At 38.5% G+C, this 115,047-nt stretch overlaps 2 protein-coding genes across 4 annotated transcripts; one reads left to right on the top strand and one right to left on the bottom strand.

Annotated features, from left to right (window-relative positions):
* Positions 1-45,163: 45,163 nt before the first annotated feature.
* TMEM68 (transmembrane protein 68) lies at positions 45,164-84,483 on the bottom strand. Of its 2 annotated transcripts, XM_084864922.1 has the most exons (8): positions 84,308-84,483; positions 75,839-75,883; positions 74,894-75,284; positions 59,680-59,844; positions 56,774-56,967; positions 51,975-52,035; positions 49,900-50,039; positions 45,164-45,741 (listed from the first exon to the last, which is right to left on the bottom strand). In XM_084864922.1, exons 3-8 carry the CDS (start codon positions 75,213-75,215, stop codon positions 45,637-45,639), a joined length of 987 nt encoding a protein of 328 aa, XP_084721048.1. In that variant the 5' UTR covers positions 75,216-75,284; positions 75,839-75,883; positions 84,308-84,483; the 3' UTR covers positions 45,164-45,636. The 2 variants fall into 2 exon arrangements, with proteins under 2 accessions (XP_084721048.1, XP_084721049.1); XM_084864923.1 differs by lacking the exons at positions 75,839-75,883; positions 84,308-84,483 and having other exon boundaries at positions 74,894-74,993.
* Positions 84,484-84,527: 44 nt separating this feature from the next.
* On the top strand, positions 84,528-109,551 carry TGS1 (trimethylguanosine synthase 1). Of its 2 annotated transcripts, XM_084864905.1 has the most exons (14): positions 84,528-84,814; positions 87,153-87,217; positions 88,169-88,341; positions 88,710-89,187; positions 89,278-89,526; positions 92,031-92,148; positions 93,930-94,016; positions 95,382-95,556; positions 97,550-97,856; positions 98,799-98,951; positions 100,783-100,926; positions 103,713-103,929; positions 105,258-105,336; positions 108,514-109,551. In XM_084864905.1, the coding sequence occupies exons 1-14, from the start codon at positions 84,711-84,713 to the stop codon at positions 108,634-108,636; spliced, it is 2,472 nt and encodes an 823-aa protein (XP_084721031.1). In that variant the 5' UTR covers positions 84,528-84,710; the 3' UTR covers positions 108,637-109,551. The 2 variants fall into 2 exon arrangements, with proteins under 2 accessions (XP_084721031.1, XP_084721030.1); XM_084864904.1 differs by having other exon boundaries at positions 88,710-89,526.
* The last annotated feature ends 5,496 nt before the right edge of the window (positions 109,552-115,047 follow it).

Below are 115,047 nucleotides of genomic sequence, written 5' to 3'. Positions count from 1 at the left end.
TACCTGTATTTACAGCGATCCTTGCTACTATCTCCAAGAGACCTTCCTGCGGCCTTTCCCAAGGTATGGCTTGCGCCCGTGTTTTTAAATTCCATCAGTTTTTACTTGGTTTATAAGACATCACTTCATCTACTCTCCCCTGTCTTTCGCCTCTTTCCTGAGGTTCTTTTCATGCTGTGCACCGCAGTGCTGCGATCCACCGAGACAAAAACCAAAAGCCTTGTCTCATGGCTCCTCTTTCCTCCTCCAGCCCTCTCCCTTTCCTTTTGTTCTGTTCTTCGTGAATAAAGAATTTGCAAGTTTAACAGGATTCATTCAAAAGTTAAAAAAAAAAAAAGTGTGTGAATTCCTTCAGAGTAGGGATTATGTCATGAATTTTTTCAATGAAGTGAAGAGATGAATATAACTGTGGACAAGTTTGAACACATTGGAAGCTCACTTTTCTCATTTAAAGGGTGGATGGTGGTTTGGGTGAAGGCAGAGCTGCTGTAAGAGAGCAGCAGATACCATGGCTATGACTGTAGTAAATAGCAGACGTTACTGCTGCTAAATTCACTCTCCAACATATAAATAAGTTGCTCGTTCTCAAGTTCAATGGCCCTTTTCTTTTTCCTACTGCTTGACTTTTCTGGTTGCATTTGATGTGAGCATGTTAAAGGCTTTAGGTTTTTAAATCCTTACATTTGGGTGTGTTTGTTGTTTTTTTAATCCTCATATTTGTGAGGTTTTTTTAATCCTTCATTTCTGTTCTTCACTGCCAACTCTACTCTGAGAATTCCTAACCTGAAGCTCCTAAACTGGATCTGAGCTCCTTCAATTAATACTGAAGGCGCAGGCCCCAGAGTCCATCCTAAGCTCTGTGTTCTAGGACTGTCCTTACTTTGCCTTGTGGCATCTGCTATAAAATAAAGACGCGGCTTGTAAGTCCGTGGGCCTGTCTCTCCATGAGAAAGCAGCGTCCCACCGAGACCCAGCTTTCATCCTCTTGTCTGTCTTTTCTAAGCCTTTCACCACCCCCACTCAGGGTCACTGAACCTGGCTGAGCTGGCGCGGCACATAAGGCGCCCTGGGGCTGAGTGTGCCATGGCCATGCCAGCCCGGCACACTTGTACACAAACAAACCTAATGCAGGGTCTACTGTAATCTGTGTACAACACAGATAGTGACAAATGCAAAGAACTGGGAAGGAAGAAACGAATGATGACTGGCAGATCTAGAATTTGCTTTTGAAAGAGATGTTTTGTGCAAGGTCTTGGGGGTAAGAGATATCTCATCAAAGGGAGTAGAATCTTTTTTAAAAATCTTTATTGTTGAAAGTATTACATATGTCCTCTTTTTCCCCCATTGACCCCTTCTAGCCTGCACCCACTCCCCACCCCAGGCCTTCACCACCCTATTTTCTGGGTCCACACGTTATGTATAAATGCAAAGAAGTTCTTTGGTTGATCTCTTCCCACCCATCCACCCATCCCCACCTTCCCTCTGAGATTTGAAAGTCTGTTCCATGCTTTTTTTTTTTTTTTTTAATATATTTAATTGATTTTCTCATAGAGAAAGAGAGAGGAATAGAGAGTTAGAAACATCGATGAGAGAGAATCATCAATCCGCTGCTTCTTGCACACCCCCTACTGGGGATGCTCCCGCAACCAAGGTACATGCCCTTGACCGGAATCGAACCTGGGCCTTTCAGTCCGCAGGCTGAAGCTCTATCCACTGAGCCAAACCGGTTTTGGCTGTTCCATGCTTTTCTGTCTCTGTATCTACTTTGTTCATCAGTTTATTTTACTCATTAGATTCCACATATGAGTGAGAAAGAAAAGGGTTAGAATTTTGACAGATGGGGAAAAAATAATACTTTTGGTTGCTCACTAAGGTTTTAAACTGTAAGGAAAACCAGTTTATTTTAGTGTCATTAATACTGTTAAGGTATTACCACTCAATGGTTCTTATTTACAGACCAGGATAATAATTTCCCTTTCAAAAAAGTCTGCTTGGTAATAGTTTTTGGTTGACTTAAAATAGAGATTTTCTTTTCTCTCTCTCTCTCTCTGTCTCTCTCTTAGAGACTTTTGTTCAAATAGAACTCTATTTGAAACAGCAGAGTCCCTTCCCCAGCTTCTGCCGCATACCCCCTCCTTCCCCACTGTAGCTCCCAGCACAATTTGAAAACCAGTAATACAAATAAAAACTTACTGCACAGCTAGAGGCTCAGGCACAAACAAAACATTGCCTTAGATGTAGATAGAAGCATTCCCCAGAGCTTATACCCTCATGCATTTCTAAAAACAGGTGGCACACAGGTGGTGGGTGTGACTTGTCTCAGTAAAAATGAGCTCTTCCTTGAATGTGCATCTTGCCTTCTGAGGAGGAGTTCTTACTTGGCTCCTGGGACTGAGTTTGGAGATAATTAGGATCCTGGTGCTGTACCCACCCAAGCTGATCCGCCGGGGTTGGCCTACATTCAACCATGGAGGCAGCGCTTCCCTTTGAGGTTGTCCTATCAGAAAGGAGGTTCTAGTTAGTTCTGATGGTGGAATTATTGAAAGCTCCAGTAAACATGGGAAAGGAATACTGGCAGCCATTATAAGAAAGTAAGTATCAAAGCACACTATTAGAGGGAATGGCCAAAAGGTTAAACATGTTCTTGCCTACAAAGATACCTTGCAAGCCGAAACCAGTTTGGCTCAGTGGATAGAGCGTTGGTCTGTGGACTGACAGGTCCCAGGTTCGATTCCGGTCAAGGGCATGTACCTTGGTTGCGGCACATTCCCAGTAGGGGATGTGCAGGAGGCAGCTGGTTGATCTTTCTCTCTCATCGATGTTTCTAACTCTCTATCCCTCTCTCTTCCTCTCTGTAAAAAATCAATAAAACATATTAAAAAAAAAAAATACTGGGGCTGCCTCCTAGGCCTTTGCAAGTGAGCAGAAGCCTGAGGAAATGCAAACAGGTCCCTTTGCTTGCCCAGAGCCCCACAGGGGTCCTTCGTGCCATTGTGGAAAACAATGGGGCCGCGCCCGTTTTCAGTGGCTTAGTGGTTGAGCATGGAACTATGAACCAGAGGGTCACAGTTCGGAGTCCCGTCCAGGGCATATATCCGAGTTGCAGGCTTGATCCCAAACTGATCCTGCAGGAGGCAGCCAATCAATGATTCTCTCTCATCGTTAATGTTTCTACCTCTCTCTCCCTCTCTTTTCCCCTCTGAAATCAACACAGATACATTTAAAACAACAACAGTGGGGCTGCAAATAACAGTTCAGTCTTTCTTTCTCCTCCAAAAACATTTCACTTCACATTTGCTGAGAATTTACCATGCATGTGTGAATACCACGATAGTTACTGCTTCTATCACGCCCATTCTTACCAGGCCTTCCCAAAATTTGATGACCACAGTGGCCCTTGCATGGCTTCTTAGTCCATCTTTCTCTTCTCCTTCCTGCTTCCTTTATTCTTTCTTTTCCTTGGTTTCATTTCCTTTGGCCACCTCTGGAACTTTCTCCACTAAATTACTCTATAGTACATCTATGACCTTTCCTCTAGGCATAAGAGAATTATGCTTCTGTCTTCTTCTTTTAAAGGTTTCCTTTAGCCCTAGCCAGTTTAGCTAGTGGGGAGAGCTTCAGCCTGTGGACTGAAAGGTCCCGGGTTCAATTCCCATCAAGGGCACATGCGTGAGTTGCAGGCTCGACCTCCAGAAGGGGGCATGCAGGAGGCAGCCAATCAAGGATTCTCTCTCATCATTGATTTTTCTTTCTCCCTCATCCTTCCTCTCTGAAATCAATAAAAGTATTTTTTTTTAATGTCTCATTTTCTGTAGAAGTGTCTACACAGGCAGGTATTTGTTTGCTTTTCATATTTTTATTTTCTTTCTTAGAAGTGTGCTGGCATTTCTCACTAATCAGCTGCAATTGTTCTGAAGAATTCACTCACTATATTTACATGTTTGCAGCTGCATCAAAACCTGCATGCTTTGGGATTTTTCAGATTGCTTCCCATACTTAATTATTGTGCAAGATATAAAAGCTGCACCTGGTTTTGGAGTTGTAAATATCTTAGTGAATGTGATTTTAGAAACATGGAGAAAATATATTTGGGCTTAATGGAGGTCCCTAGATGATATCATTATCTTCCATAAAATTGTCCTCAGTAGAGCAGTCATAATTTCTCTAGGGTTAAAACACCCTATAAATCTCTCTGTGCCAGGGAAGGTTTTTCTATACCACTCTCCAGTGCCATCTATATATAATATATAAAAAGCCAGTGACCAGAATGCCAAAACGACCTGTACTACCAGTTGCTATGATGGCCCACTGCGGCCAGCAAACCAGCCCATTCAGGGGATGGGGCTGGCCAACCTTCAGCAGCCCTTCCCCCTGGCTGGCCCTGCCCCAGATGGGCTCCCACCACCCCAACGGGCCAGTAGCCCCTCCCCCCCACCTGCCTCACCCCTGATCGCCTCCCCACACCATTTGGGGGCAGGGCCTAGCAGGTGCCCACAGCCCCTCCCAAGGCCAGCCCTGCCTGCGATCATCCTCCCCATCCCAAAAGGAGGCAGGCCTACTGGCCAATTGCCCTCAGCCCCTCCTCACAGCGAGCCCAGCCCTGATGTGTCCAATCAGGGCAGGCTGGCTGGCCAACCTCCTGCCATTGTTGTTAATCTCTTACTGTGCTGCCTAAGTTATAAATTCAACTTTATCATAGGTCTGTGTATATATAAGAGAAAAATAGTGTATAGAGTTCATTACTATCCACAGTTTCAGGCATCCACTGGGGGTCTTAGGACACATTTCTCATGGGTAAAAGGGAACTAGTGTAGGATCATTATGGTTGGGAGGTAAAGGGATTAAAACTTGAACAAATTTATAAGTGCATTTCCTTATTTATTCACTAAGAGATTTGAAATGTCTTACTGAAAAAGACTTGCCCTTTATTTTAATATTATAAACAGTGTTGCTGTTGCCTCAGAAATTCCTGCATATTTGTTCAAACTTGTTTCACTTACAAATGTTTGGTAGAGGTTAAATTTTGGACAGGCCATATTTAGTTGAAGTAAAGGCCTTGACTGTTTCTTTAATAGTTTCACTGACATTGTCCTTTGGGGACTTAACCAGCTGACAATGACCATGAAAATGTTATAATAGCTGGGGCTGGTCAGGTCATTTTTCCTGTGGGAGGGCTATGGCAGTGAGGACAGCTATTTTTGTCACTAAATATGTTAAAGTTACAATTATGGTAAGTAGAGAGTTGACTGGCTTACTTTGACCTTAGGTGATAGAATGACCAGTAATGATGATGAATCTACAACCTCACAACACAGAAAATCATTCCTTAATAGGCATTTAATTCACCTTTGGTTGTATTATTAAATTTTCTTGGGAAATTTTCTCCATATTCCAAGACTATTACAAGACCATTTTTATCTCTTCTGATACTACACTATAAGAAACTTTTATGAAATGAATGTATTGTCAAGTATCCTTAGTGAAGTTCTGAGATTAAAATTAATTATTCATATACCTTTGATATAATTAGCTATGAATAACCTAAGATTAGGTGTTCAAAAGAAAAATGTACATCTATCTGCTTTGGATTTTTTCTATACATTTTCTTTGTTGTTGTTGTTAATTCTCACCTGAGAATATTTTTCCATTGATTTTTAGACAGAGTGGAAGAGAGAGGAAGACACAGAGGGAGGCATTGATGTGAGAAAGACACATAAATGAGTTGCCTTCCACACACACCCCGACCAGGCCAAGGATCAAACTTTCACTAGACTCAAACCCCAGACCCTTCAGTATGTAGTTCGACACTCTAACCACTAAGCCAAATGAAGTGAGGCTTTCCTATACATTTTTCATTCCTCCTCCTGCATGCCTCAGGTAACACAACTGCATTTATACACTCCTTGGGTGACAGACCCCAGACCTTGAGACATACAGTGAGGAAGAGTCAAATGGACTGGAAAAAGCCATGGCAAATGAACAAAAACTGACCTTTCAGGGAAGATTCTTAACATTATTCATGGCGTCATTATGAAACATTTCTGAGAGGACTCTCAGCACTGAGCAGTAATAACCTTGGCAGGTTTTCTGAAGTCAGATTATCTGTGTTCAAATCCTGGCTCTATCATTTCTTCTCTGTGCAACTTTCAGCAAGTTATTGAACACCTCTGACTCCTAGATGTTATTTTTTCATTGTCAGTTAATGGGGAGGTTAATAATCCTGACCTCACAGTGTGTATGGGCTGAATTCTGTACCCCAAAATTTATATTTTGCAGTCTTAACCCCAGTGCTTCAGAAGCTATCTATTTGGAGACAGGGTCTTCAACAAGGTGATAATTTAGAACACAGCTATTAGTGTGAGCCCTAATCCGATCTGACTGGTATCCTCATCAGAAAAGGAAATGTGAGCACACTGAGGGACACCAGTGATGAGCACACAGAGGAAAGGCCATTTGAGGACAATGCAAGAAGGCCATTGTCTGCAAGCCCAGGAGAGAGGCCTCAAAGACATCAACCCTGACCTTGACCTCTAGCCTCTCGGACTGTGAGGAAATAAATCTCTGTTGTTTGAGTCACCCTGCTATGACAGCTCTAGCAAACTAATATACAAGGTATCACAAGGACTAATAAAAGTTCATGCGTTTCACTATTATTCGGTTTATAAAATTTATATTTTTACTTCTTGCTTCTATGTCCTAAATCTGTCATAAACATGAGGTAAAATTCTACTCCGCCAATGCTCATGTGTCCTCTGCAAGCCATTTGCCATCTCTGAGTTTCAATTTCCACATCCATAAAAGAAGGAGACGGCATTCTTTAATCTCTGAGAAAATCTCGTTCATCTAAAATTAGTGATTTGAATGGATTCAGGTTTGAGGAAAGAAGATACTCTAGGAAGTATGATTTGGCTCCAGCAACAAGCAGTTAGGCCTGGGCTAGGAGAGGAGCAGAAAGAGTGATTGTCCCCCTGGAGGGCCAGCTCAGGGAGGGGCCTCTGACACCTCCTCAGAGCCTGCAGCCCGCCCCTTCCCTCCCCAGGTCTAAGGGAGACAAATAAAAGAGGCTGCACAACATAGTCTACTCAGCCAAAGAAAGAACAAAAACAATTTGGGGGTAAGCAGAGTGAATGACATTTCATTAGACAATCCCCGAATGACACCAAATATCAAAAAGGAACCGTAGCCTAAATAAATAAATAAAAAGACTTGAAAATTAATTTAGGAGTCATAGCTAGCATTTTAGGAACAGAATGACATAGAATTAGAGACAGGAGAATGTGGAGAACAGATGACAAAAACAGAGCATTTTATAAATAGTCATGATGTGCAAAGCACAGGACTTAATATCCAATATACTTAACTTTGGCCGCATATCTTGACTTCTTCCTGGAATAAAATATATTATTAGGAAATGGGGTATAAATAATGCCTCAAATAAAGAAAAGATATATGCATTTGGTTTGCATTTTAGCACATTTTAAACTGTCTTTCACCTAAATAAAAATAATTAGCACAGATACATATTACCCAAGTATTGAGGATTATACGCTGAAATTAAATATTTTATTCACATTTAACCCTGGAAGTTCAGCATGGGCCCTTTTAGAAGCTGTCTCCTCTTAGCCATCGGTAAATATCATTCTAATTTTTTCTGTACAGCGAGTATGCATTTGGGAAATCTTGTTCCCCAAGCAAACTCTCAGAGGGGGCCACTTGCAAACTTCTGCTCCCTCACCGCAGAGAAAAATCTAACGTTACTGCAAGGCCTAGCAGTCATTAGTTGGGGAATCAATTACTCCAGAGACATCTCACTCTCCTTCCCTCACTGCCCAGAGCACAATTGCTGCTAAATGGAAATGAAGCCAAGCTCCAGTTCTCTCCAGATGGTTTAGGATATTTTATCAATGGGAAAAATGAAAAGCAGGGATAAAAATGTGTGTAACTCATATAAAACGTATGCGTTACCCTTACTAATTTAAGTAAAGAAAACATTCTAGAGTGCCATTTTTATGCTTCAACTCTTGCTAACTTACTAAGTAGGCTTTAAATGAAGACAAAATCCAACAGAATTTCTGGTAACGTTTTCTTTTAGCAATTCTCCTTTTTTAATGTTTCTATTGATTTCAGGAAGAGGAAGGGAGAGAAAGGGATAGAGAGATAGTAACATCAATGATGAAAGAGAATCATTGATCGGCTCCTTCCTGCACTCCCCACTCTGGGAACCGAGCCCACAACCCAGGCATGTGTCCTGACCAGAATCGAACTGTGACCTCCTGGTTCAGGCACATTTTTCTTTAATATGAGCCTTTCGTAGAAACCTTAAAGGGAGGGACTAATGTCTCCCCACTCTTATTTCAAGAACAAAAACCCCTCCTAATGATTCTAGAGGCAGTGACACATTATGGGGTAGAAAAAAGAGTCGACTGAGAAACAGAAGATGAAGGCTTTCATACTTTGCCAACAATTGTATGATGTTAGCCAAGTCACAAATTAAAAAAAAAAAAAAAATCAGCCGAGACCGGTTTGGCTCAATGGATAGAGCGTCTGCTTGGGGACTGAAGGGTCCCGGGTTCGATTCTGGTCAAGGGCATGTACCTTGGTTGCGAGCATATCCCCAGTAGGGGGTGTGCAAGAGGCAGCTAATCGATGACTCTCTCTCATCGATGTTTCTAACTATCTCTCTCCATTCCTCTCTGTACAAAAAATCAATAAAAAATATATATATATATTAAAAAAAATCAGTTTCCTCAACTATCAAGTGACAAGTTAGTCTCCAGGAGCTCATCTAATATTCTTGATCCATGAGCAACTGTATATTGCTCTCTAACTATATTTATCTCCCTCCCAGCTTCCCCTTGGAAACTTAATCAGGTGCCCCATTAACCAGGGGCCCTGAGCTCTGCACCAGGCAGCACAAAGCACAGCATCTTCCCCACCTACAAGCAAACTGGAACTCAAAGACAGCTCTTGAGTCCTTGCATCCAGAAATCCCAGTGGAGTTACCAATGCACTTAATGTGTACACATGTATGTCATCTGTGTGAAGTTCACTTTTAGGAAAGAATTGCAGGCTTATTGTGCAAAAATAAGGAAAATTCTGAAAACAAGAACATTAGGGTGATCTAGCTCTGCAACAAGATATTATTGGTCCAAATGATTAACAGAACAATACTGGGGTATGGATGGACAGGGAGACTGACACAGAAGAGCGAGGCCAGAAATAAATCCATGTAGAGATGAGCATTTAGCTAGGAACAAGAGGCTCTGCCTATAAGTTTGGGTGTGTGGAGGGAGGCAAGATGGACATTCCCATTAAAAGTAGCTATTGGGGAGGAACTAACTCTCCCTTGACACCAAAATAAACTCCAGATGTCCAACCGATTTCAACTTTTATTTTTTTTTTAAATGAAAACTTTATAAGAGGATTAGAAGGAATCTTGGGAGACTGTTTTATTCTTGCAAAGTGGGAAAAGCCTTTGAAATAAAGACTCCAAGTCTCAGAAGCCATTGAAAAAGCGGAGAAGGGATTTGACCACATTACGTTTTTAAATGTCTGTACTGAAACATAAACCTAAAGTTAAAAATATAAACTTCTATGTCTACTACCCTTGCGTGAGACACAAACATCCTTGTTTTGGGATGGAACTGAGGCTCATGGAATTTAGCTCAAGAGATAGACCTGGGGCTCTCATAGCTCTGTGAGAAGGGGATGTCAGTGGAGCTCCTTCCGAGGTTGTTGCTGGTGTAACATGCAAAAATGCAGGACACAGAGTGTGCGTGGCTGTGTGAAGAAGCTAGTAGGAGCTTATTACTCACGAGCTGTCTTTGCTCCACCTGCCAATGTCGATACAGCACAAGGAGAGGCGCTTTGAGGGCGGAGAAAAGAAATAACACTCGGCTGGGAAATCAAGAAAGGCTCCTGAGCACAAAGTATGGGACCGACACTGAGAGAAGGAAACCTCAGGGCACAGACCCACGAGAAAGCACGTCACATCTGCAGGCAGGTGCCATGGGCCCCGTGGGAGCCACGGCGGGTTAGCTGTGAGGACTGCCCCAGATCCAGCCATTTGTCCCGCACCAGCCCGCCTCCCCTTGTAAGTGGGGAGTCTTTGCCTTTGCAGTGCGCATTTGGTTTCTAAATGGTGCACCCATGTGGGCTCACCACAGTAAAATCTGTGCCAACCAAATGTGAGCTGTGCAATTAGTCAGTTTTATGTAATTCCAGGATATTAGAGCTGAAACACTAAAAAATAGCCACTACCATTTATTTGGCACCTATTCTGTGTCAGGCGCTATCCCTGGCATTTTATATCCATATTCAATCAAATATTTATGGCATACCCCTATGGCCCATGGGTATCACAAGTGCTGGGGATAGTCCCTGACTCTGTAGCTCTCAGAGCTCAGTTGGGTATATGGACCAGTAAACAGACAGCTCTAGCACAGAGTGATGGGTGCTGAGTTGGGGATATGCCTTGGGCTCAGAGGGCACTTCCAATAGGGAGTGCTCCATGCTGAGGGCTGACGGAGGAAGAGCATGAGGAGGGCAATAAGATGCCCCCAACAGAGCAAGATTGCAGCTGAACGGGAGCCCAGGCAGGAGACCTAAGAAGTCAAAAGCCTTCAGCTGGCAGGAACAGCGGGTTTCGGGTGGGGAGGAGAGAATGAGTCTGGAGAGGACATAAATGGGAAACTACCAAAGCATTGATTAAAAAAATATTAAAAGTTGTGTTTTTTGGAAGATCACTCTGGCTGCAGAGTAAACAATGAGGGAGTGGGAGGCTTGGGGGGCAGGGCAGAGTAGTTCCAAGGTCAGGGAGAAATGAGTCACTGAGACTGGTAAGGATGGGGTTAGGGATGGGGTTTGTGAGGAAGGGGAAAGAGCCAAGGATAAGGCCCTCATCTCTGGCTTGAGCAAGTAGGTGTATGCAAGGGCAGGATATACCAGATGGGCAAGATTCAGTGAATCCTCCCCCTTACATTACAAAGTTAAAATGTTATTCCCATCTTACCCATGGGGGTTGAGGGGGGGGAATCAAGGCTCAGAGAGGTTAAGCTAAAAGTTCAAGATCACACAGCAGACAGAGTTAACATCCTTTCTACTTCACCCTGCTGAAAATATCATTCCAGGCTCCCTGTCTCAACCTCTTCCTCTGATTGGGAGGTAGGAGGCATGGGGAGAGAGGGATGCATATCGCTCATTGAACTTTGCACAAAGCTACTGGAAAGCAGACCTTCCTGGAGCCTGAGCCCCCGAGCTCCCAGAAGCACCACAGCATCCCTGAGATACCCTTCATCCCCCGTGCTGCCCCCTGGAACAGAAGAGATGGGGCTGCCAGGGGCAGCCTGGAGAATCAAGGGCACTCCCTGGAATTAGTCACAGTTACAGGTGCAGCCTGAGGGATGTCGGGATTCCCCAACCACATCTCTGTAGGCCCCTCCTACCCAAACATCCAGTCCATCACTGAGAGGTACTAAGTGTCTCTCCATTAAAGGCCTGTGCTGATTCCAGCCTCCTGACACAAGGTGGCCCAGGACACAGTCAATCCAGCCAAGTTTCCCCCGTTCTTGCTTCTTTGCTGCATCATGCTAACAGCTAACAGGTCTGAAACCCAGTCTCCCCTGGGCTGTGAGGCAAATGACATGTACCCTTCCACTTGCCCTTGACCATGAGGAGGGGTACGATTTAAGAACTAGAAGCTTTGGAAATGGTCAGACTATGCTCATTTCCTGGTTTTGCCACCCCTGACCCAGTGAGTGACAAGTTCTTAAAGTTAGGCAAGTTCCTAAAATGGAGGAATATTTTATGTAACCTTTAAAACGTCTCATAGTGCTTTTCACATAGCAAACATTAATAAACGGTGGCTATTATCGTTATTCATCTACACTAAGTACATTTAAAAGCTCCACATATTTGCATGCCATCATTTTATATTATCACATGCATCATGACTTGCATTAATCAGGATGGAATTGGCAGCTTTGAAAGGAAAAGGGCAGTCACAAAGCGCCTGAGGGAAGAGGTGTGCCCCTCCCTTTCCCTGGCCTTGGTGTGGGGGGTGGAGAGACTGAGGTTCGGTGTGGGGAAAGTCCAGTTGTTCTCCAGGCTATGACCTTCCAGAACCTCTTCTGCTTCTGTTCCCACTTCCCAGGCCTCACGACCCAGTGTTCTTCCCAATTCCACCCCCCAGCCAATCACTCTGTGGGTAGATGCCTCCCCAGTCCTGCCTCTCCCTGGTAGGACCGAGTCCTGAGACTATAGAAACTCAGTTCTGGTCCTTTAGATCTCTCTCTGCAGGAAAGGTTGAACAGTGGGCTACAGGGACAAGCTCAGTAGGCAATCCCACGACCTCGTCAAATTTCTACACTCTTTAAGCTTCTGTTTACCCACCTGTAAAGGAGCTCATTATGAACTCACAAGATGGTGCTGAGTACTAAACACGAAAATCCTAAGGCTGTTCTCCAGACCTAACATGTATTCCTCGAATGTTAACTAGTCTTATTCGAGTATCTAATCTCCTTGAGCAGGTTTGTATTTCAGAAGAGCAGAAGGCAGTGAGGTTTAATTATGCATTTTTAACATGGAAATAACTTCTTGATGCTGATATTCTTCTACCTTGTTTCCCCGAAAATAAGACATCCTCCGAAAATAAGACCTAGCGCATGGAAAGATAAGACATCCCTGAAAATAAGACCTAGAGCAATTTTGGGAGAAAAAATTAATATAAGACACTGTCTTATTTTCGGGGAAACAGGGTACTACTAAATGAAGCCAAGGAACTTTCACTCCATATTACTGGAACCTCCCACTTCTCAGAAAGCCTAACCAATGTAGCCTCCCCTTTGTAGGCTGCAGCAGTGCAGGGCACGCAGCAAAAGGCATGCCAGGTCATCCAGCCTCGCACATAATTCGAGCTTCAACCCTAACAGGTTTGGCTCAGTGGATAGAGTGTCAGCCTGCAGACTGAAAGGTCACAGGTTCGATTCTGGTCAAGGGCATGTATCTGGTTTTGGGCACATCCCCAGTAGGAGATGTGCAGGAGGCAGCTGATCGATGATTCTCTCTCATCGATGTTTCTAACTCTCTATCCCTCTCCCTTCCTCTCTGTAAAAAATCAATAAAATATATATTTAAAAAAGTAAAGCATGCTTCATAAAGACTTCCTGAGTAAGAAAGCAAGCCAGTGCATAGATTTAAAACAGTGAGACACAGAGAAATGAACGATTTGGCCAAGATCAAGGACCTCTTCTGTAACAAGGCCAGGACTAAAATTCATGATCTAATATATTTAGTTTGATATTTAGCCCCGTCTCTAACTAGCTCATCAATTCTTGGCTCCAAAACCCACAGTCAGAAGAAAATGAAAATGGAACAATGCATTTCCTTTAGCATCAATTACTTTGTTATCTCTAAGCGCTATTTAGTTGTTTCCATGGCTCCTGAAGAACATTGACTTTTTGATCTGAAGTGGATCTTAATTCTCTCTGTCCTTTTTCTAAAACAAATGTTAGTAACTGTTTCCTTGCTCTAGTATTTCTCTTACAATCCGCAATAAGCCCTTAAAAATCACTTACGTGAACACATGCTATCATTTATCTGTGTTTTGTTCAGTGGTTGGAGAACTCCTTATGAAGAGAGTTTTAGAATGTTCATTTTTTATTTCTTTGAGCTCTAATTTATTGCCTCCTCTGCCCCTGATCATTTTTCATAACTGTCTCGGGCCTCCTTCATCAGTTCTTCTGTATTTTTGCAAGCATCCCATGTGTGTCCTAAGTTGTTCTTCATTCCCCGTCACTGCCAGATGGGTTTCTACAGTTCCCTCCTACCTTTGTTATAAATGCTAGCTTTACTTCTACAGTAAGCCTTTCTAACTCCTTTTGTATGTTTAGACAGATGTGGTTTCGCTCTGTTGCCCCGGAATGATGAATGGACCAGGAGGGGTTGATATTTCCCTAACAAGACAACTTACTCTTTTTGTGGGATTAATTTGGAAATCTTTGAACCATGTCCATGAAACAATGGGCAAAATTGAATTAAGCAGTTCCACTGGTTTAGCAATTTTTTCCCCTTCATTTATTCTCTCCTTCAGAAAATTAAAAGTGAGGTATTTACCTGTTACTGAAACTAAGTTATTTTCCTGATTATACCTGATTCTTCTCTATTTAATTATTTTGATTTAAATCCTTGGGATCTCGCTAGAAATAAACAGGTAGTGAGGGCCAAGCCTTGAAGCTGCAACTGCAAACATGGTGAACCCAGTGGCTTCCTCTCCCCTCGCCACCTGGGCACTCTACCAGGACTGAATGCTGCAAGAACTGGGGTGGCCCATGTTCATGGAGTTGTGATGGAGGCCAACAGTCTCTCTGAGAGACCAACCTGAGGGGTGTGGTTCCCAGTTTTTTAACTTTTTAATTTGATGTCATTTCATTTTTTTTCTTTTATTTCTCTTGCCCCAGGAGATATATCAGGAAAAAATGTATTGCCAAGAGAAATATCAAAAAGTTTACTGCCTATTCTTTCTTCTGGAATTTTTATGGTTTCAGGTCTTACATTTAAGTCTTTAATCCATTTTGAGATTATTCTTGTATATGTTGTATGGAGGTAGTCTAGTTTCATTTTTTGTATATAGCTGTCCAATTTTTCCAACACTGTTTATTAAAAAGACTAAGCACACCAACTGTAGAAATATTATGGTATTGTGGGAGGTCATGTTCTGTCTACTAATAGCATCAGGCAAGGAGATTCCCTGGTGGGGGTAAAAGAAAAATAAATAAAGATAAGAGGTTTGTGAATTGTCTCTCTTCTGGGATGTGAGTACAACTGTCATTTAGTAATGAACTTGACTTCTCCACTGCTGGGAAGCTCCAAACAAAGAGTGATTACTGCATGTCACTTGGCAGTAAGTTAAAAGCAGAAACATAAACCCTTCTGAATTTTTTATAACTTGTGACTTTGGGGGAAAACATGGATCATAAGAAAAGCAGATTATTTTAAGATTTATTTTTAAAAGAACTGTGCCTGTCATGCCCTGGGTTCAGTGCAGACTTGGCTGTATTTCCCATGGATTTTCCAGAAGAGACCGGGGCAGGGTCTGAATGTTATGATGGCCTAAGGCACTGCAGTAGCTTCAACCTTTAAAGAAATGTTCAATTTTGTTCAGAGTATTTCACTTAGTAAGTTACTAAAGTAGAGAAGTTGAAATATGCATTTTTGGACAGACTTTACAGCAACAAAGAAAGTGTGTAGGATAATCTGGTAACTGAGATCATTTCACCAAAACATCTCAGTTCTTCCACCTTCTGCCCATTATTTTTTAAGCAAAGAAAAGTAAAATGCCTATATGAACAAAAGATTAATAATCCTAAATTGTTGGTGGTTCTTATTTCATTGTGGACAAGCTCTGCTGAGCAAGGTTCTCTCCTTCTCCAGGTGTCATAAGGGCATCGGGCTCTGCTACTATTGCTGATGTGTAGCCAACATTTCCAATATTGCTTTGGTAGAGCTGTATTTATTATATATCATACATTTATTTATTCATTTACAGCAAACATCTTTTGAGCAGGCACTCTGGAGGTAGCTAAATGCGCAAAACACAGGTGGGCACACAGTCCAAATGAGGACCTAGGTTTACAGTCAGAAACACTTCGGTTCGCAGGGATGGGCGAGTACAAAGATCTGTGGGTGCATAGAGACTGTGCAGACTAATGGTGTTCCTCAGGTCTGTGAATGAGGCGTCACGAGGCAAAATGTCACAGGAAGTTATTTGGGTTGGGTCTTGGACAACATGGGAAGTTCTTCAGATTTATGGGAAGGTAGCACCAGCCCGTTCCCACCAGCAAAAGTCCTCCCATCTTTGGTTCTGTGTCTCCTGGGCCGATGGTGATAGGCTGTCCACATGCCTTGTCAGCTTAGTGCTCATTTTACCTCTTCTCAATGGCAATGCCCTCATGCAATAGGAAGGATGGAGATGACAACCACTGGGAGATACTGGGAGATGGCTGTGGCTCCTCACAGCCATGGGGATGCCCTATGGGCCACAGGCTAAGAACACAGCCATTAGCGTCCAGCCTTTTCTTCAGAACCCTGTAACCCGAAAGGAATCCAAGGGGCTAGCAACTTTTCAGAGACCTCCCAGGAGGGCACGAGACAAGCAAAATAGCAACTCCTCCTCTTTGTACGTAACGTGTGGTTATTTAGGGAAATTTCACAGGATGTTAGAACAGGGCATGTCTTCAGAGGTCTGCAAGTTTCTCTAATAAAACACAGACCTGCCCCAGGAAGGTACCTTCTAGAAGAGCTTATATATTTTTATTTTTCATGTACCCAAATGTTAGTTCAGATAATTTGTTAAGATCCCCGTCTTCTGGGTCTTCAGTATAGCTGGCTCCTTAGGTCACTTAGACCCTTTTGGTTCACTGAGAATTTCCAGCTGATAGAATCTTTGGTCAGTTTTATTTAATTTTTAATGTATTTTTACTGATTTCGGAGAGGGAAGGAGGGAGAGAGATATAAATATAGGCATCATTGATGAGAGAGAATCATTGATCGGCTACCTCCTGCACACCCCACATTGGGGATTGAGCCCACAACCTGGGCATATGCCCTGACTGGGAACTGAACCGTGATCTCCTGGTTCATAGATCGATGCTCAACCCCTGAACCATGCCTTTCAGGCTCTTTGGTCAATTTACATACAAGAAATATTAATGGGAAACAGAGCCCTGGGAGCTGCGGTGGAAGACAGGAAGAGGCGATGGGTGGAATGACAGAAATTAGTATTGCTCAGTCCTCAGGGTCCTTGCACTTACTGTTCCCTGTGTCTGTGCTGCTCTTCCCTGAGTCTCCTCAAAGCTGGCTCCTTTTCACCCTTGGCTTCATCTTCAGGAAAGCCTTCCCTGACCACCAGCACTCCCACTGTGGCCCCAAATTAGTCCTTTTCCATAACTCTGTTTCAACCATAGCATCTATAATAATAAAAGTGTAATATGCTAATTAGACCAGATGTCCTTCCAGAAAACCTTCTGGACGAAGCTGGGGCTGCGAGGGAAGCCCGGGCCCAGGTGCCTGCTGGCGACCGGAGGGAAGCCCGGGTCCCGGGTGCCAGAGGGAAGCCAATGCCAGCAGCCAGGGGAAGGGAGGCCCACTCTTGCATGAATTTCATGCATCGGGCCTCTAGTCGACTAATTTTATAATGACCTTGGTTTTTATAGGTTAAACTACTTTCAAGTCTGTGTCTCCCATTAGATTTTAAATTCCTAGGTGCAGAAAAATTGTCTTCTTCACTGCTAAACATGGAGTTTCTAGGAACATCTGGCACATAGTAGGGGTACAGATGATACTTGATACACAGTGCAATTCAGTGAAACAGGAGGGAGCCTGGGGAGAAGGAACAACAGGCCTCCCACCACGCATGGTGAAGCTGGCCTTGCAGGGAAGGACAATTTCTATAAATGAATTTTCATTCCCAAAGTAACTCACAGCCCTTTATGCTCTGCTGTCAGAGTTACATAAACACTAACCAGGAGAAGTAACTGAAGGAAGAGGAAGAGAAGCCTGTTCTTTATGACATTTCTCATCTCTCTGCAGGATGGTTCCTGCTCTGTGGACTTGCCAGTTAAAGTTTTATTTTCGTAGAACATTTGAAGATAACCTGAGTCTGCCAAGTACAATATAATAGGAAATTAATCTAAGGGATGGGAGGATTACTATAATTTTAAGAACCGTGTTAATGTAACATGAGCATGGCATTAAAGCACTGTCACAGAAGTTATTTTGGAGAGAACACCACGGGGACTGATGAAGGTTAAACTTGAATTCTGTCACAAGCACAGCTTTTGAAGCCCTGAAGCAAATACTAATCCGTTCATGCACACATCGCCAAAGGGGAGGAAACGTGAATAAAGGGGCCTGGCTTAAGGAAAATACAAGTTTCACCCTCCTCTTGGAAATAAGAGCTTCTAAAGAGTTTCCTTTTATCAGTTTCCTCTCTGGTGTGAGCACTCGGCTCCTGCTTAGATAAAACGAGAGTCATAAGCATTCATCAGAGGATGTCTGCGTCTCTGGGCGTCACCATTCCAGACAGCCTGCTCTGAAGTTGCCTTTTCTGAATGTTTGCTTGTGGGTGAAATTTGGCATGTTCAGAGGAGGGGAGGTATTATATGCAGCTGATTCTTCAAGCTTGGAAGTGATTAAGTGAGCTGAAACTAATCCAGGGCTCTATTTTACATTTTTGGCAAACGAGTAAATATGCAGATTCGCCCCAAACAGATGTGCCTGCCAGTTACCCCAGCAGAAGTTCCAGAAGCTGAGGTTCATTGAGCTAGTGCTCCAATTAGGGAGAACATCGTAACAAGTATATAATTATTCTGAAACCTGTTGAGCTTTCATCTGCTATCAATTTTATTTCATTTACACCCAATTCAGGCTGAACTTGAAATGAACTCTATTATTTTTAAAAAAGAAGTCCTGAGATTGGCACAACATTCTCGTCTCACACATGCTGCGAGGTTGTCGCCAGGAAATTGAAATGGCCACGATCTGTAGTCAGGTGGCTCCTCTGTAAATTTCCCAATGAAAAATGTGAGTCCCAACGAAGAGGTGGTAGGTAGGTAGCTTGATAAATACTTTGTGCTGTCATTCGGCCCATTCACACAGTTGATGGCCATTCACAGTGTGCTGGGCTCTGTACTGGGGGGTGGAGGTGCTAAAATGTGGTTTCTGTGGCTGTGAAACAGACGGGTAGAAGACGTAGAGCAATCCAGATGGATTAAGGCCCAGTGCCCCTCAGTGCACAGCAGAGGGGAAAAGGAACTGGATTTTGCGAGAGCTCTGAAGATCCAGCTACCAGTTATACCTGGAGAGGCCCAGGAAGGCTTCCCAGAGGAAGGGATGCCTAATCAGAGTCTTAAAGGGTTAAAAAAAAAAAAATTCTCCAGGGGAAAGAATGCTGAGAAAGGGAGAACTCCAAGTCAATGAGACACATGCAAGGACAAGACCCGTGAGTGGGCAGGACATAGTTCAGAGATAATGAGAATTCAAAGGAAAAAAATTAAAATTTAGGAGAGAGGGGAAAAAAAACAACAAGACACAACAGTTCCCAAACTTCTTGGTTTATTGAAACCTCCGCATCTCAGTAATTTTCTTCATGCACCTGTGAGCCCAAAAGAAATAACCAAAAAAGAAACCAAACAAAACGTGGTTTTATTTCATTCTTCAATAACTTTCATTAGTTATTTGGGGGATGTGCATATCAGCTGGGTATTACACAGCTTCTCAAACCGTTAAATCAGATTGAACAAGGCCACCCTCACTTCCTGTCCACATTGATGTTCATGGAGCACTTGCTTTCTATCAGAGCTGCTGTCAAATCTCAGCTTCACAAAGATATTATTTTAACAGAATGTATCACTACCTTGTGCTGAAAGTGTAACCTATCCTTAACTAGTACTACCTAGTTTTGAATACCTTGAACTTGAATTATAAAATATTTTTGTAGCTGGGACCGGTTTGGCTCAGTGGATAGAGTGTCGGCCTGCGGACTGAAAGGTCCCGGGTTTGATTCCGGGCAAGGGCATTTACCTAGGCTGCGGGCACATCCCCAGTAGGGGGTGTGCAAGAGGCAGCTGATCGATGATTCTCTCTCATCGATGTTTCTAACTCTCTATCCCTCTCTCTTCCTCTCTGTGAAAAGTCAATAAAATATATTTAAAAAAATATATTTCTGCAGTGCCTTTGATTTTCTTACCATACCCAATAGCACCTCAGAGCTCAGTTTAAAAATCACTAGACAAGTGATTAGTTGAAATCAAACCATAAATGACCTTAGGAAATATTGCTGAAATACAATTGTGATATGGTCATGACAATAAATAATCAACTGGCAATGCCTCTAACATTTGAAAATATGTAGATGAGACAAGTAAATAAACACTTTCTCTTCACACCCTGATGCATAATAAATAGAAATTCTTTATTCTTTTTTTTAAAAAAAAAATACTTGCCGAGACCGGTTTGGCTCAGTGGATAGAGCGTCAGCCTGTGGACTGAAAGGTCCTGGGTTCGATTCCGGTCAAGGGCATGTATCTTGGTTGCAGGCACATCCCCAGTAGGGGGTGTGCAAGAGGCAGCTGGTTGATGTTTCTCTCTCATCGACGTTTCTAGCTCTCTATCTCTCTCCCTTCCTCTCTGTAAAAAATGAATAAAATATATTTTTTAAAAAATAAATAAATAATAAAAAAATAAAATAAATACTTTATTATTGATTTCAGAGAGAAAGGGAGAGGGAGAGAAAGATAGAAACATCAATGATGAGGGGAAATCATTGATTGGCAATCTCTTGCACATCCCCCACTGGGGATCAAGCCAGCAACCATGGGATGTTCTCTGACTGGGAATCAAACTGTGACCTTCTGGTTCATAGATCAATGCTCAACCACTGAGCTATGCCAACTGGGGTAGAGATTCTTTTATTTCTTAATCCCAATTTCAATGGCTTCTGGATTAGACAGAAAAAGGTTAAGGTCCAGCATAATTGGATCTTGACTAACCTATCCATCAGCATTCAGTCAACTAAAATGAACTCTCAATAACATGCACTTTATTTAAAAATATATATTCTGGAATTATATAGTGGTAATGGTTGCCTGAGAATACACTTTAAAACAAAACCTCTGAATTGTATACTTCAAGAGTCAGCTTTATGACATGTGAATTATATCTCTAAAGGGAAGATCAGAGTGGCATCAGTTGCCCCATTCTCCACTCCAACCTTCTCAAAGTCAAGGATTCACTCCTGTCTCTATAGGGTCACAGTGCAGGTGTTATTAACGGTTCCTCTTTGAACAGGACAGCTACTGACCCCTAAATTTACAGGTGATTATATTCTGGGGAAAATAACCGGCTATAGATAGGATTAAGGCCTTATCTGAATTAGCAACCTGTGTCCACCATCACACTGCTCCCCCTCCCCCTTTATGCTACACCCCCTACAGTTTCCCTGACTTTCTCTGTAGTGTGGGCAAGCTCACCTCACTTGAGCTCCATGCCGTTGGGAGTAACCCACACATGTGATTAAAATCTCTATTTTTAAGACATGTGCCCCTGTCAGAATCCTGACTTCAATTTTGTTCTATAGTTCTGTACCCTGTTACCTGGAGGGAACGGTGAGACCGAGCAAGGGGAAACTTGATTGGGCCTGTTTCAAAATATCAAAAGAAAGAGTTTGTTATTCAGCAGGATCGTTATAACAAGTGACACTAAACCATAATGCTAAAATCTTCACCTCACACCTTTAGTTACAAATTACAATCTAATAACCCATAATGAGGACTTTAGGACCCTATTCCTCTTTCTTCCAATTACTTTTAATATTTCAGAAAAGTTCCTTGATATTTTTAGACCTTTATTGCACCATCTGGGAAGAAGAGATAACATTGTTTTTATTGGTTAGTATTCATAAAGCATTTTCATTTTTTAGTGAAGAGCAACTAAATTGAAAAAAGAAAAACTAATAACTACAAGGTCAACGTATGTGAAACACCCAATTCATAGCATGACTTGTGCAGGATTCTGATCATGTATCATCCTCACTGCATTCCTCAAGGACACGGAGGAGATGCACCTTCCCACTGAATTATGGCAGGACCCTCCAAAGGGACCTGGGCACATTTGCACCAGGGGGCAAGGTGATCTCTTGAGGTGCATCAGGAAAATGTTGGAACATCATTTCTTGTGATACTTATTTTTATTGTACCTTTGTTAGTGCTTGTATTTTATCCTTAAACTTATATTTCCATTCTATTCCTGCTATCAGATTTTATTCAAATTTAATATATATTTTATGTTTGAAAACTTCTTTATTGATTATCCTGAATGAATGAAAATTTAAATTTCAAGCTGGTTATTTCCTATGAATCAAAAGCTTACAAGTTGTTGTTTTTTTTAATTGTGTAGATTGAATTATTACAATTGTTAGTAGGACACCACTGAGAAAAATGATCAGGTCCTATATAATGAAAGCCTAATATGCTAAGTATCCAGTCATCCAGTTAGCCATTCAACCAATCAAAGAGTAATATGCTAATGATAGGTTAAGGCTGCTCGCTATGACATGCACTGACCACCAGAGGGCAGACACTCGGACTGGTAGGTTAGCTTTCTGCTGGGGTCCGGCCAATCAGGACAGTGCAAGATGGGCTGGACACACTGGTGCTCTCCTACAGTCAGTCCCTCCCCAGCTGGCCAATCTCCTGCGACCTTCCTTGGCCCTGATCATGCACTAGTGGGGTCCCTTGCCTGGCCTGCACCCTTTCACAATCCAGGCTGAGGGACCCCCCAAGTGCATGAATTTTGTACATCAGGCCTCTAGTATTACATAAAAAACTAAAAGAGAAATTGAAAATGTTCATCTTAAAAGATATTGCAGTTCTTTTAAAATATATTTTTATTGATTTCAGAGAGAAAGGAAGAGGGAGAGAGAGAAACATCAATGATGAGAGAGAATCATTGATTGGCTGCCTCTTGCACATTCCCTACTGGGGATCAAACCCACAACCAGGGCATGTGCCCTTGACTGGAATAAAACCTAGGACCCTTCAGTTTGCAGGCCAATGCTCTATCCACTCAGCCAAACTGGCTAGGGCAAACTTTCTATAGCTTTTGATGACTACAACTTGTTGATAAAATGACCCGGGACACACCATTAATTCTATCCTGAGTTTTCTTTTTTTAATAAATGAAAATGCTGAATCCCTTACCTAAATAAGAATTTGGGAATAAAGGCATTTAAGTATAGCATCATCACTCAACTACTGGATTCTCCCTGCGTCACATTTACCAAAATAGAGCATAGCTATGAATTCTCAAAACTTATTTTTAAATGACAACTCAATCACACCCTCCTTCCATTTTGTTGTAAGCCACGAATTAGAAACCACCCAGCTTAAAATGAGATAGCTACATAATCACTAGAGTTTATCTCTTTCTCACACCCTCTCAGTATTTCAAATGATCCCTTTGCATGAAGGTTTTAACACACCTAGGCAATATGCTATACTAAAATTTAGGATGAGGGAGAGATGCCACTTTCCTGGAGCAGTGGGAAGGAAGAGCAAAAAAATCACCTACACCATAGGCATGTCAATTGGTCTGCAAGTTGAGGTTTACCTTTAAATTTAAACTTTCTATAGTCACATGGCATGGAATGCCTGCTGCACTCCCATACCTCCAACTTCCCCAGCACTCTGGCTCATGTAGCCACTGGCTGGGAAGAAGAGAGAAGTGCTGAGCCACTACCTGACAACTGTTGGAGAGAGAGGCCAATGAACAATATCCTGTGGCAAGGTAGCCAAAGGTCATTTAAGTAAAGGTGTGTCTAATGATCACCGTTAAGTGGTTTGGGATTCTGCCTGTAAATACTCTCTGTCTCCCCCAACTCTTCCTAAAACCTGCCACACGCAGTGCATCCCAAGAGAGAATTTGTAGAAATCAGCTCCACTTGGGTCAGCACAGAGCAGAGAGAAGAGACCAGCTAAAGAAGAGAGATGGGGAAAAGTTTAAGAACCACATGAAGGAGAAACTTCAAAGCAACATTGACTGTGGGAGCAGAAGCCTCCAAGAATCTGCAGAGATCTTGGGGAAAACACTGTTTTTCACCCAGGGTGTAAAACAAGAGCTTGAATTAATCTTATCTTTATCACAGAGAACAGGACATCTTCAGCTAAAAGCTTAGAGTAAATTAACACCTGGAACAGAGCGCAGAAGCCAACCGAAGTCCCATCGCCACTGGGATCTTACCAATGCCTGAACTAAGGGTTTGGTTCTGAGATGTGAACCAAACTTACTCTGCCACCTACCCTCTCATGACCTGGTGAAGTCATTGCCATCTCTACGGATCAGTGTCCTTGACTGTATTAGTACACCTTGCTCATTCATTCCTTGTGAAGATTAAGTAAGACCATCTCTGCAGCACATTGTCCACAAACACTGCCAGCTATCATTACTATTGTTTCTGTTCTTATATTCTCTGTTTAAAGAGTGTATGTCCAGATTTTCTTAATACACCTTCTAGAATTCGCCACTCATTCATCCAGCAAATATTTATCTGGTGCCTTTTACATGCAGAGCACAAGGGAAATGATTAACATTGTGCATTATTGTTTTATTTATTCATTACTGAATTTATAAATTCACTCCTAAAGTATTGATATTTAAAGAATCAGAACTGTATGTTGAATAATTTAAATGTGTTATCCCAAAGACCAAAAAAAAAAAATGATGGCACAAGGAGAATTGGTGTCACAGAAGGAGATTAAAAACAAAGGAGATTAACATCTAGAAATATTTGCCATCAGGACATGCACAGTTAGTTATTAAAAGTGGACCAGCCCTGACCAGTGTGGTTCAGTTGGTTGGCCATCTTCCCATGTACTGAGGGGTTGCTGCTGGTTGGATTCTCAGTCAGAGCCTATGCCCAGGTACGGCTGGATCCCCAGTAGAGGCCATGCAGGAGGCAGCTAGCCAATAGATGTTTTGCTCTTGGATGTCTGTTTCTCTCTCTCTCTCCCTCTCCCTTCTTCTCTCCCTAAAAATAAATTTAAAAAAATTTTTAAAGGTGGGGGGGAGGGGGTGGCACATTTAATGCTGAATTGCCAAGTTACCAAAACAAAGCCAAAAACCTGCTCAGTTACAGCATTCACATTTCCCATATGGAACAACGTTTACTGACTTGAGAGGCTACAGCTGTCAGTAGCAGCAAGCAGAACTAAGGAACATTGTTCCAGTGACACTGCATGATGTGCTATGAATTGAGTGACACAGTGGATGGCATCTCATAGAGTATTTCTACAATAGCTACAACAATATAGTATTTATATTTTTTTACTTTATTTTTTCATCACCTTTTACCTCCTCTATGCCCTCTTCCACCTTCACCCATCCCCTCCACCTCTACAATCACCACACCATTGTCTATATCCATGAATTCTCTCTTTTCTAAAAAAAAATATTTTTTATTGATATTTTTAGAGGCAGAGGAAAGGAGAGGGAGAAAGAAACATCAATGTGAGAGCAAACATTGATCAGCTGCCTACTGCATGCCCCTTACTGGGGAGCAAGCCTGAAACCTGGGCATGTTCCCCGAATGGAAATCCAACCAAGGGCCTCTTGGTGCACGGGCTGATGCCTAACCAACTGAGCCCCACCAGCCAGGACTCCTTCTTTTTCTTTTTTGCTCAATCCTTTCCACCTTCCACTCCTGCCCCCTTCACCCCCGCCATCATAAAGGTGTCTGCCTCCTCTCTATGAATGTGTCTCTATTTCTATAGCATTTCTATCTAAAGATTAACATAAATGTTCAAGTAAAAATGTAACTGAAACTTCTTTTGCGACACAATGGAGAATAAAAGGGGGGTCAGCCCTGGCCAAAGAGGGGAGCTAAGAATCAGTGACAGTGGAGAGCAACCACGCTGCTCCATCTACCAGCATTCACAACGATGATGGAGAACAGATGGGGGCTGTACAGCAGCTGCGGCTCCTCAAAACATTTGATGATTTCTCTACACATCTGTTTCTTCCCAAGGTCTCCAAAGGCTTCGCGCCAGAACACAATTTAGTAAAAATGACTCTGCAATCTGGCTTGGCCCCAAGAAGACCCACAGTGAAGAGAGCATGGCGTCTCCATTCAGTGAGTATCCCTGCTCATTCAATCGCAGGCTGCTTCGCCCCATTCCAGAGATTCAGATTTCAGAGCTGCACAGGAGGGCCAGGGACTTAGCATTTATAGGGAGCTCCTCGGTGATTCCATGCTGATGGCCCGTGGGCCGTACGTTGTGAAGCACACATCTAGGAAGGGTGGGTGAACTGTACTTCTTTCAGTGAAACCCAGCTCTACAGACAAGCAGGTTATATGCAGGGTTATATTTGCTGACAAGAGCCAGAGCACATTGTCTTGCTGCAGGTTTTTAATAGACTTGAATCATCTCATAAAAGTCAAGAACAGAAGATGTCAGACTAGAAGATGATAAGGAGGAATATTCCTAAGTTAAAGTCAACATTCCTTCAAAGCAGAGTTCTCTGTGTGTGCTTCAAAGCTGGGTCCCAAAAGTCCACACTGGAAGACATCATTGATAGCATTTTGGCCTGGGGGAAAAAATAAAAGGACTTATAAATGCCCCACCTTTGCCTTGAATAATTAAAATGTCAATGGTGTATCCATGAAACAATTCATTTTAGGTAGTGTTCTGGTAAAACTTCCAGGTCACATGTCTTTGGGAAATGTGCCCTGAGTGTATAAATGAGTTAATACAACTGCACATAACTACTGACTACCAACCAATTAAATGTTGCTCTAAAATAGGTTAAAGTAGTTGGCTTTAAAGTTTAAACCATTGATTCTGACAGTATTCACAAAGCACAAGCACTCTGGTGACTACTTCGACTTCTTTAGCAAACAGAGCCATAGAGGGTGATCCTAATTCACCTAAACGCAGTTTAAATCACAAATGCCCATTTTTTAAGAGAGGCATGAAAGGAAAGCAAAATATATTCCTCTTTGAAAATTCTTATACTTGTCTAATCTCTCAGCTAACTGTCTTTCCTGCTGCTTTTGAACCTCACAATAGTATTAATTTACAAGTTTTGTGTCACCTGAGAACTGGGATAGAGACTCAGTTCATGTGACAATTCTGAGGAGTGCCTAGCCAAAATCAAAGGCGACAAAGACTGTGAACAATCTAGTCCCTCACTGACTTCTCCATGACAATTAGCAGGGGAATACACGCTCTCCAAGCCCACCGATTAGCCTGAGATACACAACTGGCAATTTGTCAAGGAATAACGGCTGTATTTAGACGGAATTTTGCCTCACATGGGCCAGTAATTTAGATGAGGAAAGAATTGTTCTGTTTAAATATGGGACAGACCAGTGTGTTCATAAGTCAAATAAGATGAACAAAGAGGGCCAGAACATTGGGGTCCAGGACTCCTCCACTGCTCTGGTCACAATAGTTCTTATTTTATCTGTTTTCTTTGGCTGTTCTTCCAGGGAAGATTCCATCTAGGAAAAAAGTTTTCTTGTCAAGAGTTTAAACATAACTTAGAAGAATTATCCTGTGTACAAGCAGGGAGGACACTCCAACAGAGTTGGTATGAATAAACAAATAAACAAGCTAAGCGAGTGTCCAACCATCCAACTGGTAACTATGACATGCAATGACCACCAGAAGGCAGACGCTCAATGCAGAAGCTATTGAGCTGTGGTGACTTGGCAGTGGTGGTTCTCCCTGGAACCAGAAAGGAGGGAGCTGATTCCAGGGTATATCACCTGAGAACCACCCTTTCATAATCCAGGACCCCTCTGGGGATGTCAGAGAGCTGGTTTTGGCCCGATCCCTGCAGGCCAGGCCAAGGGATCCCACCTGCCGAAGGGACCCCCTGCTCACTCCTCAGAACTCTTCAAGCCCCAGTGCTGCCCCTGGTGTGGCTGGCTAGGGAGGGACTGTGGGAGATTGGCTCCAGGGCGTGTCTGGCCCATCTCACCCAGTCCCACCCTGCAGGCCACCTTCTAATTAATTTCCTTTCAATGTGCGTGAATCCGTGCACCAGAGCACTAGTCAATTATAACAGACCCTGACGAATTTGGGTGGCTGGAAGTATTCATCAGTTGTTTTAACTACTTTTAGTGTCTAAATATATTAACGAGGAAGCATTATCAGACCAAATAAAGAAGGTGTGTGCAAAGTCCAGGGCACTTTGTTCCCTGAGTTATAAAACTGCTTGGAACCCCTGCTGAGACACCAGTTTCTCTTCCCACAGAGCCTTTCAGCTGTGTGAACATCTCTGCCAAAACACAGCCACCGGCCATAAAGAACGGAGCTCAGATTGCCTGAGTAAATCCCCTAAATCTGGAAAAACAGAAAACAACAGCCAGAATAAACACGTGACCATCCCCATTGGGAAGCTTGCTTTATTTAGACCCCCCTCTTGGTTTACTGGCCACTGTCAGAGAGGCAGACAGGACTGGATGGCATGCTAGTTGGTACAACATGGCTCCCGGGACAGCCTTGTTGGTGTTTCCTGCCTCCCTCACCTTCCTCCTAACTAAAATTCTGGGGACATTGAGGTTCCCTGTAATATGTGCCAGTGTTTATATTTTCTCTATAAACTCATAAACCTAGGGATCGGGGTGAGGGATGCTCACTGGACAATCTTCATAAGACTCCCTTTCCCTCTCTGCTATCCCAAGTCCACGTAGCCAAATTGGGAGCATGGTGCTTCAAATTGCAAAAGATATTGAAATGTATTCCATGGTTTGGGGAAAGGGAGGGGAGGAGGAAATAAAATGGTATAAATGAATTTATTTACTAAATCAACTCCTTTGCTTCCTCAGAGCCAGGTAAGCAGCCCACCAGGAAACCATCACATCTTTGCATGGCAGCTAGGCTCTAGCTTTGAATTTGGACAGGCTGAGTTCAAATTCCACCTGATCGACTAATTATATGACCTTGGGCAAGTTACTCATTTCTCTCTTTTTATTTATTTTTTATTTAAAATATATTTTATTGATTTCAGAGAGGAAGGGAGAGGGAGAGAGAGATGGAAACATCAATGGTGAGAGAGAATCATTGATTGACTGCCTCCTGCATCCCCCACACTGGGGATCGAGCCTGCACCCTGGAACAGAGCCATGACCTCCTGGTTCGCAGACAGCACTCAACCACTGGCCACACCGGCGGAGCTCTCTTTCTTTATTTTCAATAATTTCTTTTTCTTTTTTTTTATTGAATTCATTGGAGTAACATTGGTTAATAAATCTCTTGACATCTACATTTTCACATCCAAGGAGCTGGAGCAAATATAACAGCCACCTCAGAGGGTGAAATAAAAGGAAACTTCAAATAAGCTAAAATGTCAATTTATATCAGAAACATTTATCTTATTTGGAATATATAGAAAGGTATAATTTTAAGTAATAAAAATCAGTTTGTCTTGCATTCATTTAATAAATGTTGAACAACAGCCTGGCCAGAGTGGCTCAGTGGTTGAGCATCAATCTTTGAACCAGGAGGTCATGGTGTGATTCCCAGTTGGGGGACATGCCCAGGCTGTGGACTTGATCCTCAGTAGGGGGTGTGCAGGAGGCAGCCAATCAATGATTCTCTCTCATCATTGATGTCTCTATCTCTCTTTCTCTCTCCTCCTCTCTGAAATCCATAAAAATGTATTTTTAAAAAATAAATGTTGGACAACATGTAAAGATTATCAACTTGGACAAAGCAATGTTATTAGCCCTTAGCAGGGTCTCTGTCTCACCTCAGCAAATTGTTTTCCCCAAAAGCCTTGGGGACATTCACTAATTCAACCAAGCAAGGTGTTTGGCGGAATATGGAGGAGGCTGGACTAGAATATATATGTAACTAACAAGTTAAGTGTGCTGGGCATAATTATGGAAGCCCTGGGATACAGAAGGGGTCACTTAGCATGGAGCCTAGATAATAAGGCATTTGAGAAAGAGAATTTGCAGGCCTTTTATCCAGCACCACCAAACGTGCAGACATTGCATCTGTGGACAGAAGTCTCCCTGTCACTAGAGAGCTCTGCCAAGACATGTTCATCTGATCTCACTCCAGCCTGAAAAAGTGGCTCCGGTGTTTCCGGGATTTATAATCCTCAAAAAGATATTTAAATTCTCTGTGTTTTCAGTTTCTTCAGCTGTCAAACAGAAATGATAATATCTTCTTTGCAAGGCCGTTGTGAAAATTAGCAAAAACAGAAATCACTCAGCAATGGCAGGTCTTTTTTCTGTTATTGTAATCATTATTCATCTCTCTTTGCCCTGTTTCCATATCAAGAAAGATCTTGTGGATTATGAAGTTAGCTTGCAGAGACACAAACACCATGACTCAGAGTGCCCTGTCCACCAGACACAAATATTCTGGTCTCTGTGGCAAACTGGTAAATTAGCTTACTGGTGTACATGCTAGACTCTTTTTTTAAAATATTTTTATTGATTTTACACAGAGAGGAATTGAGAGGGATGGAGAGTTAGAAACGTCGATGAGAGAGAAACATCGACCAGCTGCCTCTTGTACCCCCCCCCCCCCCCCCGGGATGTGCCCGCAACCAATGTACGTGCCCTTGACCGGAATCGAACCTGGGACCTTTCAGTCCGCAGGCCAACGCTCTATCCATTGAGCCAAACCGGTTTTGGCACCTGCTAGACTCTTATGAGTTCGGTTAGGTTAGTGAATCTGATCAGTCTGGAAGAGTAGTAAAACGAAAGCATATATGTAAAATGGAAGATCCCACTCTAGAACACCATCTTATGGTACCGCCATGTGGTGGGCTGGCACGGCCATGGCACACTCAGCCCCAAGGCGCCTCATGTGCCGCACCAGCTCTGCCAGGTTCAGTGGCCCTGAGTGGGGGACGGTGAAAGGCTCAGAAAAGACAGACAAGAGGATAAAAGCTGGGTCTCGGTGGGACGCTTCCTCCTCATGGAGAGACAGCACCCGGACCACAAGCCGTGTCTTTATTTTGTAGCAGATGCCACGAGGCAAAGTAAGGGCGTGGTCGAGAAGTTTCTCCTGGGTTTCAATCCCACTCAATTACATGCACCTGATGGAGCTTTTCTTACTTGCAGCCTACATCACTTGGGCCCGTGGGGTCACGTGTTCAGACCACAGGTTCAAGCTTACAACTACAGCTGTTTGCTATAACTGTGCTGGGAGGGCTCTGCCCTCCAAACCGGGACTTGACGCAGCCACGAGAGGATGTGCCCTCTCCTCAGTCCCAGGCTTGAACCTGTCCAAACTGTAGCCACACCCCACATAGCCATCACCCTGAGGCTGGCCACCAGAGGCCCTGATGGTACTGCCCTCTCCTGGTCCTCAACTTGCAACATATGAAGCCTGGAAAGTCAAGGGTTTGAGGTAAGCCATTACTTTTCCATAAAACTCAGACTATTTGGTGAGTTTCCAAGTAAAGGAATAAATTTTATTTATTCCAAATAAAATAATGCTTTTATTTTAAAATACTTTTATAAGTGTTGCATATAATTGGATTCTGATATCAGCTTCATGGATGTAGAAAGGACAGTGAACCTCTGTTGTTGTTTTTATTAAAATAAAAACTAAAATTTTGAGAAGTTAAAAGTCTTGCCCCCAAAAAATACAGACTTCCAGTAATAAATAAATAAGTCATGAGGATATAAAGTACAGACAGCATGGTGAATATAGTTAATAATACTGTATTGCAAAATAAAGTAGCTAAGAGAGATATTAAAAGTTCTCATTACAAGGAAAAAATTTATAACTGTGTGGTGATAGATGTTAACTAGACTTATGGTGATCAGTTTGCAACATATATATCATTGAACACCTGAGACTAATATAAAGATATATTTTAATTGTAACCTCAATATAAAATAAGTCTTGCCCCCAATTATGCAGTTGTTATCAGGTGGAGTCAGAATTTACACAAATCACCCCACTAGAATCTCCTACAAAATAATTCAGGATTACATTCATATCATACAAGACTTAGCCAACTTTTACTTTTTAAGAGATATCAAAAATGATTTCTTTTTTTTTAATGCTTTTATTGATTTTAGAGAAAGGGAGAAGGGAAGAGAGGTAGAAACATCAATGATGAGAGTCATTGATTGGCTGCCTCCTGCACATTCCACCTGGGCATGTGCTCTGATTGTGAATCGAACCATGACCTTCCATTCATAGGTCGTCACTCAACCACTGAGACACACTAGCTATGTAGCCAACTTTCTTAATTCTTTGTTTTTAGAGGAAATCTTTCCCTTGAAATCGTTTTTAATAATGCAGTAAAACGTTTTAATGGCCAATGGGATGTTATATTGAAAATGAATAGGGAGAGCAACATATATTATGGTTAATTGAAAAAATTTGGCTGAACTCTTGACCTTACAAAGATATTCTGGCAATGGCTGGGTAGTTCTTACTGAACTAATCTTCCCACAAATAACAACTATAAACACTGGGTGGACTGTAAAAACAGCTACTTGAAGAACAAACAAAAGCAGGAAGACAGACACTGGGAGGGGATGGAAACAAGGGGGAAGGGAAGACCCTGAGTGTTTCTCATTTTTATGGTTTCTGAACTGAGGGGAGGTCCCAGTTTGTATCATGGGGCTAACCCTGGGATTTAAAACGTTTGTTGTTTGGGGTTTTGTTTATTTGTTTGTTTTAATATATTTTATTGATTTTTTTAACAGAGAGGAAGGGAGAGGGATAGAGAGTTAGAAACAACAATGAGAGAGAAACATCAATCAGCTGCCTCCTGCACATCTTCTACTGGGGATGTGCCCACAACCAAGTACATGCCCTTGACCAGAATTGAACTTGGGACCCTTCAGTCCCCAGGCCGACGCTTTATCCACTGAGTCAAACTGGTTAGGGCTGTTGTTTGATTTAGTTATGTATTACTTCATTTTAGTTATGTGTTATTTCATTATTTCACTTTTGAATGAAATAATGAAATAATAAAGAATTTGAGAAGAATTTGAGAACTGGGATTGGGCAGAACTAGCAACTGAAAAATGAGGAGAAACAGCTCAAAAAAGAGAGCCCGAGAATCAAGTTCTGTGTTATAAACATGGCCCAGACTCGTTCCCAACCGCTGAATCACACTTGCACAGCCAATCCAGGGTGGAGTGAAGAAAGACTTTGTAGTTGAGGTTCAACAAGTTAATGGCCAGCCAAAACAAAGTGTCAATGCTTTTTGTAGTCACATAGCAGAATGCACAATCTGAATAATACCTTACAATATCCAGGACACATTCCAAAATTATTTGACATAAAAAAAGCAGAAAGACATTTAAACTTTAAAATATGTTGCATACAGAAAAGACCACCAGCAAATACTAACTCTGAGATGACCCAGAGGTTAGAATTTATAAAGATTTTAAAGCAATTGTGATGATTGTGCTCTAGGACATCAAAAATAAAATAAAAGAAATTCATCATTAATGCAAGAGAGAAAATTTAGGCAGAGCAATGGAAACCAAAAAAAGAAAAGAAAAATGGAAATTCTATGACTGAAAAGGGTCATACTTGAAATTGAAATTTCTCTGGATAATCATAAGAGCAGGTTAAAGTTGTCAGAATAAACATAAAAGTTAAAAATAGAAATTACTCAATATGAAAAAGAGAAAAAAATAGTTTAAAAAGTCAACAGAACCTCAGGGAACTATGAGATTCCTAGAGGAAGGCAGGAGTTGGCAAGTCATCAATACTAGTGCTCATACATAATTGTCACGAGATGATCCCAAATATGGAATTGTCCCTTATTCATGTTAGAAGAAAACTCTGAATGACTGTATGAAATAGAATGTATACAACCCCCAAACTTCCAGTAATACTAAAAAATCAGGTCACAATGGCAAGATAAGCTTGATAAAGCAGGCCAAGTGAAAGTAATTCATATACTTTCTTGGAAATACATGAAGCTTCAAAACTAAAAGCCCCCTGAAAGACATGGGCTGGAAAGTCTCATTGATGTAGAAGAAAAACTTAATTATTTTCATAGAGGCTCAGCCTTTTCGTAGAGGCTCAGATTTAAAACTTTGGATGGCACAATAGACGCAGAGTTCTGATAGAGAATCGCTTTCTTGACAACCAGGCTCTGTAACCTAGGCTGGTCGGAGGAGGTATCCTTTTCCTGTCGGGTCTTGTAAAACTCTGCAACTCTAGAAAGACAATCCTAGAAAAATATAATAAATCAATCTATCTACAGCTTTGCCTCATTTGTACTCAGTCTTGAAACCATTGCTGTGCTCTGCGTAATCTCTTCTGCTTTTTCGGGTATTTGCAGCATTAGATGAATGAGATTTGTGATTGTATTCCGTGTCTAAAAGAGTTTGATTAAGTAAGTTTGCAACTGATGTTTAAGCATTGGAGTCATTTGATTTGTTGAATGTATAAGTTTTGATTTATTAACCTAAGTAGCATGTAAATACTTAGACTATTAATCATTTATGCTTAATGTTTGAAGGAATTTTAATCATTTAAATAAATTACAACATTAACAAAATGAACATTAAACAAAATGTAAATAGTTGCTAGTGTTACTTACTATTTGAGGTACTTTTATTCATGGAGAAGAGACGAGTCAACAATTTTTTATAAAGTTCTATAGCAATTGTGGACAAAGCCTAGAAGGAAATTGATATTTTTATGTGCATTTCCAAAATATCACATTATACATTTCTCAAATTCCAACTAAAGACATTTCTGACTTTAGTGTTCTAACTTCCATTTTCAAAAGATCTGATTTAATCTAGTGCTGACCAGAAAATAATATATTGTCTCAACAACTAGAGCTGCAGATTTAGGAAAAAGATCATTTTTGCACTCCTAGTTGTGATTCATACCCCACAAGAAATATGCTTGAGTGATTCTATCTTTTTTTTAAATGTCTATATCTAAGCTCATCTGTCAGATTGGCAAAGGGTCCACACACAAAGTAATAACTAAGCTTTAGCAAAAATAGAGACCAAAACAAAAGGCTGAAAAGACAAATCTTTCAAACTGGCTGCAAATGTAATTTCTCCCTGTACCAACCATTTTTTTTCATAATTCTTTATATATATATATATATATATATATATCTATTTTAAGAATACTATAATTAATTAATTGATGCCCTATCAGTATCCAAAAATGACTGGTAAATGAGAAATTCTTTTAGCATTAGAAAATTATAAATATTAAGATGACTTATTTACATATATGAATTTACTAGGATCATTATTCCTCTTTTGGTCAAATTGCCCTCTGTAGAGGCTTCCTGTGTTTTTTGTTGTTGTTTTTTTGTAGATAATTCTGATAATGCTTTAAATTGAGGTAAAATATGCAGAGCATGAAATGTACCTTTTTAGCCATTTGTAAGTGTACAGTCCAGAGGCATTTAGCACATTCATACTGTTGTGCAAGCATCACCACCCTCTTTAGAACCCTTTTCGACTTCCCATACAGAAACTCTACACCCATCAAACTCTAACTCCCAACTCTCTACCCCCACCCCAACCCATGCCCAGCTCCTTGCAACCATCATTCTACTTTCTGTTGCTGAATTTGACTACTCTAGGTACCTCATATAAGTAGAATTATAGATAATTTGTTTTTTGGGGGACTGTGTTATTTTACTTGACATCTTGACATAATGTCTTCAAAGTTAATTCATGTTTTGCATCCATTGGTTATGCTTATATGCATGCATACAAGTCCTTCAGTTGATCTCTTATCTCCCTCATATCTCCCTAACCTTCCCGCTGTAATTTGACAGTCTGTTTGATGCTTTAATGGATCTATTTTTTGGTTCATCAGTTTATAATGTTCTTTATTATCCTAAATGAGTGAGATCATGTGGTGTTTTTCTTTCATTGACTGGCTTATTTCACTCAGCATAATGTTCTCCAATCCCATCCAGGTTGCTACAAATGGTAAGAATCCCTCCTTTTTATGGCAGCATAGTATTCCATTGTGTAGATGTACCATAGTTTTCTGATCTAATCATCTGCTGATGGGCACCTAGGCTGTCTCCAAATCTTAGCTATTATAAATTGTGCTGCTATGAACATAGGGGTGCATATATTCTTTCTGATTGGTGTTTCTAGTTTCTTAGGATATATTCCTAGGAGTGGGATTACTGGGTCAAATGGGAGTTCCATTTTCAGTTTTTTGAGGAAACTCCATACTGTTCTCCACAGTGGTTGCACCAGTGTGCATTCCCACCAGCAGTGCACGAGGGTTCCTTTTTCTCCACAACCTCACCAACACTTGTCATTTGTTGATTTGTTGATGATAGCCATTCTGACAGGTGTGAGATGGTATGGCATTATCATTTTGATTTGCATCTCTCGGATAATTAGTGACTTTGAGCATATTTTCGTGTGTCTCTTTGCCTGCCTTCTGTCTTCTTTTGAAAAGATTCTATTTAGGTCCATTGCCCATTTTTTTTTTTATTGGATCATTTATCTTACTTTTTTTAAGTTGTATAAGCTTCCTATAGATGTTAGAGATTAAACCTTTATCAGTGATAACATTTGCAAGTATGTTTTCATATACAGTGGACTTTCTTGTTTTGTGGATGGTTTATTTTGCTGTATAAAAGCTTTTTATTTTGATGTAGTCCCATTTGTTTATTTTCTCTTTAGCTTCCACTGCCCTAGGGGCAGTATCAGTGAAGAAGTTCTTTAGGCATGTGTCTGAGATTTTGCTGCCTGTGAATGCCTCTAGTATTTTTATGGTTTCCCATCTTATGTTTAAGTTCTGTATCCATTTTGAGTTTATTTTTGTGTATGTAAGTTGGTGATCTAGTTTCTTTTTCTTTTTTTTTCTTTTTTTTTTTTTTGCATGTATTTGTCCAATTTTCCCAACACCATTATTTGAAGAGACTGTCTTGACTCCATTGTATGTTCATGCCTATTTTGTCAAATATTAATTGAGCATAGTGGTTTGGGCCGATATCTAGATTCTCTATTTTATTCCATTGATCTATATGTCTGTTCTTGTGCCAGTATCATGCTGTTTTGAGAATAGTGGCTTTGTAATACAGCTTGAAATCTGGTATTGCGATACCTCCTACTTTATTCTTCTTTCTCATGATTGCTGTGGCTATTTGGGGTCTTTTTTTTAATTTTTTATTCCAGATGAATTTTTGTAGAGTTCTTTCTAGGTCTGTGAAATATGCCATTGGTATTTTAATGAGGAGTGCATTGAACCTATAAATTGCTTTGAGAAGTATGGACATTTTAATGATGTTGATTCTACCAATTCACGAACATGGTATGTTCTTCCATCTGTTTACATCTTTATCTCTTTTTTTCAGTGTCCTGTAGTTTTCTGCGTATAGGTCTTATACCTCCTTAGTTAAGTTTATTCCTAGCTATCTTAATTTTTTTGGTGTGATGATAAACAGATTGCCTCCACTGTCAATCAGGACTCCTCTCAAAGATGGAGGCTTACCCATCATAAACCATGTAGCCACCCCAATTTTTGTGTAGTATGCAACTTCAGCAAGTTTATCAATGCCCTGAAGGCAATTCTTAGACCTTTAGGTTTAGACAAGAAACTCTAATTGAGGATACACATTAAAAATACTTAGAAGCACCCTGGATGGTGTTGCCAAGTGGTTAGAGTGTCTGCATGCACACTGAAGGGTCATGGGTTCAATTCTCAGGCAAGAGCCTGCATCTGAGTTTCAGGTTCAATCCTGGCCCCAGTTGGGGCACGTGCCTCCAGGCAGCCAATATATGTGTCTCTCTGACATTGATGTTTCCCTCTTTCTTTCTCCCCCTTTCTTCCTCTCTCCTACTCTCTATAAAAATCAATGGGGAAAAAAATCCTTGGGTGAAGATTAACAAAAACAAAACAGAAAACACTCATAAGCTAAAAATAAATAAATAAATAAATAAAATAAAATAAAATAAATTTAAAAAAATCCTACCACCATCAAGCCCCCAACATTCTGATTTAATTAGTTGAGGGTAAGACCCAGGAATAAGTACTTCAGGTGATTCAAATATGCAGCCAGCCCTGAGAAACAATGGTTTGGGCCCAGAGTGAGACATTTTTTGCTCTGGAATTAGCCTCTCTGTAATCCAGAACAGCGATTCTCAAACATGGGGGAGAAGTTAGAAATGCAAATTCCCTGGCATCAACCCAGATATTCTGACTTAGTAGGTTTGGGGTGGGGCCCAGGAACTTGAATTTCTAACAAGCATAATGCAGGTGATTCTGACTTGGGAGTGGAAAAAGCAAGCAGACCGCCTTAACCAAGTGGCCAAGTTGGCCTCGCCAGGATTAGGAGGAAGGGTCCTCGGTGGTTCCTGCTAGCTGCACTGAGAAAAACCAAACAGCGCTCCAATTCAGCAGAACTCCTGCCATCAATGCATTGCCTAAATTAATTACGAGGAAATAATCAAGATCAAACAAATCACATTTTACAAATGAAAAAGAAAATCCCAATTCAACAGGCTCTCAACAAAGAAAGATCCTTTTAACGTGAGGTAGGACAGGCTCAGGTTTATCCAGTTTACCATTTCATCATCCTCTTCTGCACATTTTCATCCAGCCACCCTTTGTCAGTTTAGCTTCCCTGTGCTTGGGAGATAGTCGGCCATGACTCCTGTTTTATGTTCCGGACACAACAATGGGCAAGGGCGATAAGGAGCCATTTCTTCTGCTATTTATCACTCGTAAGCAGTGAGGAAAGCCTTTTAACTAAAAGGCCCAAATAGATTCAGCCTCCAGGGTTTTTGGCCCAAACTGGGTCACCTGCCAATTCCTAAACAAATCTCTGACAAAAAGAAGGGGACGCCCTAGACCCGTGGTGAGCAAACTGCGGCTCGCGAGCCACATGTGGCTCTTTGACCCCTTGAGTGTGGCTCTTCCACAAAATACCATGGCCTGGGCGAGTCTATGTTGAAGAAGTGGTGTAAGAAGAAGTTTAAATTTTTAAAAATTTGGCTCTCAAAAGAAATTTCAATCGTTGTACTGTTGATATTTGGCTCTGTTGACTAATGAGTTTGTTGACCACTGCTCTAGACTATTCAGGAACCCTCTGGGTATCATGCCGTCACCCAACCAAAATGTGACTCTTCAGCAAAAAAAGAAACAGGAATGGATGTTTCAAGATAGTCAGGGGACCTCCAAGATCAAGGCCAGAAGGTTAAATGCAACTTGGAAGGTTAGATAATTCATTCAAAGGACACTTGTAGGGGAACTAGGATCACCAAGGAGGAAAGTTTGGAGCACGAGATTATGAATTGTGCAACTGGAAGTTAGTAGACAGCAGCAGTTAAGACACATGAATGATGCTATAAGCACAAGATAGAAACCTGAAAATAAGCTTTTGTTTGGTTGAAATGGAAATATAATGGCCTTGAAGTTGTAACAGGCGTGGCAATGTGAAGTGCATAAAAATTTTTTCTAATCTTTTTCATAAAAGCTAACATCCTCAATGGTAGTAAGTAGGAAATGGAGATGAGAGAATACAAGCTCAAATAATGTAGATGAGGGAAAATACAAGCTCAAATAATGTAGATGAGGGAAAATTAAGGTTTTTTTTTGAGAAATGGATGGAATGTATCTTTTATATAGTATTACCTTTAAAAACAAACAAACAAAAAAAAAAAACCAAACAACTCTTTGGGATTCACAACATCCCTGTTAGTCTATTATCGTGCTTTTGTCACCTTGAGGATCAAGAAACTTAATACCATGCTCACCTAATTTAAGGCGAATTATTCTTTTCAGTCCTATACACACATGAAATACAATTGTTCATCTCCAAATGTTATTCTGCACAGATTTCATAAAAATCTATTTAATTGTATCCTGGAACATGTAAAAGCAGACCTCTTTATAGCATTTCATAATGGCAGTATCAATCAATAAAAATAAACAATTCCTGGATTTGATTTGCAGAGTGCTCAGTACAATAATTTTTACAGAGAAAATCTCTTTGTTTTGTCTACATTTCCAGACTCAGCATAGTCCTGAGCATCAATTTTTAGGGAAATCAAGTTCTTTTGATTTAACAATAAAGAAAAACATTTTAGAGTTGATGCTAATTGTTTAGCTAGTAGAACATTTTGCTTGGGATTTAAATACTTTGGTACATTTTTAAGCACAAGTCTTCTTGGGCTTCCTAGTTGCTGGTGCCCACATTGGACTGTCTGTTCCTCTTCCAGCCAGTTAACTGTCACTTATATTGTTTTTGATCTAGTGTGCACCCTCAACCACCTCATCTATTTAGCTCTCACACTCAGGGCCACCATCTACCTGCTTTAATCACCAGACTCAGGTACTTGGCACTATGAATATCCCCTGTGCCCCAGAGACCATTAAAGTTATTCAAATCTGCTTATCCTGCCTTGTCTGTTCCTTCCCAAATAAACCACAAACAAACAACAGAAGAAAAGTGCAAAAAAAATTTTTTTTAATATATTTTTATTGATTTTTCATAGAGAGGAAGGGAGAGGGATAGAGAGTTAGAAACATCGATGAGAGAGAAACATCGACCAGCCGCCTCCTGCATACCCCCCACCGGGGATGTGCCCGCAACCAATGTACATGCCCTTGACCGGAATCGAACCTGGGACCTTTCAGTCCGCAGACTGACGCTCTATCCACTGAGCCAAAATGGTTTTGGTGATGCAGAAAACTCTTGCCCAAATTTTCTTAACCACCACCCTTGACTGATCCTGGTGCTTCCCCTGGTGGCCCTGCCTGGTATGGTGTCCTCTTCCCCTTGAGATCTGTGAGTCACAACCTATCTTTTTCGATGGCAGTAGTCTTCAGATCTCTTCTGGTTGGCCTCACCATACCTGAATAATAATAAATCTACAACCAAATAAAGTTAACTTAATTGACATACAAATAACACTTCATTCAAGACTGAGTTAAAATTCTTTGCAAGTGCTCATGGAATGTTTACTAGCCAATATTGGCCATATTCTGGACCATAAAATAAATTTCAAATAATTGAAATCATTCAAGTATGTTCACTGACCATGGTGAAATTAAGCTCAGAAATCAACTAGAAAGAAAAAAAAAAAGGAGAAACTCCTTAAATATTGGAAAATGAAGCAATATATTTTTAAGCTACCAAGCAATATACTTCCAAATTATCCTAGTACCAAAGAAAATAAAAAATAGAGAGAAGGAAGCATTTACAATTAAATATATTTGAATTTAATGATAAAAGAATGACATTGAATGACTTAGAAAGTAGCACTTTAGAACTTTATGACTTTTTATTGAGGTATAATTGTTAGGTGATATTTTATTATTTTCAGGTCTACAATATGATTTGATATTTGTATACAATTCAAAATTACCACAAAAAGTCCAGTTACTATTCATCACTATACATAATTAAAATTTTTTTCTTGTGATAAGAACTTTATTTTTGTGTGATGAGAACTTTTAAGACTTATGTTGAAGTTAGCAACATTCAAATATAAATGCATAAGCTAGAAAATAAAAAAGGCCAAAAAAAATCAACAATTTAGGTATCCAGTTCAAGAAGTTATAAAAAACAATAAGTAAAACCTTAGAAAGTAGAAAAAAAGAAATAACACTTGAGCATAAAATGTTGAAAAAGAAAGTAAACATAAGAGAAGAAAATCAACAACAAAGAGAAGCCTGCAATTGTTGGCAAACTACGGCTCTCCGGCCCAATCCAGCCAGCACCTCTTTTAAGGTGGGCCACGAACTAAAAATGGTTTTCACATTTTTGAATACTTGGAGGGGAAAAAAATCAAAAGAAAAATAATATTTTGAGACACATGAAATTCAAATTGCAGTGTCCATAAATATAGTTTTAACTTGAACATAGCAATGCTCCTATATTTACATGTCACTTATGGCTGCTTTCAGAATACAATAGTAGAGTTGAGTAGCAGCAGCAGAGACTGTATAGCCTTCCAAGCTTAAAATAGTTTCTGAATATTTCCTATCTGGCTCTTTAGAGAAAAAGTTTTCTGACCTTTGACATATAACAATGCGTGGGCACGTAATAGGTACTTAAAATATACCTGATTAAAAACTTGTCAAATGAGTGTACAAGCAACCAATCAATTTGCAGATTTTGAAACCTCAATGTATTAGTTAGGGCAGACTGTAGTCTACAACATCAAAAATAGTTATTGTAGCCGAAACCGGTTTGGCTCAGTGGATAGAGTGTTGGCCTGCAGACTGAAAGGTCCCGGGTTCGATTCTGGTTAAGGGCACGTACCTTGGTTGCAAGCACATCCCCAGTGGGGGGTGTGCAAGAGGCAGCTGGTCGATGTTTCTCATCGACGTTTCTAACTCTCTATCCCTCCCTCTCAATTCCTTTCTGTGTAAAATCAATAAAATATATTAAAATATTTATTGTAAAAGGGCCACCTTTACACAAGAAGCTTGATAAGCCTGTTCTTTAATACCAAGGCTTTGGGGATGCTGGGTGCCAGGCCTGTGGGTTTGTGTCTCCAATGCATTCCCTCCCCCCGTCCTTCACCACCCCTAGGCCCAGGTCCAGGGTGGCAGGGCTTGGGGCTGCAGAGTGCTGGCCTCCCTGTGGGTTTGTGTTTCTGATCCGGGGGCTGCTGGGTGCCAGGCCTGTGGGTTTCTGTCTCCAATCTGGGTTCTGCTGGGTGTCTGCCCCCTGCAGGTTTGTGTCTCCATTCTGGGTTTTGCTGGGTGTCTTCCCCTGTAGGTTTGTGTATCTGATCAAGGGTCTGGTGGGTGCCCGTCCCCTGTGGGTTTGTGTCTTCAATCTGGGGGCTGTTGGGTGCCTGCCCCCTGTGGGTTTGTCTCCCATCCAAACGCTGGCCTCGATGGGCCTCGCCATCTTGGTTGTAGTTAATTTGCATATGTGCTGATTGGCTGGTAGGCGTGGCTTGTGGAACAGAGTGATGGTTAATTTGAATATTGCTTTTATTAGGTAGAATTTTTGAGAATTCTCTTCCTTTATTGAACAAGAAGCCAAAAACAGCTTTGTTAGTCTCTTTAAAAAATTCTCTATCACATAGCTTTTTGAAATGGTTAGATTAGGGTAAGTAAATAGTTGCTGTCAGGTAAATTAAATGAGATGACTAAACAGAAAAATTTTTCACAAATACTGATTTATGATTTATGATTTAAAACAGTACCTCAAAGCCATCCATAATGCTAAGTAACCCTAACACCACAAACCCAATGTGTAGAAGTTAACATGTGCAACATGGAAGAGACATGTAAATTCATATCCATCTATTCTCTTGGTTACATTCACATAAACAGGCAACATCTCTGAACATGAAAAATAATTTAAAGACAACAATGGACACTTGCCATGTTCATTCAACATAGTGACAGATCTACCTACGAATCAAGAATAGAAATTGCTGGCAACTGGGGGAAGGCCTACTCTTGCATGAATTCCATGCAACGGGCCTCTAGTGTGTATACTAGAATAAGCTCCATAATCTTTGCCTTTGAAATTGGGTATCTATTAACTTGTGGAAGTAAAGGACATTATTGAGACAACTGAAATCTGAATCCAGTCTTTGGATCAGAGGATAAATTGAAAGATAAATTTCCTGATTTTGGTCACTGTTCTGTGGTGCTATTAATGAATGGCTATAGTTTAGGGGCACGTTGTCTGCAATTTACTAATAGATGATTCAGAAGAAAAAGATTATAGAAATACATGTGGAGAGAAATAGGACAAGAGAAATTCGGAGAGAATAAAACAAATGTGTGGTAACAATTGCTGAAACTGGGTGCAGAATATATGGGAGTACTATGCAACTTTTCTGTAAATCTGAAATTGTTTCAAAATGAAATATTCTTTAAAATAGTATGAAAGACTTCCCATAAAAATGTGCCATGTTCATGCTCTGGAGAGTCATGGGTTCCATCAGATTCTAACTTATAAAAACTCCCTTCAAAAGGGTCAAGAACACCCCTTTTCCATTATTATATTTCTGTATTTAGTCATATTCTCTCATCCTCCTAACTAGGGTTTAAATTCAAATGGCCATGCAAAAGATCTTATATTAGCCTGACTACCAGAGAATGAAGTAAGGTTTTAAATAAGCAATAAAACTTAGTAGTGTAAAAACACACAAAAAACTTATCAATGAATGTTGTTCTTTCAACAGTATCTCATTCATTTTATAACCACTTATTCTGCAAATGTGTACCAATTTTAAACAAACACTGCTCACTGCTACAAGAAAAAAAAACTTCAAAGAGTCATTGACTCTTTTAATGTAAAAATACATTTTAATTTTATTTTTAATGAAAAGTAAGGTTTATTCATTCTGGCTGAGATACATCAATATGATTGTGAGTGATAAATAAATCAGTTTAAAATAAGAAAACGTCACATAAAATTTCATAAGAAAATGAATTGCAATTCAGCTTTATATTTATTTTTATGTTGCTTAATTTTATATATATTACACATATACATAGTTATACAAAAATACACAAAAATTCAAGTACATAGTTTAATATCTAAAAAGGGAATGGGAGATATTGCATTGAATTTCTGGTACTATTTTGTTTAAATACTTTTATAATTCAGATTTCAAGAAAAATCAAAAGCCATTAATTTTTCATAAAGCTTTGTGTTCACATAAATTCATCATTCAAGTATATTTTTATTGAAATAAACTATTTGACTGGTTGCAAAGTCAAATGAATAAGTCATGATATTAAGCAAAAGCAGAGCTTTCTCTAACTCTGCTTTCAGACTAGCATCCTTCTGACAGTGACTTAACCTGCAAGAGGTTTTAAGCTGGACAGTATTAATGCCATATTTTAGGGCTGACAATGTTACAGCCCTATATGACAATTTAATTGAAAACAATTAGAAATTTTACTTTACTCAATTTGAAAAACAGTACATCTTTTTCACTGTGGTTGGCAACTTGACGTTATACCTGAAGGAATAATTTAAACATCCTATGACAAAACATATACATAAACTTCTGAAAGATCTTTAAGTCTTAATTCAATTATACAGTTACCAAGCAAATACAAAGAATTTTCTAACCATAGTATTAACATGTTTTTTTAATGTTGACACTATTGCAGATGTCCCCGATTTTGCCCCCCTTTGCCCACCTCCACTCATCCCCACCTCCCCCTCTCTTTTCACCACACTATTGTCTGTGTCCCTTGCAGTGTTTCCCAAACTTTTGACATATGTGCACCCCTTCTATAATTTTCGTAACGCTGAGTACCCCTCGTACTCATGAGAACGTAGAATTAGGCGCAGCTAAGCACGGTGCAGTGCATATCCCCACCAAACTCTGGTGCAACAAGTACCTCCACCAAACTCTTCCCGTACCCCTGGGGGTACGCGTACCACACTTTGGGAAACACTGCTAGGGTATGCATATATGTTCTTTAGCTAACACCTTCACCTCCTTTATCCAGTCATCCTCCCCTCTAGTATTGTTGAGGCACAAAAACATCATGTGACTTGCCCAAGGTCATGGAAGGAATGAAAAGCAGATAAAAGCATTCTTTTTCTAGCTTAAGCATCTGCACTAACCATAGGTTACCAGTGGTTGGCAAACTTATTAGTCAACAGAGCCAAATATCAACAGTACAACGATTAAAATTTCTTTTGAGAGCCAATTTTTTAAAACTTAAACTTCTTCTAACATCACTCTTCAAAATAGACTCTCCCAGGCTGTGCTATTTTGTGGAAGAGACACACTCAAGAGGCCAAAGAACCGCATGTGGCTCGAGAGCTGCAGTTTGCCAACCATGGGGTTATACCATCTTGCAAAATTAGCTCAGTACAACAGATACAGAAAATAGATACATTATTTAGGAATGTTTGTTTAACCTAAATTGCTATTAAACATAACTCTAATAATCTATTATATAATATTAGGAATTTATAAGAAACATGATCATTTTCTGAATTGTTAGGCATGTAATGAATTATTGTTTAAATATGACATAACTGCATAAATGTATAATACAATTTTAAACAAGTTCAACAAAAGATACTTTTAACATGATTTTTACAAAAATACTAATCATGAAACCTACAAAATTTAAAAGACAGTACCATAGACACAAACATAATAATATAAATATATTAAATTATCTTCTAGTGGCTGTTTTGACCTTTATGAAAACGTTCTAACAAAGCACTCATAATGTTTCCCGGTATTCTTTGGTGCTTATCAATCAAAGCTTGAACAGCATTCTTCGTCTATTAAGAAATCAAAAACAAAAAGGCCATTATTCTTTTAGTTCTCAATATAGATCATCCATTTTGTAAAGATTTTAATGTACTACTACTTTCAAGAAGTCCTCCCTAATTTAGTACCCATCTCTCTTCAGAATGAATTAATGGTTTCCATCTTGGTACGCCCACAGTATATTTCTTATATTTTATTTTATTATGCTTGAGTTACAATATTGTCCAAACGAATATTTTCTACACCAGAGATACATCTCAGCATTTCTCCAGCATTGAGCACAGCAATGCCTTCCACTCAGGAAATACTTTTTTAAATAACTAAGGGAAAAAATCAGGAAAAAAAATTAGCAAAAAATTTTCTAATAGCCAAATGAAGTTTCACTCCTTTCCATCCATTAATAAACTGTTGTACATTTTTCCTTTATTACCAGACACACCAAAGAATTATACCAGGCAATGAAAAATGAAAAAGTGAAGAAAACTTTGAATGAGCTGATATACTTTGGTGCATTACCTAAATTTCTAGATAGTTTAACAGGAATTTAAATTAAGTCATAACAATTAGGATATAAGAAGAAATCTAAAACTATTTGTTTCCCATTCATGACAAATTTCAACCATTTTCACTTTGAAATTAGTTGTGGCTATCTAAAAAAAATGTTTTATGCACACACATACATACTTTTTAGATTCTAACCTTTCAATGAGCCTTGTTTACACAAATTCTGAAACGTCCTCTCTGATTAAATATAACCAATACACCCTATCCCCAAGAACTATTTTATAAATAAGCCTCTAAACCACAAATTTTCATAACTCAGTAAAATGACAACTATTTCATACAATTATCATAAGGATGAAATTGAAACCATGTCTTCAGGTATCTGGCACAGTGACTAACACACAGCTTATGTTCTGTGAAGTATATTTAAAAATTTTATACACTTATTCAAAAAATATTAGGTGCTTTGGAAGCTATTAACATCAATGAAACAAGTCTCAAATCTCCAGGAGCTCATATATTAACAAGAATCATCAAATACAAAGTAATTAAAATGTAAGATCATTTGTGACATGTGTCATCTGATGTAAAAGTATGTTTGTTTTTAAATGTTCTTATTGATTTTAGGGAGAGAGGAAGGGAGAGGGAAACATCGTTTGGCTGCCAACTGCATGCCCCCCTACTAGGGATCGAGCACACAACCTGAGTGGGAACGGAACCAGCACACGGGATGACACCCAACCAACTGAGCCACACCGGCCAGGGCGAAGGAAAGTATTTGATAGTTCAGACTTGTGAGCCCATTTGGTAGGCAACAACCAGAAAAAGACGCACTAACAAGGTACTGTTTGGTCTCAGTTTCCAAGGACCAGTAAGATTTCAGTAACAGTGAAGGAAAAAGCATGAGGAGAAGGACCACAGGAAAGCAGCTGTTGAAGGAATGGTGAGTTAGTGGATTTGGCTAGAGTTTTGCAAGAGGAAAGGGTTCTAGAGATCAGCTGCACAACAAAGTAAGTATATTTAATTGTACTGCACCATACATTTAAAATAAAAATGATTAAGTTGACAAATTTCATGTTATATATTTATCACAAATTTAAAATTTTTTTAAAAAAATTAAGCTATGTATGTTAGAGAGTGGGAATTTTTGAGCACTCCAAGAGGCCATGCACCATGCCCCAGATAGAGTTGACAGTGTTGACGCCAGGCCAGGCCTTGAGATATGGCCTCATGGCCCCTTCCCCTTGCACCTCACAAAATAGCCTTGCAAGATAGAACACTGTCAGCTTTCTGAAGAACAGGATGACCCTGTGAATAAAATGGTCGTCATTGGCATAATCTTGATGTTACTTGGGAAAAACTGTTTTGTCTTAGGATTACTTGTTCTGCAATGTGGTTAATGTGCTTCAAAGTGGTCCTACACAAAGGGTCGCTGCTGCTCTCTGACCTCTCCCTCTCTGGCAGGAAGAACGGCGACCAGCGGGCAATCAAGGCTCTCTAAATTTTAATTTGGTTCAGACTCCAGTAGGCTTTCCTCACGTTCACTCCACAACAATACAGTGGGCTGATATAAAATCATAACACATTCATCCCATTCTGTAGATATTCAATATGACATTTATAGCTTTTTATGTTATTTCATACTCTCTGAAAAGTATAATAGCAAACTGAGTGGTCTTATCTTCCTTGATCTCTCTGTAGGAATGGATGTTACTGATCTTTCCTCTATTTTTAAAAAACCTAACCTGCTGACTTCTCACACAAATTTACTTGTTCTGTGTCTCTGCTATTACTCTATCAGCCAGCTTTGGTTGTTTTTCATGGCCTATTCCTTAAATAGACTGTAGAGTCTATAGTCTGTCCTCAGTCCTCTTCTTTCTCTCTCTAAATTGTTCTGTAAAGCTCATGGCTTCAGTAATTATCTCAGTGCAAATGACTTCTAAATCTTCATCACCAATTCTGACTTTTTCCCCAAACTTCAGTAAGACAGTTCAAAAAAACCTATGTATATAAAAATATGCATAGATATCCTGTAAGTAACTATACAGAATTAGCTTTCAGGCCTGATGCGTTCTATCTCTGTAAAATCCCTCAAATCTGTATCTTGCTCTACCTTACAAGTAGATAAGATCATTATCTAACTCATTCATTCATCAAACTTTTAGTGAGATCTAATTAAATACCTAACATTGTATTATACTAGGAACTAGAGAACAAAAATTCATAGCATAACCTCTGCTCTTAAAAATTTGTATGCATCTAAGTTATCACAATTGCTAGTATCATCATAAACCATTGTAGAGAAAGAGATTACATATCTGCTTGCTTTGGCCAAAAACAATTTAAGTGGAACTGATATGAACCACTTCAAAGCAGAGGCCTATTCCAAATTAATATATGTTTAATAGACAAATCCCCTAGTCTGTATTTAAGGGCCTAAAAGTATAGCTCCTACTTGCTTTTCCAGTTTCATTGATCAAACTGGATCCACTAAGCTAGTGACCCCAAGTCTATTCCCCAGCTGTTATTAAGTGCTATTCAAGGAAAAACAGGGATAGGGTTTTGGTAGAATGAGAGTTGAAAATGCTCTTTGAAACAAAGGTAAATAAATAGACCACTTACTGCAAGCCTTCTTGGGATCTTTTCTATGTTAATGTGCTTTGCAAAATTCCTAGCGGGGAATTAGGCAGTCATCCCCACCTTGCTGTTCTAATCACATGGGACTGCTGGACACTGTTGGTATGTGCAGTCAGCTTAGCTCCTACCACAGCAGTTCATTCTCTGCCTCCTGCCCCAGGACTGCATGTCTAGGACATGCCCACTTTCAAGACCCACTTCAAATGCCCTCATTCGAGAAAGCTTTCCCATTTTTTTCCTCACAAAAGCAGTCTCTTTCCCCTTCGACCTTCATACTAGCATCACTGAAATTGAGCCTCCACATTGCTTCTAGTAATCTTCCTAAATGCAAACCTATTACATCACTCACCTGCCTTAAATAGCTCTCCGGCTTTCCGTGAACAAATCAATAATAAGCCATCACAGCCCAGAAACTTTTTAAATTTCTAGCCTAATCTCCTAAAATATTCCTTCTAGCTATACCAGACCACCTTTAACTCCCCAGAGTTCAGGCTATTTCATGTTGTCATCCCTTTAAACATTCCATTTCCTCTACCTCATTATTCCTTGTCCAGTTAATCTCTTCATGTCTTTCCAAATAGAATTCAAGCATCACCTCCCTTGAAGTATTCCTGATCTCATTCAGATACCTTTCCCCTGTGCTTCCATAATACCCTAGCACAGTAGTTCTCAACCAGGGTTGACTTTATGCCCTAGGCGACATATGGCAATGTCTATAGACATTTCTTAATTGTCACATTTTAGAACAGAAGCTCTTTGTAGTGGGGGAATGTCCTGGGAACTGCAGGATGGTTATCACCATCCTCGACCTCTATTCACTAGATGCCAGTAGCACCACCACTTCCCAAGCCTGGCCCATTGTGACAATGAAACATGTCTCCAGATTGGCAAATGTGCCCTGGGGAGGAAATCACCACTGATTTAGAGCATACTTGTAAAATAAAATTTAAAATTTAAAAATAATGAATTAATTTTAATATAATAATTGAAAGTCAAATCTATACAAGGACTAAGAAAGAATAATTTACCTTTTCAGCTAATTCTTCTGCTGTTAACTTCGGATCATATGGAATGGGATCACCTAAGTAGGTACGAAACTTCACTGGAAAACCTCCATATATTGGAGCAAATGGATAGCGGAATTTTTCATAAAGCCACCTAAATAATCCTGTTTTAAAGTAAACAAAATCATTTTAATTGGTTACAAATTCTGAACATGTAATTGTAAACTCTCAATTATGTAAGATTTAGAGGAAAGTGGCAAATAATATCATCTCTTGGAAATTAAAATTTTTTTGAAGATGAGCTTTTCATCAGTTGTAACAAATGTGCAAGATGTTAACAGAAAAATCTGGAGGGTGATGAGGGGGTTTATGGGTACACTCTGTACTTTCTGTTCAATTTTTCTGTAAACTTAAAAATTCTCAAAAAAAACAAGGTCTATTAATATTTTTAAATGAGCTTTTTAAAATATGAGGATTTTAAAGGCAAACCAAGTGCTATTATTGCAAAATAAAGGATAAAGACTGAACACAAAACCAGAAGCTAAAAAGTCTAGAGACTCAAAAATATGTGATTTACATGAAAAAAGAAAAAAATGGAAGCATAAAATAAATTCACATAAATGTGAGACTAATATGTATCAATAAACTAAGTAAAGACTAAAACATTATTGTAAATTAGGAAAAATGTAACAAAGCAAAGAATTACCATTGGTAATGATCAATATAAAATTTAGCAAGATAAGAATGGCAATAATGCAAAATAAACTAAAAAATTTAAGGCTAGGTTTAAAAAAAAATAAATAAATCCAAGAAAGTCAAGTGACATGTAATACATAATCATGAGTTGTACTGGAATTTGAAAACACTGTTTATATATAAAAAAACAAAATACACAATAAAACACAAAGTAATACTAAGATCACTAGACACTAATTTTTGAGATATTCAACTATTAAAGTAAACATTAAAAAGTAATAAAGAATTTTAAAACCACTTTGCATTTAAAGAAGTAAAATTAGGGATAACTTCTGGTATGCAACTTAAATTCTGATGAAATGATCTGAGAAAATGAGAATAATTCCACAACAAAAATTAAACATCTCATCAACCTGCCCTTCCATTTTAAATTTGAGAAGGAAAAAAAAGACATAAAATGTAATGGAATACCAATGTTGGACATAAAAGAAACAGAAGTTTAAAGTTCTTCAGGAGGGGATTTTTATGTGCATAAAAACACTAACGATATAGTGCTAGGGATTTAAAATAACAATCAAGCAAATGTAATACATAAAGTGTAGGGTATAAAAACAAACTGAAATTTTCAAAAGAAAAAGAAAACGAGACCCTACAGGAAAAAGCATATCTAATTATCACTCCTATAACTAGATTCAGAGCTTATTTTGCTACCAATAAGTTGAAGGTCGGCAAAAAAAAATATATCGTGGTTCAAAATAGTGACTGAGTGTCGACCCATGAACCAAGAGGTCACTGGTTCAATCCCCGGTCAGGGCACATGCCTGGGTTGTGGGCTCAATCCCCAGTGGGGAAAGGCAGCCAATAGATCTCTCATATTGATGCTCCTATCTCTCTATTCCTCTCCCTTTCTCTCTCTCTCTAAAAATCAATAAAAACATTTTTTTTTTAAGTAACAGAAATAAACCAAGGCAAATTATATCTTCTTTGGTTGTTCATCTTACTTCAATATTATTGTCATTCATTTTTAAAGCTGCAACTTCTTCAGGGGTAAGGTAAGAAAATAGTCTAAGTTATATGTAAATTTCTCCTAACCTTAAACAACATGTTTTAACAAAAGTAAGTAGGTAATTTACTTGGTAATTTTAAAAAGTGAATGACAAATAAGCTTTAGTATGTACATAAGACAAAAACCTAACATCTAAGAGCTGCCACTACTTAAAACATTATCATTTAGTCTTTAAATAGAAAGACATCTAAATGGAAAAAAAAATCTAAATTATGAAACTACATAGAGTTCAAAGCCCAAATATTTAAAATATTGTTATAAAAGTAAAAAGTAAAAAATAAAATATTGTTATAAATATTACACTATCATTAGAAAAACCAAATGAACCAGAACTTACTTGTTCCTCCAAGTGATCTAAATCCTTCACGAATATTTTGTGTAAACATAGGAATAATGGGCTAAAGAGAAAATTTGGATTAAAAAGTAAATATATTAATCTATTCAATGTCTCCATTGAGTAACTAATGAAAACTTTTGAGGATCTGTTTAAGATTAAAATAAGGTACTTTTATCACTAGTGTGATTTATCAGTCTAAACTTGGTCATTTGTAGAAATATAAATTAGAAACACTACCCTCTAGTGGTAATATCTAATATTCAGTTTACCAACTTTCCTATTCATTCCACATAAATCCTTAATACTCAAAGATTATAATAATCATTAATTTAATTAAATAAAATAAATGTGGGAAATCAAATTGGTTCCAGGTGGCTACTGAATAGTATGTTCGCTGAGTAAAGTTACAAGACAGAGATTCTCTCTACTGGAAAATTTATATAAATTTAAATGACAGAAATTAGTAAAACACCATTTATTTTTGTGAGTGTATTAAATATAAAAATGTTCAACATCAATGAAAAGTATATCACCACAAAAAAAGGAAAAGCATATATATGGAAGAATTCTTCACATCATTAATTTTAGAGAATTTCTTCTTACAAGTTTGTTTTCATTTTTCTTTGAATATTAATTGTTTTAAAAATGAAGACCTTAACTAGGTGTCATAAAACAATGGGTGAAGTAGCAAAGGAGCATATGAGAAGGGTATGCCACCGTAGAACTAAAGTAGATAAAAAATTGAACACTTTTCACCATACATAAAATATAGCAAATTAAATGTTTTCAGAATAGATAAAACTAGGGGAAGGAGGGAATGACACTTCACTCACAGTCTACCATCAGTATTTGCTTAATACAGGAATACCTGCCTTGGTGAGCAGGACTTGAGATATTTAAGTAAGCTGACATTTAAAAAGCCATTCCTATTCAGCTTTGGGAAGTGGTAAAATATGGTGGACTGCAGGAAAGAGACTAAGTATGGCTTTCTTCATAGAACTTACTACCTCACATATAACTAACTGGTCTTTTATTTATTGTATCTCTCCCCTCTCCCAGAACTCCCAATAGCACAGACATTGCTTTGTTCACTCCTGTTATCCCAGCACCTAGAACATAAAGGTCAGATAGAGGCAGCAGAAATATTAAAAACAGGAAAGAGAGAAGTCAGATAAAGAAAAGAAGTCAGGTAAAGGTCTTAAAATTCAATGGAGTTAATTCACAGAGCAAGCACATAAGACAAAGTACATTGACCCTTTTGTAAAAATTCAGATTTCAATCTAGATAACCACCACTAGTGTAAAATAAAATGATGGCTGAAATCTTAATGTTTTAAATAGTTATGACTTTAGAAGTGAGAACTTAAGAGGCCCAAAGAACAAAAACTTTTAGCCCATATATTCACCACTGTGCCTTGTCTGTTGGATTCATGTTTGTATTGAAGTACGCATTATTTAAACACACTTCAGGGGACACATCATCCTTTAAATACCTAACTCCCTGGAAGCTGAACATTTCCAAAACCCACTCAACAGAGAAAGCTTGCCTAGAAGGCTCAGTATTCCAGGCTATCTTTTGGGCATGTTGTTCCTAAATTTGCCTGCAAGCTAAAGCCTTTAAGCTACAAACATCGCTTTATTAGAACCTGATATTGTAGTAAATTATTCATTCCTTTCCTTGTGCACACTTTATATAAAACATAGTTGCAAAAGTAGCCTAGCATTACATTCTGTTTACATGTATACATGTGTCTCTGTATGTATGTGCAAGAGAAAGAGAATGTGTATTTTGTTAAAATTATTCTTGAAGAATCAGCTTCACACTGTCTTGGAGTCCTAACTTGGCCACTAAAAAAGTGGGAACCACTAAAAAAGTTACTTACCATGTCAAAGTCTGTTTTTTTCATGTTAAAAATGGGGCTAATTATTATCATATCTCAAAAGATTTTTAATAGATTGAAATAATAAAAATTTTATTAGAACAAATGGTATTTTCTTTTATATTTATTTGTTTTCCAACTAAAGTAAATGGGCTAATTTTTCCCAACTTATTTAGATACTAGAGGCCTGGTACATGAAATTCATGCACTGAGGAGTTGTTGGGGTCCCTCAGCCCAGCCTGCACCCTCTTACAATCCAGGAGCCCTTGGAGGATGTCCCACTGCTGCGGAGGTGGGAGAGGCTACTTGCCACCACCACTGCCCTCACCAGCTATGAGCCCCGTCCAGGGCTCCTGCATTGAGTGTGGAGTTGCCCCCTGGTGGTCAGTGGGTGTCACAGTTCAGTTAGTTTGCATATTAGCCTTTTATTATATAGGATGAAGTTACCTAAAAATTCTTACCAGTCATAATTCTCAGGAACTCACTAAATAAGAGTGACTTATATTACATAAAAAAGCTGCAACTTTTAGATGAACCTTAAATATTTTCAACCAATATTTTGTGAGCTTGCATTGATGATCTAGACTTTTTAACTTTAATTTCTGATACTATGTCATAATTGAAATGTATTTAATCCTGCAACAACAGTTTTAAATCTTTGATCACAGTTTATGATAATTCTGTGAGACTATGAAGGGGTTTTCCAGAAGGGATACTTGAGACATTTACAATGCTATGACTGAAAGGTTTTCCTCAGGTATGGGGAAGTGCCCTTAAATCTCAAGCTCACTGTGAAATGCCATCAGTGATGGCCACAGCACCAGCTGCCTGCAGTCCTGAACTGTGTGCTCTGCTCTGCTTCTGCCCTGCTGTATGACCGGGTCCCTCCATCCCTTCATCTCTCTGTGCCAGAGTTTCCTCAGCTGCAACACTGGAGTGATCACATATTTCACCTACTTACTACAGAGGAGCACCACCCTAAAGCTTTTAAAAGCACTACAAAAGGTTGGGGTGGTGCAAGACTTATCAAATTTACAACGCTCTTTTGTAAATCAGCAATGTTAAAGATTTTTGTTTATTTATAAACTTGTAAAAGGCTGTTTATTAAATTTTCTCAAATTTCATATGAAATCCTTAACTAAATTGACTCTAGACTATCTAAAATAATTTTTTAGAAACTCTTTCAAGAATTGCAATCTGAGTCCCTTTCTCTATATTATTTCTTTTTTTTGGGTCTTCTTCCATGCAATGTCCTTTAAAACTGTAAACTTAAGTATGAGAAATTAGAATCCCAAAATCAATGTCATTTTTATCCTAAATCTTAAAAGAAATAATTGTTTTAAAATGTAAACTTAAAAATTAAACTATATTTGATTAGATTTTACTTTTATTATTGCTTAAAAATACATCCCATATCCTTAAATTTTGTACAAGTGAGTATATATCCTTTTGTATTCTATATTATTCATATAGTCTAAGGTTTTGTTTTCTACATCAGTACTTAAGACTTTTAGGAAAATAAAATTGCTATAAATTAATTTTCTGTATCAATACTATTAATATAAAATAAAATTCAAAAGGCTCTTTTCTAGTGTTGATTAACAATGTTTTAAAAATCAATTTAACAAATACAAGTAGCCTAAGTGCCTGTCAGTGTACTAGGAACTCAGAATATAAAAAGATAGCCTTGTCCTCAGAGAGTTTATAATCTACTGTAGGACAACAGTATTTCAATTTGTACGTTGTGTATTATTAAACACTTACGTAAGTACCTTAACTGTTATACTAGGACCACATTATTAAAGTACTATACAGCAATAACTTCTAGAAGTTACCTATACATATGTACAAGAGAGAATAGAAGCTCAATGCATTGTATTTATTACAATCCTAAAATTAAAAAATATAGAGAAAATTTCCACTCTTTTTCTAATACTAATCTTGGGTTAGAATGAATTATCCATTAGCTTTTTCTTTTTATTCAGTAGTCTGTATTTGTAAGATGAATAGGCAAGCTAAAGGTTTATACCGGTCTCTTTATGTGGCAAAATGGGTACACAAAAAAACAAATGTGAAAGTACTGGCAGGTGTCTCTAGCTAATCGATTGGCCTACAAAAAGAACACACTTTGTCCAAGATACTACTACTTGTTTTTCTCACAATCTAAAATTAAAACAAACAGAAAACAAAAAAGAAACCATTCCATGAATAATAAATGTTTCATAGGACAAAGTACTACGAAATATGAAGACCAAAAAACTGAGAAATACTTTTTAAAGAAAAAGAAAAAAATAAAATAGTATTCACATTCTTCAGCTTATGAAGAAGAATTACAGCGAATCCCAGAACATCTAACTTTCTGACCAATTCATTTTTAAAGTCTTTTAAAAAGATCTAAATATCACCAACACCTAGTATGTCATTTTTTATTCATACTACTAGATAGCTTGTCACATTTCTTGATAAGAAATGATTGGTCATTTACTATTTGAGTCCTTTTGTAATATAAATTGATCACAGATAAAGAATTGCAATGAAACCAACCAACAATCATCACTGACATAAGTCCACTCAATCGTACAAAAGTATTAAAATACATAGAATTGGATTGATTATTAATTATGAAAACAAGTATAACTAAAGAAATACAAAGACTTATAAATCTGATTAAAAGATGCTGGATTTTGAAATGTAAAATAAAATTTTGCTGAATATTTGCCAAATTTCCAGATTGAATTTTTCAGATGTTTTCCCATCCACAGGAACAGTTCTCTACTGTTACACTTTAAAGAGTTATATACACTAACTTCAAGTACTGCAATGACAGTATCTAAATTCTTATATACTTTGGCTCACTATTTGAGCATTTATTATAAATACAACCTAGCTTTACTTTAATAATTAGCTTTATACAACTCACCACTTTTGCATCAATTGCAACCTGAGCGAAGCCTTTACGATTACCCCATATGATGTTGTAGGTTTCATCACTAATTAGGGCTTCTCGAACTCCACCTGGTGAAATAGCTAACAAGTGCCCACTCCTCAGAATTTCAACACATTTTTCTCTTGGTCCATGTAGAGCACAAAATACATCAAGTAATAAACTAAACCCTGTAAGAAACATTAGCATGAATATATATCTTAAGTATTTCTTGTCCAATTCTTCAAAAGCAAATATCTTCACAACCTATAAAATGTGCTATCTATACTTACATCAGTAAATTCTTTTTAACTTTTAAAAAATCAGTAAGAACTCTCAAAGTTAACATAAGATTAATATTGCTGGTAAAATAATAGCTTCATCTTATTCATCACCTACTATTGATAACCTCTTAGTGATCACCTTCTACTCTGGCTATTTTACATATTCAAATTTTTAATTAAAACTCACAAAAACCTTGGAAAACAGGGATTCTTATCCTTACTTTACAGAAGAAGAAAAGTTGTCTCAGAGTGTAAGTAGCTTGCTCAAAGTCACACACCAAGCAAATGGCAGGGCAGAGATTCTGGTCCAGGTATATCTAGCCCAAAGTTCCTTCCAATAGCATCTCATGGTAAACACTATCTACAGCATTTATTAAAGCAATCAGAAATAATATGCTATCAGCAGTCACAAATCTAATCTTCCATTAAACCTATAAGAGACTCACTCAAGAACATGTGAATCTGATTACGCTTAGCCCTACCAAAATTGGTAAGCCATAATAAAAGCTACTGAAATTAAAAGTTAGATGATGCTAATCCCAAGAAAATTTTATGTCAATAATAATAGCAAAATCATTGAGTTTTAAACAATTTAAAAAATTACAACTATTTATAGATGAAAATATAATCCTGTTATGTAATTAAATATTTTAAGCAAATCCTAAACTGAAACTTTAGAGGACTGATGAGAGTATACATTATTCCTTGAAAGTGAAATGAGTAGTAATCAACCTTCTCATAAGTTTAAGGATCTGAAACAAGATTATAAATATTATTAAAACTGAAATAATTTTCATGCTATATTACATTAAAAGCCCACTGATTTCATTAGAAGCAATATCATAATAAATGAATGAACAAGGGAGGTTTCCTGAATGATAAGATCATAAAGGGGAAAAGTATTTTAAAAGCCAAAGGCTAAATAAAAAATTCACTTTCTATTACAGATAAAAAGAAAGAAATGGAAGTACCCTAATGTTTCATAAGAGAAAACGAAGTAATTAAATATTTTAGTCATCCATTAAAACTATTCTTTACTTTAAAAATTATTTTTTAAAGTGTTCTTTATAAATGTTAAAATATTAATGCTAACATTAAAATATTTTTAAAAATAAAGTTGTTTGCATAATACGTGAATATGTGAATTAAGAATGAAACAAAATAAATTAAAAAACTGCTTATATTAGAGTAGCAAGATTACTGGTATAATGACGTTTTTTTCTCTAATTTTCAAATTTTACTATAAAGTGATATTATTTTCTAAAGAAAAATCTTTGATAAGTCTATTTAGTTTATACACAAAATACAAATGAAAATGACTGCCCTAGCTAGTATGGTTCAGTGGATAAAGCATCGGCCTGCAGACTGAAGGATCCCAGGTTGGATTCCGGTCAAAGGCACATGTCCAGGATTACGGGCTCAATCCTCTAGGGCAGTGTTTCCCAAACTTTTGACATATGTGTACCCCTTCTATAATTTTCCTAACACTGAGTATGCCTCGAACTCATGAGAACGTAGAATTAGGCGCAGCTAAGCACGGTGCAGTGCATATCCCCACCAAACTCCGGTGCAACACGTACCCCCACCAAACTCTTCCTATACCCCTGGGGGTACACGTTCCACACTTTGGGAAACACTGCTCTAGGGAGCATGCAGAAGGCAGCCAATCAATGAATCTCTCTTATCATTGATGTTTCTATCTTTCTCTCCCTCTCCCTTCCTCTCTGAAATCAATAAAAATAGATATTTAAAAAAATACAAATGTCTTTTTAGTGACATAAGGATACCTAAAACATTAACTATGTCTATGATCACTTTTTTTTGTTATTATTCCAGTGAATAAGTTATAAACTTTTTGGCTTGTTTCTGGTGATTTAATAACAGATGAAAATAAAATTAAATCTTTTTTTTTTTTAATACATATTTTATTGATTTTGTACAGAGAGGAAGGGAGAGAGATAGAGAGTCAGAAACATCGATGAGAGAGAGTCATCGATCAGCTGCCTCTTGCACACCCCCTACTGGGGATATGCCCGCAACCAAGGTACATGCCCTTGACCGGAATCGAACCCGGGACCTTTCAGTCCCCAAGCCGACGCCCTATCCATTGAGCCAAACCGGTCCTGGCTAAAATTAAATCTTAATGAGTTTATTTTACAGAGATTTTTAAGAGTATTCTACTGTGTTTGAAAACATTTGGTTAATTAATTTTTTAAAAGGTACAAAGCCTTTATGAACAGATTAAAAAGAATATGATCCTCAATCCTAAGTTATAAGTCTACCAACTATGAAGTCAAGAAGTATGATAAAAAAAAAACAACACATAATAGACTCTATGTACCAAAATATACATTATTTGGCAAAAGTTATAATTTAATTTTTAAAAGTAAAAGTTCAGGATTTAACTTTGAAAAATTAGGACTCAATACCAGATAATAAAGAAAGAGATCAGATAAGCTTTGGCCATAATGAGGATAACTAGATGCTCCCAAATTGGAGTTCCAAGTGTGTAAACTAAAAAGGCATAAAGCTTTTCCAAATGATTCCAGAAAGCTCAAAGATACAGACTATCCCATAATTTGACTGTGTTAATTAACATTATGAACAGTGAAAGTTTACCTGGAATTTTAAAGACAAAGTGATCAGCTACTACTCGGCAAGTTCTGCCTTTTTGGATAAAAATTTTAGCCATGAAGTAATAAAAATCTATGGGAATAGCTCCATGATAAAAAATAATAAGTGCTGGTCCTTCTGGTATTTTTTCCATTCCATGAACTTCATAACCTGTTAGAAAGACAAAATGCAAATACTTAAAATATGCTTATTATTAAGAATATATTAGGGAGAAAACAAAGCAAAACAGTAATCAGAAATTTGAACTGGATGCTAAGAAAATATCTCTCCAATAATGCAAGTAAAATTAGAGAACCAGGGTTTCAGCAAGGGAAGCAAATGACAGTATTTGTAAAAGGGTGGTGGATGTGAGGAAAGGAATGAGACTCTTCTAATTTAATCTCAAGGTTGGCTTCCCAACAAGTACCTTTTTCTTCTCCACCAGCTAAAGAGATTAATCTGCCTACTGTCCTTTACTGTTACCAAACACCAATACATTTTTTATGGCAATCCTGTACTGTTGGTGGATTGTGAGGAATATTAGATAAGCTCCACCTATGTTTCAGAGGAAAATGCTCTGAGTATTTTATCATAGGAGTTGGGGACTGATACTCCAAGGAGCATGTGAAATGTGATCATGGTTCTAGGAATAAGATCTGCTTTTTCTTCCCATCTCACCAGTCAGATCGCAGGCTCAGCAGGTCCTAGCAAAAAAGAAAAAGCCTACTGAACAAATGGGTCAATGAAGACATCAAACGAGAAATAACAAACAATACCTTGAGACAATTGAAAGTGAAAATGCAACATATATGCCCTGGCCCATGTGGCTCAGCTGGTTGGAGCATCATCCCATACACTAAATGGCGGCAGGTTCAATTTCTGGTCAGGGCACATACCAGTCAGGTTGTGGGTTTGATCTCTGATTGGGGCATGTATGGAAGGCAACCGATCAATGTTTCATTCTCACATCTATATTTCTCTCTCTCTAAAAAAAAAAAAAAAAAAAAAAAAAAAATCAATAAAAGCATGTCCTCAGGAGAGGATTAAAAAAAAAAAAAAAGAAAGAAATGCAACATACTAAAACTGAATAAGATGCAGCAAAAGCAGTTCTAAGAAGGGAGTTCATAGCAATAAATGCCTACCTCAAGAAATGAGAAAATTTTCAAATAAACAACTTAATTTTATGCCTTCAAGGAACTGGGCGGGGGGGGGGGAGGGGGGAGAGACAGTACAAAGAAACCCCACATTAGTAAATGTTAGAATAGATCAAAATGGAAATAAAAGAAATAAACACTAAAAAGATAATATAAAAGAACAATGAAACCAAGATCTGTTTTTTTAAAAAGACAAACAAGATTAACACTGTTAACCAAATACTAATACATTTTCTTGGCTAGACTCACCAAGAAAAGAACACTCAAATAAAATCAGATGAAAGAGGATTCTTCACAACTGATACCACAAAAATATAAAAAATGAATAATTGCATGCCAAATAATTGGACAACCTAAAAGAAATGGATAAATTCTAAGGAACATACAGCCTTCTAAGAAAATGAAAGAGCATTCATCACAACTGATACCACAGAAATACAAACAATAAACAATTATATGCCAACAAATTGGACAACCTAGAAGAAATGGATAAATTCCAAGAAACATACAACTTTCTAAGACTATCATAGAGAACAGATAATCTGAATAGATTGGTTATTAGTAAGGAGATAAAATCTGTAAAAAAAAAACAAAACAAAAAAACTTCCAATAAACAACAATCCAGGTCAAGATGGTTTCACTGATGAATATTTTTTTTTAAATATATTTTTATTGATTTTTTTACAGAGAGGAAGGGAGAGAGAGCTAGAAACGTCGATGAGAGAGAAACACCAACCAGCTGCCTCTTGCACACCCCCTACCGGGGATGTGCCCACAGCCAACATACACGCCCCTGACCGAAATCGAACCTGGGACCTTTCAGTCAGCAGACCGACGCTCTATCACTGAGCCAAACCGCTTTCACCTCACTGATGAATATTACCAAACATTCAAAGAAGAATACCAGTTCTTCTCAAAGACTTCTAAAAAAAAGAAAAGGATGAAACACTTCAAACTCATCTTACAAAGTGAACATTACCCTGACACCAAAATCAAGCAAGAATACCACAAGGCCTTCCTAACCAGTTTGGCTCAGTGGATAGAGCATCAGCCTGCAGACTCAAGGGTTCCAGGTTCCATTCCAGTCAAGGGCATGTACCTTAGTTGTGGGCACATACCCAGCAGGGAGTGTGCAGGAGGCAGCTGATTTATGTTTCTCTCTCATCAATGTTTCTAACTTCTATCCCTCTCCCTTCCTCTCTGTAAAAAATAAATAAATAAATAAAAAATAAATTAAAAAAAAAAAAAAAAAAAAAGAATACCACAAGGAAAGAAAATTACAGGCCAATATCCCTGAAGCAAAAAATCCTAAATAAAATATTAGCATACCAAATTCAACAATAAATTGAAAGGGTCATACACCATGATCAAGTAGGATTCATTCCAAGATGTGAGATGGTTCAACATTCACAACTCAATCAACATGTTTAAACCACATTAACAATATGAACAGTAAAATCATATGATCATCTGTAGAGATGCTGAAAAAGCATTTGACAAAATCAACTTCCATTTATGACAAAAACTTTTAACAAAGTGGATATGAAGGGAATGTGCCTCAAAATAATAAAGACCATATGACAAGCATAGAAGAAACATATTCAACAGTGAAAAACCAAAAGCTTTTCCTCTAAGATCAGAAACTAAATAAGGATGTCCAATCTCACCACTTTTATTCAACACAGTACTGGGAGCCTTAGCCAGAGCAGTAAGACAAGAAGAAGAAATAAAAGGTATCCAAATTGTTAAGTAAAACTGTCACTATTTGCAGATTACATGATGTTATATATAAAAAACCCTAAAAAAAATCCACCAAAAAACAACAATGTTAGAACTAATAAACTCAATAAAACTGCAGACTACAAAGTCAATATACAAATATCTCTTGCAATTCCATATATTAGTAATAAGCTATTAGAAAAAGAAATTAAGAAAAACTTCCACTTACAATTGTATCAAAAAGAACACCTAGGAATAAATGTAACCAAGAAAGTTAAATATCTACACACTGAAAACTATGACGATGAAAGAAACTGAAAAAGACACAAATAAGTGGAAAAATATTCTAAATTCATGGATGGGAATATGTAATATTATCTAGATGTCCACACTATCCAAAGTAATCTAGAGCACATGTGTCAAACACAAGGCCCGCGGGCCAAATCCAGCCCGCCAGGCCTTGCAATGTGGCCCGCACCACGCTGTCATCACTGCACTCCGCTGTCAGTTTATGACATTGTCAGTTTATGACTGTTGAGTAAACCATTCGGCCCGCGATTTAGGCTGGATTTTAGATTTTGGCCCCTTCTCTGATTGAGTTCGACACCCCTAATCTAGAGATTTAATGTAATTTAATTGCATTTTTTCACTTAAATAGGACAATCCTAAAATTTGTTTAAAACCACAAAAGACCCTCAATAGGCAAAACAGTTTAAGAAAGAACAAAGCTGGAAGCATTGTGCTCCCTGATTCAAACTATCTGACAAAGCTGTAGTAATCAAAACAGTATGGTCGGTGGGAGTAAGGGGGAGAGATCAACAGAGGGACTGTGTGCATGCATATGAGCCTAATCAATGAACACAGTCAACAGGAGGGTGGGGCATGAGTGGGTGGAGGGTAATAAGGGAATAGGGACATATATGTAAAAAATAAAAACAAAAAAATTAATAAAAAATTTATAAGAAAAAAAATTAAATCTTATCTATACAAGTAGTCACCAAAACCTTAAGAGGAATTGTTTCATCTGTCAAAGATTTTTAAATGAAACTCTCTGTAGCCTGAAAATTATTATGGAAGGAAATAAAGAGAGGATTCCTTCAAAAGTGGTAAGGATTGTAATTGAAAGTCAATATATTTGGCCTCTTGAACTAAAGTAAATAATTTGTGTGTTTGCCTCCCTGACAAGGTTTATATGAAGTTACAAAAAGAAATTGACAGCCAATTTGAAACTGAATTGCCAGAGCCCAGAGCAAAGAATATCCTTACATGATATTATCCTACAATGTCATTATAATTTTTGATATTTTACAACAGCATATTATTACACCCCCCCCCCCCCCAAAAAAAAGCATAGAAACTAATTCTCTCAATGTTTGGCAGCAATTTTTAAAAGGACACGAAAGGATTTAATCCCTTTCAGAAGGAATTAAGGCACTGGGAAGGCACTTGAGCATTCTATATTGTCCCTTCTTGCCCTCAGCTGTTGCCTGAGCTTTCTGTTCATGCTGAGGTTGAAACCTCATGGTGGCTGGTACCTTGGATTTGTCTCTCGCCCAATGCTGTGACCTGGGCCCTCCCTGAAGAAGAAACCTGAGTCCTCCGAGATATGTGATCAGTGCTGGGGCCCGCCAACAGGTTGAGGGGATCCTAAGACAGGAGCTGGGCGAGGAGGCCATGGGGGCATAGGCTACCAAGGAAACAGAACTGAACCTCAAATCACCCTTGCTTGGCCCTAGAGGATGGCTGGTTGGCCGGAGATGGGTAAGATTCCTCAGGGAAGGAACAATCTAAGACAGGCACAGTCACAGAGGGGACATCAGGAGAGAATGTGGAGACCAACAGAGGTGGGGAACAGACCCTCACCCTCCCAACCTTGCAGGAACCTGAATCTTCACCCCATCGGAGGGAGATCTCCTGCCCCCATGGCTGCTTCGCTTCCCACGTCCAGCTCAGATCAGGACCCAGGAAACAGACAAGAGACTTGGCCTACAGCAGCTACCCTGTATCTAAATCCAGCATAGCACCAGGAATGCTCAGAGCCTACTCAAGAATGCAAATAATCCTTTCCACTAATATTCATAGGGTAAACGAAGATTGTTGTTAGAGTATTAAATTTGACAGTAAAATAGTAATCAAGTTTTCAGGTTAATTTAAATTGGTTAATAGAAATAAGTGAACTCCCAATAAAATTTAAGTGTATTGGACAAAAAGCTGTTCCTACAGTATTAACTAAAAATTCTATTTGTAGTACATCTCACAGTAAAATTGCTTAGCGTGAAATGAACCTAAAGCAGTCTTATTTTCGTGCAAAAATTTAAAATTTAAAGTTATCAAGACTACATTACAAAATTTACAAAAGCATCCATTAAAAAAAAAAAAAAAGGAGAGATAGTAGGGTAATATCATGAAATAAAAATATCTTGTAAGTAAATTACATCTAGAAAATTTTTACTGTAGAAAAATAATTTTCATTTGTAATGCTAACAGCAAGACACCCATGAAAATCACACACGGTGTCAAAATAAGCCAAAGGAAAATCGTTTGAGAAGGGAAAAAAAAAAAATCCCAAGTCAATTTTATTTTTTTTAATTAAATATATATTTTATTGATTTTTTTTTTTTTTTTTTTTTACAGAGAGGAAGAGAGAGGGAATAGAGAGTTAGAAACATCGATGAGAGAGAATCATCGATCAGCTGCCTATTGCACACCCCCTACTGGGGATGTGCCCGCAACCAAGTTACATGCCCTTGACCGGAATCGAACCTGGGATCTTTCAGTCCGCAGGCTGATGCTCTATCCACTGAGCCAAACCGGTTTCGGCCCAAGTCAATTTTATAAAAAAGATCCCTTTATTAACTTTTGGTCGAGAATATGTTTGTATATTTTCAGAAAACTACTCCAAGACCATGGGGATTCCTGAAACAGAGAGAAACTGCCAGGTCTGCACCAACCATGAAGACCAGAGGAGAAACAGTCCAAAGATGGAAGGCGCTGACGACACCTTGCACGCTAGCAAGTCAGCAGCTGTGCATCGGTGCAAGTCGCCCAGAAGCAAACTGGAAAGGGTCGGACCTGCATTGCCACCATCTGTCCATCATCCAGATATCATTGTTGACATGTACACAAAAGGAACTGTTTGACATTGAAACTGGGTCTCAGAACTGTTGGACATTGAAATTGGGACTCAAACGTTTTTTGTTATATGTTTATTTCTAGTCTCAGTTGCAAGATTTTTTAAAGAAAAGAAGTGGGAAGAAAAAAAATAGTTATAGAGATAAAGAACCATTGAACAGACTGTCAAACTACATCGGGAAGGCAGGGGAGGTTCGGGGGAGGAGGGGGGGCCTGTAAGAGAACAACCAAAGGACTTGTATGCATGCATATAAACATAACCAATGGATACAAGACACTGGGAGGGGGTGCAGGTGAAGGCATATGCTGGGGGGTAGAGGAGATTGGGGGAGGTCAAGGGGGGGGGGGAAGGGAGACATATGTACTACTATTTGTAATGCTTCAAACAATTAAATAAATAAATAAATAAATAAATAAAATAAAATAAAATAAAATAAACGATAGATCAATACACTAGAAAGCCAGGAAATAAACCCACACTTATATGGTCAATTAATTTATGGCAAAGAATCCAAGAATATACAATGGGGAAAGGACAATCTCTTCAATAAATGGTGTTGGAAAAACTAGACAGACATATGCAAAAGAATGAGACTGAACTACCAGCCTATAACACATTCAAAATTAACTAAAAATCGATTAAATACTTAAATGTGAGACCTAAAACCATAAAACTCCTAGAACAAACCATAGCAGTAAGCTTCTTGACATCAATCTTGAAAATGTGGTGATCATTTTTCATATGTATACATTTCAAATCATGATGTTGTACACCTGAAATTAATGTTATATGTCAATACCTCATAAAAAAGAAAAAAAATATAAAGTAATATATAACTTAAGATGTTTTGTTATTTTTTTCATGTCATAAAAGGAACACCATTTTTGGTTGATACTCCATCCAATTAAATAAAATCGTTTTGAAAGATGGAAGGAAGGGAGGGAGGGAAGAAAAGACAGAGGAAGGAAAGGAGGGAGTAAGGGGGGGGGGGGGGGGAAAGCAAGTATCCAGAGGCCAAGAACATTATTAAGCTCAAAGAAAATGGAAAGGTAAAAAGGAAATTTCCTTGATTACAGCAGAAAAGGAAGGAAGTTCCTACAGCCATCCACTGCCCTACACAAAACAGCTCTCCCAATGATTGCTGCTCAAAATGTCAGAGACAAAAGAAGAATCCAGAATATGGAAATCTAAAACTTTTAGTCTGTTTCTTTCCTTTAAGGTTTTATCCATTTGCTTTGCTAAGAAATAAGCATTTAAATAAAGATTTCAATATAAATTTTAGTACAGAAAATTCATTTTTAGAGTAGATTATAAGGTCTTCACCAAACAGATTAAATTAAGAGTGGTGACTGATTCTAGTATTGAAAGCATGAACTACTTGATAATAATTCAAGTGGACTCAAGACAATGATTAAGAATTTTTTTTAAAAAAATTAATTATAGTTGACATTTAACATATTATTTTCAGGTCAAGAGAATGAAAGTTTGTAAAAATTAAATTTAGTAATATTTCAAGATTTCATGTTTTTGTTTTTTAACATTTCTTTCCAATTACCTAATACTAATTCAAATTAATCCAATTTATTTTAAGCTTGACAGAACAATCACTAAGGTTATCTGAAGTTACCAAAAGGATCAAATGTCTCATCAGATACATTTTCTGAGAAATAAAGAATACTTCTTTGAGGGATTCTATACAAAATATTTTTGAGATTCTTCCTTGCTTTCAGAACATTTTTAAAAAATAACTAATAAACAATTGAACTACTTACATACACCAAATCATCTGGTTGAAAGCAGAAAAGTTTAGTTAATCAATTCAATTCTTGACAGAAACTATAGTTTACCATAGGGCCATTGACATAAAGCCCAAATATTATTTAACTGTGTCACTCATAAAGCACAAATGGATTCAACACTTAGGGAGCCCTGCAGTGTCACACAACGTCCCAAGTGTTGGGGACACGGGTGCCCATCGCCTGGTCCCTGCCTTTGCATGGTGAGTTGCCTTTGCAAAGAGTTGTAAAGTTTAAGAAGACAAAAACCGAGGAAGGAGGAAATGGCAGCAGAATAGACAGACGTGTTCCAAGCCTTGTCCCCAGAGCAGATAGAAGGAGCAGCTGAGGGCTGCTCGGGGAGTGTTTGTTGGCCAGCTAAGGGACAGCAAAACTCTAGAAGGTGGGGGACTGCTAGACGGGGTTCCCTGATTGGGCAGCCCGCACTGCAGCTGGGGCTTCTCCCGGAGCTACGGGCTCAGACAGAAAATTGGCCAACTTCAAGGGAAAGTGGATCTTGAAAACCCACAACTGTGGAGACCACCGAACAGCTGTGAGCCCCAGAACACTGGTTCCCAATCAGCACAAACACGCGGATTCAAAGAAGCTCTTCACTCCACCAAGGAAAGGTCAGATCTCGCCAGGGATAAGGTGAGGTATTTGGGACCCGGCAGCGGGAGAAACGCGCATGCTGCCGGACCTGGAGGACCGGGGACGTCTGTGCCTAGAAAGTCCCCGGCTGTTGGATCTGGCCTGATCTGTGAATGTGGAAGGGGGTCCTCAAGGCTGCTAACAGAAGGGATCTCTAAAAAGCAACCCATTCCGATCTAAGATGGAGGGAGAGCATAAGAATTTGAAAGGTGTGCAGGCTCTTAAACTTGCGCCCAGGCCCATCGTTCACACACCTGGGCTTTTGCCTCTCCATTCCCTTGCTTCTGATTACTAAGCAAGGATCACCCAGTTTGGCATATCCTGGGAGACTGCAGGGAGAAGTTGCTTTTCTGGAAACTGAGGATCGGAGTAGGGACAGACCATCTGAGAGCCAGCTCTGAAGCAGCCCACCTGCACAAACCGGTTATTGAGTGACACAGAAAAAGAAGGCTAGAGCAACCAAAGAGACTGGGAAGTCAATCCAGAAACACTGCGACCTAGGAGCTGAATTACAAAAGTGACTTATTATTTTTTTATTTAATCAAAAACAAAGGAATACAAGAAATTAAGACACCTCCTACTTGAAAATCAGGACTGGCTTACAACACTAAGGAGCAGTGAAATGCAGGGAACTGCAATACTATACGGACTGAGAAACAGGCATGCCAAACAGAACAATAGAGGAAGTGAATGACCTTCACTACTGCACTTTTTTTTTTTAATTTTTTAAAATATATTTTCTTTTCATTTTTTGCATCTTTTACTTAAGAAACATTTTTTTCTTTTTTTCCTCACTTGATTTTACCTTTTTAATTATTACATTTTTATTTTCAATCAGCATTATTACTACTGCTATTTTACTTTATTTTTTTCTTTTCTTTTTTAAACGTCATTTTATTTTCTCTTTATTTTACTTTGGCATTAGTGTTCTACATTCTATTTCATCTTTCCTTTAGCATCATTTTACCCTATCTCAACATGACCTTTATGCCACTCTCTCCTTAACCTTTCCTCTTTTGGTGTCCTGTATATCTTAACCCTTTCCTGCTTTAGATTTTCCCTATTCTTTGTTTATCCCCTGCTAAAATTTCACCCTACTTATATATCTAATTTCCAATACCCTGCTCCAAGTGCATATACACCACTCTCTTCACTGTCTTAACTATCAAAAAATTGTTTTTCTCTCTGTCCTTTTGTTGTTGTTTGCTTGAATGTTGATTATATAGAATTTTTATGCTTTTTTTATAAGATTGTTTTGCTTATTCTTTTTTTGTTTGTTTGGTATTTTTTATCTGCTTTGTTTTATTTGTTTTTACTTCTGTTTTCCCTTGCCTCGCTTGATAATAGTTGGTGTTGTAGTTTGTATTAATCTCCAGGTACTTGTTGCAGGCATTTGCTGAGATTAATGGTTGTTCTATTGGAATTTTTTCCCAATAGATATAGAGCAACAAGAAAAGCCCAGTGTAAGCAGAAGGAAGGAAATAATAAAAATCAGAGCAGAGATAAACAATATAGAGACCAAAGAAACAATACAAAGATAACAAAACCAAGAGCTGGTTCTTTGAAAGGATAAACAAGATTGATGAACCTCTAGCCAGGCTCACCAAGAAGCAAAGAGAGAGGACCCAAATAAACAAAATCATAAATGAAAGAGGTGAAATAACAATAGAATCTGCCGAAATACAAAGGATTGTTAAAAAATATTACGAACAACTCTATTTGAACAAACTGGACAACCTGGAGGAAATGGACATATTCCTAGAAAAAAATAACCTTCCAAAACTCAATCAGGAAGAATCTAAACAGCTCAATAGGCCAATAACTATGAAAGAAATTGAAGCAGTCATCAAAATCTTCCGCCAAATAAAAGCCCAGAGCCAGACGGCTTCACAGGAGAGTTTTACCAAACATTCAAGGAAGAACTAAAACCTATACTCCTCAGACTATCCAAAAAAATTCAAGAGGAAGGAACACTTCCAAGCTCCATCTATGAAGCCAGCACCACCCTAATACCAAAACCAGATAAAGATAACATAATGAAAGAGAATTACAGGCCAATATCCCTCATGAACATAGATGCCAAAATCCTCCACAAAATTCTAGCAAATCGGCTCCAGCAGTACATCAGAAAGATCATACACTGTGACCAAGTAGGATTTATCCCAGGAATGCAAGGATGGTACAATATCCGAAAATCAATAAACGTGATACATCACATAAACAAATTGAAAGATAAAAATCACATAGTCATATCAATTAACGCAGAAAAAGCATTTGACAAAATCCAACAATCTTTCCTGATAAAAACTCTCAACAAGGTGAGAATGGAAGGATCATACCTCAACATAACAAAAGCTATAGATAATAAACCCACAGCAAACATCATACTCAATGGGCAAAAACTAAAACCATTTCCTCTAAGAACAGGAATAAGACAGGGATGCCCACTTCACCATTCCTGTTTGACATAGTACTGGAAGTATTAGCCATTGCAATTAGACAAAAAGAAGAAATAAAAGGCATCCAAATTGGAAAAGAAGTAAAGCTGTCCTTATTTGGAGATGATATGATATTGTACATAAAAAACCCAAAAGACTCCATCAAAAAACTAATAGCCTTAATAAATGAATTCGGCAATGTAGCAGGATACAATATTAACGCCAAGATATCTATGGCCTTTCTGTACACCAATAGTGAACTACAGAAAGAGAGACTAAAAAAGCAATACCGTTTACCATCACACCAAAAAAATTAAGATACCTAGGAATAAACTTAAGTAAGGAGGTGAAAGACCTATACGCAGAAAACTACAGGACACTGAAAAAAGAGATAGAGGAAGACATAAACAGATGGGAGAACATACCATGTTCGTGGATTGGTAGAATCAACATCATTAAAATGTCCATACTACCCAAAGCGATTTATATGTTCAATGCACTCCCCATTAAAATACCAACGGCATATTTCACAGACCTAGAGAGAACTCTCCAAAAATTCATCTGGAATAAAAAAAGACCCTGAATAGCCACAGCAATCATGAGAAAGAAGAATAAAGTAGGAGGGATCTCAATACCAGATTTTAAGCTGTATTACAAAGCCACTGTTCTAAAAACAGCATGGTACTGGCACAAGTACAGACATATAGATCAATAGAATAGAACAGAGAATCCGGATATCAACCCAAACCACTATGCTCAATTAATATTTGACAAAGGAGGCATGAACATACAACGGAGTCAAGACAGTCTCTTCAATAAATGGTATTGGGATAATTGGACAGATACATGCAAAAAAAATGAAACTAGATCACCAACTTATACCATACACAAAAATAAACTCAAAATAGATACAGGACTTAAACATAAGATGGGAAACCATACAAATACTAGAGGAATCCACAGGCAGAAAAATCTCAGACATATGCCAAAAGAACTTCTTCACTGATACTGCCCTAAGGCAATGGAAGCTAAAGAGAAAATAAATAAATGGGACTACATCAAAATAAAAAGCTTTTTCACAGCAAAAGAAACCATCAACAAAACAACAAGAAAGCTCACTGTATATGAGAACATATTTGCAAATGTTATCAATGATTAAAGTTGTATCTCCAACATCTACAGGCACCTTATACAACTTAATAAAAGGAAGATAAATGATCCAATAAAAAAAAAATGGGCAATGGACCTAAATAGAATCTTTTCAAAAGAAGACAGAAGGAAAACCAAGAGACAGATGAAAATATACTAAAGTCACTAATTATCTGAGAGATGCAAATCAAAACAACAATGTGGTACCATCTCACACCTGTCAGAATGGCTATCATCAGCAAATCAACAAATGACAAGTGTTGGCGAGGATGCGGAGAAAAAGGAACCCTCATTGCACTTCTGGTGGGAATGCCGACTGGTGCAACCCCTGTGGAGAACAGCATGGAGTTTCCTCAAAAAACTAAAAATGGAACTCCCATTTGTCCCAGTAATCCCGCTCCTAGGAATATATCCTAAGAAACTAGAAATACCAGAAAGGATATATGCACCCCTATGTTCAGAAAGGATATATGCACCCCTATGTTCACAGCAGCACAATTTACAATAGCTAAGATTTGGAAACAGCCTAGGTGCCCATCAGCAGATGATTGGATCAGAAAACTATGGTACATCTGCACAATGGAATACTATGTTGCCATAAAAAGAAGGAATTCTTATCATTTGCAGCAACCTGGATGGAATTGGAGAACATTATGCTGAGTGAAATAAGCCAGTCAATGAAAGAAAAACACCACATGATCTCACTCATTTAGGATAATAAAGAACATTATAGCCGAAACCGGTTTGGCTCAATGGATAGAGCGTCGGCTTGGGGACTGAAGGGTCCCGGGTTCAATTCCGGTCAAGGGCATGTACCTTGGTTGTGGGCATATCCCCAGTAGGGTGTGTGCAAGAGGCAGCTGATCGATGACTCTCTCTCATCAATGTTTCTAACTCTCTATCTCTCTCCCTTCCTCTCTGTACAAAATCAATAAAATATATTTAAAAAAAAAAAAAAAAAGAACATTATAAACTGGTTAACAAAAAGATAGAGACAGAGACAAAAAAGCAACTGACTGTCAAATTACAGCAGGAAGTTTAGGGAGATATGAGGGAGATAAGAGATAACGGAAGGACTAGTATGCATGCATATAAGCATAACCAATAGATGCAAAACTCTGGGGTGTGAGGGCATGTACAGGAGTGGGGGGGGGGCGCGCAATGGTAAGGTATGTACACAAATAATACCTTAATAAATAAATAAATAAAACCCCAATAATTAAATAAGACACCTCAAAATTAGATATTTTGCTACAAAATAAGTTCAACTATTCATTACAAGCATGTTATCCTGAGCGATGGGGAGAGGGGTTACTAGGGGGAGTGAGGGGATGTGTATATTATGTGGGAGGGAGATAAATATTCCTAATGAGTATTGTAAATAACACTACTGAATTTTGGTACTACTGTTTTAAAGACAATGAATAATAGTCTACCTAGATGCAGTCTCTGCAGGCACACATACATGGTATGCTATAGTATTGCCCTGCCTCATTTTAAATAATCATCAGAGTATGAGAGTTGTACTAACAAGAGCATTAGTATGAATGAGTAAATAATAGAAATTTAATTCATCAAAGACATATGCAAACCTGTTAAATACCACTACTTTTGACCCTGAATCCCTCATCTGGGACAAATTTACCACACAGCACAGACCACAAAAGCACACATCTTATAGCCTGATATCTGAGATTGCATTCTGGCTCTTCCTCCTAACATTTTATGGTGCCTTGAGCAAATAACAACCTCTCTGCTTCCTCATGGCAAAACTATAAAATGGAGGTAACAGAATCTATCTATTATGTTATCCTATATAATAAAAAGCTAATATGCAAATCGACCAAACTGGGAAACAACTGATCGCTATGAAGTACACTGACTATCAGGGGGCAGACACTCAACGCAGGAGCACCACTCAGCCAGAAGCCAGGCTCACAGCTTGCCTCCGCAGCAGCCCTAAGGATGTCCAACTGCCGGCTTAGGCCTGCCATCAGTTGGACATCCCCCAAGGGCTCCGAGACTGTGAGAGGCTGCAGGCTGGGCTGAGGGACTCCCCCCTCCTCCCCACCAGTGCATGAATTTCATGTACCAGGCCTCTAATAAGGTATAAAAAAATTAATGCATGTTAAGCATTTTACAGTGTATGGCATAGTTATATGTACAAAAAAATATGCAAGAATGTATATAGTATGAAAATAACAACACATTAACCTAATAAGCATGTCACTGATGATCTTTCGTAAAAGCAGCTTTATGCTTATATATGTTAAGAGTCTATTTTTTTTTTTAATTAAAGTATAGTTGACATACCGGTATATTGTTTTCAGATGTACAAAATAGTGATCTGACATTTATATTCCTTAGAATGATCACCACCTTAGGTATCTATTTCAAAATCTGTGCTTCCTTCCATGTCTTTCTATGAAAACACTTTTGATGCTCAACAACATGATACACAGGGCACAATTGTGTTACCAATCTATTGAACCTTCTCTATTTTTATATAGTCCAAAACAAGAGACCCAACAAATAAAGTAAAAACAGATAGAGAAAAACACCAAGTTCTTGAAAATAGACCACTAGAGGGCAATTTTCCTGACAGCTAAATGAAGAACCACCAACCATTAAATGCACATCACATTTTCTGAAATAACCAAGAAAGAAAAAAAAGAATATCCTGGAGATAAATGAACTGCTATCTCATTTATTGAGAAAGATATAATGACCTCTGAAATAAACCATACCTAAAAAGGTAACTTTTGGTATACAAATTATATTTAGCATTTTTTTTTTCTTTTTTTAGTATTCATTTTTAAAATATCTCTACACTGGGAAAGTCAAACCTGTTTTAAACAATAGGAATTAAATGGAACTAAATACTAAAGTTTTTTCAAAACAATTTTCTATAATGTTTTATATAGTCTCTTACTCTTTTAGATGTCTTAAATATAAATTTTTATATTTTAGCTTATAGTAATAGTCAACTGCTGTGTAGTTCTTTAACAGACACTAACGTATTTGGGAAAAATCATTTTAAAACATATACATGCACAATGAGTGCAAATGGTTATTAAGAAATAGCAAATATCCCTTTCATTATATTTTTCAGCATCTTCTCAATCTATAAAACGGAATGATATCATTTCCATGCCACAAACACGAACAGCAACACACAGAGAGAAATGCAGTCTTGCTTACCATGCCAAACTGCTGCATGTCCATCCCACAGAGTTGCTACTGTCTTCCTTGCGCCATCCCATAAATTATGAGAATAGGCTTCTTTTAATACGTTCTTCCTCTTATAAATGTGTAAGAAAATAATAGTAAGGTAGAGAAGAAAAATAGTAAAGTAAGGAAGTATTAAAAGTATTAGTGGTGTAAAAACCCATACGAGATAGTTTGCAAAATTCAAATAGTCCTCCAATTGTTCCACGCCAAACCATTCTTCAAATATGTGAATCAGACAACTCAAATAGGGCATAGAGTCCTGTCCTGTACAGGTTTGATTTTTGTCTATCATTTTTCTTTAGGTGAAAATGACAAATTCAGTTTCTTTCTTCATTATCATGACAAGTCTTTAATTTTGCCACTAGAAGGGAAAAATAACCCAATGTTATTCTTTTCATAGCTAAAAACTTAAATATTTTAGTCTATATAAATACTATAAGTAGATTGTTGCAGATTTAAATGTAAAAATTATAAGGTTTCATTTGACCACTCAGAAAGTGTGTCAGGTTTAGCTTTTGAAATAACTCACAAGTTATAACTGAGAGAGGGATATAAGGCTGATGAAGAATGAAACTTCAGATTGATGTTAATAATTTGACTTTTACCTTAAGTATATCATACTGAACGTTTGTATCTTAAACCAGGTTATGTTGAGATAATGCTATTTTTCACAAAAGATAATATAATATTAATAACTGATTCAATAAAAGTAACACATCTTTAGGAAATTATGACATGCATTTTTGGATATTACCTTTTATAAGCAGGTTTATATCGTCTTTTCATTTGGCATTATGTAATAAAATTTTATCAGTATCATTCTTATCTTCTAAAAATTATCTTAAATCTTAAATGACTGAAAATATAGCCATACAATTATTTTATGTTATTCTCTAAATATGTGAATTAACTTACCAGAAATTAGATAAGTATCTTGTCCCAAGCTTCTTTGTATGTATTCTGAAAAACATATATAAATGGGGGGAAAATGTGATTTTTAAAAAGATAATCAATACTAGAGTTAAAGTTTTCATACAATAGTAATAGACATTCACAAATGTGCAACCAATATGAATACAGCCCACACTAGTGTATCACAATTAAAAATTATACTCACCCAATATATGTTAGTGAGGACACCTCTATATACTGTCTACACATTGTTTACTTCCCACCTGAGGCTTTTTTTTTTTTTTTTTTTTTTTTTTTTTTTTTGGTATAGCAAAGGTGGAAATTTATTGAAGAACAAGTACAGACTTGCACGTGGGGAGAGGGAAAGAATCTCACAGCATAGACCCAAGTGGAGGGGGGAAAGGGTCCCGAGACTTTTTTTTTCTTTTTTTAATTCAGGGCTCAGAGCTATGAAAAACTGTGCTTCTTCGGAAAAAAGAATATAAAGTTAGGTTTGTAATTGACCATGTTTTGTGTGGTTTTTTTTAATAAATTTGCCAGATAATAAGCTGGTTAGACATGATGTTCAATGATACATTTACAATAGCCCTTATGATCATGTTCTCCCATTTCTTTCTGATTCTATTCTTAGAGGTATTTTATCATTATTCCATACACCATCATCATAATGAAAATAATCTCAAATCCCTTAGGGATGAGGCATGAAATAAATGAAATAGAGGAGGGAGAGAGATACAAAAGCAATTAAACGCTGTCTTTATGCCAAGATTATCTTGCTAACTGTCTTATTAGCTGGGCATGCAATTTGACTTGTTCTTCATGAGATGAAGGACTTAGTCTAATTTCCTTGTAAGCATTATTTGTGGAAAATATGGACCTATAATGGTAACAGAAGCAAATACAGTACACATTAAGACTGGGCTCATCCTGGCCAGGTAGCTCAGTTGATTTGAGAATCATCCCAATACACCAAGGTTGTGGGTTTGATACCCGGTCAGGCACATACAAGAAACAACTACCCTAGCTGGTTTGGCTTAGTGGATAGAGCATAGGCCTGCAAACAAAGCCCACTGTATTTTTTAAAATGTTTTACTTACTATTTTGAGAGAGAAACATACCAATTTGTTGTTCCACTTATTTATACATTCATTAGTTGTTTCTTTTCTTTGTTTGTTTTGTTTTGTTAAAATTCACCTGAGGATTTTTTCCATTGATTTTTAGAGAGAGTAGAAGGGAAGGAGAAAGAGAAAAAACATCCATGTGAGAGAGACACATTGATTGGTTGCCTCCTGTACATGCCATGGGGCCGAGGATCATCGATCCTGCAACTGAAGGGTTACAGGTTCAATTCCGGTCAAGGGCATGTATCTCAGTTGAAGGATCGATGATCCTCGGCCCCATGGCATGTACAGGAGGCTACCAATCAATGTGTCTCTCTCACATGGATGTTTTTCTCTCTCTTCTTCCCTTCTACTCTCTTTCCCCTCTACTCTCTCTAAAAATCAATGGAAAAAATCCTCAGGTGAGTTTTAACAAAGGGAAGGGAGGAAGGAAGGAAGGAAGGAAGGAAGGAAGGAAGGAAGGAAGGAAGGAAGGAAAGAAAGAAACAACTAATGAATGCATACATAAGTGGAACAACAAATCAGTATGTTTCTCTCTCAAAATAACACATTTTAAAAAATACAATGGGCTTTGTTTACGTCAGATTCTAATTAATCCATCTAAAGAGTTAAATCACTACAATTACCAGTGTTTGATCATTTAGAATGTTAACATAGAAAAGCATTTTTTTTTTAAATTAGACTTTTCCCCATTAGGATGGCTATAATTTTTTTAAAATGGAAAAGAACAAGTGTTGGTGAAGATGTGAGAAATTAGAACGTTCACATATTGCTGGTGGGATGTAAGTGTTGCAACCACTGTGGAAATCGATTTGACAGTTCCTCAAAAAGCTGTTACCCCAGAGTTACCGAATGACCCAGCAATTCTACTCCTAGGTATATATCCAAGAGGAATGAAAACATATTCACATAAAAATCTTTATATGAATGTTGACAGCGGCATCATTCATAACAACTAAAAAGTGGAAATAAACCAAGTGTCGTCCATCAACTGACGAACAGATAAAGTGTGCTATACCATATAAGAGAATACTATACATGTATAAAATGTACTGAATTACTGGCTCATGCTACAATATGCATGAACCTTGATAATATTATAATAAGTAAAAAATAGTTACACACTAAGGGCCACATTTTGTATGATTCCATTTATATAAAACTAGAGGCCCAGTGCACAAATTCGTGCATAAGGAGCAAGTTGGGAGGGGGAAGGGATGAGGAAGGTTGGCAGGGGTTAGGGACACGGTAGGTTGTCTGCTGGCCCTTGGCCTCCCAGAAAAAAGGACTGTATCCAACGCCACCCATCCCCGGTCCCAGCCTAGGTCCAAAGACGCCGGCGGGGTCAGGAGAGGAGGCAGTGGTCGCCTGGCTGGGCACGGAAAGAATGGACGCCAGACTCCAATCCCCACCTCGGTGCCCCACCACTGCATGGTTCCCCACATCTCCCCCTCCTCCTTCCCTCACTGCTGCGCCACCACCATGGTGGGCAGGGGGCCCCAGGGAAAAGGGAGAGAACGGGAGCAAGACAAACTCTTGTGTCAAGGGCTGACGTTCAACAGATTGCAGCGAGGGAGCTGCTCTGCTGCATACAAAATCCCGACTCAGAATCAGGTCTCTATGGATGGTTTAGTACCAGGGGCTGATTGGGGCCGGCTGGCCAAGGGCAGGGCTATGGGAGATTGGCTGTGGTAGCACACTGACCACCAGGTGGCAGCTCCTGCATTGAGCATCTGACCCGTGGTGGTCAGTGTTCATCATAGCAACTGGTGGACCAGTTGTGGTGATTGTTCAGTCGTAATGGTTACTTAGGCTTTTATATATATAGATACCTAGAACAGGCTAATCCACAAAGACAGAAAAGTTAGTGATTGGTTGCCAGGTGCTGGGGAATGGAACAATGAGAACTGACTGCTAATGGAAACAGAGGTGTCTTCTAGAGATAGTGAAAATGTTCCAATAGTAGTGATGATTGTACAACTTTGTGAATTTACTAAAAAGCCACTGAGGTGTATGCATTTTATAATGATGAATGTTACGGTGAATTATACCTCAACAGAAAAAGAACTTTTAGAAATCCTATATAATAAAAGGCTGATACGCAAATTGTCCCCTCGAGTTCAACCAACGCTATGATGTGCGCTGACCATCAGGCGGTGGCACAGAATGAAGGCCCTGACTGGCAGCCAGGTCAAGGAAGGCCCTGATCAACCCTGGTCACCGGCCAGGCCTGGGGACCCTACCTGTGTACAAATTTCATGCACTGGGCCTCTAGTTATTAATAAATTAAAATTTATGATAGCTTTTCTTAGGCCTAAAAACCAATCTTTTTGATGATCTGAAATACGATTAATACAATTGCTCCTAATAATCTTGTCTCATTTCTGATTTTTAATAGGATTGCAAAATCTTATTTTAAAACCTCTCCCAACCCAAAGTGGTAAGCAAACTACACCTCTTATCCTCCATCACATTCTGATTTATTACACATACTAACGCACACAGAAGAGGAACAGGGCACAGGCAGACGTCCCGTGAGAGTTTACAGGGAAACCTGCATGAGATACAGCAGTGCTTTCATAGTGCCCCAGGTCTGGGTGCACGAACCTCCACAAAAGGTTGTCCATGATTCCAATGTAAATCCTTCCAGAACAGAAAACTCAAAAGGTGTCCCATTCCTTCTTCAAAACCATCCACTGAAGTACTAAAAAGATGTTCCTTACACAATCCTCACTGTAACTTTTCCCTGCTGAACCTAGTTCTGTATTGTAGAACCTCTTCCATTAGACCAGCGTTTTTCAACCGCTGTTCCGCGGCACACTAGTGTGCCGCGAGATGTTGCCTGGTGTGCCGTAGGTGCAGACAAGACAAGAATTTTATAATTTTTCACTATTTTGTTTACTTAATATTTCATAATAAAGTAATTATAAAATACTTTATTTGTGTTTATTTGATTCCTATTCAAGAGAATTACTTTATATATAGTCAATATAGGCACAGAGTTAAATTTTTTAACATTTTCTAATGGTGGTGTGCCTCGTGATTTTTTTCATGAAACAAGTGTGCCTTTGCCCAAAAAAGATTGAAAAACACTGCATTAGACAACCTCTTAAGTTTCAAGACAGTTATCATGAGCTGTGAAATCCCCTTTTCTAGTCAGCATCCTTAATTCTTTCAATCATAGTTCAGATGCTGGTTTCATAGCCTTTCACCACTCAGGCTACTTCCTGATATTGAGAGGAGAGAGAAAAATATACAACAGAGTAAGAAGAATATCGAGATCTATAGTAGGCAAGACGGTACAAGGGGGTAGAGGGGTACTATGTTACATAGGTACTTTGGGAAGGCCTCTATAAAAGTACATTTAAGCAGAGGCCCCAGGAAGTGAGGAAACAAACAATGTGGGTATTAGAAAGAGAATTCCTGACTAAATGAACAGTAAGTTCAAAGGATGGACACTTTGTGTGGTCTGCCGAGCAGCTCAGTAGGCTAAAGAAGCATGATAGGGAGAGCAGTCAGAAATGGGCAGAGAGAGCATGTAGAACTTTATCTAAGGGAGATGAAGAAGACATCAAAAGAGTGAGATTGCCTGGTGGGTTTTAAATGACTGCCGAGTTAAGAATATACTATACAGGGAGCAAATAGGAAGCTATTGCAATAACTGAGATGAGTGATGAAAGTGGCTTAGACAGTGTGGCAGAGTAAAGGTCATAAGAGATAATCCAGTTCTGGATATATTTTGAAGATAAAGCCAAGAGGATTTGCTGATGAATACTAGATATAGAATAAGAGTGAGAAACAGAAGTCTGAGAGGACAATACCGTTTTTGGGCAAAATGGATTTGTGTCCTGGGAGGCACTGCCACTTACTGGTGTGCATAGACAAGTTACTTAAAATCCCTGCCTCAGTTTCTCCAATTGTAAAGTGGGGGTAATAACAGTACCTACCTAATAAGACTGTTATGAAGACTGTATATTAAAAAGCTGAGCAGCTGAAACCAGTTTGGCTCAGTGGATAGTGTCGGCCTGCGGACTGAAGGGTCCCAGGTTCGATTCCGGTCAAGGGCATGTACCTTGGTTGCTGGCACATCCCCAGTGGGGGGTGTGCAAGAGGCAGCTGATCAATGTCTCTCTCTCATCGATGTTTCTAACTCTCTATCCCTCTCTTTTCCTCTGTAATAAATCAATAAAATGTATTTTTTAAAAAGCTGAGAAGAGCGCCTTCCAATATGTAAGCACTAAATAAATATTGCTATCATCATCAGCTTACTTGTGAGAGAGAGGAGTGCAGAAAGATCAGGTTTGGGGGTGGGATGAAGATCCAGAATTCAGTTTTGAACATGTTAAGATTCTTCTGGACAGCTGAGCGAATACATTAAATAAGCAGCTGGATATACGCAGAGTGCAGCAGGAAGATATAATTCCAGAATTATACTTAGGAATTGACAACATACAGACAGTACTGAAAAACCATGAAACTAAATATCCCTTTAGGGAGTAGATATAAAATAAAAAAGAATTTCCATGACTGAGCCATGAGGCACTCAACATTTTAGAATTTGGCAAGTCAAGGAGGAACCAGCATCCTCCTTCTAGGAGTGGCGTCCTGGATGTGAAAGCATGAGAGTGTTTCAAGGAGAAAGGAGTACTCAGCTGTTTCAAATGACGCTGAGAAGTCTAAGAATAATTGATCAATGGATTTTACAACAAAGAGGCATGGGAAAGTTCTGATAAGAAATGTTTTGATATAGTGGGGATGAAAGTTAGCTGGAATAAGTTCAAGAAAAAATGGGAGTGACTAAATTGGGAAGACAGCAAATACGGTCAACTCTTCTGAGGAATACGGTTACAGATAGGGACAGAGAAATAAGTAGATATCTAGAGCAGTGTTTCCCAACCTTCTCTCATGATGAGAATCACCTGGTGGAGTTGTTAAAACACAGATTCCTGAATCCCAACTAAGAAGTGCTAAACTAGAATTTTTGGGAACATATAGGTAAAATTGCATACCCAACTTAGTGCTCTGTATATAACATCTGTGTTAGAGCACTAGTTAAGTATACAATTTTACCTATATGTTCCCAAAAATTCTAGTTTAGCACTTCTTAGTTGGGATTCAGGAATCTGTGTTTTAACAACTCCACCAGGTGATTCTCATCATGAGAGAAGGTTGGGAAACACTGATCTAGAGAGTAATGCAGATCAAGTCTGTTGTTTTAAGATGAAAGAAAATAACAGCAGTTTTTAACACCAATGACAATGCATCAGTGAGAGTGAGAAGTGGATGACGCAGAAGGGAACTGTTGGGTCCAGTACTAGGCTAGGCCAGAGGGGATAGAATATAATGTACAAGAAAGGGGTGGCCCAAAAATACCTACATAATTGGGTTATTACTTTATTTACTCAGCAAATATTTATCAAAGCAGTGGTTGTGCTAGACACTGTTGTAAACGCTAGGATCAATAAGTAAACGAAATGGACGGTTATATGAGAAAACATATGTAAAGCACTTAGAACAATATGACTCACACACAGTTGGCACAACCTAAAAGATGCCGGCCAGCTGTAGAAAGATCAGAACTGCCCTAGCCGGTTTGGCTCATTTGATAGAGTGTCAGCCTGAGACTAAAGGGCCCCAGGTTCGATTCCAGCCAAGGGTAAGTGCCTGGATTGTGGGCTTGATCCCTAGGAGGGGGTGTGCAGGGGGCAGCCGTTCAATGATCCTCATCATTGATGTTTGTATTTCTCCCTTCCTCTCTGAAATAAACAAATATTAAAAAAAGATCAGAACTGTGTTCATCCACATCTTCACTTTTTTAATGTTTTTAGGGAAAGTGGGAGAGAGAGAGAGAAACATCAATCAGTTGCCTCCTGCACACCTCCTGGTGGGCATACGCCCTGACTAAAAATTGAACCAGCAACCTTTCGGTGCATGGGATGATGCTCAACTAACTAAGCCACACATCTTTAACAAAAATGTGGGCCCAGCCAGCAAGGCTCAGTGGTAAAATGTGCAACATTTTTGGGATAAGGGTATCTGTATCTATAACTTACATCCTTGAGTCACTAAATAAACACATCTCTGACATCAAAGCAAGGCAGCAGTAAGGATATGGGAATAGACATTTAATTTAAAAATTAATCTCCTCTTTCCATTCACTAGTAAATGGGACCGAAACATCAGCGATGTTCTAAATGTCTGGATTTTACATCATTTTTTATATATTCTAAAGCAGCAATTTTCAACCTTTTTCATCTCATGGCAGACATAAACTACTTACTAAAATTCTGGAGCACACCAAAAATTAAGTTTTTTTGCAGACCTGACAAAATAAAATAGGTATACAGTCATTTCGATTCGTTCACACAAGGCACAATTGTTGCGTTGGCTGTTAAGGAAGGTCACTGCCCCTGATTGTTGCATGTTTTAAAAATGCTTGCAGCACACCGGTTGAAGAAATGCCAATTAGTAGCACAGACCAAGTCCTAAGTGCTCCAACAGCCTTAGGCCCTCCTCCCCCCCCAGCTTCCCGGAGGAAGCTGCCTGGGCAGTCTCAACCCATACCCCACACCAAACACCAACTGCTTCTAACAAATCGGGCAAAGGTGTTCCCGTTTTTTGCATCTGATTATGCGCACGTGCATTTCTCATGGTAATCAGCAGCAGGAGCGCTGAGGCTTGGTTCACAGACTGCAAACCCGAGGGACCCGACAGTGCAGGGCGCCGACAAAGTTATGTACCCACTCAAACTATTCATACCACATGTGTGAGGTCTGACTTAGTCCTTTCATTCATTTTTTTTTTTTTTTTTTTTTTTTTTTACCCACCAGTCCAAGGAAGCAGGTACTATGCATCAGAATGATCCCAATGAGGATCCAAGAAGAGGTGAAGCCGCTTGCCCGGTTCACACACGTAGAGAAAAAGGGGCATCCATAAACCAGGATGCCAAGCATGACTCTGTCCACGGCGAGCCCTGTTACCCAGTCACTGCCCACGCGGCCTCCCAACCACACTCTGATCACCACGAGCTTTTTTATGCACATGAAGGTGTCGATTCGGATCCCAGAATCGGGGAAGTCCCTGGGCACGCCGAGAGGCCTCCAGGGAGGCTGGAGACGCCGCGCCCCATCACTACCACCGCGCACGCCGAGCTGGGGGTTTCGGGGCGCTGGGGAGACGCGGAGCGGGGTGAATGAGGGTGCAGTGGCCCAGACGGGGCCTCCCCGGCCGGCGGCAAGCACACCCGCCCGCGCCCCCCAGCCGAGGACTCGGGGCAGCTCCGCGGGCCGGACGGCGCCCGGGCGGCCGGGCCGGGAGGAGCCCGGGGAGACCCAGGCGGGGGTCGACGCACCTCGAGGGGGGAAGAGGAAAGAGGCGGCTCGACCTCACCCTCGAACCGTAGCGGCAGCTCTTCGGTGGCTCAGTGGCTAAAGGCAGCGAAGATGTTGGAGCGGCCGGTTTCCTGCGAGCAACCCGGCGAGGAAAAAGCTAAAAAGTAGCTACAAGCCCGGCGGCGGCGGGAGGCGTTGAGTGTGACCCCGCCCGTCGCGCCGCGCCGCCCCTTCCGGCGCCCACCCGAGCCACTTCCGGCGGCGGCGGCTTCCTACCTGGCTCTGCAGTCCCCGGCTCCGTCCCGGCCCCGCACCCCATCGGCGCGCCGCCCGGAGGCCTCCCTTCGGTCCCCAGGAGCCGGCCGAGGCCCCGGAGGCGGTTCGGCCCCGTGGGCCGCGGGGCTGTGTCCTCTGAGCGGGAAAATGTGCTGCGAGAAGTGGAGCCACGTGGCCGAGATGTTTCTCTTCATTGAAGACCTGGAGGAGGATTACAAGATCCTGTGCCTCTGCTCGCGGGCATTTGTCGAGTAAGTGAAAACTTTGCTCTCTCCCTTTGCACGAGTGTTTTCCCCAGAAATGTCGGTGATGCAGACGAGTTGTACTGGGTCCCTGGAACCGCGGCCAGAGGGAGTATTTGGCTCTTGGGCAAGCTGATGTTTTAGAAAAAGGGGAGCCCTGCCGAAGCCGGTTTGGCTCAATGGATAGAGCGTCGGCCTGCGGACTGGAAGGTCCCGGGTTCGATTCCGGTCAAGGGCATGTACCTTGGTTGCGGTCACATCCCCAGTAGGGATGTGCAAGAGGCAGCTGATCGATGTTTCTGTCTCATCGATGTTTCTGACTCTCTATCCCTCTCACTTCTTCTCTGTAAAAAATCAATAAAATAAATTTAAAAAAGAAAAAAAAAGAAAAAGGGGAGCCCTTTCTGGCGTGGCACAGGGGTTGAACATCGACCTATGAACCTGGGGGGTCTCGGTTCCATTGGGGTCAGGTCACGTGCCCCGGTTGTGGGCTCCATCGCCGGGGGGGGGGGGGGGGGGGGGGGGAGCGTGCAGAAGGCAGCCCATCCATCATGCTTGTCATTGATGTTTCTGTCTCTCCCTTTAACTCTCTCTGAAGTTAATAAAAACATGGGAAGAAAAAGATAAAATCCACAGACTTTACAGAGTGGTGGTCTCTGCCATTAAGTGTAGGAGTAAATCTGTGTAGGCTGTAATGAAAAAATGTAGTTGATATATGTCATTTTGTATTTGTAAACGGCGGGGACATTTTAAAATTGGGGGAAAGTGAAGTGTAAAGTGAAATCCAGTTAGTGGATATGAATGACATCACAAGGTAAAGGTTTAAAGATAAGTAGCTTGTTTTGGATAACGTCTTTTTTTAAAACCTTAAGATTTATTAAAGCACCAATTCACATGAACATTACTAGTGAGGTAAAAGGTTTAACTATAATTAACATTCGTGTTTGAGCTGTCTTCTATTTTGGGAAAATATTTGTTTGGGGTAAAAATTGCTGTACCTGTAAGATAGCCAGTTGAGGGAGAGAGAAGTGCCTAAAGAATTGAATTCTGAAGATGGTTTTCTTTATATTAGACTAGAGGCCCAGTGCCGGAGACCATGTACAGGGGGAGGAGTGAAGGGGGTGTGGTCGTCCCTCAGCTTGGTCTGCACCCTCTTGCAATCTGGAACCCCTCTGGGGCTGACCAACTGCTGGTTTAGGCCTGATCCAGTAAACCAGCAATCAGACATCCCTCTTGCAATTTGGGACCACTGGCTCATAACCTCTTGCCTGCCTGCCTGCCTGCCTGCCTGATCCACTCTGCCAGCCTGCCTCATCGCGCCCCTAACCACTTGCCTGCCTGACTGATCACCCCTAATCGCTCGCCTGCCTGCCTCAATGCCCCCACTAGCTATCTTACAGGTACAGCATTTCTTACCCCAAACAAATATTTTCCCAAAATAGAAGACAGCTCAAAAATGAATGTAATTATAGTTAAATCTTTTACTTCACTAGTTATGTTTATGTGAATTGGTGCTTTAATAAATCTTAAGGTTTTAAAAAAGACGTTATCCAAAACAAGCTACTTATTTTTAAACCTTTACCTTGTGATGTCCGGAATGACATCTAGCAGGTCATTCAGCTGTCTGGTCTAATTAGCATATTATGCTTTTATTATTATAGACTAGAGGCCCAGTGCATGAAACTCATGCATGGGGGCAGGGGAGTGTCCCTCAACCCAGCCTATCCTCTCCAATCTGGGACCCCTTGAGGGATGTCCGACTCACAATCCAGGACTGTTGGCTCCCAACTGCTCGCCTGCCTTCCTTCCTGATTGCCCCTAACCGCTTCTGCCTACCAGCCTGATCACCCCCTAACCACTCCCATGCCAGCCTGATTGATGTCTAACTGCTCCCCTGCCAACCTGTTTGACCCCAATTTTTCCCTCCTCTGCCAGCCTGGTCACCCCTAACTGCCATCCCCTGAAGGCTTGATCGCCCCCAACTGCCCTCCCTTGCTTGCCTGATCGCCCCCAACTGCTCTCCCTTCCAGGCCTGTTCTCCCGACTGCCCTCCCCTGCTGCCATCTTGTGATGGCCATCTTGTGTCCACATGGGGCCAGGATCTTTGACCACATGCGGGCAGCCATATTGTGTGTTGGAGTGATGGTCAATCTGCATATTACTCTTATTAGATAGGATAGAGGCTTGGTGCATTATTATTTCTATATTACAAATTAGGAAAATATATTAGCATATTATTTTTCTATCCTTAAACTTTTTATTAATCTATGTTGCTTTGAAATAGTTTCTTCTCTAAATTTATAACTTAATTTTTCTTTTAATACTGACCGTTTAATTTGCTTAACAGAGATCGAAAATTGTGCAATTTGGGATTAAAAGGCTACTATGTTAAAGACAATGGCAACAGTGCAGGTAATACAGTATAAACTATATAGTCCTTTTTTGCTAAAATTAACCATACACTATATTCATTATATTTTGTTATAAATACTGTATTAATTTCTTAGCATAAAATATCATGTGGCAAAAATATTCTGTAATCATAGAGTCATTTTTTATTATAGCGTGGTTCTAGAATCCCTATTGAAGCATAACATTTCTTATAGCAAACTCCTATACGGAGTTGAGGTAGCTTCCTTTGCCCCGTGTAGCATTCCTTCCTGAATTGATAAAAGCAACCTGAAATTTGAGACTTTGAAAAGCAGAGAACACAGAGTTCCTAAAGCAGAAATTTATTGTTTTAAAAACTAAACGGAGGCATATTAAAATTTTTTCAGATTTTATTTGAGCGTACGTTCATTCACATGGGGCAGCACCTAACCAAGGGTGATTAGGAGCACTCCAAAGATGAACTAGAAGCATATTTATAGAGGAGATGCAGAAACAAAACAATCCAGTTGTGGTTGAAGTACCCATGAGGGGGTCATAATTCTCACCTCTCTTATTAGCAGCTCCTAAAATAACTCCACAAATCATCCTTTTAAATCCACTGATCCAGTGCAGTAATATTGCGGAGAAGGAATATCAAAATGTAATAATTTGCCTCAAGGGTACTCTGCTGTGTTCCTTTTTATAGCCTCCGTGCTCTGCACAATGCCCAGCACAAAGGAGAGGCTCAAGAAGTATAAGTTGAATGGGCAGCTAACTGGTCCTGGTAGGCAGAGCCAGACTAGAAATTGTCTCTTTATTCTTAGTTGGCCATAGTTTACTAGTTCGTCAATTCCCTTCTCTCCCCCTCCCCCCTTAAAAATTGTAACAATTATACACCTTTGGGCAAGGCATGTAATAACTGGTTTTCTTCATTAAAATGACAATAAAACCTGCATCTAAATTTTTTCTAAACTTAACAAATGCTATCTATAGGAGATCAAGGAGCAGAAGAGGAGGAAAGTTGTGATATCCATGATAATAAAGAATCATGTGATAGCAAAGGCATAGACCCAGATGAAAGTGAACTTGATTCTGAAACTGAACTCATGCGAAGTATGGGACTGCCACTTCAATTTGGTGGGATGTCTGCACATAAGAATTTTGAGGTAAGTATTCACTTACTTTTATTTATTAGTTTTCTCTGTAAAAATCACGTGGGATTTTTTTTATCCCAAATCTAATGCATTTATTCATTAGAGCACTCCAACTCTTTTTTAATGTACATATTTATAAATTAGCCAGAACTGTAAGTTGTGTTGTGTCCCGCATGTGATTTTTTTTTCTCTTGGGAACTTGGGTAGTAAGATTCACTTGTTTGTGTAACTAAAAGCCCAGGGTAATGGTAGTGGGGGGTGTGGAGGGGTGCAGAGATTGAAGCTATTTTGTTTAATTTAATGTCCAAATAGATTTGGATTGTACTTTCTCTTTTAGTTTATGAAGTGGATTTTGTATTCAAGTTATTTATCCTATGCAGGTGTCCATGAATACCAGAAATAAGATTAAAATAAAGAAGAAAAAGAAAAAACCTCAAAAGAAGTACTTAGATGAGATGATAAGAGAATCTTTGGGACCAGAAGATGAAGAAGATGACGTTTTGGCCTCAGATGATCCATCTTCAGTCGAACAGGATGAGAATACCAGAACTCATGAACTTCAACCCAAAAAAGACATTGAAACTGAAAGCCTTTCTATTGAAAATACATCATCTCCAAAGCTAGAAATTACAGAGAAATGGGAAAAGTACTGGAATGAATATGGCGGAGGGCTACTATGGCAAAGCTGGCAAGAAAAACATTCAGATCAAACACTGTGTCCCGAACCTTGGAACGTTCCTGATACCAAGGAAGAATGGGAACAACATTATAGTCAAGTTTATTGGTATTATTTGGAACAATTCGAGTATTGGGAAGCTCAGGGTTGGACTTTTGATGCCTCACAAAGCTGTGGTACAAGTATGTGTGGCTCTAATACAGAAGTTGACAACAAGAAAGATGAAAATTGCATGAAAGCAGACTTACTTTCTCTTCCATCTTCATCAATAGGCTGTAAAAGCTCTAATTCAAGTGAAAAAGATCCTAATGAACTACTTGATGGCATTAGTAACATAAGTCTGAATTCAGGGGAACTAGAAGAGAAGCAGTTAGAGTCATCTGTAAGTTCTCATGGCCATCAGTGGCCAAGTGAAGATAACAGCAGAAGAGAATGCCCTTCTTCAGGCCAAAGTGAACCATGTAATGGAGGAGCCAAGGAAAGCAACTTGTCAGGCAACAGCGCAGATCAGCCAGCTCAAGGTAAGACTGACCAAGATCTATCCTACTAAATAACAGTTAATGCCCCAACCCGTTTGGCTCAGTGGATAGAGCATCGGCCTGTGGACTGAAGGTCCCAGGTTCGATTCTAGTCAAGAGCATGTGCCTTGGTTGCGGGCACATCCCCAGTAAGAAGTGTGCAGGAGGCGGCTGATTCTCTATCCTTCTCTTTTCTTCTCTGTAAAAAAATCAATAAAATATATTTTTAAAAAGTAAATAAATAACAGTTAACTAAATGAACCTATCAAGAAAAATAACACTAATCCTTTATGGTAGAGTTAAGTAGTGCAAACTACATTTTATAGTGTACAGAAATTAGTCCATCTTATTTTTATATCCCTTTTATATAAATTGTTTATTACCCTTTTATTTAAATAAAAAAAGAATATTTTCAGAGAGTTCTCAGAAGTATCACTCCTTTCTCTTATACCTGGTGGCAGTGAATTAAAACTTGGAAATTCCTTTTTAATTAAATTAGAACTCTAATTGAGAGTGAGCTTGGAATGTCCAAGTTTCTCTAGAACAAATGAGTTTCTAAGGCATGTTAAAGAGTGGTTGAGCCAAAGCCGGTTTGGCTCAGTGGGTAGAGGGTCGGTCTGCGGACTGAAAGGTCCCAGGTTCGATTCTGGTCAAGGGCATGTACCTTGGTTGCGGGCACATTCCTGGTAGAGGGTGTGCAGGAGACAGCTGGTCGATGTTTCTCTCTCATCGACGTTTCTAGCTCTCTAGCTCTCTCCCTTCCTCTCTGTAAAAAATCAATAAAATATATGTATTTTTTTTTAAATCAATAAAATATATTAAAAAAAAAAAAAAAAAGAGCGGTTGAGAGCACATGTTTGACATTAGGCCAATCTGAATGAGAGTCATATCTGGAATTTAGTTTGGATAATGAAGTCTTGCTAGAAAGATAATTTAAACAGGGCATGGTGTTCATTTATAACTAGAAGGGTTGATTTCAGGACTCATAAAATATTCAGGATACCGAACTTGGTTGATTCCTGCCTAAGTGATTTAAAAAAAAAATTTCATCCTCATGCAGACTGGTGCTACTGTAAGGACTAAAAGCCAGTGAAAGGAGTGTGTTAAAAAAAAAAAAAAAAGTTACAATACGGTGGGTAAGAATGCTCTTGGTAGGGAGAAGGGTACTACGAATTGATGGCACCGGGAAAATGGAAATTTTTATAACTTTTGGGTTATCTTGGCATCCTTGATGTTTGGTACCAAAAAAGTCTGGTTTATAGGGATTTCCTTCTCATACTTATTCCTAAATGACCTGCTTTGTTCATCCCAGGTCACTGATCTTCATCTAGTTGAGAGTTACTAAAGAACCCTTTTGATTGATTGATTGATTGATTGATTGATTTTCTCTGTACTCTTGAAATGAAGCTTAATTTTAGTGAATATTCTCATTCCTTTCGATTTTGCTGTTGTTATCCTTTTTATGTGATTATCTTATATTAATCTTTAATAGTCTTCAAACCTCACAGATTCTGCCTTCTCTTACCTGTTTTCTAAACTATGTGTATAAATTGACCATTTCTATTACCTGTTCCCTATGTATTTAATTGCCCATTTCTGTAATTAGCTCCAGTGTGATGGCCATCAGGATCAAATTAAGAATTCTAGATTTTAATTTGTTTTAGATACGTGCTTGAGATCAAAACATAAAGTAAACAGGATGAGGCAAAAGTAGGCTTATTAGTCCTTCATATGGAAAATAATACAATAATTAATAAGTAATAATAAAATTATAAACTGTGTTTTGTGTACTCACAATTGTAAACCTACTTTTGCCCTACCCTGCATATTGCATTTTTTTATGTTTTCTACTATATATTTGTGGTTGGGTGTTCTCCTAAAATAGTCTGTCCCCACATAGTCAAAGCTTCCCACTGTCTACATTGCAGACACCTCTCCACTTCTATTCTCACCCACCTATTTTGTTCCAGAGAACAAGGACAGACATGTACCTCAGTTGGAGCCACAAAAAGTTATACTCTTTTTAAGTGGTGGTGTTTATCTTTGTTACTTCCATTATTACTTTAAGAGCTATGTTAGAGACAATTAAATGTATTTATCTCTTAAGAGAACTTTTTAATCAATGTGATCATGACATCTTTAAAGTCTTTTAGATTAAAATTTCATCAAAATGTGATAGCTATTAGCTTTGACAAAGGTAACTTTGTGGAATAATTTGTGTAGAGTTAGATAGCTATCAGGAAAAAGTAGTTTTCACTTTTTAAGTAGCTAAATCATGGAAACTTTTAAACATTAATAGACATAGCTCCAATTTTTTTTTTTTTTTTTTTATGTTCAGATCCTGCATATAGATGCACAGAATAGGTAGATGTGGTCTGACACGTTGTCTTATGTACATGCACAGCTCATTGCAGGAAAGGCACTGAAATATTTTGATTGCCTTTGTAAATGGCAGGAGAGTTGTCAAACCAAGGGGAGACATCCACAGTAATAATCTGCCTCTTTAGATTCACAGAAGTCTTCAGAAGCAGACACAATCCAAGAAAGACCACCTCCCAACAAGACTGATGGAGATGAGAGTGAAGAAGATCCACCTGAATGTCAGCCAAGCAAACTCAAGAGGAGGCAAGTTGCGTGGTACCTTTTTTCCTGGAATGTGTTAGAATAAGCCACTCTCTCCACTAGTGAGAGTTACCAAGTGCTGAGACATTTCAGCACTATGAGGAGAAAAGATAAGACCCTGGGCTTTGGAGCATGGTCAAATCCCAACTCTGTCCCTTCAGTTCTGCCACAATTTCTTATCTATAAAGTGGAACTGATGCCTCTTCTGTGAGATCATTGGGAAGCTGGAACTAGCATATAATACCCTATATAATAAAGATGTAATATGCAAATTGACCATCATACCCTCACAGGATGGCTGCCTACAACCAGGCTAGCAGGAGGGTTGGTGAGGAACAACCAAACGACTAAACACCAGGCTGGCATGGGGGTCAGTTAGGAGTGATCAGGCTGGCACGCAGAGGTAGTGAGGGTCAATCAGGTCGGCAGAGGCAAGGAGTTAGGGGTGATCAGGCAGGCAGGTAAGTGATTACGAGCCAGTGATCCAGGATTGTGAGAGGGATGTCCAACTGCCGGTTTAGGCCTGATCCCTGAGCTTAATAGCTATCTAACTCTAACTCAAGTACTAATATATTAGTAGCTATCAATGAAAGGTAGCTATTAACTAGTAATATATAAGTAGGTACAGTCTATCTTTCTAAGGAAGTTCTAGTGTTTTTTTCCCAAAAGTCTGGGAATAAATATAGGATTTTATTGCTAAAATGCTCCTCAGATACATCAAATCTGGTGCTCTCATTCTATATCGATAGGGATACTTAGACAAAGATAAATACTTTGCCCCGAGTTATGTAGAGGTAATGGCAGCTCCAAAACTAGAGCCCAGTCCATCTTCGAAGACAGGACTGTTTCTAGTGTACCACTGATACATGTAATTAAACAAGTAGAGAATGATGTCAGGTAAAATATGGTCAAATGCCAATGCTGTGAAATACAAGAAAAGGATGGACATTATAGAATTTGCATGTTAGCTGGGCACATTTCATTCCTATGACAGGATATGAAGTGCTCTACATAAGACTTCTGTGTTCCATATAGTTTCTAGAAAAACAGTAAGCACACTTTAGAGGCCCAGCAATTTAGTACATAAAAGCATACCTCTCTTTGTTCCTTCTACATGTTAGACAGTGCATGTTAATTCCTCCATTAGTTCTTAATAGTTGCTGAAGGCAGACTATATGTACTCATATTCCTGGAACCTAATAGGTCCCCCATAAATATTCAGTGAGCATAATTTCATTTGTAAGAATGATCTCTCACCATTACTGTTGGTCAGGTAGTAGAGAGTATTAGAATTGTCTCCCCTAAATGGATGATCCTGAGTTACTTAATACCACTTGTATCACAACCCGATTCTTCTTAACAATAATTTTTTTTTTCTTTTGTAATTTTTTGGTTGGGTTGATATTTTTCAAGTGTTTCCTTGTTTGATTTTTAGAAAAACCTCTGGAGGAAACACTCTAGGAGATTAGTTTAAGTCTGTAGCTTTTAACTGGTAGTTTTTCAAAGGAAAATGGAGAGATACCGTGTTCAGGAATAGAGATAATTACTTGACAGGGTTTAAGTTTTGAGTGTTTATTACTGTGTTCCAAATACTGCTTGGTACTTTTTCTCATTTGGAAAATCCTGGTTAAAATACTGTTTTTCCTCTTTTCCTGGGTTTGTGAATTATGGTCAATAGTTGTAAAAGGAAAGTTGGCATAGGTTGACTCTATGTGCTTTTGATATTTGCCTGAATGGGTGGGCTCTGGATATAATGGCTTATCACCTTTTGTTTATTTGATTAGCCATGAGCTGGACATCGATGAAAACCCAGATTCAGACTGTGATGACAATGGTTCCCTTCTAGGATTCAACCATGGCTCCGGACAAAAGTAATTATACATAAATGCTGTTGTCCTTAAATCTTAACCACTTCGGCTATCTTAAAGCTCTCTGATATTCAGATAGCTAATAATGAGTATGTAGCTTATATCACTTGAGATGTTGCAGCTGAAGCACTAGCCTTTTTTGTTTGTAAGAATTATAGTCATCAACATACCTTTGATGTAGTCACATGTATTAACTCAGTTGCACTTCAAAGCAATCCAGTGTTGTTATTCCAATTTATAAATAAAGCAACTGCAGCTTGTAGGTTTTGACTCAGTCACGGTCACATCATTTCTTGGAGAGAATGAGTTGAAGCCCAGCTCTTGAGATTGTAAGCATGGCTCTCTTCATCTAGTGTCTCACATAACTCTGTGTACATCTGCATTGTGTAGCAAACAAGCCATGAAAAGTTCCAATCTGCAGTTACCATTTTTCCTTTTTACTGTGAAAGCAGTAAAACTCAAAACAAAACAGAAGTAACAAGAGTGAAAATCTTTTCTTCAAATCATTCCCTAGAGATGTAATAGTTGGCATATATCCTTTCTAGTTTTTCATGTTATGTTTTTATGATTATGTACATATACACACCTTACTCCCTTTTTATAAACACAAAAAGATCATCCTATACATAATCTGCAGCTTGCTTTTTCCCCCTAAACAATGTGCTATCAACAGCCTGCCTTATCAGTACATTTACCTAGTCCTTTCAGTAGGGCCTTGTGTTTAATTTATCATCCTGTATGTATAGTCAGGTTGCTTCCTAAGATCTACTTTATGCCTTTGAAGTGCCCGCAGCTTGTTGCATGTACTAATAGTTCATTCCTTCTTATTGCTAAGCAGTATGCCATTATATGAATGTACCATAGTTTGTTGAACCATTATCTATTGAAAGACTTTGGGATTATGTGTGGTATTTTGTGATTACAAATAAAGCTGCTTTAAACTTTTGTGTACAAAAAGTATTAGTGTTCTCTGGGATTAAATGCCCAAGCATTAAATATAAGGAAATTGAAGAGTTTATTGCCTATGACATGAAGACTGAACTGAGTAGTTAAAGCACACTAAAGACCTATCATTTTACTATTTCTTTATTACATTATATTCCGTAGTTTCTGCTTTCTGCTCTACTTATATCTGTTGATATTTCCAACTTTGGTGTTTTACATTTACTTGAGGATTAACATACAATACATACAAAGCTAGACCTTAAACTGCATTTTAAACTTTATTTCATATTTAGGAAAATGAAATTACAGTAGTGGCTGCTAATAGAAAAATAGTGAAAGTTGTTAGTTTTATTTTCTTTTAATATAAAGAAACAAACTCATAAAACTTAAGATTTGAGTCCACTTCTTTTGATTTGGTTCCAGATATGGTGGAATTTCACATTTCAGTCATAGACGGGTCAGATATTTACAGAAGAATGTGAAGTATAAGTCAAAGTTCTTGGACATGAGAAGACAAATAAATTTGAAAAATAAACACATTTTCTTTACTGAAGACACAGAAAAAACATGTTTTAAGAAAAGCAAAACTTTGAGTAAGGTATGTATAGATTTTGTTTTTTATTTACAGATAAAATTTCATTTTGTGAGCTTGGCTCTTAAAATGAGAACCCTGTTTCTACCAGGTATAAGGGCACCTGAGATTCTTTTCTACTTGCTTTCTAAAGACATGTATTGTGTGAAATAAGTTTGAAAAAGATTTTAAATTGGGGGTAATATGAAAAGGCGATGTTTTGAAAGCTACAAAGTAGTAGAGAGAGTCTGGGAAGATAAATAGGTAAAATTGCCTGTATATGTATTGTAGTAACAGACAATGGAAATGCTCATCTGTTTTAGGCTAAGTAGGACCCCAGAAGTCCAGTGTTTGATACACCTTTTATAGTAATCCTTAATTTTGAGGTCACCTAAAGGTGATCGATTAAACGTTGTGCTAACAAGTTCATCCTAATGACATGAAACTCAAGGTTAATCTGGTGATTCCCAATGTCAACTAAAATAGTCATATCCCCTGTCTTGGATTTGCTGTACCTGTTGTCCAACTACCTGGAAAACAAAAGTAATTAAAATTGCTTTTGCTTGGTTTTGATGAGTGATTCTTACCCATTATAGAAAAAGAAAAAAAAGAAACACTTTCTACTGAGCAGAACCTGGTATCAGCCACATCTCCAGCAGTTCTTTTAAGTCAACAGAACAAAATCTCAGACCCCATATATTTGTTTTTCCCCTTCTGTACATTACCCTTTTTAATTTCTGTATTCTTTCAAAACATACTACAATTTTATAGCTTCTTTTATTTTTAATGTATTTCAGATTGTTTGGCTGCTGGTGATATTTTAATATTTTAGTGACCCTAGTTATGTCTGGAACAGATTTCCAGTATTGGTTCAATTGATCCTATAGGAATTTTTTAATGTATTAGATGTGATAGCCCCCATATACTAGTATTCATCTGTAGATGAAGAGCAGAAACATAACTGCTAAGTTTTACCCTCTGGGGATGGGGTTGGGGGAGGGGCTGCTGTATCCTTAGATATCTGATTGAGGTATAGGCATAGTCCTCTCAAAGGAAGATTCTGGGTTGTCTATGCCTGTCTTCTGTCTACCACTGTTTTTTGTTTTTTTGTTTTTAATATATTGATTTTTTTACAGAGAGAAGGAGAGAGGGATAGAGAGCTAGAAACATTGATGAGAGAGAAACATCGACCAGCTGCCTCCTGCACACCTCCCACCGGGGATGTGCCCACAATCAATGTACATGCCCCTGACCGGAATCAAACCCGGGACCTTTCAGTCCGCAGACCGACGCTCCACCACTGAGCCAAACCGGTTTCGGCATGTCTACCACTCTTGTTCTAGTTTCCTAACTAGAAGGTCATAAAGATCTGTTATGAAGACTGTTTCTGTTACAGAAGATAACAAGAAAATATATATCATCTGACCTTAAACCTTGTTAACATTTCATAGAAGAAACTTAATTTATAGGAATCATTTTACTGACTCTACTGCTTCAGTAAAAGTCAGTTCGCATCCTTTCCAAGATAGCACTGCTTTTATTCTTATAGACACAAAATCTTTTTAGAGTTCATCTTTGTTGCTGAAGACCACTTAGCATAGATAATTGCCTGGGTCTTGCGGAAAAACTAAAATTAGTGACTCAACAATAGGCAGGTACATTTGTAATGGTAACGTCACATAGTACAGTTATATTGTTAGAAAGCAGTCTTTCTGGAAAGCTATTGTAAAAGTTCAACTTTATCTTCTTAATGTTAATGGATTATAGAAAGATCATAGTCTTGTATGTGATCTGATACTTCCTTCCTTTTAAAGAAATCTTTAATAAGGTTATGGTATGTCCAGACAAGAAAATGCAATTAGCTTGGAATTACTTGCTTACGTTAGCTGTAGGATGCAGTGTACTTATCAGTGCTAATAATTGTAGTGCAGCTTGTCAATCAGGTCACAAACGATAAAGCAGGTAAAAATATTCTGTGTCGTCGTAATTGTTCATGCCTGTTAACATCTTACAATTTCAGGTAGAAAAGTTTCTAAAATGGGTTAACGAGCCAATGGATGAGGAAGCATCACAGGAGTCCGTTTCTCATGATGATGTGCAGGATGCTTGCACAAGCAGTGATTCAGAGGAGCAGGGAATGTCTGTTACCACAGAGGATAAGCCCCTGGAGATGAGCAATCCAGAACCTGCCGAGGGTCATGCCATATCTTCAGCTGGTGAACTTGAGGCAGAAAACAATGAAGGGGACAGCACCGGAGCCACTGTCACAGATAAGGAGGATTGTGTGGCTCAAGATATACCAGATTCTCCTCAGGTGGAAACCGAAGGTAAGAGTAAATATGCTTCAACTTGCTGGTGGATTTAAATATATTTTTTCCACTTATGAGTCATCTATACCTCAGGATTCACTGCTATTTATTTATAAGTTGAGAGAAGGCATGATAAGTAAATGTGCTAATGGCTATGGTTTGGCACCCAGAATTAATTTCCCTCTTGACTGAACAGGCATGGTAAAATCGAAGGTAAAGCATATGGCAAAACTGTGTTTGAGTACCTATGTCTATGCCATTCAGATTGGTTTCTGCCACTACACTCTCCCATGGCCTATAGGTGGCCAGACCGTTTTATCCCTATTGAAATTTAGTATTGCCCTGGTTTTTGTTTTGGTCATTCTTTTTTATTTTGTTATTTTTGTAGCAGTTGTGCATAGTGGTCATTTGTTTTTGGATGGAGCTAGTGACCCTGTTTCAATTTCTCAGAAGCGCTATGATTTCTAGGTCATGGCTCGGTTCAGAGGATGGATCTAACTGAGGGTTGGAGTTCATCAGTCCTTGGGAAATTTTATTTTAAAGAAGGGAAGGGAAATGTTTGGATTTCTATAATTCACCAATGAAGCAGAGTCCTACCTAACAGATGTAATAGCTTATATACCTATACTAGTATAATATCTCCTAACAATCCTGTGAAGCAAATAGATATAATACTGCTTAGTCATTTATTCCTTTTGAGAAATTAAAAGTTGGCGCTTTGAGAGCCTGCATTATTTGTCCAAGCTTGGGGAGCCAGTAAGTAGCAAATGAGAGGCTGTAATCGAACGTCAGTGCTCTTTCCACTGTGCCCTCTGCTTCTCCAGGTGTGTGATTGCACACATGTTCTGGAGTTCAGTCCCACGTTATGATTATTTGATGTGCTGCACTTGTAGATAAATTCACCTGTGATTTCCTTCTTTCACAGTATGCATTTCTATTCTTTATACTCTTTTATTGTAGCTGAAATTAAAAAGAAGAAGAAAAAGAAAAACAAGAACAGGAAGGTAATCAGTCTACCTCCTGAAATAGCTGCTGTTCCTGAGCTAGCAAAATACTGGGCCCAGAGGTACCGGCTCTTCTCCCGTTTTGATGATGGGATTAAATTGGACAAAGGTAAAGTATATATAATGTTGAACTTTAATTTGAAATAATTTTAAACTTATCTAAAAGTTGTAGGAGTAGCAGGAAATTTCTATATCCCCTTTACCCAGACTCAGAGGTTTCTTAACATTTTGCCACATTTGCTTTATCATTTTGTAGGTGTGTTTGTGTTTCTAATCCAGTTGCTCCTATTCCCTAATACTTGAGTGTGTATTTTCTAAGAACAAAGGATATGTTTATGTAACACTGGTAAAATTATAAATTTAACATTGTTACAGAATTGTAATCTACAGTCCACACTTCAGTTTTGTCCGTTATTCTTACTAATGGCCTTTATAGCATTTTTCCCCCCTTCCAATGTAGAGTCCTGTATTGCAGTTAGTTTAATGTTTCTTTGGTTTTTCTTTAATCTGGAATAGTTGCTTGGCCTTTTTTTTAATCTTTCAGGAATTTGATGTTTTCCAAAGAATAACAGCCAGTTAATGTCCAAAAAGTCTCTTAATTTGGGTATATTTGTGTTTTTAAAACTTCGGACTCGGGTTTAATCTATATTTAGGAATTGATAGATTATTAAACAGAACATCTAATGAAGAAATACCTAGTGCAGAAACATGTAATGGAATCAATTGACACTGGAAACTTTGAATTCTTTTTCAAGTTTTCCTGCCCTTTGAACAACTTACTTAACTCAATTCTGAAAATTGATGTTTATTTTCATTTTAGAACTACTTAAATTAAGAGTCCATTAACTGTCAAAATTAGGAATTCCTGATCACTGGTGGAATTTCAGGGGTCTGTGAACCTCTTGTAATTATTTATTAAAAAAATTACATATTTTAAAAAGTGCAGAGGAGTTTGTTAGGAGAAATGTGACTAGATAAAAGCTTTTAATTCTGTAAAAGTAGTTAATATTTTTATTATTCCAGCAATGAGGAGCCATTTAAAGTTTTGCTAAAGAAAAGAAACAGAAAATTGGTGCATCATTTTGTTTAGAGAAATATCTTCCTTAAAAATGCGAATTTCTCCTATTTGGAAAAAAAAGAGGGCATTATCCTCTTTCCTCTGGAGTGGTCACAGGACATGGGACCTCATTTCTGAAAATTATGAGAGTTCTGCTATTCCTGCAGCTTTGCAGCGTTTTGCTGTCAGCTCCTTGCTTTTCCTGGCCCTTTAGAAATGTTTGAATTTTTCCAAACTGTCCAATACAAGCCTGGTTCATGGGTTCCCCATTAGGAATGAAGTCATTGGGAAACTGTGGAATCTGGCTAGTTGGCCAATTAGAATGGCTGACTTTACATTTTCCATAGCAGATATTCAGTAGTTAATTCTTCAGGCATAAAAATAGAAATTACAGCCGAAACCGGTTTGGCTCAGTGGATAGAGCATCAGTCTGTGGATTGAAAGGTCCCAGGTTCGATTCCGGTCAGGGACATGTACATTGGTTGCGGGCACATCCCAGCCAGGGGGTGTGCAGGAGGCAGCTGGTCGATGATTCTCTCTCATCGACATTTCTAGCTCTCTATCCCTCTTCCTTCCTCTCTGCGGAAAATCAAAATATATTTTAAAAAATAATAGGAATTGCATTCAGTTATGGGTGATACATTACCAAAGAATCAGGCCAGAATTAAAATAGTTGCTTTCTTTGGGAATGGGAATGCTACTGTTCCTTTTTAAACAAGCTTTGTAGAACTGTTCTTTAAAAGTAGGTTATTTATAGTTTTTGGAAAAGAGAAACAAGGCTGGGGTTTTTTAAGTATATATTATATAGTAATGATAGTTATGTTTATGCTTGGCTCGGCTTCTTGACATTGAACATCTTAGCAGAAATACTCTTTCTTCGCAGAGGGCTGGTTCTCAGTTACACCTGAGAAGATTGCTGAACACATTGCTGGCCGGGTCAGTCAGTCCTTCGAGTGTGACATTATCGTAGATGCATTTTGTGGAGTCGGAGGAAATACCATTCAATTTGCCTTAACTGGAAAGAGAGGTAATTAGCCATCAATGGAAGAAAAATTTATTATATTCAGTTTATTCAATAAATGTTTCATTTTTCTTCAGTTTATCTTTGCTGACATTTAGTATATAAATAATTTGATGCCAAATATTTAAAATAATAATAGCTAGCACATATTAAGCATACACTTTGTATCATACAGGTGTACATGCTTAGTGTGTGTTAATTTATTTAGTCAACAATCTTGTGAAGTATATCTTTTACTATCTGCCTTTCACAGATAAACAGAAATAAAGAAATGAAGTTTGGTAGAGCCAAGATTATAACACTATATAAAAATATTAAAATGGGGAGACTGTTCTTTAGAAGAAGAGCAGAAGGGAATCCCATTCACTACTGTTATGGACATCACTTAACCTTAATTTAAAGGTGGCATGAGATATCCTCTGTGATTACCTTTCAGCTTGAACATTCTGTGAGACTAAACATCTTTTCAATATTAGATCATCTTCAGGGTAGTTTGACTCTGGAATCAAAAAAAAGAAACTCCCCACTACTATCTATCTGCCAGGCATTGTGTCGAGTAGGTAATATGTGTGCTGTTTCTCAAAGGAGAGGGGCTTCGGGAAATTGAACAGTCTGCCCACATTGACATGGCTGAGTCCTGAAGCCAGGACTTTAAATGCAGAATAATGTGACATTTTAGGGGCCTAAGTCATACTCTGAATATGCTTTCCGGCTACCCCAATGTTTATATTCTACAGATAGCTTCCATTTTATTCCATTTCAGTTGATTCTCATTAACTTACATAAAGTTTTTAATGTTAACTAGGAAACCAATGATTCTGAAAAGGATAGTATAAACGCTAGGAAGTGATGAAAAAACAGCATTGGTTTTTAAGACGAGTTCTGGTGAACTGTGGCCCTTACGCGCAATCACTCCTGTGCTCCAGAGCATGACATTTGCTGACTTTACATGGTCTCCTAAGAGAAAGCTGTTTTCCTGTTTACTAGAATAGTTATTATTTTCTTGTTTTCCCTGAATTCACCATCCACCCTTACTACCCCTGTCTTCCCTCAGGTAGTTGCTCTCTGGGCATAGCCCCAACTGAATGCTTCATTTCCTCGTTAATGTACAAACACAACAGGAAAGCACAATACCACCTCTTTCTAGTAACAAGTAAAGACAAATAACTGTTCATGAGTCTACATTCTAAACTTAGAGAATTCTCAAAGTTTTGTGTTTTGCTGTTCCTTAAAGATTTTTTTTTCGCTTTTCAGTAGTTCCGTATCAGTGCTGCCCAAAAGGATTTTCTGTGACAATGGAAATGTTCTATGTCTGCACTGTCCTAGTGTGGTAGCCACTAGTCACAGTAGCTATTGAGCATTTGAAATGTGGCATTGTGACTGAGGATCTAACTTCTTAATATTATTTAATTTTAATAATTTAAAGGTAATAGCCACACGTGGCTCGTGGCTACCTTTATTCGACAGTGCAGTTCTGTACAGTATCATCCAACATTTGCCAGCATTTCAGTTATGTGAGCATATTGCATGCTTGCATTCTGTTAGGCCTGAAAATAAAGTCTGCCTTCAAGGGAAGTCATAAAAACATGAATATTAATTAATATATTTGATGTTGAAAGTTATTTTTTCTGTTGAATTTTTGGTGTCATCAGCATATCTCTCTGTCTGTTTCTACTATTAGTGCAGCAGACTGAGCAGCTGAAAAGGACTTTTTTATCTTTTTCCTTATAAATATGAATGTTAGTTTATATGGAACAGGAAAAAATAGCATATAGATGCAGGATTTTGCAAGATATAATTTGTGCTTGTAGTCATTGTTCAAGTGCATACTTTCTCAAAAGTGTTAATAAATTTTGAAATCACCATGTTCGGAAAACAGCTGTTTCCTTCATGACCATGGTGTATGCATCAGGCTTCCACTTAGCCTTTCCAGATACCAAACAGTACCACTGGCACACGCATATGTGCACTCACTACAAGATGTAAGTGAGCTAAATTTAACTTATATTTGCATTGCTAATTATGAAATTGCAGTCAATTAAGTGAAAGCCGATTTGATGAAAACATGAGGTTGCCTGTTCCTTCTACCTAAAATGCCCCATTAAACATCAGCAGACTTTCTTACCTTTCTTAAGTTGATAAAAGAGATTTGCCAACATTTGTTTTATTTTGCTTTTCTGTAGAAGCTGTCAAATTTGCCTCATTTTGAGGAGATTTGGTCTTTTATGAAATCTTGGCATTTATAGGCTTTATATACTGTCAGAATCATATGCTTTCCTAGCTAATTCTCTGTGTGTCCTCCCATCACAGTGTGTACAGGAGGCAACCCACATTTCTCTTTCCTCATCCCCTTTCTCTCTTTAAAAAATAAAATAAAAATCCTTGGGTGAGGGTTAAAAAATGGACCCTGGCCCATGTGACTCAGTTGGAGTGTCATCTCATACACTGGAAGCTGGTGGGCTCAATTCCTAGTCAGTGTACTTACCCAGATTGTGGGTTCAATTCCCAGTCAGAACGCATGCAGGAAGCAACTGACCGATGTTTCTCTCATATAACTTTCCAAGTGTTTGCCACTCAGCCTGCACCTCAACCATAACACAGTGCTGACCACCTTTTTGGCTCCAGTAGATACTTGGTGTCAACTATCTAGTATATGAGGCCAAACCTCGGTTAGTCTGTAAAAAAATATTCTTGTACATTAAATAAATACACTGGTCAGAAGATGAAGTATTCTACTAATCCTAACTGCTAATCAATATCATTTGACTCATCTTTCCTGATCCCATTTTTAGTGATTGCCATTGATATTGATCCTGTAAAGATTGATCTTGCTCGCAACAATGCAGAAGTGTATGGGATAGCAGACAAAGTCGAGTTTATCTGCGGCGACTTCCTGCTGCTGGCTCCTCAGCTAAAGGCCGACGTGGTGTTCCTCAGCCCCCCATGGGGAGGCCCAGACTATGCGACTGCGGAGACCTTCGACATCAGGACAATGATGTCTCCTGATGGATATCCTTTGAAAGTCCTAAGAGTTGACTCACACAGTGGTTGTGGAGAGGAAGGGGTGTGTGTGCGTTTGAGAAAGACATTTATGAAGAGGAGAAAAGCTAGTAGCATTTAATAGATCCTAGTTTGTTTTCCATAAAAAGCAGGTGTGTAAAAGTTAACTGGTGATGGATCCCCAAAAGTTATAGCAAATGTGAAGTATATTCCTTTGGTTAACTCTCCACTGTTACTGTTACAAAACAAGAGCTAGAGAGCATTGATTACTTGGAATTGCAGTCTGGAAATTGGGAATTTCCTGGAGACTTGTCCCTAAAGTCTGGGCGACTATCCCTTAGCTATTCTTCCACTCACACTTTTTCTAATTCTCTGTGTGTCTTCACATTGTTCTGTTACTCTTCCAAATAGTGAAGCAAGCTCTTATTTCATAAAGAATAGCATTTATATTATTTTTCTCTTTATCTCTGTTCCCCAGAGGAACTCTTAACAGGACACATGTTCCTAAATTGCTAATTGAAGTTTAGAATGTGGACTACATGAGCAGTTATTTGTCTTGACTTGTTACTGGAAAGAGGTGGTATGGTGCTTTTCTGTTCTGTTTGTACATTAACTAGGGAAGGACAGGAAGAGAAAGAGTGTTGTGTATTTTCTGACTTTGTTGCTAGGATAAATGAAAAACGGGTTTAACTTCTGCCCTGACTGGGAGTGGCTCAGTTGGTTGGAATGTTGTCCCCTCCACTAAAAAAAAAATAATAGAAAAGGTTGCAGGTTCGATTCCCAATAAGGGCACATTCCTAGGATGAAGTTTTGGTCTCCCGTCACAGTGTGTACAGGAGGCAACCCATGTTTCTCTTTCCCCGTCCCCTTTCTCTCTTTAAAAAAAATATATATATCCTTGGGTGAGGGTTAAAAAATGAGCCCTGGGCCATGTGGTTCAGTTGGTTGGAGTGTCATCCCATACACTGGAAGCTGGTGGGTTCAATTCCTAGTCAGTGTACTTACCCAGGTTGTGGGTTCAATCCCTGGTCAGAACGCATGCAGGAAGCAACTGATTGATGTTTCTCTCATATCTATGTTTTTCTTTCTCTCCTTCCCCCTTTCTCTCTTTAAAACCCATTTTTTAAAAATGCTTTAACTTCTAACCTCTGATCTATCAAGAATAGTGTGCTGCTGAGTTACAAAATCAGCTACTTAATTCTCTTAGGCTTCATTAGAGGATTAAATATGTGCCTTGCTATTACATATTAAAATACGTTTGGGTTATAATTGAAGAACTTAATCTCTGGTCAGAAATTAACTGCTGTTTCTGTCACTCTTCCTTAACTGTTGTTCACCTTTGAAATTTTCAGACTTTCTCAGAAGATCACTAATAACATTGTTTATTTTCTTCCAAGAAATGCTGATATTGACCAGGTAAGCCCTTATTGAAAAACTTCTATGAGCCTTTGGCATAACTGTTACAAAAGAATGGATAAAAAAAAAAAAGAAAAGATCCAACGACTTGCTTTAATTGAGAATGTGTTTATAAGAAGTCACTGACGTTTTTCCTGTTACTAGAAAACTGGGCGTGTTTGCCAGTTAAATTCATACCTATTTCATTCTCTCCTCCACCGTTCCTGTCATACATACACAGAAACAGCATGCTGGGCTTTTAATTATATGTCCTGAAAGAATGTCTAAATGTGTTGTGTTCATATGTGCACACCTAAATTAGTCACGATCTGTCTCTACTGATCTACCTTGAGAATAGAAATTTCAGGTATTCCTAAAAATAGTCACCTAAATAGAAATATAGACAGATAAAATCTTAATTTGGCCAGGATCATTTATTAAAATGTCTTTATTCAGTTCTTACCAAAAGCATTTATCTTAATCGCGTGTTTTTTTCCCCTAGTAGAATTGGATCTAGTATAACTGCCTCATAAAGATCTGATGAAATCTTTATTTCATGCTTTTGTTGAATTTTTAATAAACACTTACTACATACTGCCTTGTGCTATACATCTGTTAAATCTTTTGTCTTTCATATTTTAAATTTTACTACAATGTTTCTAGGTATGGGTTTGTTCTTTCTCTCCTGTGTGATAATCTGATAACTGATACTATCAATCTGAGCTTTTTTCATCGTATTATAGAGAAATGATCTCTTCAGTTGTTCAACTATATTCTCCTTACCATCTTGTTTTCTTTTTCTGGGACATCAGCTATATTTTCTAGTGTTCTGTCTCCTTTTTCTTTTTGAAAGATTACCTCAATCTGGTCTTCCAGCTAGCTAGTTCATTCTTCAGATATGCACATTCCTGCCAGTGATTCAAAAGGGACCCAACTTCTCCACGCTCTTGCTAATACTTGTTATTTTCTGGTGGTGATTGTTTGCTAATGGCCATCCTAATGCACATGAAATGTTATCTCCTTGTGCTTTTGACTTGCATTTCCCTAGTGACTAGTGATGTTGACCATCTTTTCTTGTGCATGTATTCTGGATGTTAATCCCTTATCGGATACGTGCCTTGCCAGTATTTTTTCCTATTCCATAGGGTGCCTTTTTATTCTCTTGATAGTGTTCTTTGTCTCTCACAACTTTTTGATTTTGAGGAAGTTCTGTTTTATCTGTGTATTGCCTGTGCTTGTGATGTCTTATCCAAGAAATCCTTGTCAAATTCATTGTTGATTTCTTCTAGGAGTTTTACAGTTTTAGCTAAGTAGCTTTTTAAAACTACTGATAACCTGATCCACTGGGAAAGAGTCTCTCTAATTTATTTTCTGGGATGAGGCCCAAGCATACATTCTTTAAAACTCCCCGAGTGACTGTAATGTGCTCCCAGCATTGAGATTCTCTGGGTTAAGAGAAGAGTAAATAAAAGTTAACAAGCCTGAGCTCTTACTCTGTGGGTTAGAAGATGAAATTAGATCTTGCAGCCTGTCATCTGTATATGAGTCAGTGTGTGTACACATTAGGCCTCTCAACACTGTTCCTTGCTGCATGCACTTTTATTACAAATTTGATATTAAACCTAATAATATCTGCTACTCATATCTGTGACTCAGGCCTGCATTCTAGATTCTCAGAGAAGGTTGAACCCATTGATTCCATAATTCTCATTTTTCTCATGTAAATATTATGCTCTATAACTAGTCTCATAAGAGGTTATGTGATTTTTAAATTAAATATTAGATGGGCTGATTTGGATACTTGAATGACAATAGGAAATTGTTTCTTATAAAAGTGACAGTGTAAACTTTTTTCTAAATTAACACTAACCCAGAAGTTAACTTTTTCTCTTTAACTGGTATTTTTCATTTACTTCCAAAAGCTGCCAGAATTATGGTTGGTAGTTCATTCACATTTCCTACCTCTAGAGGGAGTAATGACACTAGACAATAATAAAAGTAAAAAAGGAAACTTGAGCATTATATTATTTGGTACTGAATTTGGGTCAAATTACAGTGGGAAATTAACTTTTCTTTTTTTAATGAAGGAACTATGTGTATTTTTTTAATAAGAGAAGAAACATTACTACAAGATTGAGAGAGAGCAGAGAGATACAGAAAAGTCAACTTTTTGTTAAGGAAAATTTAGAATTTCACAACACCCTAAATTTAAAATTGGGCCAGGTATCAAAGCTTATGTGTCTGCTGTTTAAAATTCAGGCTGCATTTTCTCCATAGAAATGTCTATCAAGACCATTAATTTCCCATGCAGGGAGATTTGTACCATGGATAATATGTAGGGAGGTTACACTGAGTATGGATGCATTTCCATATAGGAGATGAGTCTATATAGTTCTTTTCTGTATCTAGTAAAGTATCTTTCTAGATCCCCTATTACCTTTATCTGTTTGAGGGTTATTCCAGGACATGTATCTCTTGTTATCTAAACTTTTACTTTCAAACTCAAGCACTGTATTCCAGTAGGTCTCAAAAAGAGCAATCTATTTTACCCCAATAAAAAGGAGAGGGAGTAAAACCATACACGCAGACACCACACGCACGCATGCACATGCAAAGGTTAAAGAGATGCCCCAGGTTGGGAGAAAAGCAAGAGACCAGTTAGAGAAGGAAAAGGTAGTAGCAGAGACTAGAACTTGTGGGAGTATATCTGTCTTGCTCTCTGATGGATTATTCCTAGTATCATGTCAGGCTCTCAGTAAATATTATTGAATGAATGAAAGGGAAAGATGCCAAAGATAAAGTGAACAGGACAAAAGTGTTCAGAAAAGTGACTTATTCTTCAAATTTCTATCTTAATAAACCTGATATTCGGGGAGGGCATGTTTGTTTTCTCTTCCTCTGAGTTCTTAAGTTCTGCAATTGGAGAGATTGGGTCAAATGCAATAACATACCATGTTATTATATCACATAATATCACAGTGTCTGAAGCAACAGGTGTTTCTACCAATAAATAGTGCATTAATACCTGGAAAGTAAGAGTGAACATTTGAGACGCCTCATTATTTAAAGGACTTAAATAAAAAGCCAAGTCATCTTACTATTTGATGAAATATATGAATGATTTATTTTGAAATCATGTTTGTATATATGTGACTTTCTTCTGTTCGTTTTTTTGTTTGTTTGTTTGTTTGTTTTTAGGTGGCATCCTTAGCTGGGCCTGGAGGGCAAGTGGAAATAGAACAGAACTTTCTTAATAATAAACTGAAGACAATCACTGCTTATTTTGGAAACCTGATTCGAAAACCAGTCCCTGAATCATAACTGTGAGATGGTACAAGGACAGAAAGATCACGGAGCAGTCAGAACATTATTCAGAGACAATTGAAATTTCTTTCTCTATTCACTGATCTATTAAACCCCTAGTCTTATATCACCATATAAAATGGAAAGTTACAGAAGATTCGTGAATATTAATGAAGTACTTAGAGATCTGTAAGTAATATTAACTGTGTATTATACACTACAGGCCCGATGCACGAAGATTCGTGCAAGAATGGGCCTTCCTTCCCCTGGCTGCTGGCACCGCCTCACTCCGGCCGGAGCCACCTTTTTGCTCCGGCCTGGAGGGGCTGGGGCCTGGAGGGGCTGGGGCGCTGCAGAATGCTCAATGCTTGGCTCCTGCTCATGCAAATTAACCCTCCATCTTTGTTGGTGAATTTGCATAGTCACTCTGGTTTAGCTGGTGGGTGTCGTCATGAAGGTACAGTCAATTTGCATTTTACTCTTATTAATGTAGATTAGTATAGTAAGTGTCTGATAGAGAAAAGGTAGGCTTTCTCTTATACCTAATGTCAGCATATGTGTGTGTATGTGTGTGTATATATGTGCCTATGTTTTTTTTAAAGGTTTTATATATTTTGGTTTAATATCTTTGTGTATGTGTCCCACTACCCTTCCTTCATCTATCTAAAGATAACAGTATTTTAAATTCCTTTGGAGGATAGAAAGGAATTGCAATAGACTCTGATACACCTTTTTCCCCTCATTGATGCACTGCCCTCTCCCTTCCCTACCCCCTTTGCCACCTTTTTTTTTTTTTTTTTCTTACTATATTTTTCACTAGTATATCCTGGATACCTGTCATGTCAGTACATGCATACTGCTCTACCTTGTTCCTTTTATTAGCCATCTTGTATTTCATCTTCTGGATAAAATATAATTTCTTATTGATGGAAACTTGGGCTGTTTTTGAGGTTTTTTGCAATTATCAACTCTTCTGTATTGCGATTAGTGTATGTTTTCTTCTATTTCCCCAGCTCTGGACATCATCAAACACTTTAATTTTTGCCCCATCTGTGTCAGAAAAATGGTATCTTACTGTTTGTGTTTCCATAATTATGAATGAGATTTGATAATATTTTCATACATTTAGTCTTTTTAAAATAGTTTTCCCCTTTTAAACTGACTGCTCCTATCTTTTATTAATTTTTTATTTTTTGCTATTCGTAAAGTTTTCAATTTTATCAGTCTTTTTTCTTTGCTACATTTGGGTTTATGCCCTTCAGAAAGATCTTATCCACTCCCAGAATATAAATACATTTATCGCAATCTTTTTCCAGAACTTTCTTGTTTTCATGTCTTTGCTCCACTTAGAATTTGCTTTTATTTTATAAAGTTGATGTCTTTAAAATTTCTATTACAAAAAGAATGTGAAATATATTTTGTAATAAGCTTTATATTTTTTTTCTATTAAAATGGCAAAGAAAGGAGGAAGAATATGTGTTCCTTTGTTATTCATCTACAAATGGTATTCATTCATTTTTACAAGTCGTTAAAGAGACAGGACTTTCTGGCTATTGGGAATCCAAGACCTTTTATCTTTTAATAAGATGAGCGTGTTAAGCATTAAACAAAACATGGTTTGGGCTAGATAGGATGGAGCTGGAGGAATTGGAATAAGTTGGGGGAATTTCTAATAAATACTGGGGGGGGAAATAACTATTAAGTCAAAAACACCTTTATTGGACAATAAAGAAGCAATACTAATTTTAGTCTCTTGAAATTTTACAATGTAGGCCTGGTTACCTTGCAATACCATAGCAGCTGCACTGGTCATTAAAGATTAAATTACTTTTTTTTCTTTTCTTTTTGCAACATTAAAATCTGTCAGTGTTCTGTTTTTATAATTTTTCATCAGGTAGCATTAATTTATATATCATAAACATGTCACCATTTTTTAATTAATGTAGGCATTGGACATGAACAGTTCTACCTATGGCCTCTAGAACTCAAATGTGACCTTACTAGCACTTGTTTTTGTCAACCTTTTGTGCAGACACTTTTTCCCCAATTCATTTTCCTATTTGTATGTTATTAATATATAAATTAGTCTTTCTGAACATAGATGTAACTGATTTATAGATTATTAGTGCTCAAAAAAAATGTATTATGCAATCCTGCATTTAAATAAAATCTGACCAAGAAGCCAAATATGCAAAATGGATAAAAAGTGAAGCCCCTAGAACTACTTAGGATAAAACAAGTGAAGAAGCTAGCATTCCTTGTTCTAGTCCAACTCTTAGCTCGTTAAACCTTTTAAAGCCTTTTTTATAAAATGAACTAAACGCCCAGTGCACAAAATTCGTGCATGGGGGGGAAGGTCTGCTCAGCTCAGCCTGCACCCTCTCTAGTCTGGGACTCTTCATACTAATCCTGAACCTCTGGCTCCTATTCTGCCCGCCAGCCTGATCACCCCTAATTGCCTCTGCCTGTGGGCCTGATTACCCCCAACTCCTCCCCTGCCACTGGCCTGGTTACCCCTAACTGCCCCCCATCAACCTAGGCCCCCTCTGTTGACCTGATCACCCCACACAGCCTGTTCAGTCATCCGCCTGGTGGTTTTGGTTGTGGGGCCCCTGGCTTTTTATATACATGGATATATATTTTAACAATATAAATCCAATGTGAACAAACTCAAAAGAGTTTACAGATTAAAAAAAAAAAAAAACTGAAGTACTAGAAAACTAATTTCTCCAAGTTTAAAGAGCAATTAAGTGTAGCTGAGATTGGAAACCACAAACTGTCCAGAATTACTGTGCTCTTCTGCAAATGAGGTTTAACAAACGGGATCTTCTGTGCCTTAGATCTATGAGAATAGAGGTGAGTCTACAAATGGAGTCTCCTTTGCTGTGTCTCAGTTTGTCCATCTGAAAGACATACTAGTAACATGTACACACATAGGATGATAATGAGAATTATGAGAATTAATGTTTGTAAAGTGCCCTGTGTATCTGGCATGTAGTAAAGTGTAGCTAGTATTGATTATTATTCTTAAGGAAATATGAGAGACCAAAGAAGGTTTTCATGATAAAAACAAACTGGATAAAGAAATGTGTCTCAACATGATAAAGGCCATATATGACAAGCCCACAGCTAACATCAAATCCAACAGTGAAAAGCTGAAATCTTTCCCTCTATGACCAGAAACAAGCCAACGATACCCACCATTTTTATTCAACAGTACTGGAAGTCCTGGCCAGAACAATTAAGCAAGAATTAAAAGGCATTCAAATCAGAAAGGAAGAAGTGAAACTATATTTGCAGGTGTCGTAATATAAATAGAAAATCCTAAAGGCTCCACAAAAAAGCTGTTAAAACTAATAAACATTCAGTGAAGTTACAGGATACAATTTCAATACATAAAAAGCAGTTGCCTTTGTATACAATAATAAACTATCAGAAAGAAAAAGATGATAAGCTCATTTACAATTCCATCAAAAAGAATCAAATACTTGAGACTAATTTTTAATTTATTGAAAATATAGCTGAAGCCGGTTTGGCTCAGTGGATAGAGCGTCAGCCTGCGGACTGAAAGGTCCCAGGTTCCATTCCGGTCAAGGGCATGTACCTTGGTTGCGGGCACATTCCCAGTAGGGGGTGTGCAAGAGGCAGCTGATTGATGTTTCTCATTGATGTTTCTAACTCTATCCCTCTCTCTTCCTCTCTGTAAAAAATCAATAAAATATATATTTTTTTAAGAAGAAAATATAACATGTCCCATTTTTTTCCCATTGACCACCTCCACCTTGCCCCTGCCCATTCCCAGGTCTTCACCTCACTATTGTCCGTGTCCATGAGTCTAATTTTTTAAAAATATGTTTTTATTAATTTAAGAGGGGAAGGGCAGGAGAGAAACAAAGATGAGTGATCTGCTGCCTCTTGCACACCCCCTGCTGGGGATCAGGCCTGCAACCTGGGCATGTGCCCTGTCCAGGAATCCAACCTGCAACCTCTCAATGCTGGGACGATGCTCAACCAACTGAACCATACCTGCCAGGGCTCTGGGACTAAATTTTACCAAAGAGGTGAAAGACCTATACACTGGAAACTAGAAGACATTGATAAAATAAATTGAAGACACAAATACATGGAAAGGTATTCCATGCTCAAGAGTCCATACTACACAAAGCACCATACAGATTCAATGCAAACCCTATCACAATCCCATTGGCATTCTTCAGAGAAATAAAGCAAGCAATTCTAAAATTTGTATGGAACCACAAAAGACCCTAAATAAGCAAATCAATCTTGAGAAAGAAAATCAGTTAAAGTGTTACTAACTTTAAAGTACTACAAGGCTATAATAATCAAAATTATACTATTGGTATAAAAACAGACACTTAAAAATGGAACAAAATAAGAGCTCAAAAATAAAACACACAGATATGGTGAATTTATGGCAAAGAAGTCAACAACATAATGGGAAAGGATTGTCTCTTCAATAAATGCTGGTGGTAAAACTGAATAGCTGGACCACTATCTTATACCATATCAAAAAATAATCAACTCAAAATAGATTAAAGACCTAGACATAATACCTGAAATCATAAAATTCCTGGAAGAAAGCAGGAGGCCTGCTCCTTGGCTTCATTCTTAACCTTGGTTTTTTTTGTTTGTTTTTTTGTTTTTTTTTTACACCAAAAGCAAAAATAAGCAAGCGGGACTACATCAAACTAAAAAGTTACTGTATGGCAAAGAAAACCATCAACAAAATGAAAAGGCAACCTACAGAATGCAAGGAAATATTTACAAATCATTTATATGATAAGGAGTTAATATCCAAAGTCTATAAAGGACCTTCTTATGAATTTTGTGAATTTTCTTCTTTTTGCAAATGGGTAAAGTTAGAGGCATGAATATTAGAGTTATTATGTACTCCTGTTCCTAACCCTAATACCATCTTCTTGATCATATTGTTTTCATCATAAAGAATTGTCCATATTGGGCTTGCGGTCATAAGACGGTAACATGATCCAATTCAGGCAAGGCATTCAGTATCTCTGACACACTGCTCATTAAAATGAAAATAATTTCTGGCTTCACAAAATAATTGGGAGGATAAATTAGCAGAGAGTTAGTGCAGTGGTTAAAGTCTTAGAATCATTCATACCTGTGTTTATAACCCAGTGTCTCTCTGAACCTCTAACTGCAAAATGGGGCTGAGCAGATCCCAAAGGATTGCTGTAGGGTTTAAAGTACCTAGCACTGCTCCAGACACTGTGCTCCTCAAAACAGAAGAGCCATCATGACCATGTTGATTATAATGATGCTGTAGTTGTTGCAAAAGTCCTACAAAAATACAGGTTCTTCTTTCTGTTACTTCCTAAACAAGTCTTAAAAACAGGATTTAAAACCCACTTAAACAACTAGGATTCCATCAGCCGTAATTATGGCCTCACTCCATGAAACTTCCCAACCCGGAAGCCTGCTGGTTTCCACACAGAGTGTGGAATTCCCTGGTGCAGTCACCATGTCGTGTCCTTAAGTATAAATGTGAGAAGACTCATCAGCACATGCTACTGCCTTTTCAGTTTCACTACCGGAAAAGCCTGCTTGGATGGAAAGATTCGATTAGCTATGCGTTCTGCCTTTGAGGCTGGTTAGCGCTGTAAGCAGGTGTTTTTTTCATTCAAAACATGTGGGCCCTTGACGAAAGCCATCATGCATTAAGAATCCAGTGCAACGGGGAGTGGTGAGGGACACAATGCTAGACTTATCTGGCCATAGCCGGTCTCTAGAAATCATTAAAACAAGAAAGTTTCACTCCCTGTCTGGTATACCTCATCTTACTTCTGTGAACCAATGGTCCTTCAGTTTCCTATACCTAACCAAAGGAGAGTGGTGAATATTTGAAATTTCTCAGTTCTGCTGGGTCAAGGGTCAGCAAACTGGCCCATGAACCCAATCTGGCCCATCTCCTTTTGTGTATGACCTGTCAGATAAGAATGGTTTATACGTTTAAGAAGAAAATATGCTATTTTCTGACACATGAAAATGAAATAAAATTCACATTCCCATGTCTATAAATAAAGTTTTCTTGGAACACAGCACATTCATTTACACATTGTTACGGCTGTTTCTGAGCTACAAGGGCAGAGCTTCACTATGAGTTGGGAAGTTTCCATTCCATTCAGTTTAACACAATTAAATTTAAAAATAATATGGCAAATTCTGATTTTCCAGTAGTGCTATATGTCAAAAATTAATTTTGGAATTAACCCAAAAAAATGGTGAGGAAACATATTGTACTTAATCTTTATTCTGTGACCCAACTATACACTCCTTATCCCATGATTGTCTTTGAAATATTTATTCAAAAAGAAAAACAGCCGGCACAGGTTTGACTCAATGCTGGGACCGGTTTGGCTCAATGGATAGAGCATTGGCTTGGGG

Source organism: Pipistrellus hanaki, assembly GCF_964339955.1.
Source record: "Pipistrellus hanaki genome assembly, chromosome: 17".
NCBI classification, from domain to species: Eukaryota; Metazoa; Chordata; class Mammalia; order Chiroptera; family Vespertilionidae; genus Pipistrellus; species Pipistrellus hanaki.
The sequence above is the reverse complement of the archived record's forward strand: the minus strand, read 5'-3'. Positions and strand labels throughout refer to the sequence as shown.

Bases quoted from the DNA above. Each gene is read 5' to 3' on its own strand.
- TMEM68 (XM_084864922.1), bottom strand. From the start codon at position 75,215: ATGATAGACAAAAATCAAACCTGTACAGGACAGGACTCTATGCCCTAT. The intron at 59,845-74,893 runs GTAAGCAAGACT...TCTTTCTAACAG, and splicing joins ACATGCAGCAGTTTGGCATG to GTTATGAAGTTCATGGAATG. The intron at 56,968-59,679 runs GTAAACTTTCAC...TGTTTCTTACAG, and splicing joins CTTTGTCTTTAAAATTCCAG to GGTTTAGTTTATTACTTGAT.
- TGS1 (XM_084864904.1), top strand. From the start codon at position 84,711: ATGTGCTGCGAGAAGTGGAGCCACGTGGCCGAGATGTTTCTCTTCATT. The intron at 98,952-100,782 runs GTAAAGTATATA...CTTTCTTCGCAG, and splicing joins TGGGATTAAATTGGACAAAG to AGGGCTGGTTCTCAGTTACA. The intron at 103,930-105,257 runs ATATCCTTTGAA...ACTGTTGTTCAC, and splicing joins ACAATGATGTCTCCTGATGG to CTTTGAAATTTTCAGACTTT.